We start from the raw sequence: 144,179 nt of genomic DNA, 5'->3' as shown, positions 1-144,179 counted from the left end.
CTCTTAAGCTGCCAATTTACACAGACATTTCTTAACGCTGGGAGAAAGCAATATGGTAACACACAGTCGAAGCTGTAAATATTATCTCTGCCCTCTGGCCTGTTAATACGGACGTAGCTGCACAAATTTGTTTAAGAGGAGATTTGGGATTTAAACTCTGATCTCTTCAATTTTACTAGGCTGAAAAACATACTTGTGAGTAAATAAATATGGAGTGGGTAACCAGCTAGAATGTGGAGTTGGAGTTGGGGGATGTATATATTGCAGGAGAAAAAAGAGCGGTAGTAACATTTGCAATGGTTCTCAAAGCTTGCTGTTCTGACTACCAACGTCCGAGTCGCCTGGGGCATTACTAACAGGTGCAATCCTGAGCCTGACCCCAAATTGTGAGAAGCAGGGTTGATGTGAGCTGGGCCTGGGGACCTGCATTTTAAGTAAATTCTCTAGGTATCCTTATGTGTCCCACGTGTGACGTTCCTACATCGAGGCAGCTCCTGTGTGCTTTTCTGAGGGGGATAGAATTAGGAGGGATTGTATCTGTTTCAGATTTGCTGTAGCTGTTTTGTTACTCTGTTTCCATAATCGTTAGGTGAAAAAAATTTCCATTTTCCTTGAGCACTCCAGAGAACAGTCATTTTAATTATAGGTGTTTTAGTAGTTGCCCATTACGATACGTCGCTTAACCTCATCCACGCAGGTAGGTTAAGTATCAAGAGAGTAATGTCTTAGACTAAGGAAAGGTCATTCTTATCATTACTAATCGTCCTGGTAATAGATATTTATGATATATTTAAGAATCTCCCATTATCCATTCCCAAATTCCCTTGGGTTCTGTGTCAAGCACACTTCTGGTTCCCGGCTTGGGAGGTTGGGACGGCTGATGTGTGGCTGGAGATCTGTCCCTGGGTTTAGGGAGAGCTGTTCTGAAGGCTAAAGCAGAGAGGCATTAAACCCCAAAGCTTAAAAATACCCCAAAGCTTAAAAAATCTGCAGAGAGGAACCATGCGTGTGAGACAGGCGCACTTCCGAGTGGAACCGTGCAGACAGGCGGAAATGTTACCTTTTGACCATGTCACATACCCCCTCGCCTTGTGGAGTCATTAGCACAACTGGAATAGCGGTCATAAAACTAATACATATTTCTGCCTCAAGACCTATTTAACTAACCGTATGCTAACCCAGCAGACTCTCTGATCTTTTAAAGCACATGTTTTTCTGGCTATATCAGAAATGGTTGTAACTCCAAGTTCTGTCAGCGAGGGTGAGTTTTCAAAGGGGATCCCTCGATGCCGTTTTATGTTCACCTCATTTCCAGGCTAGGTATTGATTGGAAGGAGCCAGAGAAGATCAAAATGCGGGGACACACACACACACACACACACACACACACACACATCATGCAAGAGCCTCAAAGCAGCAAATAATGAACACAGTGGGGAAATATTACAAAGTTGCAGAAGGCGAATATTGATGCCGCTGAAGTCAAATGAGAGGGGCAGAGACTTCCTCTTCCGTCTCTGTTGTGTCTGAGGAAGATGAAACAAAGATCCGTCTTTGTTTTCATGTGAGCGGGGTGGGGGGTGGGGCAGGTCACAGGGGAACCGACTGGCTGTGGGGACCCTGAGTCCCAATGAAGTTGTGCAAACCTTGGAGTTCAGAGAAGTCTCAGAGGCTTTGGTTTTCCTAACAAAAGAAGTAGTGGTTATAAAAGGACATTCTGATTAAGATTGATTCCTAAGATTGTGATCTCACCGAGTGGATTAAGATAAGGAAATGAAATAGGCGGCAAAGGGCACTCAACTCAATCTCGGGCTTTATTTTCTTTAAATCTTGCCCTGTTTGTATGAGCATTTAAGCGCTGCGTCAAGTGCTGCTAGTTAAGATAACTCTGATTAAATGACATAAACAAAATCACCATTTTACTTTTCTATTAAACTCTATATTTGATTGGAAAAAAAAAGAACCTCATGATTACTTTTGGAATTTCTGGTAAAATGTCCATATTGTAATTTAGACCATGGATCTCATGAGTAAGACCCTGCTCATAAGTAAGAAAACCCCAAAATAGAATGGCAGTGATTACGTTAGAGTAGGGCTGAACACTTTGGGTCATTGAGCTCTGTGTACACCCATGTATGTCTTTTCCTCCTCCTCCTCCTCACAGAATTCAACATGATTTATAAATATAGATTGCTATGATACAGAATTCTGAAAACAAATTCTAACTGAATATTAACAACTGTTAAAACAAGGGGGATATGAGGATCATTGGTTGAATTGGTTTCTATGCTTAGGTATATATTTGAAATATTTTCCTACCAAAAACACATAGCAGAGAAATTATCTGGACTAGGAAATCCATAAATATATGGTGGTAGGGGTGGTCCAGCTAGTACATATTCTCAGCTTGGCAGGCCATACAGTGGTCTCTGTTGTATCTACTCTGCCATTGTAGCAGAAAAGCATCCATAGACAATACGCGAACAATAGGATGTGGCTGTGTTCCAATAAAACTTTGGTTACAAAAACAGGTGTTGGGCCAGAATTGGCCAAAGTTTGCCACTCTCTAGACAATAGACCAGGCAGGGTATCATTAGAATTGTCTCTTCACACTCCTCGTGAAAGGAGACACTGAAACCCAGATTGGTGAAGTGACTTCTCAAGACACACAGCAAAGCCAGAACCAGAATCCAGATTTCCATGATGTTCTCTCGATCCCCCTAACACAGAATAGAAGCCAAAGTGGCAGCTCTCTCCACAGGCAGAGTAGCAGGGGCTGGAGGAGAGGGTAGAAGCGTAGAACGGAGAGTGACAATGCACCAGTGATTTCCCCCTCCCCCAAATCTCTCCTGCCTGACAATCATTGGAGCTTGTCTGTGTTTTGACCACGTTGTCATGTTTGTTTGGTTTTTAATGGTGGGAGAACCACCAGGCAGGGAGGCTTGGCTCTGCCATGCACTTAGCTCTGCAGCCTTGAAGCAAGTCCTTGCCCCTATCTGGGCTTCATTTTCTTTCATCTGTAAAATGAGGGGTTTGGCTTCATGAATTTGAATTCCCATTTCCTTCTCAAATATTATGATTCTTCAAGTGTAGTCCTTCCAGTTCAGCATTTCTCTCATCAATCCACAGTGATTCACAAGTTGGCTAAAACTTGCTCAGGACTGGGATGCAGGGAGACCCTAAGTTGCTAGTGCCCCCAGTCCCAGCGGCATATTTTTGTGTTGACCAGGCCCCCTGCCTTCCATCAGGGCATCCCAGGAAGAAGCTGATGACCTCATTGCTTCTTGGGCCCAGAGTTGATTACCATAATAAAGGTACCCACCTGCTCACAAAGCCTTTCTGTTTTTGGCTCCTAACTGCTGAGCTGGGCATTTTACCAACTCAGTATTCTTGCTTATAGATTTATCTATCCCTCTGCCCCTCACTGAACTTCTTCACAGTAAACAGTTTTATCACAAACCAGGCCCTGATGTCAGCATGCGCAAGGCATGAGGAGGCCCTCCTGTCGTCCTGTTCTAGGTGAGGGTGTGATGGCCACTCATTTATAGATTCTTGCCAAGGATTCCAGTTGTCCTTTCTCCACCCCAGGACTTCCCCCCATTTAAAATATTCATGTTAGGGGCGCCTGGATGGCTTAATTGGTTAAGCGTCTGCCTTCAGCTCAGGTCATGACCCCGGAGTTCCAGAGTCCCATGTGGGGCTCCTTGCTCAGCAGGGGGCCTGCTTTTCCCTCTGCCCTTCACCCTGCTTGTGCTCTTGCTTGCTCTCTCTCTCAAATAAGTAAAATCTTTAAAAAAATTTAAAAAATAATAAAATATTCATGTTAGCTAAAGTCTAGTTACATATTCTTCCTTGAAAATGTGGTGTAAGAAACCAAGAATTGGACTGAGTCTGGAGACCTGGGTTTTGTTTTGTTTTGTTTTGTTTTTTTAAGCAGGTTTTTTTTTTTTTTAAGATTTTATTTATTTATTTGACAGAGACAGCCAGCAAGAGAGGGAACACAAGCAGGGGGAGTAGGAGAGGAAGAAGCAGGCTCCCAGCAGAGGAGCCTGATGTGGGGCTCGATCCCAGAACACTAGGATCACACCCTGAGTTGAAGGCAGATGCCCAATGACTGCACCACCCAGGCGCCTCTGGAGACCTGGTTTTAAATCTCAATGGCATGCGACCTAGATGTGTCACTTGGGGCAAGTCCATACGTTCTCTCCAAGCTCCCCAACTAAACGGTAGAGAAGGTAACTTCTGCCTCATTTTCCACAGTTCATGCGATGGTTCTGAGCTCTGGTTCTGCATTAGAATCCTCTGGGAACTTAAAGACAGCAACAACAACACAGCACTCCAAAGTTCTGAGCCGTCCCTGTCCGGCCTCCTGCTGGATCCGCACTCAGAATCCTGGAGGCTGGTGCCAAGCACTGAGCATGACTGGATACTCTCCAGGTCATTCTGTTGAGCCACCAGGCTCGCAGGCCATAGGTTTGAGTAGCCTAAAGGATATCGATATGAACTCCCCTTTCAAAAGGGCCTTATCGGTGGGTGGTACTGTTATTTTTGTCATTATTTCATTTCAGAGAGATACCAACATTCTATACAAGGAAATCCCAGGTGAAATACAATGCATAAGTGAATAAAATGAGGCAGTATGATAATGTGATGTATAATAAGAAAGAGGTATTTGGTTTTTGTCCTGTCTCTGGCTCACAGCTCCCCAAACCCTTGGAATTTCCAGACCCTTAAGAGCAATGGGAGTATCTTTTGTTATATTGGGTCTCTTGTCCTTTCTTCCTTGAATCTCCTCAGAGTCATAAAAATGAAACGGGTGTCTGGTTATTCGTAAGAAACCTCATTCAACCACAACTGAGTTATGTTAATGAGGTGACTTTAGGAATCCTCTAAAGCTGGGGATGGGGAAGAGGATTGACCACCCAAAGCTTGTTGCTGGGGGAACCAACCATGTGATGAGAGGCTTGGAACATTTAGTCCCATGCCCCCAGAGATGGAATTTAAGCACCAAGAGCCAATGATTTAGTCCATCGTGTCTGTGAAATGAAACCTCCACAAAAACCCCAGAGGACAGCACTCAGAGAGCTTCTGGGTTGGTGAACAAGTGGAGATTTGGGAGAGAGGGCCTGCTAGGGAGGGGGTGGAAGCTCTGTGCCCCTCCCCACATACCTATGTATCTCTTATATCTTGCTGTCCCTAAGTTCTATCTTTTTATAATAGACTGGTAATCTGTTAAGTAAACTGTTTCTCTGAGCTCTGTGAGCCATTCTAGCAAGTGAATCCAACCCTAGGAGGGAGTCATTGGAACCTCCCATCTAGAGCTAGTAGGTCTGAAGCGCAGGCGACAATCTGGACACGTGACTGGCAGCTAAAGGGGGCAAGGAGGAGTCCTCTAGGACTGAGCCCTTAACCTGGGGGATCTGACACTATCTCTAGGTAAGTAGTGACAGAATTTAGTTGAATTGCAGGACACCCTCCCCACACACACATTGCAGTTGCTCTCAAAATCGGATGCAGCCTATCTTGCTGCATATTTTGATTCTTGGAGGTTTCCCTTGAGATACGCAGCCTTTCTAGATTAAAATTAGGGTCAGATAATTTAACCACCCAATAGCCCCACAGGACTGGATTAAATGTGCTGCCAATTTGTTTAATCCTAGGGAAACCCTGAGAGATGAGGTTGGTGGCCCCATTTTTTAAGTGAAGCAATTAAAGCTTGGGAAGGCAGATCACTGTAGGAAGTTCCCATAACTGGGAAGTGGAAATGTTGAGACCAAACATCAGAGTCAAGGGTTCTTTGCATTAGATTTTAGCTGCTTCCTGATCCTACCATGGAGCTCGAAACCCCATCATTTCAAATCACAGATGACAAGCCAGTAACACTAATGATGGCAATAATATCACATTATCATCTTCTGTGCTAACTCTTTAAGATGCTCTCACATCTTTTGTATTTTGGAGAATCCTCTTATTGAAATAGCAACCTCAGGTGGCTATTATAAGGCTGTTCTCCATTTAAAGGTGGTTGCAGTTTCAAAAGTTGCAAAATCTCCCAGGGAATGAATGCTATATGCTCATACTAGCTAGCTAAGTTCTCAGGCTATCCCATTATGACCCTGCACAATGCTGAGGAGGAGGCCATCTCAGTGGCAGCTCAAGACCCCACCGGTGGGGAGACAGAAATTTACAAAGTGACCTAGCAGTTCCACTCCTGGGTACCTACCCCAAAGAAATGGGAACGTATGTCCACACAACGACTTGTATGCAAAACTTCATATCCTCATTCTTCTATAGCTTAAATGTGGAAGCAACGCACATATCCTTCGACAGATGAATACCTAAACAAAATGTGGTCTATCCATACAATAAAACACTATTTAGTCTGAGCAGGGAATGAAGTACTTGCTGTGGCCAAATCTCAAGGAACATTGTGCTAAGTGAAAGCAGCCAGATGCAGAGAACTGCCTAATATATCATCTCATTTCTATGAGATGCCCAGAAAAAGCAAACTCAGGAGGCCAACATGGGCCAGTGGTCGCTTGGGGCTCGGAGGTGGAAATGGGTTAATTGTTAATTACAGATGAATACAAGGAGGATTTCCGTGAGCTGTTAGACATGTTCTAAAATGGAATGGTGGTCATGGTCGCACCTCCATGAGTGTTTATTAGAAAAGAAATCATTGAATTGCTCACTTAAAATGGGTAAATGTTATGGTATGTAAATTTTACCTCACTATAGTGTGTGTGTGTGTGTGTGTGTGTGTGTGTGTGTGTGTGTGTGTTAGGAGCCTACCAGAAGTAAAACAGCAAGGTCGTGGTGGTTCAGACTATGACTTCTCTGTTACTCACCAGAACTTTCTGGCAGAATGTCAGACATCTAGCCCATGGAGAATTGTACCGGAAACTAGATTCAAGAGACATGTTTAAACCAAGTTCCACTTGATACATTTCAATGAAGACACTGACCTTCCCAGGAGCAAGAAGGCGTATGTCACCCTACCCGGGCTCACACCTTCTGCACTGACTATCTGGCAGGTTGTTGGTCTTCAGGAGCACACTCTCTGGCTATGGAATAAGAACACAGGGTGATGGGTGGTGTCAGGGACGTCTCACGTCAGCCACCCAAAGGGCCTGAAAACCAAACCAGCCACTTACTGGAGAGGCCCATTTATGCGCCAGTTTGCTAATGTTTCCCAGATTCAGTGACTCTCAGCCAGGACATTGCAGGTGAATCGTTGTCAAGTCTCTCTCTCTCTCTCTCTCTTTTTTTTTCTCCCCTTTACCCTGCTTCATTCAGAAAACTCACTTCTGTTCAAGCCGTCTTTCTCCAGCCAGGACACCATGCAATATTTTAGGTTTCTTTTTTCATATGTATGATGACATCACAGATTTATCTTCTCCAAACTGTGGTGTGATTGTGCTGACCCACATTCCTGACACGAAGCTGTGACTGCAGGTGGCCAGCGCTCCCATTATCTCTCAAAGGCCCTGCTCTCTTGGGTTCTGGAGATGCCAGACCCTCCTGTAGATTGAATGCAGGGTGTAGACATTGGTTTGATCCTCTTATGCTTCTTATTCTCTTAAATACAAATTGAACAAACAGTTGCCTTTTCTCAAAGTGGGTCTAATATTGGAATGTTCCTGACATCTCCCTTCACACGAAACGCTGATCCCTTCAGCTACTTGTATTCCTTCCTCATGCAATTAGAAACAAAGACCATGATATAACTGGGTCATCCACATGCTCCAGATAATCTCAATCCCATTGCCCGAGAAAGTGGGCAATTATGGAGTGGGCCACCCTGACATCTTTGGGTCACATCAGGTCTGCCCCTTCCCCTGGAACTGGAGGGACTCAGATTAGGATGCTTAGCTCTGGAGGGACTGTCTGCATGTTTGCAAAATAGTTAGTGAGCTTTGGCTGCTCCTTGGCAAGGGTCTGCCAGCTCTGATCCCAACTTTCCCCGGACCCACAACTCTTAACACTAACCCCAGCCCTAGACTCAGGTGAACCCCACTCTTAAATGTGATCACAATACAAGGTACCCAGCATGGTGGCTGGTGCGTTTTCATTACTAACATTATTTCACCCTTAGCATCACTTGTCACTTCATCCCAACTGTAATATTGTTAATCCTATCTTCAGATTTAATAAAAAAATCTTCCATTTGTTGAATGCTTAGGGTGTCCCATGTCAGAGTATCTTTCATCATTCTATTAATTAATCTACTTATAGATTTATAGATGATCTGTAAATCCCCCAAATCAATTTCTCCATTAGATTTTTTTCTATCATCTGTCATCTGCCTACCAAATCTAATCCAGGGTTTTTTAGTATCAGAACTATTGACATTTTGGGATGGATAATTCTTGGGGGTCTGTCCTGTGCTTGTAGGGTGTATAGCAGAATACTGAACCTCTGTCCACTAGATTTTAGTGGCACTCATTACCCAAGCATCAAAAAATGTCCCCAAACAATGCCACATGTCCCCTTGGAGGAGGGGGGAACAAAATTGACCTGTTATCTAGTCATTTATTTCTACTACTTCTTTCAAGAAGGTATGGAGTAGACATTATCATTCCCATTTTATAGATGAAGAAATTGAGGCTGAGGGTTTAGGTGACTTATACAAAGGGCCATAAGTGTTAAGTGATGGAGCTGGGTTACAGAGTAAATTCAGTTTATTAGAAGAGGCTATGTGTTTTTAAAAAGGCTTTTTTTTTTCTATGACACTATTTTAAATTAAAATGATTATTTTAAATTAAATGTAATGCTACACATTTTATCCTCAATGCCATTATTCTCCTTTATTCTTCACCTAAAATCATTTTCAAAGTTAATTCTGACTCTCAGGCCAACACACATATCTTGCAGCCAAAACCTATGCCAATGTATTTATGCTCCAAACCTTCATTCTAATCCTGTCTTCAACTTAAGATGTAACATTATTTCCAACCCCAGTTCTCCATCCCAGGGCTTTCTAAATTCTGTTTCCTATCATCCTACACAACGAAGGCTGGATCCCAGACTGGAGGAGAGCCCTCCAGTGCCAGTTAACCCAGTAAGAGAAGTGGATAAGCCCATTTACAGCTGGGGACATGCATAGTGTCCCATCCTACAGAAGAATGCATAAGGTACCTTCTCTGGTGACCCACCGAGTAAATGGGCAGATAGACCCGGGACTGCCACAAACCCCTGAAATTGGGATATTTGGAAATTCTGATCATAGGAAGCTTCTATTTGTACTTTCCAGTGACAGGCTGGAGCTTCCCAATGTAACTTCTGAAAAACTGAGCAAATGAAAGAAGGGGTTTTTAACCCATCAGTTTTGGCTCAGCTTTTATGCTGTGGTTTTGATTTCTGCCACAATACTCTGATGGCCATTAGACGGCAGACGGCTCCTGGGTCCCATGTCCAGAATTCAAACAGGGACAGACATTGTTTTATAGCAATTAACAGTGATGCTTGGGAGAGATGGCAACAAGCTGAAAAAATTAATTGAAAATTTAACCTTCAAATAAAAATACTTAGACCTTAGGCTTCCATTTGTAAGCAGCTTAAGCTGTCTGTGCACATTGTTATATTATTTAAGTATTTTCTACATCATTTCTGATTAATACAGCAGTGCTATTTTCCAGTCCAGTCTCCTTAATAAATATATGTGTCAAATATCTATTTCCTCCCCTGAATGCAAAGACTTTTAATTTCCCTTGTTTGCATGTGCTAACTGGTTGTGTAACAAGATTAACAGCTCTGTCTTTTTTTTTTTTTTTTCCTTCTGCAGATTTTATAAGAAAAGCCAGTGGGCTCCCAGACAAAGTTAAAAAGGTACCTTCTTTAATTTTGCATATTGTTAGCTGCAATCCGGTTGCTAATGTTTGTTTTATTTCCATCTGTCAAAAGCAATGCCAAAATACGTTGTATTTGTCTTGAGTTGGCTCAATTAATCCTCTGCTGGAAACAGTTCTGTCATTTCGTGTTTGGTTAAGGCCCTGATTCACTAGCGCTCAAACCAGGGCCTGTCTCTGCCAAAGGCAACCAATGCACGTTTAATACATCTTTCTGGGAAATGTGATCTTGACAGAGCCAAAAGAGAAAGGTGGGGTCGTGCCCTAGTAGCAGTGTTGATTTGGAGCCAGCCCCGTCTCTGCAGTGGGTACAAATAAGGGTGTCCTGGGCTTGATCCTGTAGACCTGTTCCCGTGGGGCTAGCAGAGCCCAGGTAATAGATCACATCGGGAGAGTGGCTCTCTTGGTCTCGGCATGGGGCAGCCCCCCAGATGTGCAGCCTGCATGTGAGTCTGATGGAGTGTTTGTCTGCTCGGGCCACCATGACAAAATACCACAGGCCGGGTGGCTCAAAGACTAGAAACTTCTTTTCTCACAGTTCTGGAGGCTAGAGGTTCAGGATTGTGGTCTGGCTCAGTTTCTTCTGAGTCGTCTCTCCTTGGCTCGCAGGTGGACAGTGATCATCTTTTCTGTGTGTCTCCACATGGTCTTCCCTCTCTGTCTGTATCGTATCTGTGTCAGAATTTCTTCTTTTCCCAAGATTACTGGTCACATTGGATTAGGCCCCACCATAATGACCTCATTTTAACTTCATGATCTCCTTAAGACCCCATGTCCAAATACAGTCATGTCCTGAGGTCCTGAGGTATTTGGGGTAGGACTTCAACATATGAATATTGGTTAAAAATTTTTTTAAAAATATGATGAGGTAAGAAGGAAAAGATCTTAGGCCCCAAATTGTAAAAGTAGCCGCTCTGTAACTTTCTTTCTATGTGTGTCTTTCTCCTTCCTCTCTTACTTTTCTTGCTTTTCCTCTTTCTCTCTCTGTGAATAAACGCTCTGTCTGCTATCTCTAGGCGGTCAGCATTCTCACAGAATGTGTAGGCTTTTGAATCTGTACATACAGACTTCAAATCCTGAGTTGACCTCTTATTAGCTGTATGGCCAAGGGCAGGTTGCTTAAGCTCTCTGAGTCTTAGGTTCCTTGTCTTTAACGTGGAGATAATAACCCCTACTCCAGCTGATTTTGTTTTATAAGGTGAGAAGGCGTATAAGAGAAAGCCAGTGGCGCCCCAGAGTTGGCAAGTGGGACTATTCTGCCCCGACCGCAGGCAATGGCGGGTGTGTTACGATAGAGGTAAAACTAAAAGTAAATGAAGCAATTACAAAAATAAAAATAAAATAAAAAAATAATAATGCAACTGACTTTTTAAACAATGTCACTGGCAAAATACTCCTCATCGGGGCAGATGACTTCCACTGCCAGCCCATCTTCCCTTGTATGGAACAGAGGAGCATTATCTTTATTTCTATCTATTGCATATTAAATATATGTGCACGCTGCCTCTCTCTCTCTCTCTCTGTCACATGCACACACACACACAGACATCTGTATCTTGAATTTAATCATTCTCAGGACAGGTTAACCAAAGGTATCTCACATGACTGCACATCGTATTTTGTGTTCATTTTACTCAGAAATTACCAAACCTTATAGCTAAATTATAGATGATGGAGAAGAGTCATATTTATTGTTGCTTTAAAAAGAGAAGGCCTAGTGGGCTCTGGTTGCAGCCTTCCTCTTCCTTCCCAAATACCCTCAAGTCCTTCAGCCAGCTTCCGGGCCTGGGCCCCACCAGAAGACGTCTTGCTAGTAATTAGGAATCAAAATATACAACAACTTCCCCCAGAAGACATGTGTGTGGCTGGGCTCGTAGTTCTTTCTGACGAGGCACCCAGTGTCCCGGCATCTTTATATAAAGTAGCTACTTATATAACAGCTGTATTACATAAGTAACTGTTTTCTATAAACAGAAAAACAGAGAATTGGTTAGTCGTGCTAAAAAGAAAACAAAAGCAGCAACAAAGCACGGAGCTCTGAAAGGTGCATTTCCTTTTTCGGTGGGAGACATCTGTCTTCATGCAATATCAAGTCTAAACCCTTGCTGTAAATCATTAAACTTTTCCAGGGAATATTCCACACTGGGAACTTACAGAGCAACTTCTTCAGGCTGGATCTCCAACAACGGAGGGCGTAGACAGTGATGTGTACAGTGTGTGGGCTCTCATGCAGTCACTAAAAGGATGGTTATGACAGCCATTTAATAAAATGGAGACTCGATTATACCATGTTAGGTGAAAAAAAGAAGCAAAATATGTTATATAATATACATTGAAATGCTTAATGGCAAAAAAGGAAACAACACATCTCATGCTGTCTAATAATGCCTGAAACTTAGCACATGCACAGAGGAAAGCATTTGGAAAGGGCTCTTTTCCGTGAGGTGGGTCTTTTGTCTGCTCTGTCCACACTGAGTATCAGAATCTGAATCCTATTCATGTGGGCCTGATTTGGATCTCTGTAATGGACAGAACAGGTTGTGTGAACTTGGAGGGTGAAGGGTGTGATTGGATTTAAGCTGTCTCAGAGGCAGTCAGAGGGTGGGTTAACGTTGAACTCAATCCGAAATTAAAACTTTTTAGCGATATTTAGACAGTTGGCATACCCATAATTCATGTAGCCTTTGAGGATTACAAAGCAGGGACTGAATAAAAAGTTCCAATTTCCTCTCACTAAGACATAGTAAAATGTCTAGCTTGTATTTATGAAGAGAATTGTCTCTTTTGCTCAGATTGTTTGTTTTCATCATCCAGGCTCTCTTCTTCCCATGCTATCCTGGACACGTGTAGACGTGGCCCAAGATAACATTTCCATAGGTCAGGCCCGTGGTTAGGGGTTGCAGGATTTTCTAGGTTTCTGTAACTAGAAACAGTTAAATTCATAGAAATAACAAAAGTTATTCTGAGTCCTGCTTTAAGGGCATTCTGGTTTCCTCGAACATGCTGTACCACATTCAGCCGCATCCCCGGTCTGTCTGGGCAACTCCCCCTGATTTCTGCACCCTGAGATGGCTCAAGTCCTTACACCGCCTGAGGGTTTTTGGTAGCAGCAATCACTGTTCAAAATGGGAAAAAACAGACAAGAAAAGCAATGTCTCAGCTGAGTATAGATCCATGGCTCTTTCTAAATACCACGAATTCGACCCTCCCACTAGCGTCTGGCTGGTGAATCCCTTCCCACCCACGGCCACAAGGCTCAACATTGAGAAAGGGGCCTGGAAGGAAACACATGGAAATATCAAATAGAGACTGAGTTTCAGTCTTGGGATTTGGGGGATATTTTGTTCCCTCATTCTCCAAGTGTCCTTTAATAACTTCGACCAAAAAAAAAAAAAAAAAAAAGCCCCTATAACAATCATGCATACCAAACCTCCTGACATTGTATGAGCTAATTCTGTTCATTTCAACACTTCTCACACATGAGAAACTGAAATATTGAAATTTATAAAGAGAACTAACAAAAAAAATTCCCATTACAATCATTACCAGATGTGTGACGCTGGTAGGAATAATTTACTAATTTACTAATTTGAAAAACATATTTGTAAACCCATATAAATAGAATAAATAGAAAGATATGGAGAAGATGGTCCAGAATAAAAAAAAAAAAATGTGAGCCCGTTTCAGTCCATCCCAGGCTTTATTTAATCCCTCACTTGTTCATTCAGCCTATGTATGGGGTAGGCCGTGGGATTCACTGTGGAATCTAAGTACACAGTCCCTGCCCTTAGGGAGTTTGCAGTCTAGCTTAGTTTCCTATCAGAATAAATATATCGTAGGATTTAACAGATACCCAAGTAAAAGTGAGTGGAGAAAATAAAAACAGTAGATCGCAGAACTGTATTTTGCAGGCATAAAGTATAAAGGATGAAATTTTATTCTCCACTTCATCCAGTGCACATGCATACACACACACCCCACATGCCCCCCTCCACACTTTCACACTCTCTGTATTTGGCTCAGAGACTCAGGATTTATACGAATCATAAAAATAGTCATTTATTTAAAGCACTTGTTCTTGAAAGGTGCAATGGACACCCCCACATCTTGCTCTGTCCCAACAATGCCTTCTCGTAGGAAATTAAGACAAGCAACGAGGGTGAACAGGGCCTCCTTGCACCTTAGGGACCATAAGTCCTATGGGGAATGGGCTATGTTGGGGCAGAGACAGGAAAGTCCCCTGCAGCAGTGCTAACAATAAAGGTGGCTTCTGTGTGTCGTTGAGTATTGGTGTCAAGTGCTGGAGAGTCAAGCAGATGCATTAGGAGAGGATCTCACCTTGGTCTCTCAGCACCTGAGTGGAAGAACACCGGTACAGACTGGCAAATCCATGTGGTATCATTCCGGAATGTTCATCACAAAACAAGTCAGTGGTGTGAGTGGGAAATACTGTAGTACAAAGGAAAAATAACATCACCCTGAAAATTATTGTTGTCTAAGTGGGGTGTGGAGGGAGCATGGAGAATGTTTGGTAAAATACAGTAACATGGGACATTTTGAAAATAGCAACACAAACCGATAGGAAAACAAACTCCACGACATGAGAAAAGGTTGCCAGGAAGCTATTAGGAGGCAAACGGCCACCTACCCACAGTTAAGACGGACATGATCAGAAAGTCAAATCCAGGCTGGGTAGGATAAATTCAAAACATGTCCCCTAAGTAGATCCCTCCTTCCCTGTCTCCCTCCCTGCTTTCTTTCTTTCTTATATATTTATTGAGCATTCAGTATGTGTCAGAGGAATACAAAGAAAAAAGATGAGAAAAGGATGGAGAGACAGAGAATGGATGTAATACACATAAATTTTAGATATTTCTGAAGATTAAAAGAGCAATGGAAAGAAAACAATCATCAAGGGTATAATTAGATACAATTTTCTGAAGCTGAAAAGATCTAAATACGAAGATCAAACATCCCCACTGTGTATAAGAAGAAATAATGAAAAGAAGATTTACACCTAGAAGAGCATAGCAAATGCCAGGAAATGGAGCAACTTGTATAGTGTTTTCAGAGAAAAGTGTGTGATCCAACGATGTGATAACCAGCCAAATGGCCATTCACGGGGAAAGGCCAAAAGCAAAAAACAAAACAAAATTCTCCAAAAAACCTACACAAACATGAAACAAACCAAAAAACATGTTGAAAAAACTTGTAAAGTAAGTTTCCTCTCAAATAAACGTGAATATGAGTGACACACACTGATATGACTTGAAATTAGAGGCTCAAGAAGGAGAAACCATTGTTTGAGAAAGATGATTACGAGCAAAGAAAATGATTAATATAAAGTCAAAAACTGTAAATATCCTTCTCATTTGGATGCAAAGAGATGGTTCTCAATCATACAGTAGTAATCTAAAGAAATGGGTTTACAAAAGGGAGATGAGAAACATGAACTCAAAACATTGCTCATCCGACAAGGGGTGAGAGCTCATGTTAAATCTTGTGAACCAGAGAAAAAAAATGATTCAAATATATAAAAGCAAAGCAAAATTTAAAAAACGGTGAGTTCCTTCCAAACTGCTGAGAAAAAAAATAAGCAAAAACAAAATGTAGACCAAAAAATGAAAATATGGTTAAGAGAAGAAATGGGTGAGCAGTATGACAAGCTGATTTAGGGGCGCCTGGGTGGCTCAGTCGGTTAAGCGTCTGCCTTCTGTGCAGGTCATGATCCTGGAATCCCAGGATCGAGTCCCGGGATCGAGTCCTGCATCAGGCTCCCTGCTCAGCGGGGAGTCTGCTTCTCCCTCTCCCTCTGCCTCTCTCCCCTTGTGCCCTCTCTCTCTCAAATAAATAAATACAATCTTAAAAAAAAAAAAAAGCTGATATAGAACAAGACGGTCAAGTCAGTCAATAATAACATTAGCTGACTCTTGTCTGTCGGTTACTGTATGTCAAGAATCTGCTCTCAGCACTTTATATGCACTTCATTGCCTCATTTAATCCTTTTTAACAGATGAGTAAACGGAGGCACAGGTGTTTAAAGTACCTCCACAGTGTTTAGAGCAGATCTCGTGGCAGACGGTATTGACCCTGACATCTCCTGGCGTTGCAGATGGGCAACGTCCTTATCTAAGCCTGCCTGGGACAGAGAGGATACTATCTAAAATCTATAATACGAGTTTCTCCAGTTTCCTGGATTTTACACAGCACAATGCTGTTACAGCTCCATTGTTGGGTTGAGAGTACAGAAGATGGCAATGGGAAGAAAAATTCACCGAGGAATACCCAATAGATAATATTATTATTGTCAACACTGAGATTTTACCGAGGAGTCACGTCTTACTTACCTCTCATTTTGCCTATGTTCTCAGAGTGCCCCATGGCTTCTATAGCCTGGAGGCATACTTGCTTAACCAGCACTTTTGAACCAGCAGCCCGGAGTGGAATGACGCCAAGGGCTGACAGTTCCCAGCGCTGCCTCCCAGAGGACATCATACAGAGAGGGGTTCTGGGGTTGCCCGGGAGAGGCTTCTGTCGACATTTCTAGGTCCTTTTAAAAGATTCTATATAATTAACAATATTTTCCAACAGTTGAGAAGACCAAACTTCTCTTATTGTGTTCAACAGTAAATTCCCACTTGGTGTTTCATACAACTAAAAGACAAAGAGAGTTGAAAAAAACTGGATAAAATACATTATCAAGAAAATGCAAAAACAGAGAGAATGGGGCTGACAACATTAGTTTCTAACAAACTTTATTCCAGGCTGAATAATATTAAAGGAGACAAAGAATGTCATTTTACAATCCACAGGAAAGATAAAATAGTCATGAAAATTTATTTGCTGAATTACAGAGCATCAAAATATATAAAGCTAGAAATGTTAGAAATAAAATGGGAAATTTACAGAAACACATTTGTTTGGAGAGACTGTGACATACCTTTCTTATTACCCTTGACAGGTAAGAGACTAAAAATACATAAGTACATAGACAAATTAAAATAAAATAATTATATTCATATATTAAAATAAAAATGTTTTTTTAGGCTTCCATGGAAGATTGATAACATTTTATCTTATGCTAAGCCACAAGAATAAGCATGATAAATTCTGTAAAGTGGATATTTTATAAGATCAGCTCTCCAAATGTAATGTCAGATAAATACAAATTAAAAATAAAAGACAAAACAAATAATAACAATTAAAATTCATCTCTAAATAATTTTTGGTTAAAGAATAATGGGATCTAAGTTGCTAACTATTTAGAAATAAATGTAAGAATATTTTATTGTAAACACATGTTATATTTCCAAAGCTTTACCCCAAGGCAAATTCATAACAGAAGTCAATTCCTTATTCAATAAGAAGTAATAAAAGTAAACTAGTCAGTCTCTTTCAGATGTTAGACTGTGAATACCTGGGGAAACGAGGCAAATGCAAATGAAGATAAGAATACAAATAAAATGAAGTAGAAAACAATTAGAACATAAAAGAGCTAAATTATTCCAATGTCTGTCTACCTTTCTTTCTCTCCCCGTATCAAAAATAAATTGATCAACTAGATCAATTTCATATAATCTTATTAAAAAATAGGAATCACCGGGGCGCCTGGGTGGCACAGCGGTTGAGCGTCTGCCTTCGGCTCAGGGCGTGATCCCGGCGATCTGGGATCGAGCCCCACATCAGGCTCTTCTGCTATGAGCCTGCTTCTTCCTCTCCCACTCCCCCTGCTTGTGTTCCCTCTCTCGCTGGCTGTCTCTATCTCTGTCAAATAAATAAAATCTTTAAAAAAAAAAAAAATAGGAATCACCATTATGCTTAAGGAAAATTAAAGAGACACTGGATCATTCCAAATATTGAGAAGGTTTAAAAATAAGAGAATATAGGGGCTCCTGGGTGGCACAGCGGTTAAGCGTCTGCCTTCGGCTCAGGGCATGATCCCGGTGTTATGGCATCGAGCCCCACATCAGGCTCCTCCGCTGGGAGCCTGCTTCTTCCTCTCCCACTCCCCCTGCTTGTGTTCCCTCTCTCGCTGGCTGTCTCTATCCTGTCGAATAAATAAATAAAATCTTTTAAAAAAAATAAGAGAATACAATTAAAATGTATAACCCTAGGTCGTCCTTGATAAAATTATTGATAAAATGTATTATTTAGGGAAGAAGTAGAAATAATTGATATTGGCTAAAAAGAAAAAACAAACCCACAGCCCACTAATTAATTGAATAGACCAATTACCATAGAAGAAAATGAAAGCGTACGGTCTAATGTGGCAGACTATTCCATTGATGGGTTCTGTCATCCTGTTGAAGATTGGATCATTTGTGTGAGTCATAAATTATTCTAGAATGTAGGCAAAATATGAATATGTGCTTCCAAGTTAGTAATGTCACAGATTATGTATATTTGATAGACCTTTCTATCAAAATACAAAAAGACAAACTAGCAAAACAGCCTATATTTCAGAGTGTAGGACCATATGTTGCTGTGATTATGGAATGGATTGAAAAGTACATTCTCAAAGCCAAACAGGCCCTATTGCTCAAAGTATCTATGGGAAAAATGTCTCTGAATATATAAGATATCAACTGAATCTATCAATCTATCTCTCTTGCTCTCTTTTCCACATATGGATTTCTATGTACATACCGTATTTACATGTACTCTCTCTCACAGAAATACACACACAACTTTGAGACTGACATTCAATGTCTAACTTTAATTTGAAGTCCCAGGAGTTTCATAATGAGAATGACAGGTGACCATCCACAAACACGATAAGTACATTCTTAACCCGGTAATTCCAGGAACCTGCTCCTTGCTGGGCTTCCATTAACTTCTCTATTACTACTTGCTTTTAAAAATATACAAATAATAACCCAAAGAGATGCAGAAATAAAAAGGTTGGCAAGTGAAGCATTTCAACCTAGATGACTTATTTGCAAGAGAAAAAGTTGCATAAGTAATGGCCAAGAACTCAATCATTGGAACAAGAGAAAATTAAATCTAAGCCCAATAAATGAATACATCAGTGTGGCCAGTATTCCAGGGAAGCTGGGTGGTGACTTTGGACACTACTTACCCTTGCTCTTAGAAAACACAGGGCTTGATTTTGCCCAAATTGGCATAAGCAAAACAAAGAAAGAAATAATTTTTTAAAAAACACCAAAGTGGGGACCTGTGCCTAATGAAAAGAAGTGTTGATCTAGAGACTCAAAGAAAAAGTGTATATCCGAAAATATTTTCCAAGGTAAGTTAAAAATCTAAGAAGTCCAAAGCATGTCCTAGAAACAATCGGCCTCTCTGAAATAGAATCAGGGTGTGTAAGAGTTTCAGATGAACGCAGAGATGCAGAGAGAGCCACCCGGAGTAAGAAGAGAAGAGAACTCTCAAAACAACTCAGTGGAATTAAAAAATTTGCATTGCAGGCAACGAAGAACAGAACTGACATCACAGGAAGTGGAATCAGTGATGTGGAGGGCACTGACATCACAGGAAGTGGAATCAGTGATGTGGAGGGCAAGCATGAGGAAGACACTGTCACCTCCCACACCTACTAGAGGATTTGAAACGTTTCTATTTTATTTGTTAATAATTTAGAGTTTTCCTTTTAACTTCTCAGGTTTTCATTCCACTCTACTGTAAGAATCATGATTCTTTCCATGGACATTTTCTAATCTTCTATGCACCAGAAAAGCAACCAATTTTATTAGAAGTATGTGAAAAATAATTGCCAGTAGACATTACATTTTTTAAATAGTGCTGCTTTAGACCATGAAGAATCCTTTGAGAGTCTGTTAAGAGGCATTGATGATCATTATTTTAATTCATCATATCTTTTTCCTGGTCCCTCTGTCATCCTTCACTCTCATCCTGCGTCGTAGAATGATTTAGTTATTTAGGTGTGTAAAGGCATCCTAACGAGTGTTGGTTGAGGTGCACGTTTGCACCACAGCTTGGCGGCATCTCTAGAATGCTAGTGTGCTAAGATCGTTGGTTTTCTTCTGGATTCGTTCACAAAGGTGGGGTTGCTGTTGTTTTAACAGGCCTAGTAACTCTTGTCCCAGTTGTAGGAATACCTGGCAGGACTAAAGATGAGGACTAACGTAGCACATTTCCTCTGAGATTCCTGGGAGCTGGGAGTTGGGAGCTGGGAGCTGGGAGCTGGGATGATCCCTCCACCCCCCGCCCTAGTTGTTCTTGAATTCAGTGAACACCTGGGCTTGTGTATACCTTCTTCAGAGCTTCCTTCCTAGAGCCAAACACAGTTTCAGGGATGCGGATGGCATGAAGTCTCTCTTCAGTTGTTTCCACGCCTTGAAATTTAGTTCATACAGTCTCGAGGCAAAGAAGCGTGAGGCCTCTGCGTAGGCAGTGTTGGTTAGTACAGGGAACTGCCTTGTCCAGCCAGGCTGCTGGACAGTTTCTGGAGTTCTGTTGAGATATGTGAGTGTCCTAAATTTTAAATAAGATAGCCTGACCCGGTGGATGGCAGAAGGGCTCAAGTTGTTCTGGGAGCCTTGTATCTTAGCTCTTCTGTTCAGTGGTGTACTGGGTGTGGTCGTTGGGGTGGTATCATCGACTTCCTTTGCAAAATGAAGAAAAAAGAAAAGGAAAAAGAAGTGGGGAAGGGGAATCAGGAGAAGGACCAGGACCAAAATATGTGTATTTCTTTTCCCTTGAGGAAAATTTGGAGAAAAGGACCCACCGTGATTCAGCATCCACCCTGAGTGAGAGAAAAGGAGCTTTTGTTTTCATGCTGCAGCCAAAGACTGAAGGGAAAATAGAACAGACAGACAAACAAACAGAACTAGTTTATTTTTCTCCCTCGGGATTGTGAGAATGGAAAGTCATCTGAACCCCCCAGCTGTGAATCCTGGCTCAAGGGGTATGATAAATGGAGCTAGGGTTTTAAGAGGAATTTTGGAAAACTATGAGTTTAACTCTCCGTGTGGAAGAAGGACACATCCCAGCCCCTCAACAAGCCACTCTGGCCCTGGGCGACACGATCACAGTTAGAGCTGCACCGTGTCAGAATCCCCTGCAACCTCTGGCCTCCGTGGGTCTTTTCCACATGTCTCCACCCCTAAAATGAGCAAGAGTGGTTACGGTCTAGCTTCCAGTTCTCCATCTCACTCCTGGGGGCTATGACAGTCTTCAGATTGTGGGTCACCCTGAGAGCAGTGTGAGTGTAGAAAGATTCATGAAGGGAAATTGCTTGTGATGCACTAGAAGGTTATGGCAAAGCGAATGCCCCAGGTAAGGTCAGGTTAAGAGGGACATGAAAAGATCAGTCCAGCCCGAGTGGGAACGGAGAATGCACTGAGGACGCACTCAAATCGTACCCCTGGAGGAGGGTTTAGTAAAGGCCTTCTTTATAGAAGTGTGAGTGGGGTGTGGGGAAACCCCAAGGGGTAGCACAGTGCCCAGAGGCTGGTAGCAGTCAGTGGGGTAGAGGGAGGGGCTGTATCCTGGGCCTGTAAGGGCAAAGAGAGGGAAGGTGGGCAGCACCTGGAAGGATAGGTTGGCAAGGGGAGGGCTGCCCTGACAGCAGCTGGGGCAGTTAGAGCCAGCTTGAGAAAACTCTGTGGGTGGATGGAAAAATATATACTTTGACCTCACTCGCCTCCCTCCGCCCAGTCTTTTCTGCGGGGCTCCTCAGTGGCCACATCCAAAAGAGATTGCCAGAAGGCAAGTGAACAGGACAGGAGCAGAGACAGGAGGGCGAGGGTGGTACACCACTCAGTGGGTGGGGGGTGCACAGCTCAGAAGTGGAGGCGTGGGGAAATCTGCAGAAGTTCTCACTGCTCCCTCCCAGCTTCATTGCACTTATGTGTCACAGCGACCGTCAGTGGGACAGGGAAGAGGTCGGGACCCACTTCCCAGGTCTGCTGGGCCCATTAGATAGCTGAGGAAACACAAGGCTTGGCTCCAACACCTTGCTCCCTCCCCGGGACAAGACACCAATTTCCAAGAGCAAGCTCTCCCCGGACACACAATCCATAGACGGACAGGCGTCTCGGGATCAGGAATCACGGAAGCACATCTTGTAGGACCGTGGATGCATGTTCCCCTCACTGGGCTAAAAGAAAAACAGCAGCTCATGAAACCCCATCTGGTTAGGGTGCATGTACCAGAAAATGTGGCTATCTCTTCCATCATTTGGTTTTAGTGGGGACTGTTTTCAAATGGAAGCAATCTGTCTTTCTCATGTCTGGGAAGAGTGGTTATTAACTATGAAGAAACTGTCTCCAGCAGTAGGTCAATTAATTACTGCATTTTAAAGCTGCTTTGTGAAAAACAGCAATTAATTTCACTGCATTTCTGGGTAGTTCTTCTGCAAACCTTATCCATTTGAAATCACTGTTATTATGGGCAGATATGGAGACTTGATTATATCTGAGAGCTTTACAGGAGATCATATTCTGTTTTTTTTTTTTTTTTAAGGAATGCGGGGATAGAATTAGGTTTTAATTATCACTGGCACCTTTTTTGCTATTGGAAATAGACTTTTAAAAAAATGGGAAGAATTTACACCAAAAGGAGAGCTGAAAAATACTCTGAAAGACTATTCAAGTCGAAATGCTATCTGATAAGAAAAAAAGAATCCAAACACAAAATGGGACATTTCTGTTTACTTATTAATATTCTTTGCACTTTTCTGGTCTACTGGGTTAGGACTTCCGTAAGCTTTTTTTCTGGGTGAGAAATATCAAAGGGACTACTTTCACCTGTTCCTTGACCTTTTACCTCAGCTTCCGCTGCATTATCTTTAACTGGGCTGGACCTTGCTGCCCTCCTATTTGGTTTCTCAGGAAGCTACAGAGAACTTGACTGGCTTTTGTCCAATGGGCAGTGAGCAATAGTTTTTCATTGCCGTATATTATGTGGCTGTGGGAACTGGCCAAATCTGGGTTTAGGGACTAAATAGAAGTTGGCCATTTCACACTGACCTTGCCAGACCTTTCTGAGGATGTCTGATTTCAAGCAATTCTTATAGGTAGAGACCAAGGATTCTCAGCCTCAGCACTTTTAACATTTGGGACTGGGTGATTCTTTATCGTGAGGGCTGTCTTGTGCATGGTAGAATGTTTAACAGCGGCCGTGGCCTCTACCCACTAGATGCCAGTAGTGGCCCTCTCCCCTCAGTTGTGATGATGGAAAGCGTCTCCAGATATTGCTAAATGTCCCGAGGGGCAAAATCATCCTTAATTGAGAATCACTGGTATAAGTACAACTATTTATGGATATGGAGATAGAGCGATTGAGAGACTTTAGGTAAATATACACGGACAGATGTATATATGCCTCATTAATAAGGATTATGGGTTTTGGAAAGACTGTGTATTACTGTTCTTCCGAGGGACAGAACCAGTAGGAAAAATACACACACACACACACACACACACACACACACGTATATATACCTATATACACATCCATCCATCCACACACACATTTACACAGTTGCCCTTTGAACAACACAGGGGTTAGGGGTCCTGTCCCCCTGTGCAGTCGAAAATCCTCCTATACTTTTGTCTCCCCCCAAAACTTAAGTATCAATACCTACTGTTGACTAGAAGCCTTACTGATAACACAGACAGTCGAGTAACACGTATTTTGTATGTTATAGATAGCATATACTATATTCTTAGAATAAAGTGAGACTAAAGTGAGTCTGGAGGCCTGAGAACCAGGAACACCAGTGTCTGAGGGGCAGGAGAAGACGGATGCCCCAGCCCAAGCAAAAACAGCACATTCTCCCTTCCCCCACTTTTTTTGTTTTATTCAAGCCTTTTGCAGAGTGCATGAAGCCCGCCCACCTCGGGGAGGAGATCTTTACTCAGCCTACTGATTCAAGTGCTAACCTCTTTTGGAAACCTCACAGGCAAACCCAGGAATACTGCTTTACCAGCTCCCTGGGTGTCCCTGAGCTCAGTCAAGGTGACAAGGTGATGCATAAAATGAACCGTCACACCCTGTGATGTGTCTTCAGGCACACCTGGATTTCAGTGTAGGCTTTGTCAAAGCAAGCTCTGTTATACTTGCCCATCTCTCCATGTTGACTTCCTAAGGTTCAGGTGAAGAATAGGTGAGTGAATGCTTGCCAAGGGCTCGCCACTGAGCCGGGGATCCAGTCGGTGCTCCGGGAAAGCGATTTCCTGCCCACGCCAGAAGCCGTTCGTATCATGTGGACCCCTAGCTGCACCAGAAGCGGAGGAGTTACTCCATCCGTCCATACACGTTTCTATCCTCTTTGCTCTCTGTCCCCTGCAGGAGAGGTCTGTCCTGGTTCTGTGTCATATACTAGTCGGTCATGTCCTGGTTCTGTGTCATATACTAGTCGGCCATTTCCAGTGACGTTGCTTTTGTTTACAAAGCACGTACGTAAACAACGCACAAGCACATCGTCGTTGCGCAACTTCGAGCACCACAGATAAAGCTTCGGCCTTCTTTGACCTTTTTCCCCAAGGCTACCCTCCCCTCCAGAGGCAGCGCTGACATCAGACTGAGATGGCCCTTCCAGGCCTTTCCTTGAATTTGTGTATCATTGTCAGGTCGCATGTGTGAACATACGCATTTTTATCTCACACATATCTGGCGTATGTTCGTAGGTACAGACGTGGCTCATTCGTTGTCATTGCTGCTTGGCACTGCATTGTGTGAGGCCTTGGGTTTTTTCAAGTTTGTGTCTCTCACTGACAATGCTGCAGCGAAGAGACTTACATCTCGTTGTGCATTTAGCTACAATAGATGCTAAGAAGGGAAGCTGTTGCGACGAGTATGCACATTTAAAATTTAATGGAAAATGCCGGGTTGCCCTCCCAAATGGCCCGACCATTCCGCATTACCAGCATTCACAGCAGCAGCAAATCTAATTTTTTTTTTTTTGCCAATCTGATGAAAAAAAATCAAACAGATGTCTTATTTTAATTTGCATTTCACTGATTACTGTCAGGATGAGTATATCTTCTAAAGTTTGTTGGCCTTTTTTTTTTCTTTTGATACTCATGTCTTCCTTTCTTATGCCTCCTTCTGTATCGGGTTGTCTTTTTCTTATCGACTTGTATGATTGTTTTTTATATGTTCTGCATACTAATTCTTTGTTAGACACGCGGCACCAGAGACTAAGATGCCGCACAGTAAGGGTTTCACAGGGCATCGGGTTGAGAAGCTGCTGAGATGATGAGGGAGTTTTTCTAGCAGTGATGTAGGCCCAGCCCCCGTCCCTGCTTGCCCAGGGAAGGATCTGGGCATCCACTCTCAATTACACTTCTGATATTGTCTCTCCTCAGCTGGAAGTGCCCCCCATGGACTTCTGGGTCTCGTGCATCCCCGGCAGTCCCGCCCCCGCCGCCTGCGAGGTCAGAGACCACAGCCTGCCCCCGCTCCGGGTAAGTAGTAACCCCCTTCCAAGCCTCCCTTCCGCAAAGGAGCGTTCCCAGACATGCCAGGCAAGACGCTGTCCATGGAACATTAATAAATGTTGTGGGCAAACAAGATTCATGATAGAAGCTTGCAAAACACTTGGCTGAACTTTCTTACTGCGGGCCTTTTTCTTTTCCCTCAGAGTCTTTGCTCTGTCACCGTGCGTGATGACCCTACAAGAGGGGTTGAGTTAAGCAGCATTTCCCAACTGTATCTTGTGAGACAGAACTTTCTTCCTAGAGCCTCTCTTCCGATCACCTCGGCTCGGCAGCTGCTGTAGGGCATTTGGTTCTGGGGCACGCAACAAGGATGAGATTTGACAGCTGCCCCATGCGCTTCTAGGAAATTATTTATTTTCAGACCATTCTGTGTCTCATTTCCCCATGCTCTGTGTGTATCGACCATATGCAGGACATTGCATGCAGTAGACGTTCCGTAACCGCTGCTAAATGAGGGGGACTCTCAGGATACGTGTGTGAAATTGGGGTGGGACCTTCCAGGAGAGTGCCGTTCGCGAGCTTCGAGGCCTGGGTTCAATGAGCTGTGTGACTCTGGAGAATCCACTCAGCTTCCCTGGGTGGCAGTTGGCTTTCTTTGTGGTGGGCATGATGGTACACGATTTCTGGGAACTCTGAGGCACCCTGAGTGAATTAGCAGGTGCCAGGTGGGTTAGAACAACAGTATGTGCATTTGGAGCCTTGGCATAGCGGGACAAGTCTGGGAAACCCCAAACCTCAAGTGTTCTCTGCTGCCCCCAATCCATTCGTCTTTCAGAGAGCCAGACGGCAGGTAATACGGAAGCACTGTTGGGGCCGGGGATATAGTGGCCCATGTCCTCCCCCCTGGTTCTTCCCATGGGCGTGCCCTCAGTTTCCTGACCCTGTGGTGGCACCTCAGCCTCACTTCTGCACCTGGGCAGGAGCAGGGCCTTCCTGGAGCAGCAGTTGGCCACGCTCTGCAGTTTTTGCAACAGTTGTAGAACCAGGCCTGATGCGCCCCTTTGGCAATACCTGTCTCAGCCCGTGGGCACCACCCTGCAGGGGTCATCCCCCATCCCTGCTCCCCAGAGCTTCCTAATTCCCATGTGCTTTGTTTTCCCAGCCCTAGGGGTGGTGGCTCTCTCCTGCGGTTGGTTGAACTGTGATGCCCTAGGGTTTTCTTCTTACCCTTCAGTTACCTGGTTATCAACTTTATTCCTAGTGAACAGTTCTTTCTATTAAATGGTCCTTCTTCACATACCTGGGTTAACTTCTGTCTCCTGACTGGACGCTGGCTGAGAGTGGACAGAAGGAAAAATGGATGGATGGATGAATGAATGGATGGATGGATGGATGGATGGAAGGGAGGGAGGAAGGGAGGAAGGATGGCAGGAAGGATGGCAGGAAGGGAGGGAGAGAGGGAGGGAGGAAGGGAGGGAGGGAGGAAGGGAGGGAGGGAGGGAGGAAGGGGCTAGACGGAAGGACGGAAGCCGTCTGTCTTCCAGATCCACATCTTGTGTTCATCCCTGGAACCCTCAGCTGCCCACCAAGCCCCAGACTGGCTGGCCTGCACCCTGCCCCTGATAGAAATCTGAACCCTCAGTGTGTGGGGCCACCCCCCAACCCCACTAACCCATTTACTATAGATTAGCTGGTTAATCATGATGTGTCTCTTGTTTTCTCGTGGAAATGGCTGCTCAAATGTGTTTTTCCTTAAGGTGATGGGAAGTCATCAGTGATTCATTAAAGTGTTTGGTGATGTTGATTGCTGTTATAATGATTATTACATTGTTGTATTAGGTTAGAGCTATTAACGTTGTCTTTTTTATGGGAAACCGCTAACGAACCAGGCACAAGAACAGAAGATACTAAGCCCGTGAACTTGGTGTTTGGGGCTTGCTTGTTTCATGAGCTCAGATGGAGACTGGGGACTTTTCTAGTGTTGGGCTCAAGAGTGTGTTCTCTGAAATCAGACAGCTTGGCTCTGCCTTCTGTTCACTGTGGGTTCACTCAGCTTTCCTGTTCTCAGAGTTCCCAGCTCTAAACTAGGGAGAACAATAATTAATAATAATACCTCCTCATAGGTTGTTGGCAAATAAGACACAGAGCTTGCACATTATCTTAGGGCACCCAATATCTATCTCTGTTTCTATAAACAGCCAGACCCAACAATTTTTTTTTTTTTTTTATCCCTGAAGCCCTTCTTTCTGCCCCAGCCCCCACTTTTAAGCTTATTCCTGCCAGCGGGTACCCAGTAAAACGAAGAAGTGCATATATGTCATCTTGGTGTGTCAGTGTCATCTACAGTGGCCGGCCCTGTGTCGGGCCTTCGTACATACTCACTGAATGAGCCTGTTGGCAGGCCCCAGGCTTTGGGTTCATAAGGAGTAGAGTCTGGATCCACAATCTAACACTACATAAGCTTGACAAGATCCTGATTCTCCATGGTCCTCCCTTTTTTCCTCTGTAACCAGGGATAATAAACACTGACTTTACTTACAGAATCCCTGGGAAGCTCATCAAGTAAGAGGCAAATCCTCAGCCCTGTCCCCAGAGATACTGAGTTGGTAGGTCTGGGATGGGCTTTGATGCTTATATTACAACAGGCTCCTGGGGAAACTGGGGTGCCATGGGGTGCCCTGAGGACTATACTCTGAGAAGTGTCGTATTGCCAGGGCACCACAAGGCCTAAATGGCTGTACATGGATTGCACCTGGCTGGTGTTCAGTCCGTTCTAATATCCTCTCCCTTCATTGAGTGGGAAGTCCTTGCTGGTGGGATGTCTGCTGGATTTTATGTCAAGACGTTTGGGCTTATACTTCAGACCGGCCAAAAAGCAGCTGTGAGAGATGAGGCCAGTTGCTGACGTTTGGGGGTGTCACTTTTTTCCTTACCTGTATGTCGAGATTTGAAGGGAACTTTTCAAGAGTATCGCATGAGATATTATATGAGAAAAACGCTTCGTAAACCATATACTATCTTTTAAATGCTATTTTTTTTAAATTTATGGGTTCGTTTTCTTTTCAGATGAGCTTTCAAATCCATAAACTTGATACTAAATACGAAATTATTTTTAAAAAATAAAGAATTGTTTATAAGGTGAAATGGAATTAGGTCAGCCCAGGGGACCACTTGTATTCCATAAAGGCAGTGCTGAAAGGGGACATGGGTATCAGGGACCCACCTGATCCCTTAGGTGTGCAGGTGCTAAGGACAGAGCAGTGTGACTTTCCCATGTCCCTAGAGTAGGCTAACTGAGGTCTGGCTTGTGACATTGACCAGGGCTCCTTCCCCAGCCCCTACTGAAGGCCCCAGTCTGGTCCCCTCCCCTACTCCCCACACTCCACTGTCCACCCACACATCGCTCTTGTCCTGTCCTGCTCTGCACAGGGTGGGGTCAAGGAGCATGTCACTCCTTTCCCGTTGCCACCTACACATTTCTCATTAGGATGAGAAAAATCCACATTTCCAGAACTCTGACCTGGCTACTGTCTGTGACTTGCAAAGAGCTGGTGAGGGGAAAGGCGACACATTCTGAGTCAGGCAGACTTAAGCTCACTGTGTAAGCTTCTGTCCTTGATATATCTTACAGCCTCTGGCCCTCACCTTCATCCTCGCCTAGGAGATGGTGCTAAAGATAAGTTCCTGTCTTCATCAGTGTGATCAATAAGTGGGAGTAAGGAGTGGAAGAAGCAGGCATTAATTAAGCACCGACTGTGTGCCCAGGCCTTTGGCCATGTGATTCCACATGACCTTCTTCCAGGCCAGTGCCGTTGGGTTGTTATTGCCCTCATCCCATTTGAGCCAAGTGTCATGGATATAGGAATGTGTGACCTTTGCATTCACTAGCACCTAGGACGTGGCAAAGGTATAGTCCTGCTTTCTCCCTTTGGAAGGGAATACATCTACCAGAAGTGGGACTATGAGCCGTCTGCCAAAGGTCATGTGGCCTGGAAATGGAGCAGCAGGAACCGAGGCACGGCCTGCCTGGTTCAGAAGCCCGACCTCTTTCCTGCTCATCCACATGGGTGAGCCAGTGAGTGCCACGGACATGCTAGGCGTCGCTTCCATGCTCTGGACCTGTGGGGACACGTGGGGACCTGTGTGCTCAGGAACGGCTCCTGTCTCTCCCTGCTTGGTTCTTCCCTTCTCCTTCCCCCTCACCATCTCTCAGACTTTACAATCGCCTCATTAAAATGCAATTGTGCGATTCATCAACATTATAGGAGAAAGCAGTTAGATAAAATAGAGGGAATAAATGAGTATTTGCGAAGACAAGTAGTATTGAGCTTTCCACCTCATCAAGGGGCTAAATGCACACATGTTAGCCCTATCACCCTGATGGCCAGAGATCCCCTGAGTGTGGAGGGGGCTTTTTTTCTCTTCGGTCTCTTATATGATCCATGATCTTTACATTGTGCCCACAGTCGTGAAAGCTAATGGCATCATTTTCATGCACGGACACGGGCCTGCCAGCTGACAGTGGTTAGCAATTCTTATTACAAATATATCTTCTAATTCCCGAGCTAGAATTGTAAAGCTTTTCTATAGTGAAACTGAACCAAAATATCGAAATTGCTCAAGCCTTTAAAGAAAGCAGCAGCAAAAGGTTGCGGAACGCCTTTTAAGTAATGCTGCGGCAAGGGTCTCTGGAATACAGATGGGTGCCTGCCTGAGCTTTCCTGTCACCTCAGATCACCCTGGGACTCAGACGCCAAACTTCCAAGGCCTCTGGCAGGAATGGAGCAGAGAGAGAGAGGTGGAGAGAAAGAGAGAGAGGTGGAGAGAGAGAGAGAATGGTTTCTTTGAATAGTCACTTCCGCGCAGTGTTCATCACTGCCCCGTCTGAACACGGAGAAGCTTCTCTGCGGTTTGGAACGGGAATGATAACAAAGGTTGTATGCGTCAGAGACAACCTGTAGGCCTTTTGTTTGAAGGCATTCTGCTCCCTGTTCCGGGGCACATCCACTTTGGCTCTTTCTTCAAGATACAATTCACTGTCCAGAGTCCAAAGGAGGGCAGCCCTTGGCTCTTCCCTCCAGCCCCAGGCTGGCGACGGTCATTCCCCTGAGGCTCCCACCACCCTCTCTACTTCTCTCCATCGCAGAAGAGCAAGTGTGGACAAGGGAGGCCTTCTGGCTTTGAAGGAAGCCTGGGCTTCCGTCTTGGACACAAGTTACGGCAAGATGTCTAACCCCTCAAAGCCTTACTTGTTTCACCAAAACGTGCTTGACGATATTTGCTTTGTGAAATTGTTTTGTGGGTTGAAGGAGATAATATTGGCCTTGGCGTGAAAGACGGAAGTTATTTGTGTTTGTATGGCTTTTGTCATGTGTGGTTTTTGGTGGCTCTCTTCCCTAGAAGGGGCTCTTCAAGGACCTGGGGGGATCCACGGCTCTCACCATGCCGCTAGGACTTTCTTCCCATCGTGTGACCTTGTTGGCCTCTGAGTTGGCTTCTCTCTGCAGGCAAGCTGCCTCTCTCTGGGGTGAGGAAGGTACAAGGTGACAATTCGGTTGAAGTCGAATCACACCCTCATGGCTTAGCGTTCCATGGGGACGGGCTGGCTGGAATGGAGGACTCCTTCTCCTCTGAGATCCATAGGTTAGTCTCAAGGAGGGCTGACTGGCATACTTGGGCCACATGGCCACCCATGATCAGGTGGGGTGGGCAGTACGGATGTCAGCTCCCCATGTGACATGGGGCAAGGACAGTTATCCAACAGAAACAGACCACTAGAACAAGGAACGATCCTTGGGGCATCAAAACCAACAGATGTGCCCCTGCAAGGCGAAACCCTGCTTAATAAATGAATTAATCGATGAACAAATGAATGACAGTGGGTTTTTGTACAGAGAGCCCCGGCTTGGGAATAGGGCAAACGGAGTGCATGTCCCAAAGCCTCAGTTAATTTGAGTGACTGGGTACGTGTAGACTTGCTTCTCTGGGCCTGGTGTCCTGGGCGATAGAATTTTCTGGTTGGATTAGGAAATCTCCAAGGCCCCTTCCAACTGTACATGTCTATTATCTCATGCTGCTCATTAAGAAAGGGTTTTAAGTTAATTGAAACAGGGCTGTTTGGCAGGCTCTGGAGAAAACCATATAGATATCTATAGGTTAAGTAGAAGAGAGGGTAATGACACACTTTTCCTGGCTTAGGGTAATTCAGAAAATGAAAAATAAGTAAGACTAGCTGCCCTATTTGGGATAGTGCTGTCCTCTCTTCAGGGAAGACACAGACAGGAACGGATGGTCTGCGCGTTGACCAAGGAAGGGTAAGCTTGTCCGCAGGAGGGGTGGGCTGAGCTTAGGGACAAGGAAAGCACAGCGAAACCCCACATTTTTTTCCGTTCTTAGGTGCAGACTCAGCTTATGGGTGATTACTTCGTATGCCACTGAATAGGTGGGGAAACAGGCTCAGAAAAGTAAAGGAACTTGACCTTGTCACCCAGCTGGGACTGGGGTCAGAGAGCCCCTGGGCTCCACTCCTTAGACCCCATGGAGGGGGTCGAGCAGTACAGGCCATGTGCTGGCCTTAGGTCACAGATGGGGTGACCCTAACACGGAGACCTGGTATCAGCCGGTCGGTGTTCACGGCCAGGCAGCCCACACCCACCAGCCCGCTGAAGCTTGGAGTGCTGGAGTCCTACCTCTCTTTCCTCCAACCCTCCTTCTTCCCACCCTCCTACCTCCCAGCACACCTGACACAGGACTCAGGATGCCCTGGGAGAGCCATCCTGTCTGGGGGAGGGAGTGGACCTGAGTCCAACAGACAGGCAGCTGGTCGTGGCCCGGGCTGGAGCAGGAGGCCCTGGCCCTGGGCCTGCAGGGCTGGAGGCGCTGCTTGGCTTTCTCAGGCCAGCCTTCGTGACTCTTGTCATTTCTTCTGTCTTTGTTTCTGGTTCTCTTAAAGTCTTTGCCCCTCCAGCATGTTTCCCTTTGGTTCATTTGTCCCTTGTGATTCCATTCCATTTCACTTCGCTTGCCACTTCTCTGCTCGTGTCTCTTCCCACTTGCCCCCAGCCCGTTTCTTCTCTTGGCTCCTCTCTCTCTCCCCCTCCAGCACCCTCCTTCCACTTCCTCTCTGTCTCTCCCCTGCCAGCATTGGCTCCTGCCCCCAGAGTTTTCCCTTGCATAGCTCAGCAGCTCTACATAGAGCCCCGCACCCTTTCTTGCCCAGGCCTGTCTCACTCTCCATCTCTAAGCACCAGGGTGGCTTCTGTTGATGCCCAGGCCTGGCCCTGATGGAGAACCACCCCCTCTGGGCCTGCTTGTCCCCAATCCCTCTGAGGCCCTCTCAGCCTGGAAACGTTGATGAAGTGCCCCCCTTCCCCCAGACAGGGGCCTGGCTCTCTGGAGAATTGGGGTGGGGGTGGGGGGTTGCTGCAGAGGCAAGTAGCTAAGATGTGAGGGCACAACACTGACTCTGCCCTCCCCCTGGGCCAGCACAGCTCCCTTCTGCTTGCAGGCCTCCCCTTCTAGAGAACTCCACCTGTTCTCACCTCTCACAGTGTATGTGAGGGGCCTCAGGAAACCAGTGATCTGTATTGTGGGTCCTCAGCAGGTGCCGCTCCCCTGTGTCTCCAGCTATCTCCGGAGACCATCCCCCAACTCTGCATGTAGTAAGCATTTCTTGAGCACCTACTATGTGCCTGCTATTGTGCAGATACTGTTCTAGCACCTATAAAGTGGGGAACAAGCTGGGCATGACCCCTTCCATCACAGGGCTCATGTTCCATGGGCATAGCAGACAGGCAAACAAGAACTGATGATGCCAAGGGGTGAGGCCTCAGATGGGGGACGTGCGGTGGCCTGAGGGCCCCGGGGTTGTGGGCATGGCACCTGGCCAAGTCAGTGTGGTTTAAGGAAGCCTGCTCTGAGCAAATGCTCCCTCAAGCTGAGACTGAAGAATGTATTATATTTCCCTGGTGAAGGTGTAGGTATATGTGTAGGGGTTGGGGGGTTGGCAGTTATCCAGGTAGAAGGAACAGCCACTGTGAAGCCTTGGATGTCAAGGAGAATTTTTCTCACCTCGCCTTCTTCCCCAGGAGAATACACCTTATCCTTCAGGATTCAGCTCAGCCTAGAACCTCCTTCCTCTGAGTTCCTATAGCCCCTTCCCCATTCATAGAGTGAATTCTCAGCATTTTTGAGGTCTGCTATATGAATGGACATGTGGGTAGATGAATTAAAAGAAACAAAACAAAACAAAAAGAATGAAGGAGCCTGATCTGAACTCTGAGACTGCCAAGCGTCCTCCATCTGCCAGGCTCCCTCAAGAAACACCATTTCCTTCCAGTGTCCTGGGAATTTTGAAAAGGCTGATCCATCATTATCTCTGGCTGCCAAGAACTCCTTTTTTTTTCTCCAAGAAATCAAACTAACCCCCAAATGTTGGGTGTGTTTGTGTGTGTTTCCTGCAAGCCGAGGCCTGGCTTTCGAGAAGTAATCAATTCCAATTGATTGGCAAAATCTGACTCGTGTTCTCTCGGCCAATTTTGGAAGGTAAAGTTCATTAAAAGCAGGCCTCTGGCAGGCCGACACCCCTCCATGCTGCGGTAATAAGGGCTTATTATGCCAAGCAGCAGGATCTGCCCTAAAGAGTCCCTGGCATGGTTTCGTGGGGACTTGCCCATCTGCAGCAGTATTTTTTGAAAATGAGTAATTTGACCATGATAAAGATCCATGAGGAGTTTTTCCAAGCTTGGCCCAGAAAGGACTTGGAGAGGACCCTCCGGAGAAGCGTGGGGGCTCCTTGCCCATGCCCCTTCCAGCCCTCCTCCTCCTTCCTCTGCTCTGACCCCCACCCCCAGACAGATTTCTCTTGGCACCGCCGTCAGGAAAACGCTTTGGCCCCTGGCAGGCAAAGCACAGCTTTCGAGGCCTGTGGCCCCTTGGAGAGGTGGGGCACACGTCTCTCCTGCAGCCGTTTGCTTCCAGAGGCTCCAGGGGCTGGAGCTAGGAAGGTCTAAATTTCTTCCTGAATATGCACAGGGCAGCCGCTTCTGGAAGTCACCAAGTCTGATGGCAACTGGCACAGGGCTCCCTGAGCGAGTGTTCTAATCCGAAAGTCGGAGTTTGCTTTGGGCTGATATTTACGGTGTGCCCGTCCTGTGCCAAGCTCTGTGTTGGGCTCATTCACACACAGAGCTACCTTCATGGTTTTTATAACAACCACCAGAGCTGGAGGTCACAGATACTCTGGTTTGAAAGTAAAGCACAGTGTTTTCTTTTCCATTTTAAAATGTTCATGTGGAGGTTCTAAAAGGTCATACAAAACAACTGCTATTATTATTATTATTTTTTTGAGTTATGGGACTAGGGGGTTGGGAGAAGTTCTTAAATTTTCACTTTACACCCTCATCAGATTATTCATGCATTTAAGAAGTATTTACTAAAATGCTTACTTCGGAAAATATAGAAATGTAGGAAAGAAAAACATGCTACCTGTTAGATACAGTTCACATTTCCATTTTCATCTAAGTACATTAAGCCTCACGTCTATCCAAATTCACACAAATAAATGATGAGCCAGGATTTGGCTCAAATCTGGTAGTGGTTCTCGCCTGACTGGGGTTTCTGAAAGTGCTTTCTACTTGACCCTTGGTTGTGGGAGAGTGTCTGCTAGAGGAAAGAAAAGGCTCCATGCTCAGATGAGACTGGGATAGGGTGGGTTCCGTGTCTAATAATTGATGGCTCCCGATCAATTTGCTTAGTGTTTATTTGCTTATTAAAGGCTCTGAGAAGGCCTGCAAACTTATGAACAAAGAATCCTCACCCCTTCCAACCCCTGTAAACCTCCCACAGAATCTATAGGTCAACAGACCAGTTTTGGAAAATGCATGCTTCTTTTTGCCAGTGCCCATCTGATCCCCTCCTCCCACTCAAGTCTCTGGAGTTTGTGTGGGCAGATGGGGACCCCACCATGGCCTCAAGGGAGAAGTGACCTCCTCAAGTCACTGCTGGGAGGAGCACTGAGAATCACAGTGGCTGACCTATTTGTCTTTTAACAAAAGAGAAAGCTAAGTAAGAGAAAGGGGAGCACCTCACCCAGTGTAAGGGGGGAGGTCAGTGACAGGACTGGCATTTGAACCCGGCACCCTGAGCAGGACCTGGCTCCTAGTGGATGTGGCTGCTGTAGAGGCCCAGGCTCAGGCATGATTCTGACCGATGCAGGGCCTGGTTTGTCCAGCTGTGGTGTGGCCAGCGTCTCCAGCAGAATGGGGTCATGAACTCTAACTTCAGCACCAGAAGTACACCTCGTTGCCTGGCTGGGTTTTGCTTTTTGCCACACAGCAGAAATGATTTGGGGACCTACAGGATAGGTGAATGCTACTTCTGCTCCGTGTTCTCAGCGACCCCCACCTTCTCATGGCCCAGCAAGCTGGGCCACGGCAGAGGAACCCCTGCTTGTTCTGGGGGCCCCCGGGGTCCCGGCTCTGTGCCCAGTGCTTGGTTGAGCTCCCTCAGTCTGCCTGATACTCTGGGGGATGGGCAAGCTTGCACCCTCCAGAGATGACCAGGCTTGTGTGTTCACAGCTGAGAGCCCAGGCCCCAGAAACCTCTCCCCATCTTCCATGGAATCATCACTGAGCACTGACTTTGGAGTCCCAACCCTTACTGCTGCCCACAGGGATTAGAAATCCCTAAACCACACACTCGGTGATTTGTTTTTTTGTCTTTCACTGAGCATGAACCTGAGGCCAGGAGCCATCCAGACCAGGAATCCAAACACAGTAAGACATTTAGTTGGAGAAGGCATAGAAACAGCTCCCGGAAGTCGGGGCACTGATAATGCTGAGTTCCAGGTGCCAGGCAGCTGGGATGCACATTGAAGGGTGAGACAGGCTTACTACCATGGAGGCAAGAGGTTTGCCTTTCCTTCCACTGGGAACAGCTTAGCTAAAGCACTGGGGCCGCTCAACAGCACATCTGGAGCCCAGCAGAACAGCAGCCCGGGATCAGGGTGGATTTGCAAGGAAGGGAATAGATACAGCCTGAGTGGTGGACAGGGTTTAGATTAAGACTCCTCACAGGTCAGACTGGTGGAATGACATGAATGAGGCACATTCAGCAAAGTCCCCCTCTACAGTGTGGGGTGATGGGGGGAGGCCCCAAGGGAATGAGTGAGAGCCAGACAGAAGTCACCTGCCCAGTCCCCATCCGGGTGATGCCTGGACTGTGGAGTAGCACAGAGGTGGTCATGGGAGGGAGGGTCTGCTCTCATGGGCTGCTGCGGAGGAGGGTCTGGGTTGACTTCCACGTCCATCACGAGCCTGGCTGCAGAATGCAGACCACCGTCTCCAGTCCCTGTGATTTGATCCTTTCCCCTAAGAAGGACACATGAATGACATAACTAAGTATGAATGGATGGCTTGACCTTTCAAGTCTTTCCCATATGCTAAGTCACTGATCAGTCTTTGCTTCAGGCCGGGTCTCTGGGACAGCCCACATGGGGTGTGGCAAGAAGGGAGGGCCTTGTGGGCAGAGGACGCAGCACAAATCAGTTGACTTTCTGTTACCACCTTGCACTGGCAATTCTGAACAACCTCGGGGATCAGATACACCTTTCCCTCTGGTGGACTTCTCACCGCATGGACTGGCCTTAATTTTGGGGCTTGAACATTCAGCTGCCAAACTTCCTGGCTGATGGAAGCTAGTATCATTTAGGAGGCCTCACACTTGACTAGCGGAAGCCTTGGAAAATGTTCTGTTTGGCAGGCTACTGAGTCTGGATGTGAGGGCTTTTGAGCTCCTTCCTCCATATTTTTAAACTCTTCACTCTCCCCCTTATAACACTCCCCCGCTCCCATCATTAGACTCCAGAACAAATTGCCTGGCAGTGTGGGGACGGCTTCCCAGCTTCTTGCCAGCAAATCTTCGGCCGTATTACTGACCAGGGCCTCCAGCCAGGAGGAGGCCCAGCCCTGCTCTTCCTCTGGGAAGGCACTCTTAAGGCCCTAAATAAACCTCATAAGTCATGCAAATGCTTCCCAAAGGAGCCTGAAGTGTTTGGCCTTTCTCCGGGGGCAGCAACAATGGTTCACAGGGAACATACAAAATATTACTCACGGTGGGTGCTGTGTCAGGGCCCCTTGGTATTAAGGCTCTAAATAAAGCTTTGTAATGGGTGGAGTGGGACTAGGGGAGGAACTGTAGGCGATCCCGGTAGAAGGGATCTTTGGAGGCACCTCCTGGGAGGGCAGAACCTGGCAGCTGGCCTGGGGGAGGGCAGGGATCAGGGCTCTTCTCACACAGGGCTCTAAGGCCTGGCTGTCAATCGCCCAGGCTCGGGCGGGACGTCCGAGGCTGGCAGCCAGCAGCGTCCCCAGCTGTTCTTGCCACTGTGAGTCTCTTGCTTTTCTGCCTTCAGTTTCCATGAGCAGATTTTGGGGATCTGAGTTTGGGGTGGGGTTGGTGGTGGGCTGAGGCTGGGCCAGAGCCACCTGGGGATAGCACCTGACATGGGGACACGGCCCTCACCTGGAACAATATTCTGTGTGTTCCTCCTGGACCGACATGACTGCCCCAGAGGAAGGTCAAGTTCCCACTTTGACAGTAGGCCCTGGTGCACTGGCTTGAGACTGTAGTCCTGGTTCCCACCCGTCTCTCAGCTGTAGGACTCTTGTGTAAGCCATGCAGACCCGGGTTCAGAGCTGTAAACGCAACACTTACTGCAGGCGTGGGGTTCATGACAATGGGTGAGGCTGCTTCCGGCCACATCCCTCCCAGCAGCTCAGCTCCTGCAAGGCTTGCTCTCCCTCCCCTCACCCAGACTCCCATTCCGACACACATGGGCTTCCCCCCTGGGAACCTTTGAGTGAAAATGACATCTTGTTGCTTTCGTTTTTGCTTTCCGATGACGAGGGAGGGCGGCTCTTCTTTGATGTGCTCTGGGGGTTTGTACTTCTGTGAATTGCCAATTCAAATGTAGGTCATTTTCTGTCTGTTTGTTTAATCTTTTACCTATTGATTTGTAGACATTTTTATAGGTTCTTTTTTTTTTTTTAAAGATTTTATTTATTAGAGAGAGCATGGGTTGGGGGGGCGGGGGGTGGTACAGGGAGAGGAAGAAACGGGCTCCCCACTGAGCCGGGAGTGTGACGAAGTACTTGATTCCAGGGTCCTGGGATCACGCCCTGAGCTGAAGGCAGATGCTTAACCGACTGAGCCACCCAGGCGCCCCTATATGTTCTCATCTTAAACTTCTTTCTCCTCATTAATATTTTCTCTGTTCTATATTTTGTTATATATTTAATTCAGCGTTTTTGTTCTTTCCTTTCACAGCATTTGTGTTCAGAAGGCCTGACTCACCCCAATAGGATAAATATATTTCTCTGTGTTTTCTTCTAATTATTTGGTACTTTTACTTGTTCAACATATGACACTTTTATTAATTCTGAAACTTATTTTTGTGAATGAGATTAGGTAAGGGGTAGGTAGGAATCTACTTATGAAGAGCCAAAATTCCATGAATGGCCTATTGTTCCCACAGCGTTTCTCAGTCGATTTGAAATGTGCCTTTTGCGGAGCACGTAGCTGTGCATGTGTGGTTCTCTGTACGTAGGCGTGGATGGGCATAGCATACGCTCGGACATAGATCTGTCTATCTGAATTCTCTGCTTCATATTTTTAATGTCAGTATGGGGAAAGAGTGAAGGAGGCACTGTGGTCCTGGGGCCATTTTTGAGGTCTTGGCATTGATCAAGAACCAACATAACAAATCTTTGTTAAGTCTACATTGCTCAGTAGACATTTAACAGATGCATATTTTTGTCTGCCCGCAAAGAGCTGCATTTCCTGGGGCCTTTGCCTTCTGGGAACTCCATGGCCTAGTGGGTGGGCAGATATTGGACATGTTTTCAAGGCTGAGAGACTTATAAATAATTAAATTGGCATTTAAAATCCTGGATTGGATCCTGGAACAGAAAAAGACATTCGTAAAATATTGTTGATATCCAGATGAAGCCTGTAGCTTAGTTATGGTAGGTACAATGTTAATCTCCTAGTGTTGATGAATGGATGACGGTTATGGAGGAGGATAACCGTAGGGGAGGCTGGATAAAGGATATATGGGAACTCCCCATATCACCTTTGTAACTTTTCAGTAAGTCTAAAGTATTCAAGGCTAAAAAGTTTATTCAAACTTAAAAAAAAATCGGCATGCAATGTTAATGCAACACTGGATATGCAATTATGAGCTCCTCTCTGGCAGTCAGTGAATATGATTCGGAAGGGGGTGCCTTGTACGTGTGTGGCTTCTGAAAGACGCTTCACTGACTATTTTCAGAGTTGGGTCTCTTTTTTGCTATCTGTAAAACAGGAGAAAGGTGTGAGATGATCTCTGAAGCTCCTTCCACATTTTGGAGGTAGGGTTATTTGCTCTACACGGAAGTCCCCTCGCTCACAATTCTTCATGCATCTGCAGATTTCACACTCAGTAGACGCCTAATGGGATTTGCTTCCCAGTGGGCCTGGGTCATGCTGAAAGAAGCCAGAAGCTCGGGTGGGAAGAAAATAATTTGAATTGCAGGTCAACAAACTGACCAGCTCTTGTCCTTTGGCATGGCACTTAAATTCTCAGGGCCTCGGTTTTGCTCACCTTTAAATTGGGAATTAAAAAACCACTGCCCACTAGGACCTCCACAAGGATTGCCTGTGGTAATGCCTGTGGGAGACACCTTATAGTACCTGGTGAGCTGTGGGTGCTCCGGGAATGCAGTTCCCTTGCTTCCTTCTCTCACCCTTGGAGCTTTCCTCTCCCTTCAGGTAACACAGCTGCGAAGGAACGAACCCTGCTTAACAGCTGAAATCCCATTTAGAGATCCTCACCGTCCTCTTCTAAATTGTCATATCTCTCTGTGGTAGCATTTCTTTCCGGGTGCTGGGGACAATCAAGCAGGCGAGATGCTTTCTCAGTAATGTAAAATGTGATTTTTCCAGTATGATATTGCATGGGGAGGACATCTGAGTTGAAAGGAATTTTTAGTAGGCTCACTGTCACAAATTGGGTAACAGGAAATAAAACAAACAAGACTCAGGCAGTAGTACACCGGCAGTGTCAAATTTCTTAAAAAGCAGGCATGTCGTCCTGGCAGAGGTTTGAATATCAGCCCCATTCTGGGCACAAAGTGGAGAGATAAAAGCAGGAACTTTGGCAGGGCCCCCATCACACTCCCCGGGAGAACGAGGGCACCATTCCCAGACCTGGCCCGCAAATGGTGTCTCCTGGAGTTGTGCACTGTGCCGCCTCCAGGGGGCGCTAGGCAGTTCCAGGGCCACATCCTGGCTCCCTGAGGCACCTGCCAACGTGGAAAGACCAGATCTCTCTAGGCTCCTCATCTGTCTATGAAATGGGGGTAGGATTAAATGAATCACTAGGATCTATAGCATCCTCTTCAATGCCACCTTTTTGTTTTCATAAACTCTCATTAAAATTAGTTGCATAGAATTTGCTTGTAGGTCAAATTCCCCCTTTACTGAGACTATCTGAAAAACAGGGCATAATGTGAGAAAAGAGGAATGCAGGTGTCCCCGCACTGTGATGCTATTTTTGTAAAGCTCACAAACAAGATCTAAACAACGTACCATAAAGGGACACGTGTATATACATATGTATGATATGCATATGTGTATATATGTTGTATAGATGCACACTAATATATATATTATATATTATATATCATTATATTAACATATATATGTTAGTATATACAAGCAATCTGACAATGGATGGATACACAATTCAGGTTAAAACTCGCTTCTGGTGGGCAGAAGGCGCAGACAGAATGAGAGAAGGACCTTCGGAAGGTCTCAGTGCTTTGGTGACATTATTTCTCAGGCCCAGCCTGGTCAGTCCGTGGGAATGGGTTTTATGATTTCGCTTTAAATCTTGCTCATACCTGATGTATATTTCATATGTATCAAATATTACACAATTTAAAGAAACCCAAGGCAACCACTCTGAAAGCGAGTTCATGTGAAGAGGTTTATCAGATGGATAAAGAAATCCAAAACACATTATTGGTCACCAGAGGTAGAGACAGCGGCGCAAGACGCTGAAACTCCATGTGACGCTCAGCTTCCACACGCGTTCTGTTCACCCTCAGCACGTGTGGCTTGCTTCCTGTTGTTTCTCAGGCACGGCAGGCCATGGGCTGGAACTTCTGTGTCCCCCAACTTCCTGCACACAGGCTACAATTGTGCTTTCTGCTCTGTTCCCTGTGTGCACCCCCCCCCCCAATAACTCTTGCCCCAGGGCCGGAGATGGAGGGTGCGACTTTATCACAGGAAGTACATTGCTTGCTTTTTTTCCTCTCACTTTTTCCACCCAGAGCTTGAGGGTCATTCTGCACTTGGAACTCCCATGCCATCCCTCTCTCTATTACCTGTTCCTATTTTATATGGTCTTGTAACCTGTAGAACACCCCCAGCATGAGGCACTTAGGGAATACGCATTTCTTCTCCCATTCCTGGATATGCTCATTCTCAGTTTCTCCATCCCTAAAATGGGCACAGCAGTGCCTGCTTCCAGTGGACATTGTGACAACACTAGGAGAAAGCTCAGTGTGGTCAACCCCCAGCATGGGAACCCGAACGGAGGGGACAATTTAGAGACAGGTTCTTTCCCAAGCTATGTGGCTCTCTTGCTTCAGCAGGCCACTTGGCCTTTTGGTGCCTCAGTATTCCTGTCAAGTGGGGCTATCCATCTCTGCCTGTTTGTGGGGCTCCGAGGCCGTGATGGAAGGGGAAACACTGGGACAGATCAGAAGCATCCTCTGGAACGTGAAGTAGAGGAGCATAAGTGTCTCCAGAGATTTGGAGCATCTGTCCATGCAGTTTTCTGATGGCCCAGTGGTGACACTGCTCCCCGCAGCTCCCACACAGCCCAGCCACATTCACTTGCCTTCCCTTCTGCTCCGCTGCTTGGCTTCAAGGTGAAGGCCAAGCTCACGGGTATGGGATCTGACAAGGCAAAGTTGCTCAGCGGGAACCTGTCATCTGTGGGCCATGGGTCACAGGGAGGTCATGGCTCTTTCTCCTGTTTCCCCCCGGGGGCCAAGGGCAGCTCCTCTGTCTTCCATTGCCTGTCCCTGGTCGGTTCGGGCGGGGAGTTCTCCTCACACCACGGCTGTGACACCTGACACAATTTGCAACATATGGAAATCAGCCTCCATCCGCCTGTGCAGTGGTTTTCAGTTTTCAGGCTCCAGCCAGAAGGTGTTGGGTTGCAGACTGGTCTCTCTCCTGCCCCAGGGAGCAGATGGTGTTCACAAAACAGATTTTTGAATCACTTGTCAAATTAGGAAAGGGAGGATAGCAAGGAGCCACACTGGGGCCTGTGGTCTCAGAATTCAGGCATTCACGACGTACATTAGCCTCCAGGGTGAGAGAGTGGGGCACCCCCTCCACCCTCCTAGTGCTGCGCTTAGGACACCACGCTAATTAGGCCACGTCCCTGTGGCCTGTCATAGTCCTTTTGTTTTTTCGTTCCACCTTGGCTACATTTTAGCCACGTGATCTTGGACAAGTGACCTAACTGCCCTGAACCACAGTGTCATCATCTTTGACAAGGAGAAATGATGCTCTTCTGAGTTACTACGAAGGTTAGAACTAACACAGATGGGATTCCCAGCAGCCTGCCGAAGGCCCAGAACATTCAAGTTGCTCCTGATGTTCGTTGTCATTCTGTAGTATTTGTTGTCACCAGCACAGAAAGCCTGCCTTTTGGGGCACAATGTGGGTATTTGATGACTGCTTATTCTTTGTATAAATGCTAAAATCTTAAAATAGGAAGCTGGAAGGAGTAGAAATTTTAAGCTAAAATCTCTTTGCTCTTTTTCAATTTGAGAAACATTTTCTAAGATTTGGCATAAGTAAAGTTCTTTCTCACCTCTCTTCTCATTGAGGTAATACCACATCTGTTTGCTAAGGGGGCTCTTCCCGAAGGCTGCATGCCCTTTCTTGGTCTGTGCCTCATGGGGGCTCCTTGCAAACTCACCCACTGGCTCCTCAGGCCCCGGTTCTTTGGACAAGCTAGATGTGGAAAGCCTAATAACCAGTCAAGGCTGTGTTCTCACCTCTGACAGATGAGGTCAGGCCACACTTGGCATATTTAAAATGTGTTTTTTTCCTAACTTGCTACCTCCTAACAAAGAAAGAGCCAAATCACACCCTCATTAGCTTCAAAGAGAAATACTGATGTTTGTTTTTTTTCTTTTTCTTACATTGGCAAGAGATTTAGTTTTGCTTAAAGGAAACACAGATGACGCTAATGAGACCGCAGTGTCTTAATTTGCATATTAGATGAGATAAATATTGAGCTAATTAACACCTAGGATAAATTTTCATTGCCTGGGACAATGGTTCTATGGTGATAGTTGTTCTCTGCTGCTTACCCAGGAGCAAAGCAATTTGAAGGGAGACTCACTTCCCCACAAATACTTCAGGCCCACCAAAAATCCTCCCAGGAAATGCTATCCAGGATTCTTATTTTAATTTGTAGTGCATCGTGGATCCTTTTTCAGGTTAACCCTGATCCTATTGGCAAGTGACACCAACGGAAGGTCTGGTGACAGACCTGAGAAGAACATTGTGGGGCTGGGAGGGGCTGGGCCTGTCCCATCCAGGGTTCTGGAAAAGAGTTCGGAAAGAACAATCGAGGTTGGACAGTCATTTATTTTAGCAGCAGAACTGGCTGCGTAATTTGCGGGGCCCAGTGCAAAATGAAAACGCAAGATCCCTTGTTTGGAAGCGAGTCTGTTCAAGATGGTGACAGTAGGATATGAAACCAAGTGTGGCCCCTCAAAGCAGGGGGGACCTGTTCTGCGATACAACCTATGTGCTCATAATGCCTGCCGCCAGGTCTGTTGAAAGTGAGCTTTGTAGAGAAGAAGGAGGGGACATTTTTTTTTTTAAAAAAGGAAATATTTCACACTCAGCTCCTTTCAGTGAATTAAGTGAATATAAATTAAATGAGGAAAAAAGAAAAAAGGATGCTCAGCACTAGGCCTGCCCTGGCTCTGCTCTCCTCTTTGCATCTGTTAGCGCGTGTGTGGTTTCTCTGACTAGGGTCCTTGATCCTCTCTCTGGCTCCCACACTCTAAATTTGCCTCCCCACCTTCTGACAATACTTGCTCAACTTTCAACTTCCAAGTGTTAAGCTTTGCTCTGCCTTTTGTATTTTAATTGCTTTCTCTCTTGCTTTTAATGAGCAATCAGGGCTATTTCTTCATTGAGGACTTGCAAATTTCAAGCCTAGTGTTGTGCATATGAAAGGAACAGGTGAAATCTGCATTCTGGGGCATCATTAGCTGTGGGGAGGCCTGGAGTAGCCAGCTATCTAACGGAAAATGTCCACTTAACTTGCAGCCTTAATTCAAAGGAAATGTCAAGCACTCAACTATCTGCTTTGTGGCAATTGTAGAGAAGATGGGAAGGAGGGACGGAGCAGCCATCTGAGACTGCCGCCACTGCCGGAAATGAGCTTGGGTAGGTGCATGGCTCCTGGGAGCGCCTTGGTGGGAGCCCGCGATGAATGCCTGGCATCGCCCATCGGAATGCACTCCTGGCAGCGAGTGGGAGGGAAATAAAGCCGAAATATTACAGGCTAAATGAAGAGAAACCATAAACTCGTCAGCACGGAGTGAAGAGCTGGGTCCGTGCAGGGCGCACTGCATCTTCAAATCGTCTGGAAGGAGTGGTCGCTTTTGCCCCAGATCTTGCCTTTGCTGATTCATGATGTTGCCAGCGGGGTATTTGTTTCTTCGAATTTCTGTATTTTTTCAGCGGCCACCTTGGCGTCCTGTACTCAGCTAGCTGCCAATACTTGCCTGTTGATTGACTGACAGAGAGGTAGGAAGCCATCAGATGAGTTTCCTCCCTGAAGGAGTAGAAACCACCTGCCTTCAATTAGCGCCTTTCCTCCAGGCTGCAACTCTTCAGTATGACAAAAGCATCAGGTTACGAAGGGATGTGGGGAATTGTCCTAGCAGTACCACAGATGTCACACATGTCCCAAGCTCTCAGAGACAGCTGAGCTCAATGATAGGAAATGTGGCTTTGGGTCGGTGTCATTTTTACGGGGCTCCCCCGTGCCCTGAAGGGCAAACTTTCAAGCTTAGAGCTACAACAGCCATTGCCCCAGATGGGAATGGGGCCTTCAAACTTGCCAGTTTGACTAGTTAGGTCAAATTAAGCAAGCATTTTGTAGGAGTTCAATTTTGTTTATTTTGTTTGTTTGTTTTCAGAAGGGGGGAGAGGGAGAGGAAGAGAGAGAATCTTCCACAGGCTCCAGGCACAGCGCAGAGCTCAATGTGTGGCTCGATCTCACAACCCTGAGATCATGACCCAAGCCGAAATCAAGAGTCGGATGCCTAGCCAACTGAGCCACCCAGGCACCCCTAACTTTTGTATTTGAAACTAAACCATTCAAATGAAATTTATAAAGGCCAGCTGCCTGCTCCCAGCACACTAAAGTTATTGAAAAATGATTTGTTTCTTTCAAAAGGGAGGACCGGACATTTGGAAGATCCGCGTATCCCATTACGGCAGCCGTAGATGTGGGTGAGTGAACACGTCACGTGTCTGTCCTTGTGTGACGCATGGGTGCTTCTGCGGGCTTGGCGGTTCGTGGCTCGGTACGGACCTTATCCGGCTGACCGGTCCATCCTTCAGAAGTGCTCTCTTGGCCGGAACTGTGCCCCGCTGTCTTTGTCTGCCAGGTCTGCGTGCCGTCAGGGAATACCGCACGCTGGGGGGGGGGGGGGGCTTCAATGACAGAAATTCATTTTCTCCCAGGTTTGGAGGCTGGACATTTGGGATCAGAGTGTCAGCAGGGTTGATTTCTGCAGCCTCTCCCTTTGGTTTGCAGATGGCCGCCTTCGTGTTGTGTCCTTACATGGTCTTTGTGTGTGTGTGTGTGTGTGTGCACACGTGCATGTGTGCATCCCTGGTGTCTGCTGTGTCCTAATCTCTTCTTGTGAGAGCACCAGTCATATTGGATGCAGGTCCACCCAAGTGGCCTTATTTTGACTTAATGGCCTCTTTGAAGGCCCTATCTAGAGATTAGGACTTCCACATCTAAGTTTTGGGGACACAGTTTAACTCAGAACAATTGTCAGGTCCCCTCCCCCCACATTACCAAGTGCAAATTGTTTGAGGTTGGAGATTAATTGAAAGCATTTGAAGAGCCTGGGGCGAAGATGCTGTTGGGGAGAAGGATGGAGAGGGGCTTCCTTTAGTGCAGGCCTCAGGCTTCCTCCAAGTCCCTCCAGCCCCCCACCCCTCCTTCCGTGGGTGCGGTGCCCACAGAGCCTGGCATTAGAGGGTGCCAGGCTTTTCCTGTCCCTCTCCTGCCAGTACACATGCTCACAGCCCACAGAGGGCCTGTCTCTGTTGCTGAATTTTACTCTTTGGTTGATAGTGTTATCGAGGTTTTATTAGTGGTGATAGATATTTGGGGATGGGGTGAAAAAATAGAGACTCTGGGGGAAGGTTAGAGCTCAGCACTTTGTTTTGCAATTTGGGTCCTTGATCCATCACCCTTTCTGTCTGTCCCCTGTCCCCTTTCTTAAAGGTGGAGCTGCTGGAAGCTGAAAGGCCTCTGACAAGTAGAGGAAGTTAGAAAGGCAGCAGGGCTTCAGCCGGGACCCAGGTAACTTGCTTTGCTCAGTTCGGCTCGGCGCTGGCCTTGGCTGTTGCCAGGCAGCCTGTAATTCATGGTCTGTGGTCAGGAAGGAAGGCCCAGGACCCAGCGCCTGCATGCCCTGCCAGCTGTGGGCCCCTGCCGGGGCCTGTCATGGTTTCTCCCTGCTGGGGAGGCCTGGGGACTGCCACCTCCCAGGTAGCGCGCTCCTCCAGCAACCCCGGGCCAGTCTGTCTGGCATCTGCATTCTGCCCAATATTAAGCAATGCCCTGCTTCTGAAGGCCACTCAGCATGCTGCTCCTCGCCCTTTGAGGCCCAAAATAGCTATTCTCAGTGGTCATTTCGCCCTTGGTTCTGTTCTTCCACAGAAGTGATAGTTCACGTTTGACGTCGTGCCTAAGAGAAAAAGTCCAGGCCAAGAAAAGTAGGAAATGCAGCCCTCCTGCCAGTGTATCACCCCTCTCACCTTGCTTCAATATTGCTCTCCCCTTAAGATCCACATCCCCCTCTTCCAAGAGGCCCTCCCTGACTATTCTAGGCACACCACTTTCTGAGGACTACAGAGCTCCTCACAGCCATCTGGAACAGACCTGCCTATGCTGTGTAGACACTCTTTGGGACAGAGCCTCTGACTTTGAACCTGGCCTTCAGAACCTAGTGTGGAGCTGGGCACACACAGTCATTCAGTGAGCATGTGTTAAATGAGCAGAGTGACGTTAACATCCAGTAACAAAGCTCCTCCCTCTGTCATACCTGCTCAGGTGTGACCACTTTGGGGAAGGCCACCTCTAACTTGAGAGTTCGCTCCTTCCTCTGTCAAGTCTTGCACATTTGTCTAACTTTATATGCATATCATGTAATTATATTGAGCTGTTTCCATCACATTCTCCCACCAGCCTAGAAGAATATGATCTATTCTGCTAGATATTTCCCCAAACCTTGAGCTAAATACGGCCCCATGAAGGCACCAGGACATGATGTGATAGTTGAACTGAGTTACACTTAACGAGGCAGAGAAATGATCATGTTGCGTAGAGTGTGCTGGGTCTGGCTCTGGCTAATTCAGAAGCAATTACTTACTTTATTCTCTCATTATTTATAGAGCAAGTGTTACATGTCAAGGCCTGGTCCTGGGCATTACAAATGAAATAATTGTATTTTGTTGAGTTGAGTTACTTCCACGGACTAGCCACCTTTAAAGAGGCGACCTCTCTACACCTCACTTGAACAGGATCAGGAATCATGTCTGTTTTGTTCACTGCTCAGTCCCCAGTGCCTAGATCCATGATTGGCAAATATGGCACTCCACGGTGTTTGTAGAAAACAAATGAGACAGAGAGTATTGTACCATTTTATGGAGAAGTTAAATGTATTTGCCCATTATTAAGCAATGTCAGAATCCATTCAGCTGTTACCTGGCTGAGCCATTCAGGTCTGCTCTGTTAGACTCCAGGGGACGTGGTGTCTCCATGTCCTCATCCTCTCCCAGTCTTGCACGATGACTGTGTCTTCACTGTCCTCAAGTAAGGGCATAGATGTTGTCATATGAAATGGGCCATGGGTGTGAACCAGAAGGAGTTCTAGGAGGCCTGGAAGAGTGTGAGTTATTGTTATAATTGCTATTGTGTTTTTCTGTAAAATATCAGAGGAGGACTCAAAGAGAAGTTGGGAAGTACTGAGCCTGGTGGAATTAGAGATCTGTAACCTTCATGCGGTGGTCAGCAAAGGTACTTGAGTAGTGGGGGAGGCAAAGTTTGGCTTGACCACCACTTGTTTGCCTAAGGAAATTAATGAAGCCAACTTGGTTGGGTCTGGATCCTGCAATAGACCGAGCATGTCTTGTATCCTCAGATAACTCAGGATCTACTCAGGGAAACAGAGTTGGCTTCACAACTTGGCCTTGTGGTGGGCGGATGGTCTCTATACAGCCCTGTTCTCTGGGGGTCATTTAGCAGCTCTGTGGAGTTGTCTATTTTCTGGATCTTTCTCTGGGAGAGAGTCCCAAGTTCGGGGGTGTTTATTGGCCAGGGTCTGATGAATGGAGCCTTTGTTTTTCACCAAAATAATCAAATCTAAATGAGTGGGAACTCAGCTCCTGCTGTCAACCCAGTGCTAAGGAGAAATTAAAGCTCTTGATCTGCAATTGATCAACTATTAAAGTCACAGCATGGGGTGTTTTTGTGCTTTGTCTGTTTTTTGTTTTGTTTACTATTTGCTTTATTGGTTGGAATGGCACTCCTTCATTTAAGACACATGGGAGGTGCTTCTTGATGATTTATGCCATGGAAGGCCCAATTTGTGGGATAGATAACAGGTGCTCTTTTGGGAGCATTAAAATGACATTGTTGTGGAATATTTATGCTAATGAACAGCTCAAGTGATCACTCCTGTGCTGATGGCTCAGGAGTAGCTGTCACTGCTTGAGGAACGGGTTATGATGTCAGCCTCCTCAATGTCAGTGTTCCCTGACCTTTTATGAAAAGGCAAGAGAGATGACAGACTCTCACTTGTTTATCCCCAATTATGGATCTGCTGTTTTAGATGTTTAACCACATTTATTAATCCCACTGCAACCTCTGCAAGGAGCCATGGTTCTCTCCAGTCTACAAATGAGGAAATGGAAGCTCAGAGAGCTCAAGTGATTTGCCTGAGGTCACACAGCTTGTCTGGTTTGGATTTGTCTGGTTGGAAAATTGGTGTCTCTTTTCTCTATAATACATTCCCCCCCCCCCAGGCCTTAGAATTCCACTCACTGATTTTCAAGATGGCTTTGACTTTTGTGCGTTTTTTTTTTGACAGTTGGGGAAGATACAGGATGGAGAAAGATTTGCGTCTGATCTCACATCCATGGTGAGGTGGGCTCCCATGAGCCTCTCCTCCTCCTCTCTAGGTCTGCCTGATAGAGACTCCTCAGGATCCCTGGTAGCAGGGCCTGGTGGATAGTATGGGAACAGTTATTATGTACTGACCATTTTCATACGTACCTGATATGGGCTCACTTTTTGAACTGACAGAACAACCCTATGTGATATATACTATTACTTCCGTTCTACAGAGGATGAAACAGAGACATAAGGTGATAAATGAGTTACCCACTATCATATGACAAGCAGGAGACAGGACAGGGATTTTAAGCCATTGGCATCTAACTCCAAAATCCATGGGTCACCCTGTCTCCCAGTTGGGGGTGAATGGGAAAGTAAAGAAACATTCTGAGGGTATGGGAATAAGTGAAGGTGATATTAAGTGAGCAGCTGTATTTGGAGGGAGTGGCACGTGGAGGGGGCCGTCTTGTGGGAGGGGAGTTGACACAGGAGGTGGCCTTCAGGGATGGCAGAGCTGGCTGTGGTAGAGCCACTCTGTGCTAAAGCAAACCCTTGGAGTGGCTCAGTGTGGGGGGCAGGCCAACTCGAGACTTGGAGAGGAAAGTAATGAGGCCCTCTCACCCTCTGTATGTGGCATTAGAAAAGATGGAACTAATGGTAATGGGTGTCCTCTCAGAGAGTCTCATGCGCCCCAAATGTGATATAAAAGAAAGATGAAACAAACATCATATTTGCCCTTAATATTCTCTTTATTTCACATTCCCCACCTCCCTTCCAATATCTTGAGACAGGTGGTAGGTGGTGGTGGTGGTGGTGGTGGTGGTGGTGGTGGTATTTATTTTTGTTTTCTTTCGTTTTATGATGACCTGCAATAAAGTCTTTTTCTGGTTAGAAGAAGACACATCCATTCCACTTTGAAAAGTGGGAGTGAGGAAGCAAGAGTCTACTTTGTGTTCCATTTTCATCGATACTTGGCACAAAGTGATTACAGTCTGGACTGTAGTCGGCAGTGGGACAGGGAAGTTTAATAGTGTGCACAGGCTGGGTCATAGCTCTGTTGGGGGAAGCTTAATAGTGTTATGCAGGATGTGCCCTGGCTCTGCACTCTGGGCTTTTCATAGCAGCCAGAAAGTGATTCTTCCTAGTAAAAGAGGTTTAAAAATTCATGGGGGCAGGGGGGGGGGGCGAGGGATAAGCGTCTGACTCTTGGTTTCCCCTTGGGTTGTGATCTCAGGGTCCTGAGATCGAGCCCCTCATCGGCTCCACCCTCACTGCAGAATCCGCTTGAGTTTCTCTCTCCCTTTCCCTCTGCCCCTCCTACTCATGCTCTCTCTGTCTCTCTAAAATAAATAAATAAATCTTAAAAAAAAAAAAAAAAAAAGAAAGAAAGAAAGACAATTCACAGGGCCGAAGTGAAAGTAGAAGTCTGCCCCAGGGCTCACGTTGGAGCTCTGGTTGCTGCACAATGCTGCTAATCCTGAGATTAGCCTACAGACACTAGGACCTCACCGGTTGGCCTGAGAACAAGCCAGCAACCAGCAAGCAAACTTCAAAGGTTAGGAATATGATTCCTGAAGCCAGAAGTGGACAGTCCAGTGCATACAGAACACAGAGAAGAAGAGTCATTCATTCAAAACCTATTTTTTGAGGGCCTCCTAGAGAGGGGGCAGATGAACCCTGCCCTTAGAGCCCACATTCTAGGAGCAGAAATGAGCTGCAATGAATGTGCAACGTCCCCTACATTGGTTGCACATTATCAGAAACCTTTTAGAGCAGCATGTTCCAAATGGGGGTCTTGTTAGAATGCACATTCTGATTCAGAACGTCTGGGTTGGGGCCCAGGAACCTGAATTTCTACCAAGTCCTGGGTGCTGTGGCTGCTGCTGTTTTCCCATCTCAATGTTAATGGTGAAGCTTGGGCTCAAAGCCCACTGTATTTTCTACGTGGTCTATTTATTTCAGTGTGTGGACTCACATGAATCAAGTTCTCCTTCCAGAGCATGAACTTCAGCATACTCAATAAATCCATTTATCATCTGGAGGAAAAGACTGGAGATAAAGATCCCCTCTTAGTGCAGATAGAGACCTCGAGGAGGTACAGTCATCTGAGTCTTGGAGTCAAGACTCCTTTGCCTCAAGTGGAATAGATTGTAAGAATTGGCCTTATTATAGTTTGATATCCCACTTTTGCTAGATTTTGAGGGCTGCCCCTAGTTGTGTGGAACTTGAACATGGTCCAAATTTATGACACTTTTATCACTTTGTGCTTTTAGGGGAAGTTGTCAATCCACAATTCATTTTTTGTATCAATTAAAAAGACACCCCCCTCCCCCCCCGCTCAGTCGTGAGTGTCTGTTATTACAGACATACACATACATGCCTCAGCATTTCTGGTTAAAATTTTCAGATTGGTTCACATCTCAGCAACACATGGGCCACATTTAGTTCCCACCCCCGTCCCCCAAACTCCTATTTAGATGCTCGGGATGTAAACAATTCCCAGACACGCTGCGTAGGGAGACTCGGCGTCACGCGCATGCGCCGTTGTTACTTCATGGTACCCAACACGCAGAAGCTTCGAGGTGTGGGCGTCAGAGCCGGAGCCGAATCACAAATGGCCTGTGGAAATCGGAAATTCATTGAAGATGGGAGGCCACCTTGTCGGCACCCTTGGTAAATATTATTGAGCGAAGGAGTTAAAACCTCTGAATTCGTGCGCAGAGAGAAACAATGGAGTGCAGCCGGCTATCAGGAAAAGGATATCGTGTTTGGAAATTCGAGCTTGATGCAGGACGAGGAGCAGAAAGTACAGGCCTTTTTCATTTGGCCAGAGATCAGCAGCTTCTGCTCACAAAAGAGTTCCTGGAGGGATAAAATTTCATCGGGGAGAAAGGGGACCCACGCACAGCCGGCAGAGGCAGACGAGTTCCTGAGACAAAAAATGGCAGTCTAGGGTAAATGCTATTTACTCTAAAATATGAACTACAGAGAGAGTAATTGTTTAATCATCTGGGGCCTTTAAACAATTTACTTTTTGCTGTTCTCTTCATTCTAGCACCATTACCTCTGTGCTGCCCACCTGTTCCCCTGCCAAATGGGTATGTAACCAAGTTAATGATGCCATTATCCAAAGCTCACTATGAAAAGAGGGGAAATTCAACCTAGGACAAGGAGCAAAAAAAAAAAAAAAAAAAGTCCTGCTTTGTGAACTTTTTGTGCTCATAATTTTGGAGAAAATGGAGTCGGCTGTAACACATGGCCACAGAGCACAAAGCAGGGTTTCCTGCCTCTCACCGATGGCTGTAGTAACAGTGGTGCATGCTTGCTGGAAACCACTGGACTCTTAATTAGGCCATAGATGGTTAGATTTCTGCATAATTAAGGATTAATAATTGCCACGCATTGTGCCACCAGCACAAAGTAGTATTTAACTTACTGTATCCGTATTTCTTTTAAAACTCACCCAACACTTCCCGTTTCAGCCTTTTGCTTTTTGTGGTTACTGGAAACCGTAAATGCAAAACCAGTTTTTTTCTTTTTCTTCTTTCTCTATCTTGAAGAGCAAATCTTGTAAAATCGTTAGATGTTTCAGGATGCCCGCATGATATATTTCAGTGGTTTGTGGATAAGGGAAGATTCCACCGTCCCCCCACCCCAATGGAACAAATAGCAGCCACTTTCATTACGCTGCTAAACTTAAGGAAGAGGTAATGGTTTCTGAGAGAGGCATCCAGTCGGTTATCAAGCCCGAGGACACCTTCCTCCGGACAATGCAGCGGCCGTGATTGGGGGCCCTTTGCTGTAGTTTCTGCCCGGCACAATGGAGCTTGTGCTCATTCATTTGTTCAGGCATTTGACCTGCACCAGGAGGCCATGGTAAGAACAAAAAGTGGCAAGCACGGAATGGACACAGCTGCTTGCCTGCTTGGCATTTACATTCTCACGTGTGAGAAATACTAACTAGAGAATCAAATGGAGAAATGTGAGATGACAACATGGTAAGTGTTTTGTGGGAGGGTGACACGGTACTTTGAGAGCTAATGGCAAGAATTGATTGAATCAGGGAGGTCCTGGGAAGCTTCCAGAAGAAATGATACTAGAACTTCCATCTGCTGAGGGTTAATTCCTAGTCCTTCAGTACTTAAGGGTTTATCTTTTCTGAATCCTCCTCTACTCTCATCCTCACAATAGATAAGCTAGGCAGAGTTCCTGTCCCCATGTCACAGATGGGGACAATGAGGCACAGAGGGGCCCAGAGCAGATCGTCCCCTCCCTAGAGCCCAGTGTGCCCCGGGGTTCGCACTGTCCCTGGTATCAGTCAGCCTTGTGAAGATAGTGTCTGTTTTTGTCTGCCAATTTCTGGGTTATGTTTTACGTATTAAGTCTGATCAGACTTAGCTGTGACTGGTCTCTCAGAAGTGGTAAAACTCTGAGTCACTGAAATAAAATATTTTGCAGCTGCTCCCGTCAGCTGGCCTCTTCCAGTGTGGCCATTCCTGTGTCTGTGGCTTAGTGTCTGCCACAGCCTTCTGCTTTCTCCTAAGTCATTAGCTCCCTTCTGCTTGAGGCCTCCTACGATGGCTCCCTATCTTTGCATATCTTAGCAAGATCTTCAGAGCAAGCTGCTCACATTCTTGCAGTGCCTTCTGCTTGGCCCCATGTCTTCTGGAGCAAGACATAGCAGAGATGAGGTGGAGGAGCGTGCAAGGGCAGAGGTTTGCCTCTCCTCAGGCCCTTGGTGGAGGCGGTGTGGGGGGCGGCACTGGGACATTCTGAAACCCAACACTGTAATAGAACCCACAGATGAAGTCTGCTCTAAAGCACGTCTGGTTAGTTGGCTCATTCAGGGCTAGAATATCATTGTCCCCTGGCCATCGAGACTGGGACTATGAACTAAGGGACCTGTGCGCCATCCTGGGTGGCCTCCCAGCAAATGAAACAGGTGTACCCTCGGCCCGGCTGTCAGTACTGTTCTCCCCCCTTGATGTTTCTGCATGAGCTTCATATAAAGTGGGCTGTGAATGAGGTGCAGGAGGCCCTGGGGGGCCCACATGTGGCTGGTTCTATGGCCCTGACTCCCCCGGACTTGCCTCAGTGACTGGAGGTGGACAGTGTCTTGCCTGCTGTCTGAGTCTCCAGCCCCCCCTTTGACATTATCCTTCTAGAATCATTGTGTGTCCTGGAAATGATGTCCAGGAGTCTGAAGAGCTGTGAGGTCCTTTGTTTTTGCAGGATGTGATTATTGTAGATCCTGCCAGCCCTCAGAACACCCCATTTCAAGCAGCTACAGATGGAGCGCAGACCTGGGAATGGTACTTTTCCACCGGTGGCAGGCTCATTCTTGGGACGGGTGATCGGATCAGGAGAGTTAGGGAATCCATGTCTCCAGACCTTTGCTGAGGGAAGGAGAACCCCTTTGGCTTTGTGTGGGGAAAGCAATGAAATGGAAAGATATCTTAGGAAGAAAATGTGCTCCTTCAGATATACCCCTTGAAGCCTGTTGCCTCTCTACCCTACTTGGCAATATGCTTGACTCTCAAGGATTGGAAAACAAAAACCATTCTATTCCAGAGAGTTCGATTTAGCAGTCAACTTCTCAGCCCTTTACTAAACTCTGCAGGTGAGGGGAAAAAAGGCATTTTATTGCCGACATTCAACATATCACATACTGCGTCTCAGATGCTCAGGGAGAGCCTGAGCCTTAGATCTGGTTGTGCCCATTTTGCAAATGAGCAAAACCAGACAATTAGGAAGAAGCGCTATAATGAGGGCTCTGGATTTGCCTGCCTGGGAAGCCCTCTCCTTTTTCATGAATCAAGTTCTGTCCTTAGGAGGCACTGCTTTGTGCTACGGCCTAAGGAGGGCAGAGAAAGTGGCAGTGTGAGTGGGAAAGCATTGGCCTCAGGCAGGCTGAAGTTCGTGCTGCTGTGGGCTGTCCGTGTGGAACAAACAGGACTGACGGCCAGGAGACCACGCGGGGTCTTCTTGGTGGGCAGATTGAAATTCAGAAGTGAAAGGGATCTTAATAGCAAGTGGAAGACAGGTGCTATAGACTGAATGCTTGCATTTCCCCCGCCCCGCCCATTTCATGTGTTGAACCCTGATCTCCAGTAGGATGGTATTAGGATGGGAGGCCTTTGGAAGGTGATGAGGTCATGAAGGTAGAGCCCTTGGGATGGGCTCAGTGCCCTCATGAAAGGGACCCCAGAGAGCTCCATCACCTCTTCCGCCATGGGAGGACAGCCCGAAAAGGCAGCCATCGATATACCAAGGAGTAGGCTCTCACCAGACATGAATCTGCTGGTGCCTTGATGTTAGACTTCCCAGCTTCCAGAACTATGAAAATAAGTGTTTGTGCTTAAGCCACCCAGTCTGTGGTACTCTGTCAGAGCAGCTCAGACAGACTAAGACAACTGGGATTCCTTGAGGAGCTCTCTGGGAAGATTCAGACCAGGCTGATAGACCCCTGGCAGGTGTCCGCAGGTGGCAGCAGTTGTGGGAAAGGGGGGATTGGAAGACTTCTTGTAGGGCTGCAGTCTCTCTGACTCGGTGTTTTTGGCTCTCCGTCCTGCTGACATTTGGGGCCGAGTAATCCTTTGTCGTGGGGGCTATCTTGTGCTTCGTGGGATGTTGAACAGTATCCCTCCCTCGCTGCTACCCCTTTCGTGACAAGCAGAAATGTCTTCAGACATTTGCCAAATGTCGCTGAGGGGCAAAATCACCCTTGGTTGAAACACTGCTCTAACTCAATTTTCACGGCAGTACCAGCAGAGGACGTCACTCTTTTGCTGATGTAGAAAAACTGCGCCTAATGGTTACAACACTTGTACCTGGGAGTGTGTGGTTTTGAAACCACATTTGTTCCGATCTTTTACAAGACTCTGCCTGACTGCTGAGGGGAAGAAGGGTCAGGGCAGACTCTTGGACTTGGTTGCAGTGAGCTTTGATCTGTGTTTTCATGCTTTGGTACTTGCCCCTGGCCCGGTTGCGCTTATTCAAATAGGCGGAAGCACCCTGTGCAGCATGAGAGCAAATTGTTGGATTTTAATCCCTTTAGATATGCCTTATTAATGCTCTGGTGCAACATGCTGCGGGCTGATTCATTCATTCCTAAACATTTCGTGAGGTCTGGCCACGTCCTCAGCGTGATGCTGGGTGCCGGGGCGAGAAGGGTGAACAGATCCAGCCTGATCCAGCTATCACAGACTCTCATTACAGCTGGAGACAGACAACCAGACGATAAAGCACACCACCAACAGCACACCCAGACAGCCCGCTCAGATGGGAGATACTGGGGTGAGAGAGCCAACCAGATAACCCGAGGTCTGCAGGGTGGGCAGGCACCAGCCCTGACTAGAGTGGGGGTGGACAGTGCTGGAAGCAGAGGAACGGCCAATGCCAAGACCCTCAAAGGAGAAAGAGCGTGGTCTGCTTTAGAAACAGGCAGAGAGGTTTGTGGGGCTGCATTTGCAGTGAGACCCACCATCGTCACAGTAGGGCTTGACTCCTGGAAGTTCCAGCGAATTGCCCCGTGGACAAGAGTTGCAGAACGATGAAAACTTTGGTGTGGAAAAGAAAGTGGACCTGGGCATGTCTGGAGATCCTCATGAACTCCCTGCCGGATGGAGTCTCAGGAGACACAGCAGCACATGTGTGCAGGGCTTCCAGACTCAGCTGGGTCATGTCCATGAGCTGGAGGAGTGGGTCTTCAGTGGGAGCCAGGGATTTCCTGTTCGTGGGCTCCCTTGAGCTGAAAGCCGTGCCTTTTCTCCCTGCAGCGTGGGCCTCAAGCCTCCACTCCACCCTGGCCTGTGAAAGGGATCCACCTGGGCCTATGGTGTTCCTTCATTCCATGTTCTGTTCTCTGCCCTCTGTCTGCCATTCACCTGCTCAGTGCTCTGAATATGTGTTGGCCTTAGGAGAACCCCTGTGCTATGCCCACCTGTACTGCTCTCCAGGAGCGAGGCCTTGGGCACTCCCACCTGCCTGTCTTTGCTTGGCTTCCCCGACGGTCCTGGGATGAATTCTCCTCCCACCCTTTTGCCGCAGAGTTTGCCTGGAGCCTGGGCCTCTGTCATGCTAGATACATTTAAAGTGTGTGTGGGAACCTGCCCTCTGAGCTTTCCTGGAGCTACGCCAGCCCTGGGGATCCAGGGAAAATGAAACCACAATTCCTGCCTCCAGGAATTCATTCCCTCTTGGCTCGGGGGCTCGACCAAAGGGGCCAGCATTTCCCGGACTAGGAGGCAGCCAGCGGCGTGGTGACAGAGGGCTAGGATTTGTGGTGCAGAAGATCTGAGCTGGTACAATGCTGGTACCAGAAGGCAGGAGCTATGGATTCTCAGCAAGTTCCTCAACCTCCCAAGATGTGTGCTTGTCTGAACATGGCACCCACATGCCCGACACGGTTCCCAGCCCTCCTCCTCCATGTTTCCTCCATGTTTTCCTCACCCAGTGGCTGCTTGTGTGCCACTCACCCCATGTCCCAGGTCCTTTGATGGCCTGCGGAAGGAGAGTCCTCCTTGGCGTCGCTTCTCTCAGCCTTGTGCCAGAGAAGAATAGAAGCTTGGGTGTGGCAGAGTGGATTCAAACCCGGGCTTCACAGCTCAAAGCTTAATGTGATTTCAGACAAGTGGCTCAGCCTTGCTGGGCCTCCGTTTCCTCATACGTAATGTAGAGATGATGGCTCCCTTCTAGGAGTAAGGAAGAAGCGACCAGAGAAGCCTTCACCCAAGGCCTGGCACTCAGGAGGCATCTCCAAACATCGGTTTCTGCCCCCTTCCTTCCCTTTTTCCCTCTTCCCCCCTTCTTGTCCTTCCCTCCCTCCTCACCCCCACCCTCCTGAATGGATTCAGGACAAGATCACTTGAGGACATATATCCTTTGTCTCCCGTGAGAACCCTCCCCCCATGTAATTGTCAGCAACAAAGTTGGAAAATAAGGATGTCTGAAGCAGCTCTCAGCAACGCAACATCTGCACCAGACAAAACTCGAAAAGCCCTCAATCCCCAGTCATGAATGCACTATAAAAACAATGTGGCAGAAATGAAAATTGTTCCATCATAATATTTCACAGTTCTTTTTGACAAAAGCCAAGCCGCCCTCATGAATACACATTTCCCAGCATCTTATGCATTATGCATCAGCCTATAGCAGGGGACCTGGGAATTGCCAGTCCCTAGTAAAGGGCCTTTGAAAGTGCCTATTTTGTAAACAAATGGAGCCCAGGCCCAGCACTTGGGCTCTTTAGGTAATTTAGGACTGACTCCAGCTGCCCAAGTGGGGACCAGCTCTTCTCGGGGCCGTAAATGGCAGAAGCATCTCCAGTGTTCACTGGATGGAGTGGGGTGCTTCAGTGTTCGGTATTCTAATCTTTAATTTCATAGTATCCAAGACAGCCATTTGGAGGGACAGGGACAATTCCTGCTGGAGCCAGAGCCAAATGTTGCTGGAATGCCAAATGAGCCCACCAAGGCCTGCTTGCTGGCTGAGCAGTCAGGCAAATGAGTCAGGACTTTGGACTCCCCAGAGCCCCAAATGGGATTAAGCTGATGTCAGGGGAATGCTGTGGAGGGGTGGAGGGGACAAGGGCACCCAGGCACAGACAGGTTGGCCTGTCTCAGTGGTCTTACGGGGATGGGGGTGGGGTGGTAATTTGTTGTCCCTGAGCAGGCACATTGGAAATGCGTGTGAAGTGTGCATTATTGTCAGTGAGAAGACCTTTGCACATTAACTAACCCCTGGGTTTCGAAGATGGGGAGACTGAGGCCAGACATTTTAAGTGACTTGTTCAAGGTCACACTGATGAGTGAGCAGCAGGTCTGGGACTGCTGGAAGCTGGTAGTCTTTTCCCCGGCACCTCCCACTGCCTCAATCATGAGTTGGCAGCGGCTGAAAGCACCAGGGGCAAAATGGTTACTGATTGCTACGATTTGAGCAAAGGGCAGACTGGGATCCAGTACAACAGGCCCAGGAAAGAGTGTAATTCAGGGCTGTTTTGTATAATTTGCAATCTGTCCTTTACGGTAGCCTTATTTTAAATGGTGACCAATATATGATAGATATCTACTCGTGTATGTTATATCTGTTGCAATAACAAGGTGATGATGGATTCATTGCTACATGTATTTATTTCATAAAAAAATCATCATCTCCCATTAGGGTGTGTACTGCAAATGGATTTAAGCTGAGGAACAAATCTTGAAAGCCTTTGTTGGATATATCTTATCCTTCATTGCATTTCAATTCTTACCTGTAAAATGAGGGACTCAGGAGGGATGATCTCTGGGTCGTGTCCCAGCTGAAACATCCCACCTGTCTCGGGCAGGTACAGGAGGCGCCGCGATAAAGTCGGGGAGGAGAGGGGCCCACCTCATGCTGTACGGCCATCTGCAGGGCAGGGCTCCCTGATGGGGGGCAGGCGGGAGGAATCGACCCCGGTTAGGGGAAGTCCCTCATTACTGCTCCCCGTGCCTGGTGTTCTCCAGCTGTAGGACCCGCGCGCTGATTGGTGCGGTTTGACTCATGAAAGCAGCAGCAGCTGAAGGCTGATTAAGACAGGAGGGAGCTTATTACTCCTCACAGACACCTGGAAGATTCTGCACAGGCTGTGGCCACTCCCCCCTCCTCCGCTGACCCAGGGGACACGCTGCTGGGGTGTTGGGGTGGCTGGAAGGGGGAGGTCAGGATCAAGTTACCTCTGACGCTGACAACCTACCCATGACTCTCTGAGCCTAGAATAAGTGGGGCTCAAACTGCTGTTTGGTTTCGTTAAAACACTCCCCATCCCTGGAGCTTCTGATTTAGTGGAGAAGTATGTGTTTGTGGTGGTGGCAGTTTTGCATTTCTAAATTGCCAGGTGATGCTGCCGGTCCAGGAACCACACTTTGAGAACCAGTGACATGGGGGAAAAAAAGATGATCTTCAGGTTCTTTATTTCCCTAGCCCAGCATCTTCAAACTCCTCAAAAATACTCCCAAATAGTTGTAAAAATAAACAATTTCAACTTGTACAACTGGCAGAGCAGTAAGTCAAAAGTGTTCCTGGGTACCATAAATAGTTGGGCTCATTATTTGATTTCAAGCCAAGAAATAATTTCTCCTGAATTTTGAAAGTAAAATATTCAGTTTAGAAGCCTTTGAAATTCAGAAAAGTATAAAAATAAAAATACAATTAGATGGAAATGCATCACATAGAGATAACAGCTGTGAACACGCTAGCCTCCCTTCCTTTTTGCCCAGTGAAGGTGTGTACGTAGGTCTTCACACTGGTCTGATGCAGGTGTCCTAAATTGGGATCCTTGGGATGTTAAGTAGTGTTAAGAGCAACATAACAAAAACCAATAAAAATTCGTAATGACAGCAACAACACAAAAGATGTCTGGTGGAGGTTGATCCAAGGTCAAATCTTTGGAAAATGCTAATAGTGACCAAAATTAAAAACTTGAACAGTTTTCAACTCATGGACACTCAGTACACGAAGGGCACCTGGGGTAGGGCTGTCTCCCAAGTAGGCTTCCTTATGGAATCCCTCCTCTTTCCCAAACGCCCCCCACCCACCAACCAAACTTTTTAAGGGATCAAAGTTCTTAGCCTTCCTAAATAGGAAGTGCCTGGGGAATTGTGAGAAATTCACCCTGGCTATACAATACCTAGTTTAAATCTCATCTCACATCGTTCTCTATCATTGGTCATCTTGGGTTTTGCAAAAAGAGCTGCCTTATTTTGTTGAAAATTAATAAACAAGAAATGGTCACTTCACCCCTTTAATCGCTCTCTAGACCATCAAGAGTTAGATGATTTTTTATTATATTATGTTAGTCACCATACAGTACATCCCCGGTTTCCGATGTAAGGCTTGATGATTCATTAGTTGTGTATAACACCCAGTGCACCATGCAATACGTGCCCTCCTTACTACCCATCACCGGTCTATCCCATTCCCCCACCCCCCTCCCCTCTGAAGTCCTCAGTTTGTTTCTCATAGTCCATAGTCTCTCATGTTTCATTCCCCCTTCTTAGACCATCAAGAGTTAGGATTCACCACTCATACTTTCTATGGCCTGTGACCTGAACTTAAGATAAACTCTTTTCTTCTTCTTAAATGGATGCTAATTCCATCGTGAAGGTCCCTCCTCATAACCTCATCTAAACTAATTGCTTCCCAAAGGCTGCACCTAAAATACCATTGCATTGAGGTTTATAGCTTCCATATATGAATCTGGAAGGACACAGACATTTAGCCCAGAACCGCATCTTGTGAGCAAGACAACTAACCTCACAGTTCATGTCTCTAAAAGAGGGATGGGGGTGCCTGTGTGTTCTACAATCTCTATTCTGGCCATTGTGACATAGGTGTGGCCCACGAGACATGTATTGCTGCCTGCCTCCCTGATCTGGCACATTCCACTCCCTCTACCTAGAGAGCCTCTACCTACTCTCTATTCTCCAATCCCATTTTGAGTGGCCTCTCAAGACTCAATGTTGTTTCCTTCTGGCAACCTGTCTCCACCAGAGCTCTTTCTACAATGTGTTCATCCATCTCCCTCTCTCCCACCTGGCTGTGAGGTGCTCTCTGAGGACGGAGACCCCATGTCCTATCTCGCTTTTATTCTTTAGTGCTTAGTAGTTTGCCTGGCATACTGTAGGTGCTCAGTAAGTGTTTGGATCAATGAATATAACAATGTACAGCACACAGAAGGAAAGAGATACAGTGGATGTATTCCTACAACCACTGGTGAAAAAGACAGAAACATACCAGCAGAGAACATAAGGAAGCGATTAAAGCAGCAATAGGATTGCCCACACAAATTCCCACTGCAATGGCTTAATAGACCAAACCAAGAGAAAAGCCCCCTCCTGGATGACCAGCACCAAGACTGATGCTCAGGAACCAGCCAGGTTCTCTGCAAGGGGCTTGTGTTGGCTTGAACATCCCCCACACACAGGTTGATCCCAGTGGAGCAGCTGTGTCTGAGAGAAGCGCACACTCTACGTACAAATCATGAAGCTAAGAGTGAGCTCAAGCAACTAATGATGGTCTTAATTAACCCACAAAACTTGATGCGTGGCCAGTATTCAACCAACCTTTTGATCCTAGACAGAAATCTATTAAAGCCTGTTGAGAGAATAAAAAGACAAAATCTGATGAACGTTTTTTACCTTGGTGGTTATAAAAGCTGGCAGTTCGATGACTCTAAGAGTGATCTATTTGCCAATAGCAATATTACATTAAGTTGAGGAAACATCATTCCCTTAAATGCAGGCTGAGTGAGCACCCTGAATAATGGCTTAAAATCACACATGGCCAGGGCCTGTTGAGGCTGGAAAGGATTGAATTAACATTTCTGCTTGAGGAGCAACCCATTTTCTCCAAAGGAGTGCTTTCTAAGCTTTTTTGAATCAGGAACTAGTTTGAGAATCTGATAAAAATGACTGAGGCTCTTCTAGAATAATGCATATGGTACCTGCACAGACCACGTTATGTTTCTCAGGGGCTCATAGATTTCTGAGATTACCTTCTGTGAATTCTAGTCATGAATCCCTGGTCCTAGGAGGCCTTATGGTCTAGTGCACAGGTTTCCAACTGCAAATATGAGGCATCTTAGCAGAATCATCTTTAAAACTTTTCATAATACATATTTTCCCTGTGTGATATGAGAATGGATTTTTGCAACCTTCCAAGAAGAGAGAGCTGAAGGGGTGGGGGGATGAGACATGGACATTTTGAAAAATACCCCAGTGGTTCTCTTGTGCCCCATCCCTCACTCCATCATGAGCAGGAGTGAATAGGCCAAGAGGAAAGAGAGCAGTGGGTTTGGGTCAAGATTTGAGCTCAAATCATGGCTTCTTTCCTTACTAGCCTTGTGACCTTGTTTAAAGGACTGCTCCTCTCTCAAGCGCTATTTCCATATCTGAAAATGGTTGTTGGAAAGGCTGAGCTGAAGGGCATGGAGTTTATGACACAGCTTTAGTTTCCTTTTCTTTATTTATAGAAAAACTAAAGGTGCAAACTAAGAGATTCATTACAGGAGCTGGCTCAAGAAGGAAATCCCAGACACTGGACGCACTGTGTTACACTTAATGCCTGGTACAAAGCATAGTTGATGATGGGAATTCTCCCTGTTCCTGAGGGTCTGAGGTGTTGGGAAAGTGTTGCATTTCTCAAAATCTGCTGTAAGACAATATATCACTTACAAAGGCCTCAAGGAGATTTTTCACAGTGAAGGTTATAAGCGAGTGACTATTGCCAGTATAGATGGGAGTATTTCACCATATGGTGGCTTTCCCTGGTTTAGCTTCCAAGGGCATTCTGAGTCTTCAAAGAAACATACAAATGTGGGTGATACTGTGAAACACCCTCTTTTTTTTTTTTTTTAATTGAAGTGGGAGGATAATCTAGCTGGGCAGGTGCTACAGGACTCCAAGGTCTGGCGTAACAGGGGGCATCCTACTTGCAAGCAGATCTGAAGGTGAGTCTCTTGGGCACTCAATGTCCCTGAGTCTCAATTTCTACTCTCTGCCGTCGGAATAATTCTTATCTCACAGATATGAGGATTCATTACATACATTGTACAAAACACCTACCCACCAGATATTAGGTGTCCAGTGAATGGTAGTTATCTTGATGCCTGTGGTAGTGGTAATACTTGTAGTGGTCAAATAAGACTCAGAGGTTTCAGTTGGGTAAACCAGTTCATGGCACATGGCGAAGTCTCAAGACCTAAAATGGAACAGAGCTGGGGTGGGACATGGTAAAACTGGCCAAGCAGGAAGGGCATCCAAGTAGGAGTGAAGCAAAGAGTCCAGGCTGGCCTTAGGCTTGCAAGTTTGCTCTACTCCAGCCCCACTCAGCTGCACAAGATGGTGTGTCCTATCTATGTTGACCAGTTCATCTAGTTTATCTAGGACTTTCCCAAACAAACAGAAAATCCATTGTGCCTAGAATCCCCTCCATTCCTGGGAAACTGAGATGGTTGGTTGCTCTACGTCTACCTGAATTCTCCAGCCCAGGAACACTAGGCCACTCCTGTCCAGGTAGCTGTGGGATGATTCTCACTGTCCCCGCACTTCTCACCATGACGTCAGCCTTGCTCCCAGCCCTTTCCTTTCTCCCACCACAATCTTTGGGCATGTCCAAAAGGGCTGCAGCTTTAGCTTCAGCTTCATACTTGGGTTCCTGCTGAGAACGTAAAAGACATGGTCTAGTTCACTATTTATCAGCAGCGTGGAGAAACATCCTGGTACACAGTGAGATGTGCAGTAGTTTGTATTGAATGGAGATCTTGCCCCCTGGAGTTCATTATGCTTGGTTAGGGCCCTGTGGTTCTGCTTAAATCTAACTAGCTTCCCTCCCACAAAAAGCAAGTCACACTACCCTGATCGTACTCCAGTAGGAGTGGGCCATTCACAACTGCATAATCCTCATTCTAATTTTTTCTGCTTCTTTGAAACTCTTTCAGGATGCTCAGTCCATGTTGTTGGTGAATAGCACACATTAGAAATGTCATTTTACCCTTTGAATAATTAGAAATTCCTCCCCCGCCCCCGGAAGTTCAGCAAACTTTGAGTCAGAGGCCATTTCAAATCATGAGAGTAACAGTGGTCAGTGGACCAATACCATGTTTTAAGTATTCTGTACTATTGTCCCCATACATCTTTATTAATTGAGACATTCCAGTATGTTCCATATGTAGGCACCCACACTCTATCTTCTACCCTGAACCTCATACTTGCAAGGGGCACACTCATTCTTTGTTGTCCTGTGGCAGCAAACCATGATTTATTCTCTGGAATATAGGGTCACTGCAGCCCTATTTGGTTTCAGAACTACTGAAAGAGGACAAGATGACACCCCCTTTGCTTCTATGTCCCATTTTTAGAGAGATCTTTTACATGGATGGCTCATCCATTAAGGCACGCCCATGTTGAGAGTTGCAGGAAAAAGAGAAAATAAGTTGGCCGTGGTCGCTGTCCCTCTAGCCAGGAATGATGGGCAGACATGTATTCCATCAAGATCTACCAGAGGCTGTCATCATGGTGGCAAGGGACAGGGTTTTGACTCAGACACGCCTGAATTTAGCTCTCAGTCATATACAATTGATTAGATCTGTGATTTTATTATTGTTTTATTATTGTCGTCATCATCATCACAGCTGGTGTCTATTGCTAAGTTAGTTGAAACAACTCTTCACTGAACGATGGAGGGTGTTTTGTATCCTTGCCCTCCACTCTAAAGGCCAGTTGTGTCTCCCAGTCGTAGTGGTGATCCAAGCACTCTGTTGATGGGTACTGTCCCCACTTGAATACCCTTTGAGGTAATTCATAGAGGAAAGATATGGAAGGTAGAGATGAGATAGAAACTTGAGAATTCTGTGCACTGGGAGTTCTGAGCCGGTTGAGAGGAGATCTTGCCCATCCTCTTTCACGTAAAAATACACTCACACTGATGTTTCGAACAACTCACAGCTCATCGGTTCGTGTCTAAGCTCTTAAAGTCTCAATCTGCTTTACTCACTCTCCCTTGGGACGAAAGTTGCATTCTTTTTGTAAACATCCTCTTTTTGCTCAAAATATTCTTCTCTACCTGAAATGTCCTTTCAGCTCTTCCTAACTCAACTTCTCATTCAAGGTTTAATGCACAAGTCCGCTCTCCAGGGATCCTTTCATTGTGGACTCATCACAGTTTTCTTTTCTGTGTATTTGTCATCTCTCTTTCTAGACTGTACAGTATTTGTGGATCGAGACTGTAGTATCTGCTCGGGCCCCTTTTCAGCACTGAGCCTGGAGTGACGTTTGCTTCTGATCTTGAGACACTTTTGCTGGTTTGCTAGATAGAAAGACCCGCTCCCTGGTGTGGGTGTGTCTTGCCTTTCCGCAGAGCTTTGTTGAAATTTCTGACATGTATCAGATCCTAAGAAAAGGTACTTGTCTTAACACAGCTGCTGGGCAGAGGTCATTGCTTTAGATGAGGTTTCTTTTCTTTATTTTTTAATGAACTTAATCATTTTTAATATCTTTTCCAGAGCAGAATACATTAAATGACCCTGACTTGGCTGAAAGCCTTTTCTAGAGTGCTTTGGGAGGATTAGAGGAAGTTCTTTTATGGCCTCTTAGCATGACTGGCTGCCTTTTCCTTTCTCTGGGTTATCAGAGAGTGAGATTTGATCCTAATTAACAAAGGGGGAGCCATGAGCCTTACAGTTTCTGTGCACTGGGAGATAGGCAATGGCTGGACTCTTTGGAGGAGTGAGGTTGGTATTTTCAATGATTTTTGCTTGTGTCCGAACATGGGGGCTGATACAGATCTGGCTAAGGCAGCTTTGGGAAAGCGGAGCAGACCCCAGAGAAAGAGAGGAAGCATGAGGGGCAGGAGAGAGAGCAGCTCTTCCCAGAAGAGAGTCAACTCTGGCAGTGGAGACCATCTCCAGCACTGACAGAGTCAGGATTCACACTGGACGGTACAAATGAAAACCCGGTGGTGATATTTTTTATTGCCAAAGATCATAAAGGAATGAGAAGTGTGACAAATGAATCAACAGTGTAATGAGAATGGAAAATAGTATAAAATAAGTTGTTCTGTACGTGGTATTCAAATTCCTGGCTTGTTACCTTCTGGGAGCAGGAGGAATTGGTTTCCACTTGGAGAGGGTCATGCATTAAGAAGGTACCGTTTCAGATGGTCTCCACTGGATTCTACAGAGATACCCTTTGGCTTATAGTTGTTCCCTTGTTAGTTCTGTACTAGGCCTGTGATTTAATCTCCCCTCTTAGCACAAGGAACAAGCAGGGGACACATCTTGCTCTTTCTTTTTTTTGTCTCTTCATGGCACTTAATTATGTGCTGCTCATGCAGTGGTTTGAAACTTTAGAGGAGGAAGCATCCATCAGAGACACAACCTATTAATATCAGAATTAACTGAGGGACTGAGGATGACTGAGATTTCCTTGGAGTTGGGTGATTGGTAAATTCTTTTGAGCAGGCTCTGTAGACTCAGAAATAGGCAAACTCCTATTATCCTGTCATTGGTCTCAGACTGGAATGGTATGCCATTCAGAGACCTCAGAGAAGTAAGAAGAGGGAGAATTTGTGCAAATATCACAGGCAACTGTATTCTCAAGGTTTGCCAATTGCATCAGTGGTATAAACCCGCATCTTTCTCAGAATGTGGCATTAAAATATTCTGCTCAGCTGCTCTGTGCTGCAGAAATACAATAAATAGCAGCACTATTTTTAAAGGATCATTGGGCTTCATTAAGTAAAGAGAGGCTTTTCTTTAACATGGTTCTGAGGATTCACTGTCTAAACAGCGGGCTGGAGTGTTGACATTCTGGCACAAGTGTTTCAAGTGTGTATTAATAGGCTTGGCTATTTCTGGGGCTGCCATCCCCTTCCTGGGCCTTCTTCAGCCACTTATTTCAATCTCTGGTCCTCACTTTCTCATCTGTATGCACAGTGGGGCTAAAAACTGTCCCACTGTTTAGCGTGAGGACGAAATGCAGCGAGAGCGCTACAGAGCCCTAGCAGTCTGCCCATGGTGTTTCTGCGCACTCACGGACGCGCGCTGCTGGCAGAGGACACGCTGGGTGGATGTTGTCATCTGAATCTCTCTCTTGGCTTCTCTACATCATTAGGGTCTAACAAGAGGTTTAATAATTAAAAATCAGCCAGGCAGAGGTTAAAGCACTTTGGTTCGCTTTCCCCCACACCCCATCCTCACTGTACAACTCTTAACCAAAGATTGGGAAGTAGGCAGAATGATCTCTCCACAGAGAGGAGGGACAGGGCCTGGGTCAGTGAACAGTTATTGCAATCAGACATACTGATGCCAATCCCAGATCGTCTGCTTGCTGGCTACAGTTAGCAAGTAACTTATTTGCTTAAAGCCTTGTGGCTGCCGTTTATAAGGAGGGACAATAAAACCCATCTTAGAAAGCTCTTGTGAGACCCAATAAGATGATGCCTGTGCTCTGCCTTGCAGGGATGGGCATGTAAGTGAACGCACACATGGGAGGGGCTCGCTAACCGGGAACGGATGTGGTTGAGATGGGGGGTCTCAGGTCGCTGGCCTATCTTTCGTTTCTTTTCTTCTCTTCCAGATGCCCCCTCCCTGCACTCCCAAACCCCAAGATTGCCTTCTTACACATCTGTCATCCTGTGGCTATGTCCTTTGTCCTTCTTAGTGGGTTGGACTGGGTGGGCTCCCTCTTCCCAGGTGGGTATGGCTTGGACCTGTTTTGGCTTTGTGGGATCAAAGACTTTGTTCTTTGTAAGAGGAGTTTTAAACCACTGGAGTCCTTAAATGTTTATAATTGGAACATATAGAAAAGTGCATATAATGTCAGGGTATACAGCCTGTTGCATTTTTGCAGAATAAACAAATCTAGGTCATTAGCACCCAGATTACCAAACAGCTCATTATCTGCATCCTGGAAACCTCCCCATTGCCCCTTCTAGTCACCCCCCATCCCCCACCAGGGTAATCTCTGTAGGCTACTTTGGCCTGCCTGTGTTCTCTATGTAAATGGGATCCCACAGCGGGTGTGCTTTGGCTTCTTTCGCTTGACATTACGTTTGTGAGAACCGTCATTCTATCGTGTGTCATTGTAGATTGTTTATTCTCGTTGCTGTATAATATTCCATTGAATATGTGAATATACTGCAAATTACCTTTCTATTGTGGATGGATGTTTAGTTTGTTTCCTTTACCATCCAATAGTGTCAACTTTTTTGATAGTCATGGAGCTTCTGCTCTAAAAGCCCTGCACACCTCCCCGAAAGCTCAGGGCAGCCAGTAGGTGGGACTTCAGGGCAATTGCAGCAATGAGACTTTTTGCATACACTTTAATTTAGGACTGCAGGTGCCCCATTGACAACCCTGTAAGGTAGGTAAGAGTCTCCCAATTGTACTCGTGATCGAACCGTGGCTGAGAAGATTTTGATATTTTCCCAAGGCAGAGATCTAACAAATGCCAAAGCCAAGATTCTAATCCTGCTCTTTAGCTTCTCTAAAGACTCTGCTCCTTTCACAAAATCACACCACCTCCTTGCAAGATTTGATGAAAAGCTCATATTAACTGGGAGTTAAGGGAAAATAATTTTATTCCGAAGTGTTTATAAAAGGCTTGGCCACATCACTGCCTTTCTGGACTGGCCGCCATCTCCTCCCCTTTAAGAATAAAACAGTAGAATTCATTGCCCATGCGGGGAGTACACAGCAGTGGGTGAGCCTTAACCAGACTCTTAAGGTTAGAATCTCCATTCCTCTGCTCCTTAGCTGTGTGACCTTGGGCAAGTTACTTGGCCTTTCTGTGCATCGGCTTACCCACCTATAAAATGAGAGTAATAAAATTTGCTGCCTCACAAAGCTGCTGTGAGGATTAATTGGAAAACGAATGTGAAGCACTTTGCACGGTGCCGGGCACCGAACTGATATTTCGTGGGCACTACTGTTATAATAAAATTCAAACCCTCTGGCAGGTCTGACATTCTAAGAGCCAGGTACTGTCATTTCAGCCAGCACTTTGAATCAAAGATCTTCACCAGCTCCTAAATAAACATTACATGGCTGCTACCACCACTTCTCTTTTTGGAGATGTCTATTAAAATTATGATTCAATTGTCAGAAACAAAATATTCTTAAGATGTCTTCAACCATACCCTCAAATTATATGACAGTGTCTGGCTTTAATACCCATCTAAATAGTTATACTGTTGACAGGTTTCGGGAGCGGGTTTGCTCTTCCATTCCTCTCATTAACTTATGTAGCAACATCATAACTCTCTGGAAGGATTAAAAAAAAAAGGACGCTGGCATATTCCATCTGAATTCATTTCGTAGAGCTTCTGTGTCAGAGCATTTGCATATGAATGAGATGCCTTGCCGCTCGCTCATTAACATAGGAGCATTGCAGTGACACGTTTAAGAGCCCAGGTTCAAGAGTTTGAGGCAAGAGAGGGAAGAAAGGTTGGAGACTCAGTCCAGTCGAGATTTTGCTGTGAAGCCTGTGGTCGAATCTCCATCCCAGTCAAGCTGGGGGCTGAACCGCCCCTTCCCTCTCTGTCCCTTAGGACCGGACGGCAAGCCCATCATCCCACGCTCCCTCTCCATGGCCACTCTGCCATGGTTCTTCATTAGTACCTATAGGTCTTTGTAGAGATACGCTGCTCTCCCTGCTTGATTGGGCTCGCCTTGCTTGCTGCGGGGCAAGTCTCAGAGATTCCGCGGGATGTCAGTGTTTTTCTGAACACTTCCCAGTGCCTCCAGGCAAACTGAGCCACTTCCTCTCTGGGCCCCAGCACCACATCCTCGTGCCTGGAATGGCCTGTGTCCCATATGGCATGTCTGTTGTATGCTGGACTCTGAAATTTGAGAAGGCACAGAGTGGACTACCTCCTTCATTCTTCCAGTGCTAGTGATCAGAAGAGAGTAGTAGGTGCTCAAAAATGGTCCCTGTATGGATGAATTAGAAAACCAGAGTAAGACATACTGAGGCATGTTCTGAGCTTCTCTCCCCAAGGGACCTGAGTGTTTAGGCTGCTACTAAATGTCGGTAACAGACGGCCAGTAACTTTTCACCAGAAAATGTCAGCTGCAGTTGACAAGACTCAGGCTCAGGGCGGGCCCTGGGGTGCCATCCGAACTGTGTCTTCTCAAGTCACAAGTTTTGGAATGGGGCTGTGCATGTCCCTATAGCCACCTCGCGGCCCGTGGCTTGTTAGGTGAGCTCCTTGTGGAACATAGAGACTTGGAGGCAGTTAGCATCAGCCCTGAGCTATGGCTCCTGTTAATGTCTCTTGAATCAGAAAGACGTGGGTGTCGCCAGGGGGGGAGGCGGGATGGCGACAGGATGACCATCACTGTCAGGCTTGCAGGGGCCTCTAATGACCTTGCAGTGATCCTGCCCCTTCATCACTGCATTGGCCTGAGGTGGTTAAAGGCACAGACTCTGAAGTCAGACTTCATAGGTTCCACCCCTGACTTGCTTCCCAGCAGCTCTGTGACTTTGTGCAAGTTCCCCAACTTTCTAAAAGTCACTTTTCCCATCTGTAAAATGGGCACAATAAGAGTAGTGATGGCATCGGGCTGTTGTGTGCTCCCTCCCAAGGTCCCCAGAGGGACCCTGACGTGTCAAAGGGCCTGTGACACACAGAAAACTTGGCTCCATGAATCAATAACCATTGCTAGTTATTAATACAAATAACTCACACACACAATTCCATTTGATTCTCACAAAGTCCTGTAAAGTTATTGTCATCCTTTTGAAAAAATGGGAAAATATCTGCAGTTTAATATAGGAATGTCAAGTAAAAGCTTATTCAGATCTTATAGTCCAGAGTGATTAAATGTCATGACCAAGGCCGTAGAGCTCTTGTCTGCCATGCCTTGGATCCTTCTAGGCAGCTCAACACCCACCTCCACCTGGTCTCTGAGGGTATGCTGCAGGCAGTGCTCAAGACCCCGTCCCCCTTTTCGATGTCCCCACCCCCCCTTCTCATCTCTTACTCCGTTGATTCTAGGCCTGTATTCGGTTCCTCGACTCTGAACTTATTTCCAGACTTTTTGTTTTAACCATGGCTTTTCCTAGACTTACTGATTAAGTTCTTTCACCTCTGGCTCTGTTTTATGCCTTATGCATCTTCTTAAAGGAAGCTCTAGCTCTCCAGTTTCCGTCCGCTTTTGGGAAGGCAAAGGTCCTGGGCTCTGAATTTCAAGAGGCCTGAATTTGCATCATGAATCTTTCCTAAAGCACCCACCAGTCCTGTGCCTAGAGTGCCTCCCTCTGCTCAGCTGAGAAACCTGCTCACTCCACAGAGACTTAAACACCTATGGTGTGTCAGGTCCTCTCATCTGCCCTGGGTCAAAAGCCTGAGCAAAAACAGACAAAAAGTCCCTGCACGTATGGAATTCACCTTCTGGTAATGGAGAGAGATGGATAATACACAAGACAACTAAGTGAATTAAACAGTATGTTAGAAGCGCTACATGTTGTAAGGAAAAGTGAAACCTGCTAAAGGGAGGGATGCTGTCCTCCTGGTAAGATCTTTATGGGTTTCATGAGATTTGGTTACTGCCTGGCCGTGGGGCTGCCCATAGTAAATGCTCAATGAGTGGCCGCCATGATGGTAGAGAGCAAGGGGAAGAGCAGAGAGGCCAATGAGAGCTTCTCCTTGACCTCTTCTAGAAGGGCCAGCCCCAGCACTTTCTCTTTTCCTGCCTGCATGATGTGGAAGGATCCAGGCTGCTGGATGTGCTGGTTCCAATATTCTGTACTTGGACCTTCCCTGTCCCACCCCATTCCAGCCACTCACCATGACACTGAAGGTCTGGAATTCCTTGCCCATGGCCTGACCTGAAAATTTATATTCACGATAGACATTTGTCTCTTGGCTTCCCAGCGTCTGAATATCCATTCAGTTGTATTTCTGAAAGGAAATGAACAGATTGATACTTAGTCTACGAGTTTTGAGCCTGGAACGTGGGAGTCTGACCCAGAGAGTTGGACCTCCCGCTCCACATGCTGGCAAAACCTCCTTGTCCAAACCCCAGAGCTGAGAACCTAAAACAGCACTTGGGTGGAGTTACCAGGGAAAGGACCCCTGAGGCTGGTTGGAGACACCTTAACCTGACCATGTACTTTCTTGGAAATACCATGGGAAACACGATTTATTTTACTGGCATTTGAAAGTATCACTGGGCCCATAGTGGCTTTGCACTATTTTATTCTATGGTTCTCACTCAGGGGCTGGGGTGCCCATTGACCTCTCCTGTTTAAGCCTTGACACAGCAGCCCCTCCTTCAATCGTCTGACCATTGGGGGGTCCAGGGTCTGCCTTGCATGCCTTGCTCAGGACCATGGAGACTGTAAGCCTGGCTGGCAGTCTGCAGGACGCACCTTGCTCCCTACAGAAGCATCAACTATATGACATCAGACATATCTGGTCATTGGTTTGATTTTTCTGAGACCACACGGAAGTCTGAACTGGCTCACAGATAGTTTCAGACACTTAGCTCATGGACAGAAAGTGCTTGCTGTGAAACTCAAGCCAATGTTCTTCCTTTTCGGTGCTTCCTCTGAGCAGAGTTGTCGGGGAGTCAGGCCTGATGCATCTTCTATGAATGTTCACAAGATGAGGAAAGTCACCATGTTGCTTTACTTTTATTTTTTCTGTTTCAAATAGAAAATATTTGGGAATTTATCTGTTCTGCCAACGTGAGCTGGTTGTTCCTTCTTGAGGTCGTCTTTGGAGAATCTCTCAGAAGTCCCACCGGCCTCAGCTCTTATCTACAAAACCCATGAGGCCCTTTCCCTAGCGGGGATCTTGTCATGAAAGGAGAGTTCCCTGGCAGTGCAGGCTGGAAAGGAAGAATCAGCAACCTGGGCGTGGCCAAGTTGAAGAGCAATGCCGCCCGCGCCCCTTCCTCGGCCCTGGGGTGGATGTGGCTCATGCTTGTGCACGTCTTCGGCGTCCATGTTCCTGCCCTCAGGACGTCAGGCAGGAAGGTGTTTACTCGGCTCGTTGAGGTTAAAGTCATTTCTTCCCCAGCGACCTGTGGCAGGTAAAAGCTAAGCTCACGGAAAGGACAGACAGAGTCTAGGTAGGAGAGGAGGGTTAGGCAGGATGGGTTGGCCTTTAAACTAATACTTATTACAGAGCTCCATACGAGGTTGTGTATGGGTTCTATTATTTCCAACGACTCAGCGAGGAGCTCTGCCTCACTCTCCAGGGAGAGAGAGAGGCTGATGGAGTTGAGGTAACTTACCCATGGTCACCCAGCAGATTTGCAGAACCCAGGGTCCACCTTACCAACCTCTGCTCTCACTGCTCTGTTGCCATGCATGCCAGTCTGCTTTGCACACTATCAGTGTATCTGTGATTTACAAAAGGATTTAGAGCAGGACACACCGGTGTCCACCTTGTCCAAACTGTCCCAGGGCACACAACAAGAGAACAGAGGCCCAACCTGGGCATTAACCGTGCACTCCACTTGCTGGCTTATGGGGTCTCCAGATCCTTAGGGAGAAGCAACCAGAAACTGAGATCACAGACCCTAGCAGTCCCCATATGCTTTACTGTGTATCAACCGAGGAGTTAAGTTGTACAGAGCAGTGGCTCTCAAAGGATGCTCCCTGAACCCACAGCATCTGGGACCTGTTAGAAATGCAAATTCTCATGCCCAACAGAGACCTACTGAATCAGAAACGCTAAGCCTGGGGCCCAGCAATCTATATTTTAACAAGCCCTAGAGGAAGTTCCGATCCACACTAAACAGCTCTTCTGGAGGTTTGTTCTCTGTCATTCTCAGCAACCCTTTGCCATTGTATGCACAGACTGAGCCTAACCAGCCCCTTCAGGTGCTATGTAGGAGGGGACCAACCAGGTGGAGCCTGCCTGACCCCTGGATGGCTGAGAGCCCAGTGAGCAACCCCGGGGGAGGGCACGCTTCCTGGAGGAGCCACACTTTTGCCTGGGAATGCTCTGTGTTGCAAGAGGCAAATCCAGAGTGCTCTTAGTTTCTGGCTTCCAGCTCCTGGCTCTCAGTTCCTGGCTCCTCCCTGTGGCTCCTCCCCCACCCGGAAGCCTTCTGATTTAGGAAAACTAGTCCAGTCCTGGACACATGTGATTCAGATCATTAGCACCTTGTAGTTGGGATCCTTGCCTTGTAAATCTCTTTGTTCTCTCAAAGTTCAGGGGAAAGGAGGGGCAGGAAGCCTGGAGGAGTTCGCCTTTCAGCCTGTTCTTCTGCTCCAAGCAGAACAAAGCCAGCATGTGGGGAAGGCGCTTTGATCCCAGACAATGAGAGCGGCTGGATTAAGTGTTTGGAGAGACCAGACAGCTCTGGCACAAAACAGATCAGTTACTTTTCTTTTTTTTTCTTTTTTCTCCAATTTTTTTTTAAGACCTAATTCATGTACTGGAAACAAAAAAAGTAAAGTGTTTTGAAGGATGGTATTTCCATAGAAATGTAAGTCTCAGGTGTAACCTGAAACATGGGTGTCCTGGGTGCCCAGCACAGGCTTGGACACTCTACCCGTGCGGTCGCTGCCCCCCTTGATGTGTTGGGGTCACATGGTCTTCCCAAGGCATATGCTCTGCCCCGAAGCCAGTAAGTGGCGGCTGGGTCTGGGAGGGACTGGAGAAGATTTGCTCAAGTGTTCAATACAGCTGCTGGATGTAGGGAACGCTGACTTTAAAAATAAACATAGTAAACTGAACATTCCTGTGCAGAGCCCCTTCTCTGTACCAAGTATGTTACATAGACCAACTCACTGACCTTCCGCCACAACCTCTGGGGCCACGGTTTTCTTATGAGACCCATGGGAATTTTAATACTACTTATGAGCTGGGTATTATGGTTATCCCCATCTTTCAGATGAGGAAAACTGAGGCACATAGAGGCTGGCAGCTCACCCGAGTTCACACAGCTAAAGAAGTGGCAGAAGCAGGATGTAAACCCAGGTGGTCTGGCTCCAGGGTCCGTGGTCCTCACTGTGGGATAAGGTCCTTGTCCGTGGTGAGTTCTGGTCCATTGGAGGAAGGCATGTGATGGTGCAGGGAAAACCCGGCATGTTCTGTCCTCACCACTGCTGTTGTGACTCACACAGATAAACTCGGGACTGTGTGACCAGAGCTGAATGGATGGGCAGAGGGTGGTGAGAAGGCAGAAGGGAGCCTAGAGCTCAGAGCAGCCAGGGGGCTGGGAAGAGGTCAGCCTTTATTTACAGAAGAGGCAGTATTTGAGCTGAGTGTCTAGAACCACATCAGGTAGAGAAAGGAGAAAGCCATGTCAGACAGGGGAAGCACCATGTGCAAAGGCTCAGAATTAGACTAGAAATATTTGAGTTTGAGGGATGCTTTTGCTTGCGAGGGTTTTAGCTTATGCCTCTCTGTACCCCTCTTACCTTATAGAAACCCCAAGATTTCTGCTGTTTCAGGAACAGTGTTAGAAATTATGGGTGCTGGGAGGGACTTCCTTATAGGCATCGGGTTAATGAGTAAACTTACATCCAGATAGCAGAGGCCCATTACCGGGGTTTGACCATTTTTACCATTCATGGCCTCTACACACCTTTAACTCTGGGCAGCCTGAACTTGTAAGTATATCCCTTGTCCAGCCCTCGTCTTGTGTCCTCTTAACTTGTGTTAATTACCCCTCCAAACTCTCCCATCTCTGATGCGTGGGTCTCATACTCAAAGCCTGGCTTTGATGTCACTTCCTCCAGGAAGCATTCCAGGCTTCCCCTAGCTCCTAGCTGTGAATAATTCCTTCCTCCTTTCAATTCCTTGTGGCCATGATGGCTTCTTAAGCTCCCCCATTAGGTGGCAAGCTTTTGCAGCTGAGATCCCTGTTTAATTCCGAGTCCCCAGGACCGAGCAGACCTAACCTATGTTGTTATTGCAGTAGGCAGCTGAAAATATAATAACGACAATATTTGGAGTTACTTATTTGGGCCCCATTCTGACTTTCTTGTTGATCGGGCAACTGGGTCCAGGAAAATGAAGCCCTGGGAAGAAACCGCCTTGGGGAGCTCCCAGAAACTTTAACTCACAGGCAGGAGGGGTCCCACATCCTGGGGCATTAGAGAAACCATTTCCGGTTTCTCTGCTTCAGGCATGATGGATAGAGAAAAGATCTCCAAATTCTTCTCTTCTGTTGACAGTTCAGTACTGTTTGGATTAGTACATTCCTCTGTATCTGATGAAGCAAGACTTGGGATAGGGTCCTAAGACAACTAAAAAGGGCCTAGATTCAGCTGTATTCTTGAATTCTGACTGCCTGATATGTGTATGACTTTTTTTCCTCTTGGTGCCAAATCAGCTCTGCTTATCGACTGCTATTTTAATGAAACCTCCTGGTACCAGCTCAGGAAGGATATTTTTATTAGATACAACTGGGCGGATTCTCATGTTGAAAGCATTTGGTGTAAAACTTGAACGCATCCAGTCCTCAGATATCTTTCCAAATATTTCCTTTGAAATCGGAAAATTACCAAAGAACTTGAGATAAGAAGATGAAAAAAGGAATTAAAAAACGAGGATGACGTGTTTGTCTTCCCCCCCCACAACCCTGCGTGGGTGGGGCTTTGGGCATTTGCAAATCCATACCAGCAGATCAGATGGGGACCAAGCCTGGACAGTGCAGGCTGCTGGCTTTGCCCCAGCGGGGCTCGGTCAGATGGCCAGGGTCCTGGTCTTCTGTCTTCCCTTCCCCTCTAACTTCCCCTTAGGGGCCGGAATCATACAGAGGAGAAGATAGGCACAGGTCTGACTCACATATAGTCAACTCTGTTAATTCATGGTGTCCCCCTGCAGGATGGGGTCTAAGTCTCAGCATCAAGGAGAACAGTGTGACCAATGTTTATAGAAATCAACCCTTCCCTTCTCCACTGAAAACTCTCAAAATCATTCACTTCCCCTAACTCTGAATATGGTACACACAGAGGCTTAAAGCTTTGGTTCTGGATTCGCTGCCTGAATTCAGATACAGATCTTCCTTGACTCAAGGGGGTGGGGGGTGTACATCCTCATAAACCCACCATAAAGTTGAAAATTTCATACATTGAAAATGCATTTAATACTTCTAACCTACGAACATCATAGCTTAGCCTCGCCTACCACAAACGTGCTCAGAACACTTACGTCAGCCTGCAGTTGGGCAAAATCATCTAACACAAAGCCTTTATTATAATGAAGTGTTGAATATCTCATGTAAATTATTGAACACTGCGCTGAAAGAGAGAAATAGAATGGCTGTGTGGGTACGGAATGGTTGTGAGTGTGTTGGTTGTTTACCTTTGTGATCCTGTGTCTGACTGGGAGCTCCAGCTCACTGCTGCTCCCCAGCATCACGAGTGAGAATCGTCCCACATGTTGTTAGCCCAGGACAAGATCAAAATTGGAAGTATGGTTTCTACTGATTGCATATCGCTTCCACACCATCGTAAAGTAAAAAAAATCCTAAGTTGGAACCATTCTAAGTCAGGGACCGTCTGTAGTGGCTTTACCACTTTATAGTTGGGTGACCTTGGGCAAGTTTCGTTACTGCCATCTCTTAGTGGCCTTATTGTTAAAAGACAATAAGCAATAGTACTCATCTCAGAGGGTTGTTATAAGGAGATAATCCATCTAATACTTTTTGCCATGGCTGGCATACCTATAGTCAACACTCAAGTCCAAGAGGGGGACTCAGATCATCCACGGGTGGCCTTCTTTTCTAGATAAGTCTGTTTCACAGCTGAATTTCACAGATCCTGAAATAGAGGCCAAAATAAACGAGTCTAGTTTAACTCTGGAATTCAGAGTTGCTTAACCAGAGAGCCGGGATGGTTCCCTATTCCTGTTGAAATTCCATCTCAACATTATTCTCAGGACTTGATGGATGGAAGACTGAAGCTCAGAGAAATCAGTGTCAGAGGACTTCAGAGGCATTTCAGAAAAGAGATGGCGTATTTTAGAAAGGGGAAATGTAGCCTCTGTGTTTGCACTGGATTCATTCAGTAGGGCTGGCAGGAAATCTGTGGTTCATCAGCCACATCTTCACCAGCAGGAAGATCAAAGTGGCCTCTACGCACTTGACGTTTGGCTTTTGTTTGTCCTTGCATTGTTCCTGGAGAGGTACATGATCTAAGACATCCTTTGAAAATGAAAACTACTTTGGGGTGCAGCTCTTCCGTGAGTCCCTCAGGCCCTCACCCTTGGGTGGGCTCCCAGGGTTGGCTTGTTCATGCGTGTAACTCCTTCACAGTCTTCCAGACATCCATCTTCCCCTTACCTCTCCTGTTCTGGGTATCTTCCTCTCAATCCCCTTCCCGGGCTAAGGCTTCAAGACATGAGAAATGTCGCATGTCCTGGCCTGGTTGCTTGCCCCTGCCAGGCCCTTTCTGGGCTCCCTGTCCTGTTTCAGCTGTCTGTGCTCCATTGGTTCTTCCTCACCTGACCTGTTCCTTGGTTCTATTGTCTCTTTGCCATGTTGTCAGCTCTTTTCTTGGACATCAGCTCAGGTAGTCCTTATCTCCCCTGGCTAAACCTCTGACTTCTGTGGTCTGGACAGGTTTTTTCATGAGCATCTCCCATCCCGGTGACTTTCAATATTCTCCTCTTCCCACTAGCAGAGACATTCGGAGTCGTCACCCTCTGGCAAGAAACCAGGGAAGTCCCCCTTCTACTGAAATGCATGAATAATGGGAAATTTGTTTACTCTCTCATGCCGGTGTCAGTTTCTTAGCCATGTGGTGTTCTGGAGTCCTGGGTGGTTCTGTCTTCGACTGGCAATATCTTTCCTGGCCACAGGGTAGGGTGTGGTCACTGTGTGTCACACACTTTTATGTCCCATTTGTATATATGCTCTTCTGCCTAGACTTCCAATCACTTGTCTGGAGCCCACCATTAGGTACAGAGTAAAAATTTTCTCTTTGCTGATGGGCTGCAGAGATTTGGTACTTCTATAAGAAGACAGGGAACTTCTTGGTACTTCTAAAAAACCTGGGATGTTATAGTGTAGAAACAATGCTTCTACAAGAGAAAGAAATGTTTCTTAGTATATGTGCTGCCGAAACGAGCATGAAAGAAATGTTCCGTGATCATCTATTGTATACCAAGCTCTAAGATATTTCTTGATTCCTAAATTCCGGATGAGGCAAACTTAATCACTTCCTCTATCTATGCCTGGTGGAAATGCAAAGGCTTCCTCAAGATTTTTGTGATTTTCAAGGGATTTTGGTCTCATGGCAGAAAAAAAAAAGATTTTTTTTAAATTAAGAGCAAACGCATATAAAATGCAGCTTTAATTTTAAAAAAGGATTGTAAAGATTTTTTCCTCCTATGCAAATACATTTTTGGTTCTAATTCTCATTAAAAGAAAAAGAAAAAAACCCTGAGGGCAGACATTTTTAATCCCACTTTACAGATGCAAAAATTGAGTAACATTTTAGGACTTGTAACTAGCGGCAAATAGGTGGCACATTTGTTATTCAATCCAAGTCTGTATGCCTCCAAACCCATGTTCTTTCCACTAATTTCAAATGGAGCTGGGCTTTCAGATTAAAGAGCAGTTTAATTGTCTAACTGACATAGGTTTTATAATGTCATCTTTATATCACGGCTATAGATGAAGTAAGTCATTTTCTGGGAGGTAGTTTAATTTGTACAAGGCAGCAAGAATTTCCACCCCTTTAGTCAAAATTTTGACCCTGAAATTTTTATATTGCAGGAGTGATGGGACAAATAACTAAGCAGCATATTAAGGCTTTTTGCGAAACTGGAATGGATCAGTGTCAACATAAGGGTCTGCAAGAAGCCTTATCTCCTGGAAATAGATGGTCTGGTATCTTAGTTAAAAATTGCTAGGTTCCAGAACTTATTAGGAATCTGCTTGAAATTCTGTACTGTCCCAATTTTATCTTCAGAATTGAATTAATTAGCCAAAAAACATTTGCATGTGTAATTTGTTTTTTCTTCAGATGCTCGGTGATAACAAGCTATTCTTTTACATCATTAAGATGGAAACATATTATATTTTCATGCAAAGCCGGATCTGTTATTTTTGAAGTACCTAATCCCCTTGTCTTTAAAATATTCAAAAAGTAAGTGTGTGTCAGACAGTGGGTGCCCTGGGCCTTTGGAAGTCAAACTTCAGCTCCTGTGGCTGTGGATGGTTTCATCTGTAACACAGGGTAGTTTTTCCAGACAAAGAATTCACAGGAGTTACAACTGCATTAACGTGCTCACAGAAGGCCAGTTCCTAATTTGGAATGGTGTTGGGGCAAAAGAATTGAAGGAAGAAAACCTGAAAATTGTAACTGGCATTGGCTTTTATGGTGCCATTTAAAACCAGAATTTTATAGTTGGTTTCTGTCTTTCGACCTTGGAGGCTTGCAAACTCCTAGCCATTCGTGCAAACACATCCACCTTGATTAATCTCATTGTCTGTAAAGTTATAGTCCATGAAACTGCCTCTTCTGACACTTTTTATTAGAGGAGATTATCCTGAAAATACATTTTAAGGATGTTATTGATTTTAAAATGACAAAGGGAAGAAGTTTATCTAATTATGAGATACATATTCCCAACTGTTTGATAAATGTAAGGAAATATGATTTTATTGACTCTTCCTGGGAAACTGTTGAATTTCTTACCTGAATTTACAGAGACGCATACCACTGATTTTTATTTTAAACATCAGAAGCAACCTAAGAAGTTATTTTATAAGAAGACATTCTTCAGCTGGTCAATTGTCTTTCTTATATAGCTCTGACTCAATTCTACTTATCACCTGCTTGTTCTCCTCCATGTCAGTATAATGAAAAACAAACAAACAAACAAACAAAAAAACACAGATACAAACATGCCCACGTATGCTTTTCTGCTTTTTAAAGTCCTGAGTGAAGTTACCATAATGCTGAGAGAGTTCAAAATCCTGGTGTCAGGAGGTGCATGGGATTCAAAGAATGACCTGTGTTGGAGATCTGTCTCTTGTGCTCCCTGGTGGTGTTATCATGGGGAACTTACTTCTGTGTTCTGAGCCTGTGTTTTCTCTCCTCTAAAGGAGAGATAGTCATGAATACCTCTTTGGTACATGACATAGAAAGCTTCTGGTGAGGCATCTATACATGGAAAGCATGTACATCTACATAGAAGGCATCTGTAAATGGTGATTTTTATGTTTATCTCAGGAGGACAGTCATAAGGGCGTCTGCTGTCTTTGCATACTGTAAGAAATTTTACACGAGACAGTAGTAACGTGTGTCCTGATCATCTCCTGGGGGATAATTGGGATCAATTGGTGTAAGTCACAGGGGATCACCTGTCTTACTTGAGCTGCCTGGTTCTTGGGGTTTAGGTTCCCTGCCACTAGGGATGATCAAGTGGGGTCTCGGCATCCCCATTGGTGGGTGTTGTAGAGAGGTGGCAGGGTGGATGGATGACCAGACCAGATGACCCATAACTCCTTTCTTTGCCTAATGTTTTAGAATTCCCTGATTATGGGGTGCCTGGGTGGCTCAGTCGTTAAGCGTCTGCCTATGGCTCAGGGCGTGATCCTGGCATTCTGGGATCAAGCCCTGCATCAGGCTCCTCCATTGGGAGCCTGCTTCTTCCTCTCCCACTCCCCCTGCTTGTGTTTCCTCTCTCGCTGGCTGTCTCTCTCTCTGTCAAATGAATAAATAAAACCTTTAAAAAATAAAAAGAATTCCCTGATTAATCAGACCTTTTAACTATAGAGATCACATCTCAGATGAGAGATGACCCAAGGTCAGATGTGTTGCTCTTTTGATGCCTTGTGGACTTTGCCCCCATGGATGGAGCTCATTTGATCTCTCTTGGGTCTCCTCTGAGATTGGATTGCCCCCCCCCTCTGGTCTCCCACTCTAGAAGGCCTCCACTTAAAGTTTTTCCTCTCCATTTCCATTCCCCTCCATCCGTCCCTCCCCAGACTCTCTCTCTGCTACACTCCCCTTTTCTTTCATCTTCAGATTTCTTGCTGCCAACAAGACCAGAAATATCTACCCTTGGTTGGTTTCTGTTCACTCAAGTTTACTTCATCTCTAAGAAAGCTAACCCTGAGAAAACGTGAACACTTTAGGATTGATTCTGAAAGTTACTTCTTTACTGGCTGGCTTCATTTAAAAAGTGGTACTTGGGAAACCAAGTGAGCTTTGCATCCAGACCCAAATTCAAATCCTGTCTTGCTAACTGTGAGATCCTGGGTGAGTCCCTTCACATTTTAGGGTTCCTCCTTTCCTCCTTTTCAAGGGTTGCTCAGATTGAAAGAACTTCTTGTAAATGTCTTCTAACATTGTCACCTTTGCTTGCCCACCTTAGCATCATGTTTCCGAATGGCTGACAGTCTTCAAAGTTGTTTTTGACCCTTCTCATTTCCTTCAGAAGCTTTTTGAGAAGCTTACGTGACCTGTGACATGAAAAACTTATATCAAATTCTTCCTTTTCTAGGAAATCTTCCCTAATAAACACAGTAATAAAGGATATTAATATTTTTATTATGTGATATTAAACTAATATCTATTCTGGTTTCCTTTGTGCAAGACAGAAAAGGAAACCCACTGTGGGGTGAAGGGTGAGGAAGAACCTAAATCCCTATTTTTCAGATGCCTTCCAGGCATGTACATCCATACTGCTGCCTATAATTTGCTACAGGAAGCCTTTCCGGTTTATACATGGGTAGGTGGGTGTGTTTTTGGGTGAGAATGCTCTGAGGGGCCACCTGAATTGATCTGTCCTCCATGAGGCAGACACTGTGACCAGGATAGCGGTAATAGGGAAGAAAGACAGAGGGTTTGGAATCAGAATAGAAGAGGGTGTTTACTGCACATAGTCACATGCTATCTGTGACGAGGACAGTTGACTGCACCAGGGGTTAGCAAACTTTTCCTGTAAAGGGCCAGATAATAAATATTTTAGGCTTTGTGGGCAGAATGGTCTTGGTTGCAACCACTGGACTGTGCCATTGTAGCTTGAGGAGCCATAGACAACACATAAATGAATAAATGAGTACGGTTGCATTCCAAGAAAACTGTATTTACACAAACAGAAGGTGGGCTTGATTCCGGCCGCAGGCAGTAGTTTGTCAGCCTGTGGTCTAATTCTCCAAGCCTCAATGTACTCATCTCCAATGTGGGGGTAAGAAAGTATCATGAAGATAAAGTAGGCTCATCTGAGTGAGGCCTCTGAGCACGCAGCCTGATCTGTGAAAGAGCTCAGAAAAGTTCTTTCTTTCTGTCTCTTTTTTTCTCCCAAGTGCTTCTGTACAATGAGGAGTTAGGAAAAAATGCACATAAAGGTCCTTCCCAGCCCTGTGATTTTATGAAATTGCCCGTCAAAAAAAGAGCAAGAAAGAGTGCATGCCAGAGAGAGAAATTGTATGCGTGTTCTTTTTCTCTGCAAAGTCTGACCACAAGAAGCATTAAATCAATCAGATGACAAAGCAGAATATGAAAAATTGAGTTGGTTTGGTCCCAAGTATGCAGGAGGCCTGTGCTGTTGGGATCAGAAGCAGAAAAAAAAAAAAAAAGAAAAAAGAAAAAAGAAAAGAAAAGAAAAAGAAAAAAAGAAAGAAAAAGGAAATGTTTTCTTCGAGTGGTATGCACTGGCTATTCTGTGACTCCCACATAATTCATCATAGGAAAACTTTGAGTGCAATAAACATTTCCCCTAGTTTAGTAGCTGCTCCGATCAAGAACAAAGCCATTAACATAAATGCAGATAAATACAAGGCAAATAATGATACTCCCAATTGCTTCTGTGTCAACCAGCTCAGGCCATCAATCTTGCCTGACTGGGTAAGAAGGAACCCAGAGAATTTATAACTGTAGAAGATTTCTTTCTAAAGCATTTCCACCTCACAGAGGAGGGGAAGGATGAACTATCCAGAAGATCCCAGGAAACCCAATGAATGCTCTCCAGAGCTGTCCATCTTGGGTACGCTCTTGATCACTGCCACCCTAATCCCCTGCCGTTCTGGGGCTGGGACTCCTCCAGTGTGGCATGTCTTCTGGCAGAGCCAGTGGCTGCCTTTGTAGAGTGCAGCTCCCTCTCTCTTCACCCCTGGAGAAGGGTGTGTCCCCAGGAGCTACTGGTGTGCCCTCCCTGCGTCTTGTGGGGGAGGGGAGAGGACAGGGCATGGTTCTCTGTCCTTGGTCCTGATGCCAACGCTGAATTGCAGTTGGTGGACCAGTTCAGTTCCAGGGTTACTCAGCCTCCCGCTCTGCTTCCTTCTTTGTTTTCACATCATTGACTTTACTTCCATGTTCGAGTTTAAATAACAACATCCCTGTGCTTCTTCCCTCAGTGCCCTTCTCTCGCTCTGCTAACTCCCCCCTGCCCTAATCATCTCGTTTTTTCTCATGGCAACAGATATTGCCCCCATTCCAATGACTCCCACATCTGGATCTCCTGCCTAGGCTTCCATAAAGTACAGAGTCTTACATGTAGCTCCTAGTTGCTATCACCTCCTGACTGCTCATCGGACACACCAAATTGAACAAAACAGCAGCTCATAACTCTGCCTCCCTCCTACTGAGTCTTTCTAGGTAGCACTGTTCTCTACCCTGTAGCCCAGATCAGAAACGGGACAATCCTGGGGCTTCCTTTTTCCCAGCCCTAATGTCTCAACATGACCTATAGATAAGAACTTCCTAAAATTCTCCCCAGAGTATTTTCTCTTGTTCTACTAGATCACACTCCCAGTGAAGGGGCGCGTGCTCATTGTCTCTGACTGGAGATATACCTTATTTTGGCCTCCCTGCATCTCCTTGCCCCTTCCTTTGTCCCTCTCTTCCACAGTTAATGATTTGGGGTTTTCTATGTACTATGATGGTATAATACAAGGAGTATTTCCAATTAATGCAGACATCCAAGCAGGGATGTGTGGTTTACAGTTTAATACAGCAACTCAGGCCTGGGGAGAGAGAGGTCTCAACTAGGGAATAGAAACTTCTGTTTTCAGTGTGTATGCATCAGGCTAGATGATGTGAGCCTAGTCAAATTAACTCTCCTAAAATCCCTTCAAGGAAAAGATCATTGTTGCCAGTATTATAAGGGAGAAGAAGCCCTTGCAACTTGTTGGTTTTAGAAGATCTCTTAGTTAGGATGTGATAATCTGGGACTTAAATTGAAGGCTTCCTGTGTATAAAAACCCTACTCTCGGTCCCCATCATCCACTTCTCTGAGGTGGGAGGTACAAGGACTATTCTGATAGACCCATGGAGAAGAAATGTGGTGAGATTGGATATAGGCAGAATATACTTTCCTAGAACGCAAGCAAAGGAGACCAGAGACTTTATCATCTGTTTTGTTCACTCATCTACCCTAGAACTTACAATGGTCTGTCCTAAGGGAGCCAGTTAATAGAAGTTTATTGACTTAGTGAATTAATTCACAAAATCCTACAAACTTGGTCTTGGAAGTACATTTCTGTTAAGAGAGCATTCTTATGACCTTGCCTTACCATGTGTCTGTCCTCCTCTTGGATTCTAATAGTTGTGTGGACAGGACTTCCTCCCATGGGCTTTTGTAGCCTGGGATGAGGGCAGCTGATGCAACACTCAGTGAGGTTTGTTGAATGAATCCTGGGTCACTGAGTCCTTTACCATTTTTGCCTCACGTAGCACAGTGTATCAGAGTTTCCTGTGCTCCTGTACATAACCTGTGTTATCTTCCCAGTGACACTTGGGAGTCTGCTCTGGGACTCTGGTTCTGCCAGAAACAACGCCTTCCTCTCCACCTCCATTTATCTGTCATGGCGTTCAGGGCAGAGTACAAACCCAGTGCAGAAATGATACTCCTTTCTCATCTTGCTACTTTTGCCTACCATCTTATTCTCCACCTGCTTCATGAATTATTTCTTTGGGAGTTGCAGAATGGCAACAGCAATATGCAGAAAAACATTTTTAAAATTTCTCTACCTCTGTCTGCCTCTTTGCCTTGGAAAACATTTCACCTTGCATATCTCTGTGCCTCTTGGTGCCAATGTCAAAAGTCTAGAGTTAGTAGAAAGCACAAGAGTGCCATGCCTCAGGAAATCCAGATTTGATCCTAGGTCTATCTCTTATCACCTATGTGAATTTTTATAGACCATTTACTTTAACAGAGCCTGAGGTTTTTGGGTTTTTTTTTTTTTTAAATGATATGTTAGTCACCATACAGTATATCATTGTTTTTGATGTAGTGTTCCATGATTCATTGTTTGTGTATAACACCCAGTGCTCCATGCAATACGTGCCCTCCTTAATACCCTTCACCGGGCTAGCCCATACCCCCACCCCCTTTCCTCTAAAACCCTCAGCCTGAGGTTATCAGGAAAATAGAGCTAATAACCCCTACTTGAGTTCTGCTGACTATTCCACAAGCTGGTGTTAAGCCTAACTTAGTGGAGAGCCTGGCATAAAGTAGGTAGTCTCCACACATTAGTTTCTTTTCCCTGGGTTCCCACACCTTTATCACCCCATCCGCACCAATGCAGATATGTCTCCTGGTTAAATGAACTGGCCACTGGTGGTGAATTTCAAACCACTACTCGGGATGATTACCTTGGTCTAACCGTCACCTCACCTGTCTGAGTGGCCCCAGCCAGGCTGCCAGGTGCTCTGGCCTTTGGCCAGTGACATTTGGACCTGTCTGCCTGAATGTCAGTCTTCTCATAGGTGCTGGGCTCGCACATGCCAATCACTGCTCTCTGTGACTGATCGGCATGCTGCAATGTGTGCCTGCAGACTTTCTCCAGACAGAAGGGGAACGGTTGAGTTGACCCAACATCATCTGTCTGGCTGGATGCTCATTTTTCTTCTCCTGCCTGTCTTGCTCCTGTTCACTGCTTAAGATGTGTCTCAGGGCGCTTTGCCCTGGGGTGCTCCTTCCACCCACTCTGCCTCCTCAGGCGACTCTGAATGTCAGTCCTGACCTTAGCTTCTGTCCCAGTGATGCATTCCCTCCATCTGTTCATCCATTCATTCCTCCTTTTCTCTCTTTTCCCCTGTAAACAATTGTCGAGCATCAACCATGTGCCTCGTTCTTGGGGGTTTTTAGGTACAATTCTCCAAAATCAGTGGAGAATTTCTACTTTCAGAAGGAGGTGCTCACACGATCAGAGTGTTCACAGATTTTGGTTGTGCTCTTGTGCATTCTGCTCCAGCGGTGGGCGTGGTTGGGGGCTTGGAGCTGAGTGGGTCGGGGGTTGGTGTTTGTTCAGACCAGGCGCCTGATTTTGTTTCCAGGTTTCTAACCACCCTGCATCTTTGGCAACTCAGATACATTCTTGCTCCTGTGGTTCTTGCTTCTTCTGCAGCTGGGTGCAGGTGCTCTGTGGGCTGTTGATCCAGGCTTCTTTTGCTCAGCTTTTCACGTCAGAGCTGCATGCTGTTCAACCTGGGAGGGTCAGCCATTAAAGGTAGCACCAGGAGGTCTTCCGCCCTCTGTCTGAGCTCGCAGCCTTCTCCGAGGAGCTCGCAGATGTTGGGCTGAGGCAGTGGTCTGCCAGGTAGAATTCAACAGCGTTATGTTCCAGCTGTGGTTTGCCACGTGGCTTTAGCCTTCAGCCTACCTCGGAAGGACTTCCCCCCTTCCCCGCTCTGCTGTAAAGAAAGAGCCATCCTTCCTCGCCCTTCCTAGCCTCGTAGTTGTGATTCCTTGTGCAGCGCGTTCCAGGGGCTTTCTCAGGATTCTTCCCATGAGACACCAGGATACTTGTGCACAAGGATCTCCTGCAACCCTCCTGGGACACCCCAGGCTTCCAGAGATGCTTATGCAAATGAGACTCCCTCCATGGCCCCCTTCTCTGTGCTGTTGGGGAGCTTTTCTCCAGAGTAATCAACAGCTCATCTTAATTGCTTTTGTTTATGGTTCAATAAGTGCATCGTTTTTTTGGCAACACCAGCTCACAGCAATATCTTAAATTACCCAAGCCTGCCCACTTTCATTTATGAACTCTGGCTTGTGTCTGATGAGCACTTAGATTTTTAACCATTTATTTCCTCGGCTTGACAGGGAATGAGGAACATAAAGCTGATGGGAACCGTAAAGAAGGGGGAACACCGGAGACTAGGGAACCATAAAAGTAGCGTACAGTGTGCGAGGCCAATATAAAAGCAATGAGTTTTTAATATACAGCATGTGTAATACATTCATATTCCTAATAAAGTCAATTATTGTTGAATCTGTTATTTCTCAATTTTCCACCTCAGCTCAGACAAAAACAAATCTGGAGCCATTCAGAAGAAAAAAAAATTATAGCACGGTAATTGCAAAGGCAGCAGCTGTCAAAAAAATTGTCTAATAAGTGCCTCTTTCACACATTTACCCTCCCAGGAACTGGGGGTGATGTTGGGAACAGAACTTGCCGTGAACGTAATCTAAGGCAAAACTGAGTCTTTGCCCTTGATTTGCACAATTATCTTGGTCTTTGCTACTATTTCCTCCCTTTATCCCAGTTGTTGTTCTACGGAGCGTACGGTCGATGGGGACACGTGTGCTGCAGTGACATTTCAGTTTATGAATGACCTGGGTGAAGCTGTCCCTGCCACTCCACCTCTCTGTGCTTTGGTTTCCTGATTTGTTTCATGAGGGAGTTGTTCCCAAACCCGAATGATCATCAGAATAATTTGTCTTAATTTTTAATTATAGCAAACCATTGCTAGTTAAAAAAAAAAAAAAACCAACAAAACTTCAGAGTGTTAGTGTTATTACTATTTTTATTTATAGGAGAATATTAGTTCTCTATTGATGCATAACAATGTTATCACAAATCTAGTGGCTTAAAAGGACATGTCTTTATTACCTTCATTTTATCAGGTTCTGTGGATTAGGGGTTTACCCACAGCTCAGCCGAGTCCTTGGCTTCAGGGTCTCACAAGGCAATGATGGAGGGGTTAGATGGGGCAGTGGTCTCTGCTGAGACTGGTCTGGGGAAGGCTGGAAAGCTGATGTGGTTGTTGGCAGAATTCAGTTCCGTTCAGCTCATTGGACTGGGGACCGCAGTTTCTTGCTGGTTGTGGGTCAGAGACCAATCTCAGTTCCTGATAGTTGTTGGCTGGAGATTTGCCTCTGTTCCTTGTTATGTGGGTCTCCACATATCAAAGCCAGTAGGGGAGAGAATCTAGAACATTGACATGGCAGTGTTAAATGATACTATCACGGAGATGACACCCTGTATTTGTTGTATTCTGGTGGTTAGAAGCAAGGCATAGGTTCCACTGACACTCAAAAGGAGGGAGTTACACGGTCCTGTGAATACCAGGGGGATGGGTACCTTCGAGTCTGCCTACCACAGAGGGTAGCACATGATAGTTTCTTAAAAAGCAAAAAGTAGAAAAAGCTATAGGGTCCAATTCTCTTTTTTTCCAGTGATTTTAACCGCTTCTATTTTAAGGTTTTGGTTAGTTGTCTCTGTCTCCCAAGGTTGCTATAGCAAATCACCACAAACCAGGTGAACATGAAACAACAGAAATGTACTCTTGCACAGGTCTGCGGGCTCTGGACATGTGATCGAGGTGCCGGTGAGGCCACACTCCCTCTAAGGCTCTAGGGAAGAACCCTTCCTTGCCTCTTCTTAGCTTCTGGTGGCTCCCGGCAGCCTCTCTCCCTTGGTTTGTAGCTATGCCGCTCCCATCCCTGCCTCTGTTGTCACGTGGGCTTCTTCCCTGTTAGTCCCTGTGTTCCGCCCCTCCTTTTTTTTTTAAATCAAATCACTTCACATTACTTTTAATTTTTATTTTATTTATATATTTCTAAAGATTTTATTTGAGAGAGACAAAGAGAGAGCACTAGCAGGGGGTAGGGGCAGATGGAGGGGGACAGGCAGACTCCCTGCTGAGCACAGAGCCCAAAGCTGGGCTCCATCCCAGGACCCTGAGATCATGACTTGAGCCAAAATCAGATGCTTCACCGACTGAGCCACCCAGGCGCCCCTTCTCCTCCACTTCTTATGAGAACACCAGTCCTTGGATTTAGGACCTACCCATCTCTAGTATGACCTCATCTTAATTACATCTGCAGAGACCTACTTCCAGATAAGGTCACTTTCGGAGGTTCTGGGTAGACATGACATTTTCGTGGGACACTACTCATGCCACTAGAGTGGTTAATTCTCCTTTGCCACCCTAACACTAAATCATGTCTGTAAACCACTCTCACTACCTTCCCACTGTGAAGGATGAGCTTTCTTAGAGGTGGCAGAAAGCAGAGGCTAAGGGCTGCTGCTCTTCTCTGACTAGTCCGGAGATCCAGGCGAGGTACCTAGTCTCTCGCTGCCTCAGATGCCTGTGAATGGTCATCATCCTAACAATGGTATTTAACTTGTAGGGTTGTTATAAGATCAATTGAGATAATATATTTAGAGCAATTAGCACAGGGCCTGGCCCTGCAAAGGTCAACAGTCATTACTTACCTCCTGCTTCACCTTCCTTCTCCACCACCTGCTTTTCTGACTTTATAAACACCATGTTTAGTGTTTGCTTTAGTACTTAAATTACATTTAAATTAATGGATTAATTATTCATTATAATTATAATTAACCATGAGTAGGATATAAATTATATATAAGTATATATAATATGTAGATAAAATATATAATTATAATCAATGAAAAATTAATAAATTTAAAAGAATTAAAACTAATTTATTAATTAAATCATTTTAAATTATATATTTATGGTTAAAACTCTTTATTGCTTCATCTGTTGAGTTTGTATAGTATCTAGATACTTCCATCTTAGGTAAAGGAATTAGCAACCTCCTTCCTCCTCCTGCAACATCTCTCTCCTGCCTCCCGTTGTGTGAACTGTATCTTTTTTTTCCCTTCTCAATTTTTATATTTATTTTATGATATTTAATTCTGTTTTTGTCTTCTTTGTTTTGTTGAAGCTAATTTGAATAATAGCCTTTACATCAGAACTCAACTATTCTTTCTATATTTTAATATTGCAACAACAATAATGACAGGTACTATTTGCATGCTTATTAGAAGTGAATTACCATTCTAAATACATTACATAGATTAGCTTGTTTTATCTCTGTATCAGTCCTATGAGGTAAGTGACATTTATAGAGGAGAGAACTGAGGCACAGAGAGGTTAAGTAACTTTTCCAAGGTCACGGAGCTAGTAAGTGGCAGAAGCAAGAATTTGAGCCCAGTCTGTGACCTCAGACCTCTCGCTCAGAGCCAGTATGTTCTGGCCTCTCAGTGCCCCTCCAGGCACTCACCGTGGTCACGTGGTCTGGATGGACTCAAGGAAGGAAGTGCAAGACTGCGCCTCCAAGCTCACATCATTTGATGGGATGCAGGCAAACATAACTCTTTCTTTACGCTGACTTCCTGCATTTCAGGTTTTCATGGTCAGTCCATGCCTTTCATGTATTTGGCCCTTGAACAACATGGGTTTGAATCATGCCGGTACTTATACGTGGATTTTTTCTATAAGCATGGAACAGTGCTGTAAATATATTCTCTTTTCCTAAAGATTTTCTTAATAACATTTTCTTTTCTCAAACTTACTTTATGAAGAGTACAGTACATAATACATATAATATACAAAATATGTGTTAATTGACTGTTTATATTACTGGTAAGGCTTCCTGTCAACAGTAGGCTATTAGACGTTAAGCTTTTGGAGAGTCAAAAGTTATACCTGGATTTTCAACTGCAGGGGGAGGGTTGACACCCATAACCCCCATGTTGTTTGAAGGCCAACTGCATGTTTTTGTTTTTCCAGGGGGTTCCTTTAGTTTTTCTTATTGACAGAAAATTCTGCCTTTGCGCTCCCATTAAGGACTTGCAGCTTCTTTGTTATACACCAATGAAAGGACAGAATCTGCTTCCCTCTTGGACAGGTTATTTCCGGCACCTGCCGACTTCCTGTTTCCATTTGCGCTGATTGCTTTTTGCTGCACACTTGTCATCCTGAGATTTCATTTTCTTCCCCTCTGGGATTAGTTTCTATTTTTCCTTGGATTTCCCGGACTCCTTTCTATTTTTCTTGGATTTCTTTTTCATTTGGCTGAAGTATATTCTCAATTTCATTCTTGTTTTGCAGAAAATATTCTTTGCAGAAATGTTAGTATCTTATACGTACGCTGTCTGGGTATATAATTGAAATACTTCTTCCCTCAGAGGGGGAGAACTGATGTGAATCTGATCACTGACCCATTGAAGGGAACGCCTGTCTTCTCTATGAGCTTTCAGGATTTTTTTCTCTTTATCTTTGCTAGTTTGGTTACTCACCGGGATGCTAGGTGAGAGTTTTTGGTTTGTCTTCTTCAACACTCCAAAGAATCTATCATTCTGAAGGCCTAAGTTCTTTTGTTTCTATGATGAGTTCTTTGGGGAGTTTTATTCTTTAAATTATACATTCTGGGGTTCCCCTCCATTCTGGAATGGGGATCAGGAGTTTTGATCCTTTACAAAATTCTCCCAAAGCGTTATTAGTCAGTGATGGCTGTGAACCACCTGACAAGATGGCCCCAGGGATCACTTTCCTGCCCTAGTGCTTTTCCATGGTAGCGTGGCCAGTGCAGATTTTGTAAGGTGTCCGCATTATGCTGTGCTCCTGAATTTTAGTGCCTTTACCAGCATAGTAGGGGTGGAGATGGGAAGCTAGTCCGCCCGTGTCTACCTCACAGCATTCTTGAAAGGTCACAAGAACTGCTTTGAAAACTCTCCGGGGTCGGTAACGTGTCGGAAGTGAATTCCTCAAGGTGCTACGGCTTTTGGCAGGGCTCTGTGAGTGTGAGCAGACCTCATCTCTTGTGGTGACCTCGTGGAGAAAATGTCCTTGGGCTCCGTTTCTGCTGAAGTCTCCCTTCATATTACCTGCTCCTTGGTCCCTGAAGGTAGATGTCTGAAGATAGAGCCGTCTGTTTTAATTTCTCCTCTTGCCTCTTCTCTTCCTATTACGTTCGCCGACTTAAGTATCAAGTCAGGCTTGGTGTTGCTTGTTTCTAAATAGCAGTGCCTCCTCAAACTGCTCTATAAATCATTATTATTAATAACAGGGATAATAACGATAACTCTAAATAGCACTCGGGTAAAATCTTCCATTACAAAATGCTTTCAGAAATAGTACCTCTGGGCTGCTGGTTTATATAGGAAACACAAAAACTGATTAAAAAAGATGACTGTTCTATCCAAAATGTGTTTGCTTTTCTGGGTTGAATTCATTTGTTTGATTGAAAATTTCATAAGGAAGGCGTATGCTGGCGAGGTCTGGGGTTGTGGAGAGGAGCATGACGTGGAGCCCGACAGAGTTCACTGATAACCCAAATGTTTGAAAGTACCGAGGGCGGGGTGTGGGGGGGAGGTGACAGATCCAGCTTATGCTGGAAAAGTAGGGTCATGTGGACCCAGCAGAGCTGGTGCCTAAAGTAGAATAACTAGTTACATTTCCTAGAACACTGTGGAATCATGGCACAGCCCAAGGTACGGGGCTGTTTCTAAAGAAAGATGGTGGATTCAGGCATTATTTAAATATTTCAGGGCCTCTGTTTTCCTGTCTTTAGGGGTTTAAAACTATCTCAGGAGGTTGTGGTCAGCACCTACCAGTTTCTAGCACAGAGGATTAGCATTCCCAAACGGAAGGCATTGTTGTTGTTATTGACTTTGCTTTAATGTCGTGCATACAGGAGGCCCTGCAGATAAAGATGATTTTATTTTTTGTAAATTTTTAAATTTAAGTATATATTTGCATAAAAGTGTACACAGATGATACATATACAGTCAGATGGATTTTCACGTGGTGAACACGCCTAAGTAAACAGAACTTGGAATTGGAACACCAGCACTCACCCTGTGGGTACCCACGTTCCCTGAATCAGTACCTGCCACGGACTCCCACCAAAGTACAACCCGTATCCTAACTACGGACACCATAAGTTCATTTTGCTCGGTTTCAAACTTATCACAGATGGAATGATACAGTATACACTCTGGTTCTTCTGTTTGTTTGGTGAGTGTATGGATGGTCTGTTTTGCGCATTCACTCATGTCGATTGTTACATCGGAGATCTTTCCTTCTTACAGCCACAAGGTATGCTGTTGTGTCACAGATGTTAGGTAACTTCTACGTGGCCATCATGGAGAGTGCTGCTGTGTGAGTGTTCCAGGACATTCCTTTAGGTGAACATGAGGGGGTAACAGTCTTCATTCTAATAATGTAGAAGGCCAAGATGTTTTTCCTCTCCCTCTTCCTCTTTATCCAGTCGATCTCCAAGGCCCGGCCATCCACTTCCTCAGTCTCTAAGATCTGACCCTGTCACCCATTGCCTGAACTATTGCGGTCTTTCCTTCCCATGTTTGTCATCTCTCCCAGCTGAACTTCAGCACCACTGGAATAATCTTCCCGAGACACACAACTGATTGTATCGTTGTTCTGATCAAAACTTTCATCCTCAATACAATTGAAACAAAGCAAAGCAAAACAACATGACTCTGAGCTCCTTGTATAATCAGGATCCACCTTGAATGAGCTCCTGCCAACATCTCCCTCTTCGTTACCAACTTCACCTCTGTGTACTGGTGCCATATTGGATTAGCCCTTTTGCTGCCCCAGTGCTGATGAAGGCTGGAATGGCCTTCCTTCCTTTCTGCCAACACTGAATTTCTTCTCATGGTTGAAGACCAATCCAGGGCCATCATGTTCTGACAACATTTCCTGCCCCAGTCTCTGTGAAGCCTAGTCTGACATCCTAGGACTCATCATGTCCATCTGGTCAATCCAGCCCTGACCCATTGAGGGCTGGGCTTATGGTTTTCTTCATCACTAAGTTCCTCTTGTTTCCATGTTGAGATAGTGTGGCTGCTTCCTCGGCACTCTAAGGAATCATCCTTGTCCTCATTAAAGAAGAGGACACCCTGCAGTAGGCTCTTGTCCAACAAGTTCCTCATGATCGGAGTAAGTAGACCCAATTTCTTGTTTATGTTAATTATTTGAGCATTACTGTTTCATGATAAGTTAAAAGTAACTTTTTTTGTATAATTACCTCCCCCCATCACTTGTAAGGCAATTGAGTGAGTACACTCTGCTTCCTTTCAGTGAGAAACCATTTCATTTTGACAAGGCTCTAGAGCATTACTTGGAGTCTGATGGGTACATGTGACCCAGGATTTAGTTTAGGCAACAGGGAATCACGCGAAAAGCCTGGATGACACAAAAATCAGAGACCCCTCTACTTCCAGCCAGTCTGATGGGACTGACATTCTCTCCTCTTCGAGATCATTCCTGCTCCTTACCTTGGGACCCTAGAGCCTTGATCTGTGCTTCTTTCTACCTGACATGGAACAATGGTCTGTGTATACCGGCATCTCCTTCATTTGTCTTCCTTATCATAGACCATCCTAGACTGTTTCTCACCCCTGACACATAGTAGGCCCTCAATAAACTGATCGATTGAATGAATGTTTTTTTGATTTCTGAATGTGCAGTTGAAAGTCATTTGCACTGGGGAGATTACTTCAGTGTTTATTTTTCTTGTTTGCAAGTTGAAAGGAGAAATTTTAGTCGATTCCATAGAGAAATATTTATTAACGTCTAGTGCATATCTACAGAAACTGAGGACATTCAAACTGGCAGCCTACTTTAAGGTGACTAGGAACCATATACTACCATTGCCTTGTGTTGAATTTCAGGTGTGATTTGTGACTGTATCTTCTGTGTCAGGGGTTATGGCAGATGCTCTGCACTTGGCTTCTTTCATCCTCATTCCTAGCATGTATAGTTCAAGGAAAATACCAACTTTCAGCAAATATACATTCAAACAAACCCTTCTCCCAAGGCTGGTGAAGAACTGAGTTGAATGGATTTCGAAGGATATGAGGAAAAGTTCCATTATAGGAAACAATGCCAACATTAGTGGGTTCTTAATCAGTAGCCCCTCATATGAAGATAACATTAAATCATCTTATCAGACAAATATTTTTTCAACACCTGTACTAGGCACTGGGAGCACAGTGTCGAGCAAAGAGCTATTTCTCTATTCTCATGGAAGTTATATGTCTCCTGGGGGGAAGCCAGACAAAACAGGAAAAAGGCAAGTAAACAAGCAAATGACTTAGAATGGTTCCAAAATGTGACAATAATAAGACCACATTTCATTGATTTTTAAGACACATTTCTTTTCACCTTTTAATATTGTTGAAATTGTGATGTCTTAAAATGGGAATGTGTGTTTAATATATTGTTTTTCCCCCTGAGAAGTTATTAAATTGATGCTTTGACTTCCGATCGATGGTGTCTCAGAATGGAGGAAATATGGTAATAATAAAAGCTCACATTTATTGAACACTAACTATGAGTCAGGTGCAGAGCGGTGTGTGTTGTAGCATTGTCTGTTTTATTCTGGATAACAACCAGAGGAAGCGTGCAGAAGCCTCTCTGCTTTCTAGGTGAGAAAATGCGTCTGAGGGAGGTGAGGCACCTGGTTGAATGCTGAACACCTGCAGGGGCCAGTATTTGAACCCTGGCCTGTCTGACTCCATTCTCTTACTTGCCAGTGTTACTCCCTCCTCCCCTGCCCCTTCTCGAAATAGCTGGTGCAAAGCAATCAATGCTGTTAGGATTTCCGGAGGTGCTCCTAGGTTGGCTACGTGGCTTCTACATAATTAAGAGGTACACCCTGAAAGGTAATCGACCCGTAAATGGGCTGCACAGAAACGTACTACGAAGACTGCGCCCACAGGTGGTGCAGTCGGTTACATGCTGGACACTTGGTTTCAGCTCAGGGGGTGATCTCAGGATCATGAGATCAAGCCCCACATTGGGCTCCCCGCTCAGCGTGGAGTCTACTTGGATTCCCTTTCCCTCTCTCTCTGCCCAGCCCCCCTGCCCCCATGCTCTCACTCTCTCTCTCAAGTAAATAAATTAATAAATCTTAAAGAAAAGAAAAAGACTGCTCACAGAGTGTGTATTCCCCAGTGAGTCTTGAAGTGAGGGCTGGGGACCTATCTTGCAGTCTAATCTTGCAGGCTGGTGAGTACTTAGAAAAGTGTACAAAGCAACCTCTGTGCTACCTGGGGGCCCTTCTAGAAAGATCTTCTGGTATGAAGAGAAAACTCTGGATGCGGGAGGATAGCGTTTGCAGCAAGAAGATGCTAGAGATACCTTCTAAAACAAGCCAACCTCAGAAATGTTAAGCGACTTGCTCAGGATGTCCAAGACTGGTCGGAGAATCAGAAGCAGGTCCCTGACCTTCTTGTCCCACAGGCTGATCTCTCTCATTTGTTTATCTTTCTTTGTCCTCTCTCTGTTCTCCTTCCTCCCCCTTTCTTTCACTCTTGCCCTCTCTCTCTCCTTCCTCCCCTTTCTGTTCCTTTTATCTAAGAAGGGCCTGGTAGATGGAAAAAGGTATGACATAATTTTGGTGGCAAAAGCAGTGAAGAGCGGTAACTAAAATAGAAAGTTCTGGAACTTGGGAAAGTATGAAGGACCACTAAGATTAGCTGACGATTGATTTATATGGCTAAATAGTTAATATGCTCAAAGAGGTTTTAAAATATGAGGCTTGTGATTAATATTTATAGATCTAAGTGATGAGAAATGACCAGAAAAGAAGCCTGTTGGGTTGACTTAAAGATTCAAAAATCTCCTGAGATGGTACAAGCAGGAAGGGGGAAGGCAGCGGCGCTAGTATGCTCGAAGAAGCTGGCTTTGGTTGCTAATGCAAGAGCAATCCAAGACAGGAGCTCTGGGAGAGCCTGTGTATGCACTGGAGGCAGGAGGGACTTGGAGGCAATTTCCATGTTCATTGCATTCATATCGCAGAGGCTGGCCTGATTTGGGTTACACTGAGCTGGTAAATCGAAGAGAGCCCAAAAATCCAGTGCATGAACTAGTAACCTATTTAGAAAATTTATGAAAGAATTGGAGATGGAAGGCTTTTCAATCCAGCCAACAAGGCAGCTGTGAAAAGAAACACAGAGGGAGAGAAAGATGTCTGGAAAAATGGGTGCTTCTCCACCGGGCCTGGGCAGGGCCCACGAGGCTGTGGCCACAACGGAGCCGGCTCACCGGCTGCCCCGAGAGAGGAAACATTTGTGGTTATAAATCTGCACTCCACAGCTTAGTGTTCCCGGAGATGTCCTCTCCCTGTGGCATGTGAGCAATTTATATATATTTGGCTAAGCTGAATTCTTCTAACTAGAACATAGCACACTGCCTTGGAACTTACTCATTGCTAAATGAATGTTTAAGAGCCTGTCATTAGTTGATAAACATAGATACAGAAGAAGAAACTCATTTTAAGAAACTCTGGCATTCTGGCCTTAAAAAGAATAAATTACAGAATGATTAGTCACTTCAAAAAGGGTTTCTTCATTAAAAAAAAGAGAAAAAAAGGCTTCACCATGAGTATCTTTGGAAAAACAACAACCACCACCCCAAATCAAAAAAACATAAGAGAACTTTTCAAATTTATATCCTTACAAATACATTTAGTGTATAAATGCAGGCTACTCAACCTAAATATAGACACAGTGAACTCTGCACTACTTTTAGCTCATTCATTCATTCATCCATTCATTTGTTCGTTCGTTCATTCAATTCAGGCACATCCCATGAGAAAGACAGAGAAGTAACATAGTGTCTTAGTCTCCAAGTAGAAGGAATTGTCACTTCCTATTTTTTGTAATATTCACTTCATTTTATGAAAATAAAGTGTTTGCTGCAGAAGATTGAGAAAATACAAAAGGAATCACAAGGAAGGAAGAAATATGCCTGAAATCTCCCTACTCAGAAGAATTCACTGTGGGGGTATCTATCCATTTCCTTCCTGTTGTTCCTGGGAGCGGTGCTTGTGGGTGTGAGAGGAGGAGGGGATGGAGACGGTGAACTGAACGTAAGCAGGGTGAGAGCTTTGCACCTCATGAATTTGGACTTTTCCCTTTGATGGTGGGACAGCTGGATGAATTAACGGCAAGGGAGTGGTGTACTTTGAATGTTTGCAATCTCCTTTCTCCTGCCTCCTATCGGAAAGGGGAGAGCTACCTAGTTGGAAGACTGTGTCAAAGGGCATTCAAACCATATTAGCTAATGCCCACAGATCACTTGGTGTCCCTTAGCCAGGCGCTGTGCAAAGTACTTGACGTGGATTTCACTTAATCCCCTAACGACGGTTTGGGTGGGGATCCTACTATGTCCCTTTTGCAGATGACCCAACTACTGATGCTTACGGAAAATCCCATGCAGGAGCTTAGCCAACTAGCTAACATTGGTAGGATTATGATTTGAACCCAAACCATCTGGTGACAGAGACCCACTGCAGTTATCTACTGTTGCATAACCAACTATCCTGAAATTTAGCAGCTGAAAGCAGCCCCCATTTTTCCCCATTACAGTCAGAAATTCAGGCAGGACTTGGCTTGGCTCGGCTGGATGTTTCTTCTGCTCCTTGTAGCACTGGCTAAGGTCACTTGGTAGTATGTACCTGGTGGCTGGGCTTGTTTGAGGGGGGTCTGAAGTGACTCCATTCACTTACTTGGTGCCTTATCACAGGTGGTTGGGAGGGCGGGTCAATAGCTGGGACTATTGACTCGAGAGATTTCACGTGGCCTCTCCTGGATGGCGGTCATCTCGGGTTACCCAGACTACTTACATGGCAGCTCAGTGCTCCTCGAGGTAGTCACAAGTAGAAACTGCCAATATCTTAAAGCTTGGAAAGTGGCCTGGGCCACTGCTGACATTCTTCTATTGACCGAACAGTCACAGAATCCACCTGGAATCAAGGGGAGGGACATAGACCATCACTCTTCAACACCGTCTGTGGCCATCTCTAATCTCCACACCTCTCAGTGCTTAATCACTGAGGGGACAGTGAGAGCCTGACTTTGAATTGCTTGATTGTCTAGCTGGCTGATTGATTAATCTGTTAAACACACAGTGGACAACTGTCATGTGGTTGACACTGGGAGAGAATAGCACAACAGACAAGCCTTCCACCCTCAGTCACTTACACTCTAACAAAGGGGGTAATAGTCACGGAGTATCAAACAGGGAGGATCATGGGACATCAGGTGCCAGGAAGGACATGAGCCAGCTGAGGCGCGAGAGGGCTTCCTCAGGGAGGCCTTGCTGAAAAAGGGGTGTTTCACCTACCACTTGAAAGAGGAATGGAGAGCTCATCCTCTAGAAAGAAGAAACAGCAAGTCCCCAAACTCTGGAGTGGGAAAGGACTTCCTGAACCTATGGAACCAAGAAGAAACTCATATGCCAGGAAGATGGTGGGAAAGGTGGGTGTGGTCCCAGCAGACAGAGCAGTGGGTGGGAGCTGGATCACGCAAGGCCTCCTAGATCAGAGAAATCTCATTTCATCTTAATGGCAAGCAAAAGCCACTGGGTTTGGGCAGGGGTGTAGCCTGAGCTAACTAAGCTTACTCTTCCAGTGCATAGCCACTAAGTGCTGTGTGACTTTGAGTTGGACATTAACCTCTCTGGGCCTATTTTCACACTTGTAATAAAGGGGTTGAAATGATTTGTAGTGATCTTTCTAGCTTTCGTGTTTTGACTCTACATGTCCCTTGTTTACATTCACACCTGGGATTGGCCCCTTCTTCATTCTGCAAGGAAAGAAGCGACCCCTCAGACAGCCTCTGCAGCCCTGCCTTCATGAAGGTACCTGCCTGAGCCCGTCTGTCAACACCAGCCCTGACCAAGACATTTCGTCTTCAATCAGATTAGAGGAAGAGGCAGAGATTAGAAACGGCCGGGCTTGCACATTCCGACGGTTCTTAACTTGATTTCAACTTTTGACCTATAATGCTTCCCAGCTGTTTTGAAGTCACACATCCCATCTTGATTAGACTCTCCCCCAAAAGTGATCCAAACAGAGGGGGCTACTTAGGGACCCATCACCCTGCCTGTGTCTCAGGTTTGCGGTTCCCGGCTGAAGCTGGTCACGGCCCCCCCAGCCGTTGGCTTAATGCAGCCCAGCAGAAAGGGCTCACACTCTTCCCCTTTCGCTCTCTGCACATAGAGGCCACCTTTTTAACAATCTGTTTTTACAATGTGGAGGAAGAGGTGGGAGCAGGGGACGAGCCAGAGTCTCTGCCCACCTCCCCCTCCATAATACACCCCAGGTGGCAGGAGTTAACTGGGAAAGCTTGAGGCTCCGATTCCAAAGTACACATTGAAATAAATGAAAACCAACTGGAGTTGAGCTGGGCCAAAGCACGAGAAGAAATTTCATCTTCGAGGTTACATTTCTTTTTTTTGTGCAGAATGCTAATCACGGGGTGAACTCAGAAGGAATGTGCTTTCTCAAGATGAATTTCCTAACATGGTAGAAAATGGACAGACTCCAGGAAGCAGCTCTGTCTGTTGCCTGGGGACGGACGTCTGCGTGCTGGCCACGAAGGGTGACCTCTCCATCCATCACTGGGGCTGGAGGCCAGGCGCCTGCGGCCCACATGAGTTGGGGAGGGAGCGCGAAGTCCTCAAGTTTCTCCTGATTCTCTAAGACCCAGGAATTCAGAGGCCTGAGTCCCACATTTGGTCGCTCTGAAAATAAGCTTTCGGGTGATTTTTTTTTGTACATCGGGAGGAAATGTCCCAGGAGCTCACATTTTTTGTTCTGTATGTTTCCTGGCATCTGCTCCACTAAAGCCCATCAACGTAGTTATGTAAGTTTGTGCAAATCACTTGACAAAGATTTCCTGGTCTCCATTCTCTGGGCCATCCCGGACATTTCCTGAGTCACTCCTGGGCACCTGGTCATACCGTCGTTTGAAGACAGCGTGTGTGGAAGGTAATGGAGTCCAAACCTGCAGCCAGAACACACCCCCTTCTCCTTTTGGAAACATTGACAGGTACCAGGTCACCTGGGCTCTCCTACTGAGCCTGGCTCCCAAGGGCCTTCATCAGCTCCTGACTCAGCCAACTTTTCTCATCTGCTCCCTCTGGCTGTGAGGTTTTCCACATGTGCCCTCAAGTGCCTCACTCCATCAGCTCTCCAAAGTGTGTGCTCCCCAGAAAGCCTTCTCTGCGGCTCCGCGTACAGTGGTTTCCACCTCTGCTTCGTTCTCACTTCAGATAGAGGATTAAGCCCATCGGAAGAGGACTTCATTTTGTGTCACATTTTCTCCACCAGACTGTGAACCTTTAGAAGGCGGGGTCCTGGTTCATCTCTGTTTCTCACCATCCTTGCCCAATGCCTGTACCACGTACATGCAAAATAAGCATTTTCTGATTGAATTGGAGTACTTAATAAGTGTAAAACTTGATACAAAGACCCAGCTTACAAATAACAGCAATTTCTACTGAACTCTCTGAGCCTCTAGGAATGTCTGCGTGTCCAGGCGCAGGGCGACACCTTCTGATCTCAGGGTGCAGTGTGGGGCGAGGTTTTCTGTTGCCCTAACACACACGCAGACATCTCCGTGACTGCCACACACCAGTCCCTCGCTTCTCCCTGACATTTTCCTCAGCTCCTTCCTGACTCTTGGGCATGCCCAAGGAGCCACATTAAAGGAAGTCTTCACAGGGTGGGGAGTATTAGCCCCGGGGGGCAAGGTGACCTGTGCCTTATTACACAAATAACATGGACAAGGTCCCACACCTCAGTCGTCTCATTTTCTTATACCTCACGCCATTTTAGAAAGGACAAAGGAGGGTGTCCTGCTTTACACATGAAGAAATTGAGGCTTAGAGAAGTTGTCATTGGCCCAGGGTCATTCATGTACTGATTATATGTCTAGAAATCTCTCATGAACAACCTGGGACTCTGCCTTGAAGCCTAGACTTCTTCACTGATCCCCGCTCACCTTGTGTTCACCCCTCTCACCCCTGCCTCAAGCAACGTGCCTTATAATAAACAAACATTTAATTCACCTGGCAGGTGCATAGCCATGCATTTCTTGTCGTCATCATCAGGTTCAACTCAATTTTCTATGCCATCCTCTTTTTTATCATGCACTCTAGGATTTCCTAATGTGTCCAAAGCTGCCCTAAGTGTTCATTCATAAGCCAGATTCTACCTGCAAAGGAGGGTCCAGGGGACACAGACGTGTTGGCATCAGACTCTGGTTCTCCAAGGAAAAGCTTCTGCAAGGAGAACTGGAAGTTTCTTGATGCTGTGGGTGTGAGGCACTCACCATCAAGAGGGAGGCCAAGGATTCAGCCAACATGTGTGGGACTCTTGGGACCTCACACCAGTCATTCCTCTATTCTGTTGCCTGTATTCCTGTGTGGGTGGAGGGAGGTTTATTTTACTTTATTTTTTTGCTTTTCACTTGGGTGTGACCCATCCTGTCAGCCCATTCTTCTGTGCCCATGCATACAAATTAATTCCGTGGTAATTTTGATAGAAAATTTGATGAGTTGGCCAGAGAAACTTCAGTTAGAGAAATTAAATTAAAAGTAGTAATTTTAAGAGAGGAGAAAATAAAATGACAGTTTTGATCATTTCAGGCCCAGGGCATTGGATGGAGATGACACTTCAGCGTTCTAATTCATTTTCTCATTTTAATTCTTTATTTAAATTACCACTGCATCTGGAAGGAGGCTTCCCCTGCCCGCCCTTCTTGCAACTTGCACGAGCTGGAGGAGGCTTCGCTGCCCGGTTTGTTCACTAGATGGCGCTGCTCAGACTGGCTGTGTGGCCTGGATTCAGCCTGGCTAAGGAAGCCCTCAGTGGACTCCTGTCAAATACCGACTGTCTTCTGTTAATTTCATTTAGGACAAACAGCACGCCCCTAAGAGCATAAGAAGTAGGGGGATTCTTTGATTTGAAGCAGGAGCGATTGCCGGAGAAGTGCCTGCTACTGGATTAGGAAAGATTCCTAGAGCCCACCAGTACCTTGCAGATCATCTTGTCCATCTGTGGTTTGCAAACTTGTTTGTAGCGTAAAACACTTTCCTCAGCAAAATGCCATGCAGAACCAAATAATAGGCAATGCAGGAAATAGCAGAGCTCCTGCGGTTGCTTTCTGGAACACTTGGGATTCAAGAACCATCGATCTTGTCTCTTTCTTTCTTCCCTCTGTCCCTCCCTCCCTCCTTCCTTGCTTCTTTCTTTCCTTTTGTCCTTTCCATTTTCCAGAGTTGGAAATGTTGGATGAGAAAGAACAAGATGTCCATGGCAGATCGTGGCCCCAGACCAGTCACTGAATAAGCTTTCTGTGGAGCCACTGCCTTGTTTATTTAAATCCCACAAGTTCCCATTAAAGGGGTCTCCGAAGAAAATGGTTCTTAATTCCCTGAGAGAGGATGTTGTGGATGGAGACGTGCATTTGCTGAATCAGTGTGTTGACACTGATCATAAATTCAAACGGGACAAGAGCGACAATGATGAGTGTGTGGATTCTCAGCCAGACCCTGGACAGACTCTCTCATGCCTTTTTTTATTTTTCTTCAGGAGAAAAATGTGAGGTTTGTTTTTCTATCCCTACTTTACCGATGAGGAAAATTAGATTCAGACATGAAACTTTTTGTAGCGAGTATTATATTAGGGTGCAGGTGAAGTTCTTATGACAAAGAGACCCTAAAACACAATGTCTTAAATACAGTGGAATTTGCTTCTTCCTCACATGACAGTCCCCAGGAAAGTGATCCAAGACAGCTGGGTGTGCCTGGGCTCGGTTCAGCCTATGGCTCCCATCTCTCCATCTGTTAGGGTGATCATCTCCCAAACAGCGGAGGAGCCATATAGCCAGGAAATGATGGGGCCCAGATTTGAACCGAGGCTTGTGTGATTTGAAAGTCTGATGTGAACTGACTCCTGGACAGACCTCCCCCATTGCTCCCACCCTCAATCACTACAGACCAGATATATAAGAACAAAGTGCCACCATCTTAGGCATCATGCTTCGCTGTGGTGGCCAGCCTCCAAGGTGGCTCCCAGTGATCATGCCCTTGTGTGGTTCCCTTTTGCACCAAATAGGGCTGACCTGTGTGGTCACAGAATATTATGGATTTCACAGAGAGTAACTTTTGAGGAGGCTGAGTCTCCCAAGACATTGAACTCTCTGCTTAGCTCTTTCTTGGATCACTAGCTCTGGGGAAGCCAGCACCATGCTGTGAGGGCACCCAAGCAGCCTTATGGGGAAAGGTTCACATGGCGAGGGGCATTCCACCAGCACCCAGCACCAACCTGCCGGCCACATGAGTGTGCCGTCGGGGAAGCAGATCCTGCCGTCTCGGCCAAGTCTTTGGAGTCAAGTAGTAGCCCCAGCCCATTCGTCGTATAACTTTCTCAGAGTTCCTGAGCCAGAATCAGTCAGCAGAGCTGCACCCAAATCCCTGCCTCATGGAAACTATGTGAGATAACAAATGTTGATTTTTATTTTATGCCACTAAACTTCATGCTAAATTTGTTACGCAGCTATAAATAACTAATCCATTAGTATAGGTGCTAGGTTAAGAGGATGCACTTTTTCTGGCCCAAACTCCAGCCCCCTCCTCAGGAAAGCCGTAATTGATTCCGTCAGGGAAATAGCTACTCCTCTTTCCTCTGTGTCATGGTTCCTTTAGCCAATCTGTGTCTCTCAAAGCCGAAATACGTATTTTTACAAGTCAGTTTCCTTCTCCAGACCCCTCGCTCCTCGGTGACAGTATCTTGTGTTCAGCTTCATCTTCCCCGTGGCCTAACGGTGCCAAATTAAATGTGTATTTAAGTAAATGACTGAAACCTTCTACCTATCCTTCCACTTGTTTGTTTTATAATATTATGCACATATTTGCTTCAGATGCAGCCTCTGGAAACATTGTCTTGCCTTTTACGTGAAGCCTCTCAGTTACTTCTTTGTTGTAGTAACAGGCTTTTAAAAATACTCTGTGTAAATAAAAGACAAATCTCCTAAGGGCCAGAGATCATGCTGTTTTAGGAGCTTTTACAAATAGTTGGCACCTCCTTATTCTTGAAAATCAGGCCTGAAATCTCATCAAAACAAATGTCCCCTGGAGATCCCCAGAGCTGAGATTTTTTTTTTTTTTAATTGCATTCTCTCTTGTCCCATTTAGAAGAGGAGAGAAGGAGGTCTGTCACGAGCATGCTCAACTTAGGTCTCCCCTGTGCCCCTGGCCTGGGGGCTTCTACTTTCTGATGGACCCACCTGGTACACTTCCAAAGCCACCTCATTTCCAAGCATGCATCCAGCCTTGTGGGTAACCTTTTGCAAATGCACCCAAGATGTCTCATCTATATTTCCTTCCACTGCACTTAATTTAGAACCACTTCAGAGGGAAACTGGAATGCATTCTGCATCCTTTTTAAACCTATATATTGTTCTCAGTCTTCAGACTCTAGGAAGTTTGGGCAATTTGTCTAAGTTACATGGAATTGAATTTTGGTTCAACAAAGGGAGAAGTTGAAATGTTTTCAGGTGTGATTGTGGCTTAACCCTATTTTGTGATGGACCTTGTTGTTCCCTTGTTGAGGACGCAGTAGACACAATTCCTCATGTGCAGCCACAGTCCCATCCTGACTTAGTCTTCGGTCAGAGACTTGAGTCCAGACTGATCTATACCCTTCCTCCTCCAAGAGCTGCCTTTTCATATTAAAAGCATTAAGGAGCACGTTTCCTTTTCTCCTTGTTTTTCATGGTGACCTTAATTAACTCACATGGGACTGTGATTAAGATCATGTTTATGAAACAGTCCTGCATCAATGCATCATCAGAGAGAGGGGTAGTAAGTTTTATCCCCCATAACTTCCCCCCACCCCAAACACTCCGCGCAGTGCCTCCCAAATGGGAGGTATTCGCATCTCAATTATAAACATTTTCCGTGCTTACCCAGATTGAAGACTCTATCAATCCATAGCATTGATTGCATAACATTGTTTTTTTTTTTTAAGGAAAAATCAACTACATTAATTCCTGGATCAGTTGTAAGTGCATCCAGATTTTTAAGACATAATGAAAATGGAAAAGAAAAATTTATCATATGCTTAAGAATGTTTGATAAGTTTCTTGAAAGGTAAAAGCTCTTGATTCCTAGAGGTGATCAAGCAGAAACGTGAATGGAGGTTAATGGACTAGAAAAAGGGCTCTAAAGTCCTGTCAATATGCCTGTTTCCAACACAAGACAGAAAGATCTTTGAGGAAAAGGATGATGTCATGTCCACTGCTGGGTCCCTAGCACCTGGGTCGCTGCCTAGCACCCAGAGTCACCTGATGATTGTTTGTTGAATGAATCAAATACTGGAGATCAGAGGACCTCCGTGATCCCTTCCAAGTTCTACCCATGCCCCCATTATCTCCCCACCTTACAAGGCTGTTCCAAGCATCGAAGGAAATTATGCATCTAGAAAGGCTTGGTACAAGTGAAGTTCTCAGCAAACAGATGTCTGCTCCTTTGGCTTCTCTTCGCGCTCCCCCTCCTTCCATGTTCTTTGCCTACTCAGGATTCCTCAGCAGAAATTAAACTTTGCAGACAAATTCCCCAGGGCCTTCCCGAAGACATACTCTTTCTGGGAGAAAATGAGTTTATTGACTTCTCAGCCTCAGGAGAGCATGAGGTACGGCTCTCAGTACAGGTGTCTGGGGTCTGCACTGGGGCTGGTGGAGGCCCCGCTCCATCCGGCTGGGCGGGGGGCAGCAGCTGGCACCACCAGAGGCTCCTTGTCCATCCAGGCCGTGCTTCAAGGCGGGGCGAGGGCGGGCTTTCCCTTCCTCACGGAGGCTATGTCACCTGCCCTCTGAATGAAGTCCAGGCTCCTGGGTATGTCACTCCAGGCCTAGTTCTTTGGCCTAAGTTGTACTTTTCTCTTTGTCCTCACACTGTATCTATCACTTGCCTGGACTGTAAGAGGTGCTCGATTCATTCACATGGGAAATGTGAAGAAGAATTGTTCTCCTACTCGTCCATTTTGTCACTGAAGGGTGCTACAACCAGGGGCACTATGGTTTGAAGTCCAGCTCCAGCCTTGTCTGAGCCCCCACCTTGTGCGCTCTCCCTCTCTGCCCTTGATCATCATCTTCCAGCTGGAATGGCCTCCATTCACATGCTCCATCATCACTTCCAGGCTGATGTGGCTCACAGCCTGCCAGCTCCTTCCTGCAGCCCTGCGTATTTGCCTTTCTGGAGTGAATACTTCAGTGAGCTCTGGGCTGCCATAAATGCATCCAGGTGGGGATGAGCCTTGTATGCTGCACTGGAGGTGAGGGTCATTTCCCCAAAATGCAGTAGAAGCCCAAGAAGAATTCAAAGCAGGGGTTGACAATATCAGGCTTGGGTGTTCCATCACTCAGGCAGCGTTGCGGGGGAAGATTTTGCCAGGGAGAGAGGAGAGGCGGTGAGATCATCGAGGAGTTGAATCAGGTTTGGATCTGTTGGCACTCAAAGCCATCCCTTCTCTGTCTTCTTATCTCTGCTCCCTTGCTTCCGAGGGAAGTGGAATATTCTGTTTCTTTTTTCCTTCCCTTCCTCCTTCTCCATTCCCTCTCTCCCTGTCTCCCTCTCTCTTTTCTATATACATCTGCCATGGACTCCAGTGGGGTCACCTCATCCCGTTGCCCCTGAAACCGAAGCAAGGCCGCAGCCTCTTGCTGCTATGAATCTCTGCCTCACCTGTTTGGGCTCTCAGCTCTACCAACACTGGTATAGCCAAATTCCTGCCTTGGGTTCCTTCTGTTTAAATACTTAGGGAGGTTTCTGTTTTTCTCTTTGGATCCTGAGATAGCAGTCTATTGAAGCCATACATACAGAATAGAGGAAGGCCTAAATAAGAGTAGCTGGCAGAGAGGAGAACGTTTGGAGATCTCCTTAATTAAAATCCTACCTAGACTTGTAATGGCTTGTCTTCTTGACCTAAAGAGTATCCTTTGCCATTAGGATATTCCACCATTTGGAATACTGTCCCCCAGATCTCACATACCATTGGTCTTTTAAGACCCCTTGTCTCTACTTAGCCTGTAGAGAATGATGCTTAGGCACAAATGCTTTACTTTGTCACCAGTTTTCATGTTTCCTTGGAAGGAGATAGACAAGGAGACAGATGAAAATGGAATTGAGAAGAGAGAGCATTGACCTGCAAGTGAATAGACCAAGCATTTTTCTTCATTTATTTACTTTGTCTAGGTGTCTGACTATCTGTGTGATCTTGGGTGGGTCCCTTTCCTTCTGTGGGACTTACTTTCTCCATCTTAAAGAATATGATCCTAATGTACCTTCCAGGCCTGGCCCAAATTCATCACACTCTCTACTGTTCTGGCAGCTAATCATGGGACCCATCCCATGGACTTGATGAGTTCTCACACTCTCAGTGATTGATCCATGATATTAAAGCCTGCATAAATGCTAATACCCTTGTTTCCCTTTGAAAAGCTATGAGAGTACAGATGGATTTTCCAGGCCCCATCTGAGCTTTGCACCCAGCAAATCAAATATCACACATTTAAATGTCCTTGGCACTCAGTGTAGACAGAAGCCTTAGCCAGACATTGCAGGGAAGGTTGGTTCATTCACCACCAAGTAGTTCAAAGTCAGACCCTCTGTTTTTGAAATGAACCAACTTGCCTCTCACCGTCTGTTTTGCAGGACCTGGAATGATACACACTCTTATTTCCATTTGCAACCTAATCTCTTCCCAGAAATATGTACTAGAAACCAGGAAAGAAATGCCATCCTTTGGCTGGTTACCCTAAGATACCATGAGCTACCTTCTTTTTATTTTCTTATTTTTTTCTAAATTTTAAATTATCATAATTTTTTAGAAGTATCTTCATTTAAATGTATTTCTTGGTTTGGGAGAATGGAAAAGTGCACTTCTTCCCAGGCTGACACTAAGGTCCACAGTGGAGATGGTGTCTCCTTTTTAATCAAGCAAAATCTCACTGGGACCTTAGTGGCACCCTTGCTATGTAAATTTATGGAGGCATTTGTTTAGATGTTTATGGAAGCTTACCAGTCCATAAAATCAATGTGTACTCTGTGGCAGACACGTTGCTTATGTTTGGGTCTTCTGAGATTTAAGTTATGTGGCCCTTTCCATTGAGGATCTCAAATCTGATGGGAGAAACAGAGCTGTGAATAATATACGCTATCATATTGGTGAATTTACAGTATTGGATGCCTCTGTGACTCTCGCAAGTCTTACTCATCATCTGAAGCCAAAGAGTAGCCATTAGTGGCCAATTATTGAATTGCAGGTATAGAACCACGGAGTGAGATCTCAGGCTTTCAGACTAGATATTAGATCTTAACTTCCCAAATCTTGGCAAAAAGAGTTATTCCACTCATTTTTCCACCGTGGGAGTTCTGTTTGAAACAGAATTTCCTGATATTTTTGAAAATTTGACCTGTCAATTTGAAGATAGGTCTCAAAAGTCTTAAAAATGGACCTTGTCCCAACACTAGGAAGCGATAGATGCACTCAAAACGTGAATTCTATGTTCATTGCAGTGTTATTTGCAGTAGCAACAGGAGAAAAATATCACCTAATTATAAAGCGTGAATTCAATTATAGTAAGTGATATGATAGAATGCCATGCATTGGTGGTATATACGAAAGGACTTCACGGCCAGGAGAGAAACTTATGATATATAATCTGATAAAATAGGAGATGATGAAATTCAGTGAGGCAGTGAGACTAAATTCAGATACTTGTGTGTTTGTGTGTGCTCTGCAGTGCTAGATAGAGGCACACAGAATGAAAAAAATGTAGAAGGTATGCATATACTGGTATGCAAATCACACTGGTCCTTTCTGGGTAGAGCTATGTCAGACGACATTTATTTTATTTTTGCCTGTGTGCTGCAATGTACATGGATTGCTTTTAAAATCAGAAACTATTTTAAAAACAATGGGACTCGCTTCAGGATGTGCTGCAGCAATGACAATTGGTGTGGGCTAGCTGGCAGAGCTCTTGGAGAGATTTTGAGGCTCTAGGTTTCAGTAAGTCCTTACAGAATGAATTCCAACTTTGACATCACTTTGGGCCATTTGAAAGTGGACATTTCCAGCACACCTGTGTATGTAAGGCTGAGAGTAGTTGTAATAAAAAGATCTCCTTGGATGACATGGGACAGTTGGTTGGGTTGGACAGACGGACTATGGAGAGTCTTAACCAGATGGAGTTCGTGGGATGGGGGCTCATGTCAGTGCTTCCATCTGCTTCAACTGCTTCTCGAGGCACTGCTGTCACAACAGGGGGGTAATTAGAATAACTCTGAAGCAAGACGACCAAGAAGCTGCTCTGACACAGCCTTCAGACTTCAATACTAAGTCAGGGTCATGGGTATGGGGTGTCTCTCCACCTCCCTGGTTCATGGCGGGAGTTGTCCACTGGAGGCCCAGACTGGAGGTACTTACTCCCTGAGCCTAGCCAGGGATATGCCGTATGCATCTCAAATCAGTGTCTCAGGAGCCACGTTCTGGAGGGAAAAATTGGAGAATTCCTCTGCAGATAACTAAAACAACAAATTACCTGTTGTCTGGGGTTCTTTGTGGCTCATAGTATGCATAGTTGATGTAGTCTCCTTGGCTCCCTTCCACCACGCTATCCCTTCTTCCCACTCCCCCTTTTTAATGACCAGTAAGGAGGAAGGAGTGGCTCATCCAGCTGAGCACAGGAGAGCCACTGAGACAAGTTTAGCTGTTGGGTGTGGTGCCCAGCAGTCTGTTAAAGCTCATCATCCCCATAACCGTTCTTTCTCTTCACGTCCTCCGCAAGTCCGGGCGGGGCCGATCCTCACGGCCGGTTTTCTTCTTTCCTTTCCACTTTCCCCGAGTATGCAGCTGGCTGGGTCATGGGACCAGAGCACCTGTTTTCACCCCACTACCAGCTCACTGTGCCACATGGAACAAGTCTGCCTCCCTCTGTGGACTGCAGTTTTCTCATCTATGAACTGGAGGGATAGGCTTGGTAGGTTTCTCCACACGTTGACATTTTGGGCTGGATAATTCTTTGTCGTTGGGGTGGGGAAGGGCTGCCTGTGCATTGTAGGATGTTAGCAGCATCCCTGGCCAGTAACACTGCCCCCTCCACTTACGACAACCCAGAATGCCCCCAGAGGGGCAAGAGTGCCCCCCTCCCCCGTTTGAAAACCACTGCATTTCCCTTATGACTTCCTAGGTGCCCTTACACCTTCTGTTTTGCAGTATTGGAAAGTAGCATGTAATTTCCAGATACACGTGGGCAGGTTTCTCTAGAAACACCATAATTTAAAACTCTTGCCCTAGCACACAGCAGCGTGGAAAGGTCTGGCTCACCTCCAGGGGACTTCAGATACCCTGCAAGGGTGGGTTTTCCTCATAGGCACCTTTAGAGCGGCCCCTGAGAATCAAAGCTGGCAGCTAGCCACTGCCAGGGGAGCCAGGGAGCCAAGCCTTGCTCTGCTTCCTGGCCCTTGAGAGCACACGGGGATTTGGGGCCTGGCTCAGAGCCCACAGAGGGGAGAGGCCGGTGTGGAGGCGCGACCAGGGGCAGCGGTGAGAGAATGCAGGAGTGGGGTCAGGCATTTCCTTAGCTTCATTGGAAACAGATGCCTAGCAGAGGTGGGGGCCCGGGCTCTGCTTCAGGCAAGCATACTTGGCAGTGTCTCCTCCCCATATCCCTCAACCTCCGCTCTCTCCCTCCCCGCTCCCGCAGGCACCACCAGATGATTCTTTAAAAGAAGGGCTCTGGTTTTAAGGGAAGCTAAGGTTGTGTGACATAGGAACAAAATCTGTTTCCATGAGAACATGAGCATGTGTGATTGGACCAAATACATATGATCATAGATCATCGTGATTAAAGAACATCAGAGTAATAAGGTCTTTTTTGGTGAGAGTTCAACATCTCCATCTGAGGTCTGAAATCAAGAGTAGAGTCCAGGAATCTAGGTTGGTTAATTCCCCCTGGTCTTTACCCATAAACACCCAAACCTGAAGTCCTCTTTTAAGATATAAACTCATTAAGATATAATTGCGTACACCTGCCATCCCCAGCCTGTGCCTATGGCAGACATTACTAATTGATCACAGAACTCTTTCCTGCTGGGTCTTATCAGAGACCACGTACTTGCCAATGATTTGGTCTGTTAGGGTCTTTGTAGAGATACAGTTGGCCCTTGAGCAGCACGGGTTTGAACTACTCAAGTCCACTTATAGAGAATTTTTTCCCCATAAATACATCATAGTATTGCAAATGTATTTTCTCTTCCTCACGATTTTCTTAACATTTTCTTTTCTCTGGCTTACTTCGTTGTAAGAATACAGTATATAATACATAGACAAAACATGTGTCAATGAACTTTTATGTTATCAGTAAGGCTTCTGGTCAACAGTAGGCTACTAGTAGTTAAGTTTTGGAGAGTCAAAAATTATACACCGATTTTTGACTGCAGGAAGGGTCCGTGCCCCTAGCTCAGTGTTGTTCAAAGGTCAGCTGTACATGGAAGTGAAAACCTAAGGATATGTGTTCATTTGAGATCATCTTTTGAGAAAGAGTCAAAGGAAGTATGTCAGGAGTATATGCTATTCCAGGGTTTCGAACTTTAATGTGTGCATGAATGACCTGGAGAGGCCTGAGATTTCTGCAGGTCTCACAAGCCCCCAGGAGATGCTGTGATGCGGGTGGTCCACGGACCACACATTGAATAGCATGTTGTTCAGCCAAATGGTTATTTTACCATTTGGGAAACTATGATTTCAAGAGGCTGAGGGAAGGAGTCAGGGCTGCTTCACCATCAACATGACAAGTTGCTTGGTGCAAGAATTAACGTTTTGCTCATCCTCTGGATCTCTACTGACTTATGCCCCTCTCTCTACCCCTGCACCCACCTTGCATCTGCCAACCTGATTAACCTGAGGCATCTCAGAACTGATGTCCACTGAAAATCTGGTGTGTTCAGACCCCGACCACAAGAAAGAACAGTTTGTCTTCACATTTCTGATCTTTCTAGAACATTCTTTGAGATCCTGTGGGAAGTCACACCCTGCTGAGAATTGAACCTTAACGTAGAACAGTTGAGTGGGTGAATGGTCACTGAAAGGTCTACTTCCTTTGAGGAAACCTCATTGATTTACGGAAATCCTACTGTTGGGGGGAAAACTAATCAGACCTTACGTGGCCAGTCATGGCTTAAGAGAAGGGGGTGGGGCTTCATTTTTTTGGTAAATAACCTCCGAGTTGAGAGAAAGTTTTTAAAATCCAGCCTGAATAACAGGAAGGGGAAGAGTAGTGGGGAAGGGGCTTTTTCTTTCTCTTTAGTCAGTAATTGAGACATCTCACCTTACTCTGGTATAATTATATTGTCAAATGGAAGATGCGTCAAGTAATTAGCAACATAATTAGTCAAGCTTTTCTGCTCCCCATGTCCTCACCGAAAACAGTCCTTGTATCCAGTGCCCTTTGCAGCACGGGACAATCCTCAACACGCTCTTCCTTTTCTTTTAATGAACAAAGAGAGAAAAGGACAACGTATGCAGGGTCTTTCAGGGCTGCCTCAGAGAGCCTGCTTATTGGCTTTTGGTGAACAAATAAAAACTGGATTTGAGGAAAGAGAACGTTAAGCAGTACATAATGTGGCTTTGGTCAGGTGGCTGCTGCCGTTGTGGTTGTTATTGGTAATAATAGTGTGATTTTGTAGAGCTTGGTTGTTCTTTTCTCAGTTTACAAACTCACCCTATCTCAGATGATCTTTTCATCAAACACAAACCCTTGGAAGTTTCAGCCGATTTTGCAGAGGTTGTAAAGAAGTCTCTTGATGTCCCAGACCCTCCCTGCCCAGAAAACCGGAGATGTGAAGGAGGTCAAATAGGCTCTGGTCTCCATCAGGGGAGGAGTCTGGGTTTTGTCCATCAGACACCCTTGACATATGGTGGGCATCCAGTAAATGGCGACTCCATGAGTGGGAACTGGTATCCAGACCATATCAACTGGGGATATGATGGGGCAATATACCATTTACTGTGCACTTGGCCAAGAGCTTTGTTAAGACCTTTATACACATTAGCTCTTTGAATTCTTGTAGCCTTCCAACAAGATAGGTCTCACTTTATTGCGAAGAAAGCTGAGGCTCAGTGAGGGTGTGTGGCTGGTAAATTTGGACCATGTATTCTACCTGAAATCTCATTGACCCTGAAGTCCATGGTGTAATTATTATCCCAGCACACCAGAAGGATGAACACCTACAGGACCTACAGGAGGGCGCTCCAACCCTCTTCCCCTTGCTAGATTCCTCTCTCCTACTCCAGGACTCACTGGTGCTCTTGGATATCAGTCTTGATGTGGCTTTCTGACTATCTGGGCTGTGGGGCCTGTGGGATTTGTGGGGAGATGGGGCCTGCCATACTGTCTAGTTGAGGCACATGTATTTAGATTGACTCTAAACTCTACGTAACCTGAGGCAAATTACTTCCTCTTTCCGAGTTTCTGATTTTCAGTCTGTTAAATGGGAATGAATATACAGATGGGCATGGACTGATGGGCGGTAGAAAGAATGGAGGCATCGATGGACTAATTAATTCAGAAAAATAATTAATAGGAAGGTGATAGGTGAGTGAGTAGGATGTGTTGGCATTAACATGACTAAATGGGTAAGAGAGAGATTTCCTTTCAAGGGGTAGAGATGCTACATCTTTGGACTCAGGAGTGAAAAGCAGCTGAGACGCAAGGTCAGAACCCAGCTGGGGCCTTTTTGTTAATTTTGTCTCAGGTCAAACTTTGCCAGGTTTGTGCCAAGGAGCACAAGTCAGATGCTGCATGAAATCAGGATTCCCTGCTCAAAGGTCTTTAGGAAATTTAACCTGCTCTTGGAGATTCACATAGACAAGAGCATATGAAAACCTTCAAGAAGTCTTACAGAAACCTGTTTCATTATCATTATTACCGTTTAAAATCCAGTGCTTCTGAAAACTTTGCTCGCAGAGCCTATGTTTCACGTGGGGTGTGAAACTTATATATGATGGCTCAGATGACAGGGCATTTCGATGTTCCATCCACTTCCATGGTCATCAAGAATCACACACCTGCTTGGGAGGCATTCTCCCAAAGGCTCTGGTGATAGAAGCAGGGCTGGTATTACTAGCACCGTTTCACAGGTGCGTGGATGGGACTCAGGCAGTGAGTTGTCTCAGTTCGTACGGCTTACAATGGACAAGTTGGACTCCAGTCTAGGTCGACCAGTGCCAAGCCAGTTCCCTTAGAACCACATAGACTTCCACCGTGCAGCCACAGAGGCCTTTGGTGTCTGCTTGGTTATCTCTCGATGCCAGATCTGTTGAATGAGGTCTGAGCGGACGCATGCACTTCCTTTTGTGCGATGTGGAAATCCTGAGTGCACTTCACAGCCCGACAAGCAGCTCTCCAGCGCAGGATAATGGAGCAGGAGAGAATGATCGCACTAACGAAGGCAATAATTACACTATCCAGGACTTGTAGAGCACTTTGCCGTTTTATGAGCCCTTTCACGCGTGGCATCCTTTTTGATCATCACAGCAACCCAGTGCATAAGCTGGGCTGGCAGTTTTCCTCATCTCACAAGGAAGAAAACTGTGGTGCAGAGAGGTTAAGGGGAGAGCAAAAACTCACACAGGATGTCAGTGACAAGCCAGTGATCCAACACCACCTCCTCTCTTCTGACTATTTCTAACATTTGGATTGACATCCAGGAGAGAACATGGTAGAAACAAAGCTTGCTGATCTGCCCTTCCTTCCCTCCTTCCCACTCTGTTCTTCCCTCCTTCCTTCCTTCAACATGAAAATTTCAAAATACAGAAATACTCAAAGAGAACAATCACCCATCATCCCACCCTCCAGAGATAACCACTGTGTATTTGCTTCTAGTAATTGTTTTATGCACATTTCCTCTTATTAAATTTTCTCGAAAGCATAATTTTAAATGTCTGCAAAGAATTGCATTTTAGTTTATATAACCCATCTTTTGTTGTTGGAAATGTAGAATGTTTTCACATTTTCTGTAATTTAAATCATGTGCTAAACATCATTACACATAAATCTCTGTACACTGTAAAAAAATATTGTCCTCGAGATAAATTTCTTGAAATTTTAGAGTCAAAGGGGTTCCCGATATTTAGTACTTTTGCTACATATTTCAAACTGCCATCTAGAAAATTTTACCAGTTCCACAGCTCAATGAGCAACTGTTTTCCAACACTTGGTATTATAATTCTTTTTGACCTTTTAAAAATTCATAGGCATTGTTTTAACTTCCTAGAAATCTTTATATATTAAGGAAACTAACATTTATGTTGCAAAAATTTTTCCCTGGGTTGAAATCACCATGATTTGCACACTGTGAGCCATGCTTTTAATTGATGAGGGCAGCTACAGGGGAACAGACTTCAGCCCAGGGTTAAGAAGAAACTTTTAATGATGAAGGAAAATTATGCAAAAAAGGGATTGGTGGCTTTGTGACAATCCCATCTCATGGAGAGGTAAATCAGGACTCAGAGAGGTCGAGTAACTTGCCACAGGTCACACAGCAAGAGGCCTCAGAAATGAGATTTGAACCCAAGTCTGCTTGTCTCCATCTTCTGTGTTCTTTCTGCTGTGTGGCATCTTGGCATCCCAGAGGGGGTGATGATCAGAGCAATGCTGCAGATATAAATCGTTCGCAGTCCACGGAAAACATCAGACAAGGAAAGAGGAGAAAGGAGAAAACTAATAAGAGACTGAGGTCAGAGTCCTCAAATAAATACATTCAGAGAAGTGAAGGCAAAGGTGCTCATTCATAAAAGGGAGGGGGGGTGACATGGCCAAAAATGACTTTCCTCATCCCCAGCTCCCCTGACCCCCTCAGGACCCAGCCTTGGGTACTTCTAAAGCCCAACTCTTGGCTTTCTCTGGGCTAAACTCTAAGACGCTTTCTCTTAAGAAGACAGACATGGCATCACCTTTTGAGCACTCCCATTTCTGCTATTTCAGATTCTCTTTCTCTCATTTCTATTTCTTTTTATTTATTTTTCTTAAACTGCTGAGCCTGATAAATTAGGGCTATTAAGAGACTCTTTGTTATTCTGTCCTGGGTTACTATTTTAAGGGCTAAAAACACTCATAAATATAAGGATGCTCCGACTGTAAATGGATACGTTTTAGCCAGTGAAAAATTCATTTTCTCTAATATACGTTTTTAAAGTGTCCTGCTGAAATTCTGCACAATATCTCACCATGATCTTTCACTGTTCCTCCCATTTTTATCCGATAAAAGCAGATCCATCATCAATGTGGTGCCTTTTCTCTGCATCATAAATAACAGCTGGGGAAGGGGAGCATCTCCCACAACACAGCAGCCCTGGATTTTTAACCAGTTTTGGAATTTATTGTTAAGCCTTCTTGGGATGGAAGCCAAAAGTCCTTGCATGCCCATCAGTTACCTCACGGCCTTCCTGGTTTTGGACAGAGGCACTCCAAAGCCCAGGCACGGAGAAATCTGCATCTGATTTTACCCTTACTTTCTGGACGGAAGATGGGATAGAGTAGGTTTTTATACGTCCTGGCTCTTCTGGGTCAGTCCCTGTTTATGCTTCTGGTCTCGGTGAAATGACTGAGAATGACCTCTTTCACTCTCAGCAGTGCCCTGGTTTAGATGATAAATTATATGGTCACTATAGATGTAGGCTTAGAAACACAGTGGCCCATATTGCCTCTCATTTTTTTTTTTTCCCATTCCCCATCAGATGTTCATTCTGTGTATTAAAACTCCTTCCCCATCCATCAACCCCTCATCACTGTTAGGAGACTTACAGTCACGGGGAACATCTCTGGGCTGGAAAAAGTGAAGAAAGAAACGTGGTATTCGTTCCCACCACGTGCAAGGCTCTATCTGGAGGCTTTTCAGAAAGGTCATGCTTTCATTGTAAGATCAATCCCATGAAGTGCTGGATTCATCAGGCTCAAGATGCACGTGTTTTTCATTCATTAATATCTCAGAGTTGGGCTGTGCCTTATAATGGATGTCACCTTATCACTGCTGTTGGTCAGGTCACCTCATGACACACTCAGTGCTGTCTTGGCACGGACCAGCATCCGAACTCCCAGAAGGGGTGACAGCAGCTTGGAAGAAAATCCTAGAAGCGGGGAGCACTTTTTTAGTCCCCAGGAATCACATGTTTGTGGAAAAGGGGTGGCAGAGTTGCCAAATCAGAGGTAGTTAGCAGTACTCTGAAAGCAGACATCAATAGGAGGCCAGCGCCCATCACTGATTGAACATTCAGCAAACGTGTTTCTTGTTTCTTTTAAGGATTCTTTGAAGAAATGCTGCATCACCAATAATCTTGATGACACAGAGGGCAATTCTGTTTGGAAAAGTACCTATCTGATGATTTTGAAATGCAAAGTGACTCTGCATGTGAACAAGGTTTAGGAACACTTTCACCCATTTAATTCACTCACAATTTTTCCTTTTTCTGTAGGCCCAAGTGATAAAATCTATGGCAATTCAATCTCGAAGAACCTGTAAACGAACTATAAAATAAAAATTTCAAGAGATTAAAAGCATCAGGTCTGAGTTATTTGGAAGTATCCTTTCTTTGTGATCTATAATACAACAGGCATCCTACCACTGACAGCGTTTAATGCTGATTAACTACAGTGGGTACGAGTAAGCCCATTTCACAGGTGAGCCTAGAAAGATAGTGTGGTTTGCTTGACGTAAAATCATGCAGTTAGCCCATGGCGGAGTCAGGTTGGAGTAACTCAAAAATAGATTTAAATAACAGTCACAGAGTTGTGGCAAATTGACCGTGTCTGTTGAAACACATTTGGTCCCTGCCTTCATGGGGCTTCCTGTCCTGGGAGGAGAGGGCAAGTGGGAGACAAAGAGGCAGGTGATTGCAATGCATCCCGAAGGCTCTGATGGGAGGAGATCAGCCCGGAAGCTGGGGCTCTGGGGCGGCATTCAACAGCAAGGATCTGCCGCAGCACGGCCTGGAGAGAGAGAAGGGGTTGTTGCTAAGACAGGCGTTGAGAGGCGGACGAATAGCGAGCCGTACAGCAGGACAGCAAGTCCCACACCTGCTGATTCTGCCCACGCCCTCCCCGTGAGGCACCCACCTGCCTTCTGGCGTCGGTGGTGCTGGTTAAAACAACCAGCAGTAGCCTGCGGTGGACATCAGCTGTCCTGTGGAGAAACGTTTCCCTGTGTACTGATGCTTTGGACCCTGTTTCTGTTGTTTTTACAGAAGTAGGGGGTAGGCATAAAAAACTCCAATTTTAAGGTGAGAAGAAACCATGTTCAAAGTGCTAACCTGTGGTGCCCAACATCACGGGTAGTGAGTTACCTCTGAACCCTGATGGATTTACTCAAAGACTTTGTGGGGCGCCTGGGTGGCACAGTGGGTTTGGTGTCCCATTCTGGGTTTCAGCTCAGGTCCTGATCTCAGGGTCTTGACCTGAGACCCGGGTCAGGCTCCGTGCTCGGGGGACGCGGGGGGCGGGGCGTCTGCTTGAGACGCTCTCTCCCACCCCCCTGTGCACGCGGGTGCTCTCTCTCTCTCAAATAAATCTTTAAAAACAAACCAAAAAGCAAAGCGACAGTGTGTGCCACTACATCAAATAGCATCATGTACTTCTAGGATGAGAGGAGACTCAGGCTCCCATTACTCATGCCTTCCGAGTGCCGGCCTGGGGACGGGGGACCAGACAGCTGGGGCAGAGCTAGGACCTGGGCCATCGGGGAGCAGCCCACTGCCCTCTCACGCTACCTTCCTTTTGCCAACATGTATCCAGGGCTCGCCCAAGCAGAGCAAAGCACAGCTTTAAAGCAATTACTTGGTGATCAGGAGAGGCTAGGGGTTCTGTTTGCTTATTTGTGTGAACCTAAAATGCCTGCTTTCTTAATTAAGCCTTAACTGTGGGTTTTGCCTCAAGCTTTTCATTTTTCCCTCGTTAACAGGTTTCAGCTTTCCTCCCTCACTGCAGGCCCTGGGCTTTGCCCAGTGGCTTTCTCTTCCTCCTAAGAAGCATCTGCTCCTACCCCACCACAGAGGATACCTCCCTTTTTATCCCCACTCCCCAGCTGCTTTTAACTTCATAATTACAGCCACAAGCAATATATAATCGTTGGTGAGTCAGGAGCAAGGGAGGTAGGGGGTTCTTTCCCCGGAGCGCATGCCTCCCTTCCGTCTCCCACCCAGAGCGCGTCTCCAGGTGCCTGCAAGGGGACGGCGGCCTTCCCTGAGCCACAGTCCGAGCGGGCCGCTCCTGGTCTGGCTCTCCTGGCCCGCTGACCTTGTGCTTTCTGCTCCTACATCTCCAGGGACTGGCAAAGCATCCCGTACACAGAAGATGCTTGATAAATGCCTCTTGAACAAATGAACACATGAAAGAACGAATGAACAAATAAGCTAGATCTGGTATTCAGGTGAGTGCAAGGGTCTGGGGTGGGGACTTGTCAACTGTCTTCTCACACAAGGTTAGCAATGGCTTTTCACATATGGAGATGTTTAATGGCCGTGTAGTAGCTCATTATGTTTTTGTTGGAATATCTACCCAACCGCCTCGGGCTGCACATAATTTATGCATCACTTCCTTCACAGTCTTGATAGTCATTTAACCCTGCTTGCTGGGACTACTTTAAAAATTCGGTTCTGTCCTTAGCTTACCTCTCATAGTTAATTAGCAACTTCTTAGTTGGCCCGGGTGACTTTATTTGTTCATTCACTCACTCATTCACTCAACTCCTGAGCTCCCTAATGGAGAGACAGTGCTGAGGTAGCCAAGCACGGATCCTCGCCTCCTGGAGCCTAGTAAAGTAGTGGGGGTGGGGGGAAGCCAGCAACTAGGCACACCGTGATGGGGGGGGGGGGGCGGTTTCCTACGGAAACAGTGGAGGCACCTAAAATGGACGTCTCATCGGAAATGGCTTTCCAGAGCAAGGGGCCCCTGAGCTGGAGGATGCATGATGCAGGTTAGTCAACAAACGGAAGGGAAAGAAAATGTCTGGGTTATCTGTTAGTTAAACTGCATAACTGTCTGCCCCAAAACCTAGTGGCTTGATGCAGCCATCATGTCGCTCTGTCTCCCTGTTCTGGGAGTCTGAAGTTTGGACAGGTTTTGGGGATTTTTCGCCCCGAGGTGCTGATGTATTTGTGGTGCTGAAGTCATTTGATAACCTTCAGCTGGAAGGTAGTCTGGTCTGGTGGGTACAACAGGGTTTTCCTCACATGCCTAGTGCCTTGGTGGGGCCAGCCGGGGGCCAGCCTCTCTCTAGAGTCTCAAGGACTCTCCAGGTGTCCCTCTTGGGTCCCCCTTGCAAGGCAGTCGGGTTTCTTATATGCACCTCAGGGCTCCAAGAGCAAGGAGGTGGCAGTCGCCAGTCTCGTAAAGTCTGGGGCCACAAGCTGGCAGGGTGTCACCGCCCCTGAGCCCCATTGCTCAAGGCAGGCACAAGGGCTCCGCAGACACAGTGGGAGAGCACAGAACCCCCGCCCCCCAGCCCTTGCTGAGGAAGAAGCGCCAGAGCACCTGGGACCATCTTGCATCTGTCTTGGAGAGTCGGAAAGCAGCTTCCAGGCCGAGGGAGCCTGACCAAGCGGGAAAGTGCGCACAAGCCTCTCGCTGGGCCTGAGAACGCTGGAGCCGTGGTTGCGGACGGGGCTCATGTACAGGCAGAAGTCCGGCACAGCACCTTGTTGCTGCGTGTCCCCGAGTCCGGACTTGATCCTGGGACAGTGCGAAGGCACTGAAGGATTGGGAGCAGAGCGTGACATCAGATGGAGAAAAATCTCTTTGGTGGTTGACTGGTAACATGGGGAAAAATTTGCAGAGGGTCTGGCTGGAGCCACAGACGCTGGCATGAAGGTCTGAAATAACTCCGGTGAGAGGTGTTGAGGTCCCCAAAAAGGTGAGGGGTGGCAGGGCAGCCAGACAGCTGAGGGGCGGGCACAGGAGGACCTGTCCCTCCGCCACCGTGCTCCCGCCTGTCCCGCTCCCCTCCCCTGTGGGATCGACAACCCCGCGCTTCACCACCACGCAGTGTGGACGCCGGCCCTGTGCACACTCAGTTGCACGAACAGCTGTGTCTCCATCCCAGCGTTTCCAACAAGCGCCAGTCTGCTTCTCTTTGGTGAAAAATGGGGACAATAATACTACACGTGACAGATATTTAACTGTCTCCGAAGCTGTGACCTCAATAGCAGCTGGGAGGAAATGATAAAGTGGTGACAAGGACGGAAATCAGATTTCTGTTGGAGAAGTTGATAAAACATTTCATTTCTCTAAACAAAGAGTTTGAGATTGAACGGATTGATTTGAAGCCTCCAGGGGCCCATTTTGGAGTCCTCAAGTCCAGAACTGGGAGGCTTGAGGGTTTCCTTGTCCCCAGTTTGTCCACTATATTCTTGAGCGATAAGCGAGGAGACTCACAGAACCTCGAGTTTATAGCATGTGTGCTTGGATTTGAAACCCTCCACTCCCCTCTGCTCCCCAGCGGAGCCGGTCACCCTCTGAGCTTCATCCTATTTTTAAAATGAGCATAAGTAATCTCCAGGTCATACAGCTGGCATGAGCATCAAGAGCTGATGCAGGTGAACACCTGACAAGTGCTGCCTAATTGACCCTCAGGAACATTCTGCATGTTCAGTTAGGTCCAAGCCAGTTGAACCGTGAGGGAATGGGACTCCTGGTGGAGAAGCAGCTTCTCCAAGATCCTCTCCAAGATGTTCTGCCACAGTGACATGACTGAGACTGTCTGGCTCTCTAATGACACTCAGTGGGTACCACATGGAAGCAGGTGTGAACTCATTTCAGTAACTTTCTTGAAAATGGTTAAAACAAGAATGTGTGGTAGTGAGTTCCCCACCATCAGAAGTGTTCAAGCAGAGGCTGGAGTCACATGGTCAGAATCCTAGTTGGAAGAACTTTGGACTTTTGCGTGGGATCAGAACAGAGGACTTCTAAGGTACAGCATGGCTCTGAGAGTCTACGGAGCCGTAAAGTGTTTCAGGAACAAATACTGAACTAACCACCAGGGGTTATTATAGTTATTCGTGGCCAGCCTTTCAACTTCCACTTGGTGGTGTAGTGGCAGGAGGAAGTGGCCCTCTGAGGGGGTGGTTGGCTAGCTGGGTTCCCCAGAACACCTTGGACCACAACAAGTGGAATCCCGTTACCCTGCATACTAGCCAGCTTCTGCGGCTGCATTAGGGCCTCAGTGACTGAGGCTGGGGCTCTCCTTCAGCAGGGAAACCCCAGGAGGCCTAATCTATCCTGCTGTGGGGAGGGAGTGACAGAAACTAACTCTGCTCTAAGTGAACGGGCTGGACCCCAGGGCTAACGACACGGCACATGGAAGTGTGTTGGATTTTGAGTGTCTTTCTCTCCTGTGTCTCATCTCTACCCCTGCTCCCACTTAACACCAGTTTGCCTCACTTTAAGTGCTTGGCCATCTCCTTCAGGGGTCAGAAAACTTGTTCTTAAAGAACCAGATAAATATTTTACAGCTTTGCAAGCTATACAGTCTTTGCCACACCTACTCCGTGGCTGTTATGCAAAAACAGCCTTAGACAACATGCAAAAAAAGGGGTATGGCTGCATTATAAATACAATAGACAATATGTAAATACGTGGGTGTAGATACAGTTTTATTGAGGGAAGAGGCTCCAGGCTGGATTTGACCTACAGGTGTTAGTTTGAGGACTCTTCATTTCTCTTGGCTCTTCCTCAAGGAAAGTCCATCTCTTACACTAAGGCCAGGTGCTGTGAATGTTACCGACTTGCTCCTCAGAATTTGGTGTGTGAAACCACGTCATCCTCACTCTAACTGAGTCTGAGGGGATTGTTGGAAATGCAGAAGCTCAGCACCTCCTTCTCTTCTCCCCCAAAACCTCTCCCCCCATCAGAATCTGCATTTTAAACAGAATTTTCCAAATGATTCACATATACATTCAAGTTTGAAAAGTACCGTGTTTTAAGAGAGCAGTCTTGGAATAGTGATGAATACTTGTACACTTGGGTTCAAGTCTGTGTGTGTTGCTCTTGTGCTTATGCTGATTGTAGAGTTGAGAGAAAATACTACAGAAGTTTAGACTCTGCAGAGAATCTGCATAGAGGGTAATTGTAAAACCAATTTTGGCAACTGTTGTGATGATGGCTAGTCTTCACACAGTCTGTGGCATTTTCTAAACTGATCTAACAAAACTTCATGAAATTCTCACAAACCTCTCTGTATGAAAGGTCACAGATCGTCATGCGGTGGCCCTGGAGTTGTACAGTGCACTGCCTGAGCAGCTGTCCATAGCAGCCCTGCCTGTCTCAGGTTTTCTGATGTGCAAACTGAGGCTAAAAGCAAACACACGTCAAAATCACTAACCAAGGAAACACAAATCCAAACCACAATGAGATATCACCTTAGACCTGTCAGAATGGATAGAATCCAAAAGACAAGTGTTGGCAAGGATGTGGATAAAAAGGAACCCCTGTGAGTGTGGGGTATGTGTATATTGTATAATATATATGATGTATTAATACATATAATTCCTTATATATAATGGAATATTATTCAGCCATGAAAAGGATGAGACCTTTGCCATTTACAACAACACGGGTGGACTTAGAGGGTATTATGCTAAGTGAGAAGAATCAGAGAAAGGCAAATACCATAGGATTTCACTTATATGTGGAATCTGAAGAAGACGAAAAGCAGAACAACCCATAAATAGGGAAAACAGAGAGTTGCCAGAGGGGAGGGGGTTGGGGAAAAATGGGTGGAGGGGAGTGGAAGATGCGGGCTTTCAGCTCTGGAATGAGTAAGTCCTGGGGACAAACAGTACAGCATATGGAACAGAGCTGCCACTATTAGTGCCGTGTGATGGCAGTGGTGAGCACAGCCTAACGCACGGAGATGCTGAATCCCTGTGTCCTACACCTAAAACCAATGCCACCTTGTGTGGTAACTACAACTTTAAAAAGACCCCGAGGCCAGAAGCTTTTGAGAAGAGGGAAGCACCAAGGCCTGTTCTGAAGCATGGTCTTGAGCCTCTAGAAGGGAGGGAAGAGGAAAACAGCATTTAGATGCCATTCGCCACGTCGCGAGCATTTTGGCCTTTTGAGCCTCAGGATCCTGTGACAGGGACAGGGATTGCTGTTACTCCCATCTTGGGCTTCAGGAGGTGAAGCTGAGGAGTCTGGGTTCACGCCCAGGTAGGCCTGATTCCACAGTCTGCTCTGCCCTTCATCTCGTCCCCAGATAGGTTGTCCTCTCGAGCTTCCCCAGGTGTGCTCCCCACTTGCTCACTCTGTGCTGGCGGGAAAGTTAAATGGTGAATGGCCTTCTGGTGCCCCGGGTTGGGGCAATTTTTTTTATCTCTTTGACCTGATAGTTGCCTTGGAGAGGTGTCTCCATAGAACAGAGACGGGGCCTTTGGAGTCAGGTGCGTGGGACTCTGGACTCACTCACCTCACTGAGGAGCGAGTGACCCCAGATGACGGGCTGCTTCTTTTTGAACCAGCTTTGTCTCTGGAGCACGAAGCCATTGTACGTGAAAGGCCTCAGGCACGTTGCGAGTGTTCAGTGGATGTGGGCGGTTTCTCTCTTCCTTCTCTGGATGCTGGCCACGCTTGCAATCTCGTGTCTCCCTCAGGAACAAGCAGAATCCCGTGGCATTTAGAGACCACCACTAAGTCCTATTTCTGTCCATGTCGTGCTCAGCCTGTTATACCACTGGTCTAAGAAAATCTGTGTTTCATTGCTTTTCATCTTTAGAAGATGAAGGGTGGTCTCCCCAGATCAGACAAGGAGCAAGCCAAGTCTCCCGTGTCTGAGCCTGGGCTGGCCGGCCCTTCTGGGAGAGATTAGGCAGTTGGGGGAACAGTAGGTGACTGGGAGCTCGGGTCCCTGGGCTGAGGGCCCGGCACCACATGCTGTGTGAGGGCAGATAGCTCGCTGCTCTTCTGGAAGCCTCAACCCTAAAAGCAGCCCAGAGGAGGAACAGCTAGAAACAGGGACGAGGCTCTAGGCCTGGTTTATCCCCACTTACCACCTGCCTGGGCCTGTGCTGGTCCTATCACATGGTGTACCCACTGACAGTCACCACAAACCTGAACTCATCCCAATTCACAGATGTCAAAACCGAACTACAGATGTTCCAGCATGTACGTGAGGTCCCATAGTGGCTCATCGGGGAGCCTTTCTCATTAGGAAAGGCCATGCAGCCTTGGGATTTGCAGATGGGGCTAGATGGTGAGGGGGTGGCTACTCGAGCATTTCGGTCACCATGCCATCATCATGTGGGTGCCGCTGACCCATGCCTGACTCGTGTGGCAAAGCCCTTGTCTGACACCTGGACTGTTTGCTTGCGGTGTCACTGAGACTCCTGCCAAAGATGAGGTCATAACAGCTCTGAGTGACAATACCATTGTTCAGGGTATTTGAAGCCCTTCATGTTCCTTCCAAAGCTCACTGGTGTTTTATGCTATTAAAATATATTGTTGATTAATATTTGAGCATCCAAGCATACATCGCCTGTGTTCACCAATCCTGTGTTTCTTCTCCATTTCCATTCCCTGCTACTCTCCAGGCTCCCTTTGGATTTCTTTTTACCTGCCCTTAGTCCTTCCCCATCTGGTCCCCATACCACCAATTAAAACTGACCCCAGGAGCTGCACGCGGTCTGTATAAACATCAAGACCTGTTTGGAGGAGACGAAACAATTCCCAGCCTGTCTCCTCCAGGCCTTACCCTCACCGATTCTGATTACACTCTGGAGGGTCCCTCCTGAGATAACCTTCTCTAAGGCTCATGCTCTGCTTTTCCTTGCTTTGTATTCTGTCCACGCGGGGGTCTATTGGAACCGCTCCTTGCTATTTCACAAGGCTTCTTGCTTGGCAGGTCCGCTGAGAGAAGCCGCTGCCGGAGCTGGGGGCGTCCTTCTCAGACCTCTCCTTAGGTTAAATTTCATTTTGGTCACAGGAGTCAGGAGCCTCAGCTCCGGAATTCCTCCCTAAGTAACCTCAGGCAAGTCTCTTAACCTCACTGACCCTCTGGTTTTTGTCTGTAAAGATGGGGGTGATAACAGTACCTACCTTCAGGGAATTATGAGGATTGGCTAAAATGGTGATTTTTAAATGCAATGCATCCCAAAAGCTTTAGCCCAGCAATTTTAAGCTTTAATAACTTCAGAGGCATAAATGCTGTAAACTTACAAAACACATTATTTGAAAGTTGAAGTATTTCCATTTTTAAAAGTATTTTATGAATTTATACATTTTTAACTTTAATTTTTGTTTTGGTCAATATTTGTCGTGTTCAGCCAGAGGGGCTGGAAAGAAAAAGAAATTTAAAGACTTATTTTGAAAAATACACAGAAGCGCATAAATGCAAAAGAAATTTAGACAAACTTTCAGGTGAGTTTTTATGTATTGATAGAATTCGTATCTGAAGTTATTAAAGCTTCTATGGTACTAAGGCCATGCTGCACAGAGAGAGGCTCTCCTTTTATTATTTCTACATAGTCCTTATTCTCCCCATCATCATTTGGTCAAAGCAGTTGTAAGGGAAATCCTCTGATATTCATTATGGGAGGCCAAAAACTCATGCCCTGTTTCTGTCACCCCTTCAGTGCTTGTCTGATGTCAGAGGCCTCCCTGCCTGCATTCCACCCCACCCCCCCACCCCCATGGAGGTTGCTATCATGGGCGTGCATCCCTTGCCAAGTTTCTTGTCTTCAGTCCCAACTGGCTCCCCACCCAAGCTCAGGTGAAACATGCTGGGCCTCAGACTGGCAGGAAATGGGGTGAGAGCAGCGTTGCAGAAAACTTGTGTCCATAGTCCGCTGTGAACCTAAAGGTCCATTGATTCCATCCATTTCCTTCCCCTAAACCCCACTCTGCCCTTGACCCTACTTACTACTTAGAGGACACTTCCTCTTGACTGATGCTGTCACTTCTTTCTTAACGCCTCTATGTCCCCAGCACAGTCTCTGCCCATCCTTTCACACCTACTTATTCTCACTCTGTGTTCTGGAACCTCCGCTCCCAAGGTCGAGTCCCCCTCAAAGCATTAACATCTCCATGGGAACCCTGATCCTCATGATCCCCTGATGGAATATTCCTCTCCCTCAAAGACCTCCACTCGGCAGGAAATCTCACAAGTCCCAGAATTTTGTGTCCCCAGAATATCAGGGTTGAAAGATAGAAGAAGCTTAGGGGAATTTTTCTGCCTGTAGCAACTGAGTTTGTCATTAGCTCATCTCCGTGAAACAGGTGGGAAATGAATGATAGAGCAGTCTGAATCTTCCAGAAGAAGTCCAGGTGGTGTTATACCTGGGCTTACCAGGATGGAGGCGCTGGCAGGGCTGTCTGGGAGGCTGTGTAGCATGGGTGGAGAAGGGACAAGGATGGAGCCCAGGAGAAAAACCAGATGTGCTTGCCTGGCAAAGATTCTGGAAGGATAGTGTCTGGGGTCACAGATGCCAAAAGGTGACAGAGATACAGTCAAGGGGCAAAGAGTGGTTGATGCTGGACAGAGGTCAGAAGGGACTGATGGAGGTGGCTCCGAGGAGACCATGGGAACCCTGGAGGGAGCAGTTTCAAGGGGAATGAGGGTGATGGCAGAACATCAGGGAGTGAGAAAGTAGGATGGTGACCACGGCCAACCACTGCAGCAAGATGGGTCACAGCAGAGGCTAGTAAAGCAGCCTGGATGTGAAGGTGTTGGTGAGATGGGGACGTTTTGGAGCTGTGGATGCCAGAAGGGATGAGAGGAACAGTAGTTTGTGGTGGTTTGGCTCCACCACCTTTGAAGTTTTGTTGGAAGCCATGACAGACCCACTCCTCTGCAAACTTGACCCACATGCAGATGCTACAGCTCATGGGACAGAGTTCACAGATCCTCCGAAGCCTACCCGGGACCCCCTCGTCCCCTCACCCCCCCATCCTGGAAGCCAAAGGGGTCAGGGCAGGTGCTAAGGAGCCCTCCCCTCCTCTGCATATACAACACCCTCCACCCTCTCTTTTCACAAGGACCGTCCCCAATTTACAAGTAGGTAAACTAAGTCACAGGGCCTACATTATGGGTTGCTCTGCTTCACTCCCTTCAGCAGAGGCAGGAAGGCAACCCAGGCTTTGTGAGTTGTCTGGTCTAATTAGCCTCTAATTGAGTTTCCTCTCCTTCCTCTCAGGCGTCACGGTGACATTAAATTACAGGATTCAAACATATAATTTCCTAAACTTAAATGTGATTTATCTTAATAGGACTTCGTACCAGGTCACTTTATCATGCACAGTGTCAGAGACCAGATCTATTATTCACGGGGACTATTACTGAATTGGAGAATCTGGAGCTAGGAGTGACCTTGAGAGGTCAGCTGGTGCTCAACTCATCCGCCCCAACTCTCTGCAGCCACTCACCCCTGCCGGCTGCCTGCGCTTGGACAGCTGGGCTTCAATGTGGGTGTAAAGGAGAAGCCCAACATTCACAAGCCCCATATCATGCTTTGGGTCTAGCTTAAAGCCCTATTGCTGTAGGAACTATGAGTTAAGGCTAACCTTGGACAAGTGTGCTGGTTTTACCTCCGATTGCCTCGATTCCGGCTTGGCCAATAATCAAGCCGGGCTATTCTTTAGAAAAATGCTTTGGAGTTAGAGTATATTTGAGCAGGAAGACAGTGAGTATATTATATCATTCATTAATTCATCAGTTCATTTATTCAGTCATTTAGTAGTTTATAGGGGCCCAAACTTGCTGTACAGATGAAGAAAAGCCCTGAGGAAAGGGACTTGCCCAAGGTCATGCTGGCCCACACATAGTAGCAGAGCTTGGGTTCCAACCCAGACCTTCTCAGGACCAGGTCTTGCCCTCCCACCAGCTGTCCACCAGCTGACATGGGCTCTTTGACGGTGGCAGCTTGTGTGTGTGGAGGGGGTGGCTGGCTGATGTGTATCTCCATGATGAATGGACTTCCAGTTGGCAACTTGATCTTCAGCCGTTGCAACTTTAGGAAGACTGAGGGGGATCGAAAGAATATATTTTGCTAATGAAAGACTGCTTTGGAAATCCGATACACCACTCTGTCAGCTTCATGAGTCAGGGGAGGAGGGATGAAAAGATCTGTTGTGAGCAAGCCCACCGTTGACAAGTTGATCTACACGTGTGCAAGCTGCGCGGTCCCTCCGCGCCAACCAGAGTCCCCATATGTGCTGAAGAAATCCACGTGCGAAGATGTGGAGCTAGCATGGCGGCTACGGCTTGGGGGCCATGGCACTGGAGTGGAAACCCCGGATGCCAGCGTGACCACTTGATACCGGTGCGACTTGGCCAGGCAGAGGCTTCCACACTTGCTGTCTCGGTTTCCGGTTCTGTAGAGTAGCAGGTGGTTAGACTTAACCCATCAGGTCGTTGTGAGGATAAAAGGAAATTAAATATGAAAATGCTGAGTGTGGGACCGGGCAAAGGCACTGTGAAGCCTCTGTAATGCCAGCTTTTATGAAACATGCTGTACTTTTCCCAAATCCCAAATGGATAGAGCTGGTTATACTGGGCACCATGGTCCAGGGGCAGCATTTGCTTTGCTGTTTGGTGCTCACAGACATGTGCTCCTGAGCAGCAGTGGGAGTCAGAGTAGAGACCATGCACCTGGGCTTCCAGACAGCTCCTTCCTCCTGCAACACAGCTTACTAGCTCATAAAATGAGGGAGGCAAACCCCTTTGCTTTATTTTTCCTCTTGTGAGTCACGAGCTGTGTGGATAGTAGGGATATGGAAGTTCCCTTAGACCCGGGCATTAAGCTCATCTTCCACCTGGGACACACACGTGAGCAAACTGCTGGGAGCAGAGGGGGTGGGGGGGACCAGGGGCTGAAGGGCACCTGTTTGAGGGCAGGTCTGTGGGTTCTGGTTGGGGTGGGGTGCTTCAGAGAGGAGGTAACATTTGAACTGATCCTTGAAGGATGAGGAGGAAGTTCTGAGTTTTTAATTCAGTTTGACAAAGATGGGAAAATCCCTGGGGAAATGGCATGGATGGTGGCTCAGACGTCAGCAGGATCATGGCAGGCTCAGTGAGAGGGACTCAAAGGTGTGTGTGTGCGCACATAGCTTGGTTAAAGCAGCAAGATGAGGAGGAAGCCGGGACGGGGCTGGGGAGAGGTGGCCTTGAGCATGTGATGGGCTTGGCGTTTACTGCCTCACGTCAACAAGTCACTGCAGAAGAGGCAGCTCGCTAATCCACTCTGGGGTCTGGAGGGCTTCCGGGGTGTGTGATGTTTAAGCTGGGAGCTCAAGGCCTGGGGAATGTCTGACCCATGTGGGGAGAATAACAAGGACAGAATCCCAGGGATTGCAGGAGGTAGGGGGAGGACAGAGGAGGGACAGACAGCCTTGTCTCTTCCAGTGGTGAGTTGAGGGTGAGGCTTGAACTGGGGAGTGGTAGGAGATAATATGTAGGCAGAAGTTGGGCCAAACCCCTCCGTGCCATAAGCCCTGCAGTGGCTAGGGTACAAGGCTGGTCACAGGCAGGGGGCTGATGTGATGGGGAATCCTGCCCGAAGGCCCCTGCCCCAGCCGCCGCGCTGCCTGAGCTCAGGGCCTGAGGTCCCCCTGCTCATCCCAGCAGTGCTTTGCTATTTGGTTGATTGGCCCTTGGCTGTGCACTCTGTTTACCTGGGCACAGAGGATGCCAGACGTTGCTTAGAGTTCTAAGTGCTGGTGGACAACCCCCCCCCCCCACCTTGCTGGGCCTAATGCAGATTTGTGGCTCATTCCACGGAATTCATTCTGCACTACAAGACTATGATATTACCCAATGTTTATGGATGGCTGAGTCTAAAATATCCATTCTAAAGCCCACTGAAGGATGAAATTCCTTGTTACTTTCATAGATTCTCTTGTCTTATTTTTTCCCCCTGTGGAGGAACATAAAGCATTTGTATTTTTAGCTCAAGCCTGGTCATTTTTCTAATCACACCTGCCTTAGAAGGAAGGGCATTTGGGAGAGTGGGGAGGTGGGTGGTTTGATGAAGACAGTCTCAGCCTGGAAGGGGTCCTCAAAAGCAACCCCCTCCCAGCCACAGGCTCAATTTGTCGTATTTCAGCCACATCTAGAAGCTGAGGGTTGCAGGGCAGAATGTCTCAGCAACTATCAAAAATATCGACTCTCCCCAGGGCCCAGGACTCAAATATTAGGCAGAGACTCCCATGCAGCCCAGCCTAGATGCCCACCCAAGAAGGAAATAGGGTTGGGGCTAAAGTCTCGAGTCCTTATCCTGCTCTCTCTCTCTTTCTCTCCATGGTCAGCACGTCTGAGTACTTGGGGATTTTGTACAATGTCCCAGTGCTCCCTGATTCCGGACTGAACTGCCTTTAACTCCACTAATGACACCTGTCACGCATACATCAGGACTCCCAGCTGCCCAGCAGGTCCTGCCTTCTTGTTTGCCAAACAAGCCCTTCCTGCTAGTCTCAGATAGAATTATCCACCTCCTGCCTTTGACCCCCAGCACGGCACCTGCCCCTCGTTCACACGCCCAAAGCTGCCATAGCCTTCTGTTTTAACAGCTTTGGGATCTCCCATGTGTGGTTTTACCTGCCACCCAAAATGCATGCTGAATAAACACATGAATGAATCAACTTGGGAATCTTTCCCTGAACAGCCCGGAGCCCCCGGCACTGTGCAGACTGCAACCCGCCCATCGTGATTGGCTCCCCTTGCCCACGTGTGCTTCCCTGTGTGGCACAGAGATTCACCGACGTCCTTTCAGTAATGCCATCAATAGTGATCCTGTACCCTGCTGGGTGTGGTGGGGTTCGGAATGATCAGCAGCAGGGTGGAGAGACCCAGTCCTCACACAGGCGTGTTGTGGGCTTCGGACCCAGGAAGGACAGAACCCTGGGTGTGACTCTGGAGCCAGAGCTGGAACGTTCAGGTTCTTTTGAGCTGGGTGGTTCTAGCAGACCTAGGTGTACCTGCTTTTTCTCTGGTTGCCTTCTGTTCCTTTGGTTGGGTGCTGAAGAGCCAGTGGAAGGCCGTTTGCTCTGGGCGGTGGGGTGCTGACCATAGGCAGCACCCTGCGTGTCTGCTCATGGAGCTTCACAGGTGTCCTGGAGGGATGGCCGCCTCCTCAGGGAGTCAGACCCACTTCCTGTTTCTTGTTCCCTCCCCCAGTGTCCAGAGAGCAGCCCAGTGCACCTGCGGATTGCTGGTCCTCCTGCAGCCTGCAGGCATCCTGGCTGACCATCCCTTGCTAGTGATGCAGATTTCAATCTGTCAGTTAACCTCCCGAGGCTTTTTGGCTTCTGCCTTACAGCGGGAATAATGCTGGTTTTGAGAATTTACTATAAAAGCCTAAGCACAGAGTAGGTGCTTTGCTCCGCCGTTGCTTTCCCTTTCCATTGCAGACCCCCCCAGAACTCCCCTGCTGCTCATGCAGCCCCTGCTGACGAGAGTACCAGCACTTACACAATGTCAGCCCTGGGCCATTCCCTTCACTACATTGCCTCCTCTGGCTCTGTTAAAATGCCCATTGCACAGATGAGGAAACCGAAGCTGGAAGCGGTAACGCTACTTGCCTAGGGTCCCTACTTGCCTAGGGTATCCAGCCTGCAGTTTGACCCCAGCGTGTTTGCTTCTGGACCCCTCCCTGTACCACCCAGGCCCTCCTCAGCCGGCTCCGAGGCAGGGGTGGTGGAGGCCTCTTTGTGCGTCTTCCAGTCTTGTAATCAGATGCTGTTATCAGCTGACAGGTGGTACCGGAAACTGGAAAGACACACAGTTGTAAATAACCATTGTAGGAGAAGGGACACTCGTTCTTGACCCCACCTCCTGACAGAAGTGCTTCTCTCCCCAGGATCACATGTCATCTGGTGGAATGTCTGCAGGGCCTTCAGCAAAAGGATCCCGTGCTCTTCCGAGGGAGATCCCGAGCTGTTCTGGATCAAAGTCCGGAAGGCCCTGCCTGCTTTTTCTGAAGACAGGACTCTGCGCGGGGTGCAGCTTCTACTCAGCGCCCACAAACACCAGGTGCGTTCCCACCTGCTCCCACTTCAGTTTCCCACAAAGGCTTTACAGATGAACAAGCGAACGCTCCGGGGGGTTAACGATTTTGCTCTGAGTCATGCAGAGAGTAGGTACAGGAGTCCAGATTCAAACTGCAGTCTGTCTGGACTCTAATCTAGGCTCGGCCATCTGGTTCCGGTGGGGTAACTTCTTAGGGGGGACACTGTGTGCCCCAGGGTTGAAGCCGTTGCTGTGGGCTAGGGATCGACGGTGGCCAGGGGGGCTTGCAAAACCCAGAGCAGGACCTCAACGGCAACACCCTGTAGGGATCACGCACAGGTGTCTGGGGCATGCTCTCCCTCTGTGTCTCAGCGAAGCCTCCCCGCCGCCCTGGGCAGGGGGTGCTGTCATGGCGCCCAGTTTACAGAGAAGGAGGTAGAGGCCAGCGTGGAATGAGAAAATCTGGTCAGTGAGTAATGGGTGGTGGGGCCCAGGTGAGGGGTCGGCATGGGGCGGGGTCCTGCGTGGTGTCCCGGCAGGGGGCAGGGCAAGGTAGACGCAGGAGGTGACTGCTGGCTGTGAGTAGCTGAGGCAGGGCAGAAGGGACCAGGAGCAGAGTGCACTTCGTGCAGAGGCCACAGTGAAAGGGAAGAAGGGAGAGCTGTATCTCCAGGGTGCCAGTTATCCCAGGCCTCGGTCTGGGGCACCGGGTGGGGCTGCCTTTGGAAGGAGGCAGAAGCTGTGTTCTCAGGAGGAGGCCGGGGTCAGGGCCTACCTGCAAAGACTGAAGTTTTAGGCCAGGCATGGACAAGGAGGGGAGTCACCCCTCTGCGAGAGGCCAGCTCTTCTTCTGTGGGCTGGGCTGAGCCTCTCTGTTGGGTCCTTCAGCCCAGCAGTGGGAGGGGTGGCGGGGCTGCGGCAACCGGCAGGCAGAGTGCCGCCCACCGTCTCTCTACTGAGAGATCGATTTCTACCCACTCCTGCAGAGCAGGTGGCTGCTGACTTCTTTATAAAAGCAGACCTCGCTTCACCGCTGGGCACTGCATGAACTGAAGCACCATTAGTGCTTCTAGGAAAGTGCCCCATGGGACAAGGGAAGGGGGAGGATGAGCTCGGCCTTCCCTTTCCCTATGGATGCATGGCTGAGCACTGCACCGATTTCCTGCTGTGAACAAGAAAGGCTCTGCCTGCCTTTTCATAAAGGGCTCTGGATTTTCCCAGCACATTATAGAATGACCCAGTGTCTCCGTCCTCAGGAGGAGAAGTGCACCCGAAATAAAAAGATTGGGGGTTAAATGAGAAGGAGAGAGACAGTGATGGAGAATCGAAGTGAGTGGCAGATCATTCCGGGGCCGGAGCTTTGCTGCCGCCCACGCCACAGCCAGTGGCTTAACAACAGGGTTTGACACACAATCCATTTCTGAGCCATTCAAGACACAGTCTTTGTCCTCGAATGCTATAAATAATTGCCCTGCGCCCACTCTGCATGTGGCCCTGCCATGGTCAGCAAGGGAGCTTGGCATTAGGTGAGCTGGGGTCTAGACGAGGGGCTCCGTGGAAGAGGTGGCATTGAACCTGTAAAAGGGCTTTCCCTTCCTCCAGGGCATGCCCTCTTGCCTGGTTCTGGCTCCCACCAATCACCACTCTAGGATTTTCCTCCTCTCACCTGACCACCTTTCTACTTCTTGAGTCTTGAATCTTTCTCTCTTTTCAAATCATTCACGGTACAACCTACAAAAGTGCTCAAGCACAGATAACCACTCCCGCAACATCTCAGCCTTGGACCCACCTGCTTCCCTTCGAGGCTCCTCTCTGATGCCTCCTTCACTTCTCGGTCAATGTTCGTGTAAGAACTAGCCACAATTATTTGTGCCATTGTATTCCATTTTATTCAGGTGTCATTGTTGCTTTTACCACCCCGACTCGATGGAAAGTGTTTTCCAAAAATACCAGGGACCTCCTATGTGTCACATCCTAATGACCCCTGACCTCTCATCCTGCTTGACAATATAAGATTCTGTTGACCATTACTTTCTGCTGCAGACCCCTTTCTCCTTTGAATTTGGTGCACCTCTCTCTTGTGGTCCTTCCACTTCTCTGCCCATCCCCTTGGGTGTCGATAATCTTCAAGATGTCTTCCTCATTCCTCATCTCGCCATCTATGTTCTGCTCGAGGAATCTCGTGAAGCCTCATGGCTTCATCCACCGTCTGCCTCCCCACTGATGACCCAAAAATCTTTCTCCTGAGCTCCTCATGGAACTTCACCATGATGGTTGCTGCAGAGAAGCAGGAGTAATGCTCTGGGTGAGCCAGGACTAGGGACTGTCAGGTTGGGTGTTGCAGGAAGATCGACTGATATGGGAATTAAATGAGTTGCTGTGAGTGTCGGCAAAACAATAGCCTTTTGATTCGGTTTAGATAGGAAACAATTAAATTAGAACCTTGTGGCCCTATAGTTCTCCTTGCCCACTTCCTAGCTTATCGTGGGAGCTTCGTAAATGTCAGCTGAGTGTATTGTTGATTAGTTAGTTATGCACATGGCTTTTTTCCCCTCTCCTGCTAGATGAAGGGATGAGAGCACAGCTCTTATTGTTTTCAGGTTTTGAAAAAGGTCGATGAGCAAAATATTACTTATTAAACGAGGAGCTGAATAAATGGATGAGATAATTAGCACAGAGGAACTGAGATCTTGGGATCTGCAAGTGTGTTCTGTTGGAACCTTAAAGTTATTTGGAAAAAAAAATCAGTTTAATACAGAACCCCGTTTGTTTCCAACAAAGTCAGGAACTATCTTGCAGCTAATTCGCAGAATTGGTGGAATCTAGTGATTCCCAGGTTCCTGAAGGTAGCAAAACCAGGGCTGAAAAGACAACATTGTGGCGGAAATGTCCCCAGGTTTAAAATTAAAAAAAAAAATTCTTTTTTTCATTGTGGTAAAATACATGTAAAGTGTACTATCTTAACCATTTTTAAATGTAAAGTTCACTGGATTCACTACATTCAAGCTGTGTCGCCATCACTGTCCTCCTTCTCCAGAAATGTTTTCATCTCGCCAGGCTGAAACTCTGTGCCCACTCAGAAACTTCCAGCGCTTCCTGCCCCCAGCCCCCGGCAACCCCGTCCAGCCTCTGTGTCTGTGAATCGGACTCCTCTAGGTAGCTCCCAGAAGGGGAACCAGGCAGGATTTGTCTTTTTATGATTGGCTTCTTTCACTGAGCATCATGGCCTCAGGATTTATCTCGGCTGTAGCCTGTGTCGGGATTTCCTTCCTTTTTAGGCTGATTAATATTCCATGATATGCGAATGCCCTGCACCCAGCAGTTCACTGAGGAGCTGCGAGCCAGAATTGGTTTGAGGCCCTCTCTTGTGTGCTAGATGGGAGTGCCATCTCTTAAAGGAGCTTTACGGGAGGGGAACCTGCAGGTGTAAAAGTAGCTTCCTCCCAAACACCACACCCCTCTTTATAGTCTTTATGTTCACTGATTTTATTTTCAATTCTTTCTCCCTTATGGTTCAGTAAAGTCTTCTCTCTTAATTATGCTAAAAGGAACAGAGGAAGAGATGGATGCTGGACTAAGGTCATGAGTTCCAAGCAGAATACTGTGCCCAGGGTCTGTGGTGATGGGAAGCAAATTCAGTTACCTGAAGGGAGCAATGGAAAAATGGAGTCAGAGCACGGGGCCACAGGGGCCTGACATCCTACAGGGATGATTCTGGCAGTTTCGTCCTGGTCTTCCTTGTACATGCGTGAGACTGGGATCAGCTCCTGGCGTGCTGGTGGGAGGGGACGCTCAAAGCACACCTTACCTTGGGAGCCCTTCCCCTCCCTAGATCAGAACCATGCCTTTGATAGATTGCTGTTGGGAAGAGAATGTGTTGTGTCCCAATTTCTATTTTATGATGCGTCTTTGTTCTTACAGTGCTACTTTTCTACAAAGGAATATTTGTAGAAATGCTGGATGCCATAGGAAGCTTTGAAATGAGACAAATGGGGATTCTGTAAGCCTATTTGGAAACCAAGGTTCTGCCCAAAAGTTAAATTTATTTTGAAAGTACTTAAACTGATTTTCCCTGCTGCTGGTATAATCTCTCATTGTCTCCTAACTCCCTCCTCTTCTCTCCCCCTTTTCTCCCTCACTCCTTCCTCCCTCCTCCTCCCCACTCCCTCTTTGTCTCTTCCTCTCTCCCCACCCCAAGCACTTACTCATATATGTGCCACATAGGGAAAATGACTCTTGGCTCCTTTGCCCTTGTCCATTGAGAACATGACCTGTGCCTGCTGGCTGTCTGGAAAACTTTCAGGCTTGCCTCCCAGTAGCCCAGTAGTGAGTAGCTGAATTACCATTTCTCACCCTAACCTCAAAGAGGGTTTGTTAACAAAGCCTCAGGTGCAGAAGAGGCCAAGAAAACCAGCTCAGAGGCAGGTAGAACCATGAGGGCTGTAGCAGAAATGTGAATGCATATTTTTTTTCCCCTCTGAAAAGGGATTTTAAAGGTTATCAAGTTACTCCCTTTCAAACAGAGAGCAGAAATACCAGATACTAAAGTTGTTGGAGGGAAGCTGACTGCCAGTTTAAAGTTGGTCAAGAGGTTTGGGGAAGGAAGCCATTCTTGCCATACTGAAGGGCATAATCTGAATTCAGAAAAACAAGGTTTTTGGTTCAAACTCCAACCCTCCTCCAGGGCCTAGTGAACTTGAACAAATCATTTACTCTCTCCGGGCGTTAGCAGAAAGATGCTCCATTTGGTTTCAGGGAAGCCTGAATTTTTTGAGGAGCTATCCGTCTTTAGTTATGTAGTCTTGGGGGTGCTGTTTTGCCATCTCTCTCTCTCTCTCTACTTCAAAGTTGAGAAAATAAAGCCTCCTCCTTTGGGGAGACAGTTCTTAGTACACTCAAGATAGTTGAATGTCATTTCCAGAAAATGCCCACAATGAGGATAATAATTAAGTAGTACTTGCTGAAAATCGGGGTGCCCTCCCAATGCTTTTCTTGCAGAGTGCAATGGCTTTTATAAAACTCTGTCTATGCATGGCTCCACATTTGGGCTTGGCTCCCTTTATCATAATGGGCTGCGCCATTTTGAAAGTGAACAAAACCTGTTCTGTTCTGATTTCTTCGAGAGAGTGTTTATTTACCCAACGTGTGTTGTTATATTTTCTTGTAGCGTACGTCCTTCTCCTGCATTTCAAGGTAGAAGAGCCATTACACCTAATGAGAGCTCCTTTCTAGCCGGTGTGCCACTTAGAATGTTCAAGAGTGTGTTCGAATTTTAACCTTTCAATGCATCTTTGTAATGGCATGTCACCCTTAAAAAATGAGATGTCAGCTTCCTGCTGAAAGGAATAGACACTGATTTTCAACCCGAAAACCACCACTCGTCCTTCTAGGAGCCTCATTTAGGTTGAGGATGTTATAAAATACCAAGAGATGGAAAGGCAGTATAAATGCTTCTTGTGGAATGTGTCCGTTCTCGTGGGATCCGTGTTGCGAATGAGGCGAATACTTAGTGGGGTGACACATTCCCATTTAAGCACCGTCTAGGATCCTGCATCACATCGCCTTGCAATGCATTGCTAGCAACCCTATTTTTAAAGAGGCTTCAATATCACCTAAGTGAATTAATGTTGCCAGGAAAAGCATTTTGAGAATTGATGCATTAGAAATAATTGTCTTCTAGGTGCTCACAAACTTGATGGATTCCTCCTGCTCTTTTATCCCCATTGCTATGGAAGCAGTCCTTCTACCGCTTTTCATCATCATTTACCATCCTGGAACTTTCTCCTGTCCTAATGGAGCTTCTCAGTGCTCCTTAAACATGCCAGGCTCTTCACCTGAATGGTGAAACCCTACTCCTCTTTTAAGACCCAGTTCAAAAGTCCCATCTCTGAACTCTTCCCAGCTTTCCTCGCATAGGGTTTCTTGCTTCCCTCCTTCCTCAGACACCCTCTGGAACATCCGTCATCACTCGACAGTGGTGCTCCCCATACTGAATGGCAGTCAGCTGTGTGCTTGTCTGTAAGTCTCTTGGACTGTAAGCTCAGGGGTCGTGGGGGTGGGGGGCACATTTTATTCATCTTTTGTCAGCATCTGCCCACTGGTGTCCAGGATATATTTGATACTCATTCGAGCTCTGATGTGGAGGGAGGGAATGGAAAAAAATGAGTGACTGCCAAGAGTTTTCAAAGCTTGGTGTAGGATGAGAGAAGCCAGGGATGACTTCTGCTACAAAAATAAAGTGAGAAAGGACTTTTCCTCCTTTACAGTACACCCCCACCCCTCTTACAGGGGAGGAGACTGCCTGCCCGAAGGCACACATGATCTGAGCTGGGTCTGTCCCTCAGCAGAGCAGCATGTCCTTCTTACTCGTGCAGGGCAGTTTTCTTTCCCCAGCAGGACCTCTGAGGCATCGCCTTGAAGGAAGTGAGGGGCGTGGAGTAGTAGCTAGTGGAGCACAGGCCAAACATAAATAAAGAGTAAGGAAGGCTAGAGGTTGTGTCACCTGATGCATCCAGCTCCCTCCCTCCCCCATAGCTGTGGCAGACTAAGTCCTAAGAACGAGTGTGCATCATTGGGACTGGACAAGACGCATCAGCCATGGAACCGTGTGGAAATGATGGTCATGGAGCTGACACTGGCGGGCTGCCTTTCCAGCTCCCATCTCCCTTCCCTGTGGGTCACGGGCCCCATTCAGGACCCAGGGCTGTGTACTTGAGGAAGCTCATAGGGATTATCCAGAGTGATTTAAATCCTGCATGGAGGTTCTTCCCCCACCCCCCTGCTAGGGGTCAATGTAAGCATGGACATGGGTCATCATTCTGGTCAATGACACAGAAGGACCAGTCTTCTGGTAGAGTATCCTCACTGTCATAAAGAAACCCACGTAGAGTTGCAGATTTGGCAAATAAAAATATAGGGTACCCGGTTGTATCTGAATTTTATATAAATGACAATTTTTTAGTGTAAGTATATTCCATGCAATATTTGGATGCCATGAAACATTCATGAGCTATCTTCCTCCAAAATCATCCACATTCTCACAGTGTTTGCCTGGGAAATGTATGATCTAGGGAGCAGAGTCATGCACAACCTAGTTGAACTTCCTGGGGCTCAGGAATGACAGATTATTCATGAAACATGCTTGCTTTGGTCCCCTTCTATCTTGAAGGGCTGTTTGGTCTTCAAGAACCGTAGTGTTTATTGGTAGGTTTGTTTTGTTCTAATAGCATTCTCCTCTTTACCCAGCCTCCAGTAAAGTTGGCCGTATTAGTAGATGTCATAGATTTCTTATTTTACCCAGAGGTAGGGCTGTGAGCAACCACTTGAAGCTATGTAGAAATATTTGTAGGACATCTAGGATGTTCTGGGGATTGGCTTGAAGGGTGGTGAATGGTCAGTTACTTATTCACTGCCTTGCCTAGAAAATTCACTGTAGCTTGTCTTCCTCATCTGTAATATTATAACTGACCTCACAGCCTTGTCGTGAGAATTAAAAAGGGGAAACACGCAAATTGGTGCAGCCCCTTTGGAAGACAGCATGGCAATTTCTTGAAAAAATAAGCATAGTCTTACCATATGATCCAACAATTACACTCCTTGTTATTTACCCGAAGGAGTAAAAAACTTATATCAACACAAAAACCTGCACACAGATGTTTATAGCCACTTTATTCATAACTGCCAAAACTTGGAAGCAACCAAGATGTTCTTCAGTAGCTGAATGGATAAATAAAGTGTGATGCCTCCAGACAGCGGACTGCTATTCAGCGCTAAAAAGAAATGAGCTATGAAGCCATGAAAAGGCATGGAAGAAGCTTAAATGCATGTTATTAAATGGGAGAAGCCAATCTGAAAAGGTTACCTGCTGTATGATTCCAACATAGGACGTTCTGGGAAAGGCAAAACTAGGAACACAGTGAAAAGATAGTGGTTTTCATGGGGAGGGAGGGAGGAGATGAGTAGGCAGAGCAGAGGATTTTTAGGGCAATGACACAACTCCGTATGACGCTATAATGGAGGATACATGTCATTATACATTTGATCAAACCCATAGAATGTACACCACCAAGAATAAACCCTAACGTAAACTATGGACTTTGGGTGACTGTGCTGTGTCATTGTAGATCCATCAGTTATAACAAGTGGACTACTGTGGTGGGGG

The 144,179-nt window shown here is 46.3% G+C and overlaps 1 long non-coding RNA gene across 1 annotated transcript; it reads left to right on the top strand.

Annotated features, from left to right (window-relative positions):
• The first annotated feature begins 52,269 nt into the window (after positions 1-52,269).
• LOC113252323 (uncharacterized) lies at positions 52,270-138,762 on the top strand. Its single transcript, XR_003314831.4, has 3 exons — positions 52,270-53,722; positions 122,351-122,455; positions 135,870-138,762. It is a non-coding gene; the product is annotated as an uncharacterized LOC113252323 (long non-coding RNA).
• Positions 138,763-144,179: the final 5,417 nt, after the last annotated feature.

Source organism: Ursus arctos, unplaced genomic scaffold (assembly GCF_023065955.2).
Source record: "Ursus arctos isolate Adak ecotype North America unplaced genomic scaffold, UrsArc2.0 scaffold_19, whole genome shotgun sequence".
NCBI classification, from domain to species: Eukaryota; Metazoa; Chordata; class Mammalia; order Carnivora; family Ursidae; genus Ursus; species Ursus arctos.
This window is presented reverse-complemented; position numbering and strand designations above follow the sequence as displayed.